Source organism: Pyrus communis, chromosome 8 (assembly GCF_041283825.1).
Source record: "Pyrus communis isolate YQ-2024b chromosome 8, ASM4128382v1, whole genome shotgun sequence".
NCBI lineage: Eukaryota > Viridiplantae > Streptophyta > Magnoliopsida > Rosales > Rosaceae > Pyrus > Pyrus communis.
In genome coordinates, this window is record NC_142572.1 from 14,084,184 (window position 1) to 14,226,205 (window position 142,022).

The 142,022-nt window shown below is 38.5% G+C and overlaps 11 protein-coding genes, 4 long non-coding RNA genes and 2 pseudogenes across 26 annotated transcripts in view; 9 read left to right on the top strand and 8 right to left on the bottom strand.

Moving 5' to 3' along the window:
* The window catches only part of LOC137718378 (Tetratricopeptide repeat (TPR)-like superfamily protein), a 3,887-nt gene extending 1,701 nt beyond the window's left edge, over positions 1-2,186 (top strand). Inside the window, exons 4-6 of one of the 3 annotated variants that reach the window (XM_088699202.1) lie at positions 1-1,120; positions 1,425-1,666; positions 1,829-2,186. The exon at positions 1-1,120 is cut by the window's left edge and continues 463 nt beyond it. In XM_088699202.1, coding sequence (XP_088555328.1) covers positions 1-894 — 894 coding nt within the window. In that variant the 3' untranslated portion in view covers positions 895-1,120; positions 1,425-1,666; positions 1,829-2,186. Of the gene's footprint in view, positions 1,121-1,424 lie in introns of all 3 variants that reach the window. The other 2 variants (XM_088699201.1, XM_068457916.2) reach the window with 2 other exon arrangements.
* A 1,701-nt stretch (positions 2,187-3,887) lies between these two features.
* LOC137717621 (integral membrane metal-binding family protein (DUF2296)) lies at positions 3,888-8,145 on the top strand. The gene is made up of 6 exons (XM_068457039.2): positions 3,888-4,167; positions 4,290-4,583; positions 4,798-4,942; positions 5,640-5,749; positions 7,148-7,568; positions 7,669-8,145. The coding sequence occupies exons 2-6, from the start codon at positions 4,320-4,322 to the stop codon at positions 7,920-7,922; spliced, it is 1,194 nt and encodes a 397-aa protein (XP_068313140.2). The 5' UTR covers positions 3,888-4,167; positions 4,290-4,319; the 3' UTR covers positions 7,923-8,145.
* A 1,145-nt stretch (positions 8,146-9,290) lies between these two features.
* On the bottom strand, positions 9,291-9,770 carry LOC137717029 (basic form of pathogenesis-related protein 1-like; annotated as a pseudogene).
* Positions 9,771-15,582: 5,812 nt separating this feature from the next.
* Positions 15,583-22,980, top strand: LOC137717739 (ubiquitin carboxyl-terminal hydrolase 26-like). 5 transcript variants are annotated; one of them, XM_068457201.2, is made up of 15 exons: positions 15,583-15,969; positions 16,713-16,810; positions 16,904-17,500; positions 17,624-17,879; positions 18,131-18,870; positions 18,985-19,093; positions 19,430-19,608; positions 19,859-20,143; positions 20,218-20,425; positions 20,816-20,884; positions 21,110-21,340; positions 21,664-21,927; positions 22,043-22,184; positions 22,334-22,543; positions 22,638-22,980. In XM_068457201.2, the coding sequence occupies exons 2-14, from the start codon at positions 16,731-16,733 to the stop codon at positions 22,426-22,428; spliced, it is 3,255 nt and encodes a 1,084-aa protein (XP_068313302.2). In that variant the 5' UTR covers positions 15,583-15,969; positions 16,713-16,730; the 3' UTR covers positions 22,429-22,543; positions 22,638-22,980. The 5 variants fall into 5 exon arrangements, with proteins under 5 accessions (XP_068313302.2, XP_068313303.2, XP_068313305.2 ...); XM_068457202.2 differs by having other exon boundaries at positions 15,617-15,969; positions 22,641-22,980; XM_068457204.2 differs by having other exon boundaries at positions 15,641-15,969; positions 21,646-21,927.
* A 541-nt stretch (positions 22,981-23,521) lies between these two features.
* On the bottom strand, positions 23,522-24,416 carry LOC148695145 (guanine nucleotide-binding protein subunit gamma 1-like). The gene is made up of 4 exons (XM_088699311.1): positions 24,145-24,416; positions 23,898-23,950; positions 23,739-23,783; positions 23,522-23,618 (listed from the first exon to the last, which is right to left on the bottom strand). The coding sequence occupies exons 1-4, from the start codon at positions 24,355-24,357 to the stop codon at positions 23,537-23,539; spliced, it is 393 nt and encodes a 130-aa protein (XP_088555437.1). The 5' UTR covers positions 24,358-24,416; the 3' UTR covers positions 23,522-23,536.
* A 1,763-nt stretch (positions 24,417-26,179) lies between these two features.
* LOC137717740 (uncharacterized) lies at positions 26,180-29,362 on the top strand. Its single transcript, XM_068457205.2, has 4 exons — positions 26,180-26,980; positions 27,316-27,627; positions 28,396-28,588; positions 28,731-29,362. The coding sequence occupies exons 1-4, from the start codon at positions 26,603-26,605 to the stop codon at positions 29,156-29,158; spliced, it is 1,311 nt and encodes a 436-aa protein (XP_068313306.2). The 5' UTR covers positions 26,180-26,602; the 3' UTR covers positions 29,159-29,362.
* Positions 29,363-30,108: 746 nt separating this feature from the next.
* LOC137717391 (DUF1997 family protein, putative (DUF1997)) lies at positions 30,109-32,755 on the top strand. 4 transcript variants are annotated; one of them, XM_068456754.2, is made up of 8 exons: positions 30,109-30,367; positions 30,713-30,955; positions 31,287-31,395; positions 31,502-31,547; positions 31,684-31,769; positions 31,850-31,908; positions 32,247-32,373; positions 32,484-32,755. In XM_068456754.2, the coding sequence occupies exons 1-7, from the start codon at positions 30,279-30,281 to the stop codon at positions 32,347-32,349; spliced, it is 735 nt and encodes a 244-aa protein (XP_068312855.2). In that variant the 5' UTR covers positions 30,109-30,278; the 3' UTR covers positions 32,350-32,373; positions 32,484-32,755. The 4 variants fall into 4 exon arrangements, with proteins under 4 accessions (XP_068312855.2, XP_088554661.1, XP_088554660.1 ...); XM_088698535.1 differs by having other exon boundaries at positions 30,114-30,590; XM_088698534.1 differs by having other exon boundaries at positions 30,135-30,367; positions 32,487-32,755.
* Positions 32,756-33,254: 499 nt separating this feature from the next.
* LOC137717390 (uncharacterized) lies at positions 33,255-36,859 on the bottom strand. Of its 2 annotated transcripts, none has more exons than XM_068456752.2 (3): positions 36,236-36,859; positions 33,920-36,066; positions 33,255-33,462 (listed from the first exon to the last, which is right to left on the bottom strand). In XM_068456752.2, exons 1-2 carry the CDS (start codon positions 36,592-36,594, stop codon positions 33,927-33,929), a joined length of 2,499 nt encoding a protein of 832 aa, XP_068312853.2. In that variant the 5' UTR covers positions 36,595-36,859; the 3' UTR covers positions 33,255-33,462; positions 33,920-33,926. The 2 variants fall into 2 exon arrangements, with proteins under 2 accessions (XP_068312853.2, XP_068312854.2); XM_068456753.2 differs by having other exon boundaries at positions 33,255-33,473; positions 36,236-36,832.
* A 3,701-nt stretch (positions 36,860-40,560) lies between these two features.
* On the top strand, positions 40,561-42,463 carry LOC148695146 (uncharacterized; annotated as a pseudogene).
* Positions 42,464-54,540: 12,077 nt separating this feature from the next.
* LOC137718254 (uncharacterized) lies at positions 54,541-63,352 on the top strand. The gene is made up of 2 exons (XR_015965322.1): positions 54,541-55,442; positions 63,085-63,352. It is a non-coding gene; the product is annotated as an uncharacterized LOC137718254 (long non-coding RNA).
* Positions 63,353-65,865: 2,513 nt separating this feature from the next.
* On the top strand, positions 65,866-72,951 carry LOC148695147 (uncharacterized). Its single transcript, XM_088698569.1, has 3 exons — positions 65,866-70,287; positions 70,381-70,425; positions 72,670-72,951. The coding sequence occupies exons 1-2, from the start codon at positions 69,944-69,946 to the stop codon at positions 70,406-70,408; spliced, it is 372 nt and encodes a 123-aa protein (XP_088554695.1). The 5' UTR covers positions 65,866-69,943; the 3' UTR covers positions 70,409-70,425; positions 72,670-72,951.
* A 1,114-nt stretch (positions 72,952-74,065) lies between these two features.
* SKB1 (SHK1 binding protein 1) lies at positions 74,066-81,665 on the bottom strand. Of its 2 annotated transcripts, none has more exons than XR_015965341.1 (23): positions 81,408-81,665; positions 80,096-80,213; positions 79,764-79,873; positions 79,483-79,572; positions 79,320-79,385; positions 78,756-78,835; positions 78,560-78,635; positions 78,380-78,466; positions 78,003-78,087; positions 77,499-77,590; positions 77,359-77,394; positions 77,112-77,180; positions 76,720-76,788; positions 76,552-76,605; positions 76,360-76,434; positions 76,077-76,169; positions 75,895-75,998; positions 75,616-75,664; positions 75,446-75,532; positions 75,234-75,339; positions 74,954-75,073; positions 74,646-74,739; positions 74,066-74,437 (listed from the first exon to the last, which is right to left on the bottom strand). XR_015965341.1 is itself a non-coding variant. In XM_068456780.2 (23 exons), exons 1-23 carry the CDS (start codon positions 81,543-81,545, stop codon positions 74,354-74,356), a joined length of 1,950 nt encoding a protein of 649 aa, XP_068312881.2. In that variant the 5' UTR covers positions 81,546-81,665; the 3' UTR covers positions 74,066-74,353. The 2 variants fall into 2 exon arrangements, 1 of the variants encoding a protein (XP_068312881.2); XM_068456780.2 differs by having other exon boundaries at positions 74,954-75,041.
* An 817-nt stretch (positions 81,666-82,482) lies between these two features.
* Positions 82,483-84,939, bottom strand: LOC137718020 (uncharacterized). Its single transcript, XM_068457542.2, has 4 exons — positions 84,477-84,939; positions 84,229-84,339; positions 83,266-83,480; positions 82,483-82,972 (listed from the first exon to the last, which is right to left on the bottom strand). The coding sequence occupies exons 2-4, from the start codon at positions 84,316-84,318 to the stop codon at positions 82,672-82,674; spliced, it is 606 nt and encodes a 201-aa protein (XP_068313643.2). The 5' UTR covers positions 84,319-84,339; positions 84,477-84,939; the 3' UTR covers positions 82,483-82,671.
* A 12,491-nt stretch (positions 84,940-97,430) lies between these two features.
* On the bottom strand, positions 97,431-99,625 carry LOC137717028 (uncharacterized). The gene is made up of 3 exons (XM_068456347.2): positions 99,536-99,625; positions 98,502-98,719; positions 97,431-97,985 (listed from the first exon to the last, which is right to left on the bottom strand). The coding sequence occupies exons 1-3, from the start codon at positions 99,623-99,625 to the stop codon at positions 97,667-97,669; spliced, it is 627 nt and encodes a 208-aa protein (XP_068312448.2). The 3' UTR covers positions 97,431-97,666.
* An 11,044-nt stretch (positions 99,626-110,669) lies between these two features.
* On the bottom strand, positions 110,670-112,548 carry LOC148695148 (uncharacterized). Its single transcript, XR_015965731.1, has 2 exons — positions 112,467-112,548; positions 110,670-110,872 (listed from the first exon to the last, which is right to left on the bottom strand). It is a non-coding gene; the product is annotated as an uncharacterized LOC148695148 (long non-coding RNA).
* A 4,489-nt stretch (positions 112,549-117,037) lies between these two features.
* On the top strand, positions 117,038-118,603 carry LOC148695149 (uncharacterized). The gene is made up of 2 exons (XR_015965057.1): positions 117,038-117,785; positions 117,875-118,603. It is a non-coding gene; the product is annotated as an uncharacterized LOC148695149 (long non-coding RNA).
* On the bottom strand, positions 117,127-120,065 carry LOC137729207 (uncharacterized). Its single transcript, XR_015965056.1, has 3 exons — positions 119,684-120,065; positions 118,924-118,982; positions 117,127-117,329 (listed from the first exon to the last, which is right to left on the bottom strand). It is a non-coding gene; the product is annotated as an uncharacterized LOC137729207 (long non-coding RNA).
* Between the last annotated feature and the right edge of the window lie 21,957 nt (positions 120,066-142,022).

A 142,022-nucleotide genomic window follows, 5' to 3' on the forward strand; every position in this document is an offset into this window, starting at 1 on the left:
AATGACAAGACAGCATTAGATCTAATCACCTCAACTACACTGATGGATGGTTATCTTAAAAACGGGAATACAGTTCAGGCACTTCGTATTTGGGATGACATGGTCCAAATGAATACCCAAATAGATGTCGTTGCTTATAATGTTCTCATCCATGGATTTTGTTTGAGTCAAGACATGAACCTTGCTTACGGTTCCTTTTGTGAAATGATCAAAAGAGGATTACTTCCTAATGTTATTACTTTTAATACACTTATAAGTGGTCTTTGCAAAGAAGGAAAATTAGAGGAGGCTTGCTACGTCCATGAAACTATGTCAAAAATGGGAGTTATTCCAGATCAAATTTCGTACAAAATAATCATTCAGGGCCTGTGTATTAAAGGAGATGTTTTCAGAGCTAACAAGTTTCTTCTTTGTATGCTAGAGAAGTCAATGGTGCCTGAGCCTCTACCATGGAATTGTATTATCGATTGTTATGGAAGATATGGGGATCTTAGTACTGCACTCGCAGTCAAGGATCGTATGTTAGCTTCTGGTGTTCAACCAAATGTGTATACTTACAATGCATTGATCCACGCACAAGTAAAAGGAGGAAACATTGAACGTGGTCTTGTTCTCAAAAAGGAAATGCTTATGTCTGGTCTTTGTCCTGATGTGGTCACTTATAATTTGTTGATAGGTGCTGCTTGTAAGTTAGGGTACATTTATTTTGCATTCCGGTTACATGATGAAATGCTAAGAATAGGATTTGATCCAGATATATTTACCTATGCTGCACTAATCAGAGGGCACTGCATGAGAGGAAACATGAAGGAGGCAGAAGAGCTTTTTACAAAGATGCGGGAATCTGGTTTACCCATCGATCATGTTCCATATCAGATGCTTTTCAAGAAGTAATGCAAAATTAAGCTGCCTGACATGGCATTTGGTGTTTACCAGAAGTGGCTGAGAAGGGGAAGTGAGTTGTCCTCGTCAGTAAATTCAGACCACGTGTAGAGCATGTTCGAACATTGTCATTTTGGCATGCAAGTCAAAATACTTGGATTAAAGTCCATAGAATCCATTCTGATTGGCAGTTTTCTGCTTGTGGCAAACGGGAACCCTTTATATGCTTTTAAGGAAGGTATGTGTTTCCACAAATGTTTCATTACAATTTCAGTGATTTTTTTGTTTGTTGGTATTTGTGTATTAATGACTGTTTGGTAATTGTGGTCAATGGAAAGCTCAAACTGCTAGACTACTAACATCCGAAGACGTTTGTCTAGTTGGGTGTGTTATGTTTGAACTTGATAGCTTATGTTGGAATGGATAAGATAGTTTTTGGTCAAGTCTAGTCCTTATCAACTTTGGGCTTCAAACTATTGTGTTCATATTCTCAGAGTTAAATGGTCAGTGGTCACTGATTGTTCTTTGCAAAACTCTTACAGGATCAAGCAGTTGACAGGTGGCCTTCAGTCTTCGGATTGATGATCCTGCTCCTTAAACTGTGATCAGATCTTATCATTCCTTTCATGGAAGCGGAATCCTTTCATATACTTGTGAAGATTGGATGGGGGGCATTGGGCCCAACATCCTACATATTTGACCACCATTTTAAGGACCAAATCCTGACGTGACGGAGTATATTCAGCAGGACTTTGCCAAGCATGCTTCACCTATAGTTGTTCAGGTTGGTTTATTCAATCAGTATCCTTCTAACTCATATTTATCATACTTATTGTAATGCTTTACATTGTTTAGGGATATATGTGCAGTTTTATTGAGACAATATGTATCTGAATTAGTCACTCTGCAGTTTTTTGGGGTTTGTTTTTGTGTTTAAAAAATACAGGTAACAAGAGTGAACTCGCACATGTAATGAGAACAAGATCTTCCTTTTGAATGCTTTATTTTCGCATGCAGATGTTTATACCGCTATACAGCAGAGATGATTCGGGATTGATTGCATATATGCACGCTCCACATGTCTTTCATTTTCAATTCATCATGATTCAACATGTAATTCCTCCAGTTTCGGAGGATTTAGATTCCATAGAATCCCTTCTGATAATGGCAGTTTTCTGCTTGTGAAAGAAATTTGCAGGCTGGAAAGTTACTGCAAAGTATTAAATTTTGCTTTAAACTTTTCATTCTTCGTAGTAGAGAATGTAACACATTGGTTTCGAGTGTCCATAACCTTTAGCTTCCGAGTCATCCTTGCATAATTCTGTATAGGAACTATAGAATTCGGCCTTTCATCCTAGTGCAAATGTTCATTTTCTGGAAAACCAAGAGGCGATCAGATTGGTGAAAACCATTAACAAAGCGTTTTGCAGCTATGAGAGGAAAAGGATGCAAGAAAAGAGCCTTTATGCTAAACTTTCAGCCAGTTCTTCAAAACCAAAAGGTCAGAAAGAATATCTGAAATGCTTTCTTTTGGAAACGGTTTCCTGGCTTCTTTGTTGTAGCATCTCAAAATAAGATTCTGTTCTTTTCCTTCTTTGCAAGTTACTAGGGCTGGGCTTTTTTAAAAAAAAAAAAAAAAAAAAAAAAAAAAAAAACCAAGTAAACCGCAAGGACGACTTTGGTTGGTTTTTATTTTTATTTTTTATTTTTTTTATTTTCAGTGGTTTAACCAAATCGCACAAACCTTAATCGGTTTGGCAATTGGTTTTCAAAATTTTTAGGGTGCGGTTAACCGAACCGACTTGCATATATTTAATTTAATTTTTTTAATCATAATTAATACGTGTAGTAATATCAATGGTTAGTTATTTATGAGTTAACGTGTTTTCACCACATGAAAAGAAAACCTGATTAGTTAAACAGTCCTTTTGGAGAGGAACAGGGGGGACCATTTGGAGAAGGGGTCAGCTTTGGTGCTCTCCTTGGGTTGCTTCATTTGTGCTTTCCTTTGAGCAATCACTCATATTGATGTTACATTATGTAACTTTTGGACATAAATTTGTTATGTGTTTTCATCTTCACATAAACCGAGAATGGACCCAAACCAACCTGCCATTGTCGATTAACCAACCTGATCGGTTTTAGACCAAGCTTTGGTTGGTTTCGGCTTGCAATTTTAGCTCAGCCGACTACGTAGGTTTGGTGTCAGTTTTGGCCCACCATGCCCATCCCTACAAGTTACTATGACATGTTTAGAATAGGTAGGTAGAGACATTAATCTCTTGCTGACAGATCGTACGTTCACTAAATATAAGAAATAGAAATGAGTACCAAATGTATTATTCTTATTCACGACTTATCTGTTACAAAAGTTAATAAAGGAAAGGAAACTTTGCCTCAAATTCGAATTTCAAGAAAATGAAAATTTTGATCCCCTTTGGGAGCATGTATTTATCAAAATATGAAAATTATTATATTTGAAACACTTAAAAGCGTTACACCATTTTATCAAGCCGCATCGAAGTTCTAACATCGGATATCTTTTAACATTAGAAACAATTAGTTAAACTTACTAGACCGATTTGAATCAAGAAACAATTGAATTGCATACCATCTTCTAATATTTTTAGTTATTATTATTAAAATTAATGTTATACTTACTACATATTTGTATCATCTCTAGATGTAAAGTCTATCAACACATGTGAATCTTATTATTTGTATAAATAATAGTACAAATATGTAGTAAGAATGATGTTTTTTGTATTATTAATTGATGTTTAAACGCGCAAACAAATTAAATTAGTTAATTACGCTGAAAGGTGGTTGAGTGGTTAGCAAAATAGACTTTTTGGCGGGGGGATTTTAGTAAGGTCCAGCACAGCGCGGTTGGAGAGCTGGCGGGGGTGGGTCGTGCACTCCAACGAACACGGTCCCTGCGGTCCGAGTGGGTCCCACTCACCGCGTACTCCGGCTTCGCGTTGTCGTTGTTGCGAAAAAAAAACACAACGAAATAAAAAAAAGGAAAGAAATAAAAGAAAACCCCGATTTTTGAAGACCCCCTTTCTCTCCTACTTTTTCCCTCGACACTCTCACTCCATCGCCGATACTCTTTCTCTCTCTCCTCTCCCTCTCTCCGTCTCTCTCTTCATCGATCAGAGATTCAGAGCTCTGCGTTGCCCTCACGGACTTCTCTTCTTTTTGTCGATTTCCATCATTACCCCCAACATCCAGAAAGTTCGAATCGATTCAACCTTCTCTCGATTCGCCATCGCCATTTTCAAGGTCCTCTCTTTCTTTCTCTCTCCCACGACTTTCTCAATCTTCCGGATCATATTTCGTTTCTGTATTTTGATTAATCGATGTTTGCTTTGCTTTTTGCTTTCAATTTGTGTATTATATTATAGAAAGAGATAGAGAACCGCCAAATTGGTGTAATGGCGGAGGATAAAGCCGTAGGAGGAGAAGGCGACAAGAAGGACGCCGCGGCGGCGGCAGCGCCTGCGGTTGCGAAGAAGAAGCGGCAGGGAATTTTCTCCAGAATGTTCAGTGGGATCTTCCGATTACACCGCGACGATTTCGAGAAGCGGCTTCAGTACATTTCGAAAGAGGAAGCCACTGTCCTCGCTAGAATGCAGAGGCGGACCATTACTTGGAGGCGCATGACCAGACATCTCATTCTCTTCTCCGTCTTCTTTGAGGTTATTGAAAATTTCTTGATTTGCTTAATTAATCGCAGTAAATTTGTAAAACCCATTAATTAGGGTTTTGTTGAGGATTCCCATTTTTCGTGCCAATGTCCATTAAAGGTTTAAGAATGCACCACAACTGTTGTTAAGCTTCTTGGAATGGAGTGTTGAAGTGTGATAGTATCGGAGAAGAATGCTGGGTTTTGCTTAATTTTGTCAATTTCAGGTTATTGCAATTGTTTATGCTATAGTAACGACGAGAGCGACGGATTTAGATTGGAAGAGGAGGACATTTCGTATTCTGCCCATGTTTCTTTTGCCTGCTATATCTTCTGTTTCGTATTCAGCATTTGTGAGCTTCACAAAGATGCGTGAGTGTCTAAAACTTTACAGCTTACTTTTTTTTTTTGTTATGTTCATGTGATCATATCTGAAACATTTGTTTTGCAAAGGCATCTGGTTTCCGTGTTTGTGATAGGATTTTGGTTGTGCATTAGATAGGACTTAGGCGGCATTTAGACTTATTGGTTAATCCTTGCGTTGGTGGCTTCTGACTTTTTTTTTATTGAGTTTTTTAAGCCTCGTCGTATGTTTTTAGTGTACATGGTGTGTATTTCTCATCATATGGCATTTAGAGCTGGAAAGCTGTATTCACAATTTTCAAAGTTCAATACAGTTTCAATGTGTACGTATATCATGCCTTTCTTGAGATGTTATATTTTGTAAATTATGTATGTTGTGAGTCTGCTTATCAGCTTTCATGCATGTCTGTATCTTATGAAGTCCATATTGAAGCATCAAACATATGAGTTTAGGAGCCTAGCACCATGTTGGTGTTGTAATGGATCATTGACAAAAGGCTAGAAACTAGAGCTAGGATGTTTTTCATTAGTTAATTACTGTTGATTTAAAATGTTTATTGAATGCTTTTGATCATTGGTATATGAACTCATCTTTTTCTTTGACTCAATTTCCAAATAGGATGCCGCCACTAATTGAAAGGTATTTGACTAATGTTATGCGCCGACATGCATCAGCAATCTGATATCCATATGTTTCAATGTACAGGTGATCGCAAGGACACCAAAACCCTGGAAAGGCTTCGAGCTGAAAGGCAAGCAAAAATTGATGAACTTAAAGAGAGGACAAACTATTACACTACTCAACAACTTATTCAGGTAATGATTAGGAAGAGTTTTGTTGCTATATTGCAAACATTGTACGTCTTTATGTCTCATTATTGATTTCTTTTTGGTATTTCTGTTAGTTTGTTGAACTTTTATCGGGTGAATAGGGTAGGTTTTGATGCATCATTTTCCCCTTATGGGCCTGTTTTGGTGGGGGTTTTGTTGGCTCCAAGGGATTTGTCAATGATGGGAGTAAGGAGTGAAGGGATTAAGGATGCTGAGTTTTGAAGTTTCTTGTTTGGATTTGAGGGGATCAAGTGACGGTGGGATTGAAAAACCTGGGTTTTGAGATCTGCTTAGTTTTTATTTGTCAGCCATTAGAAAAAAATAATATAGAAATCATGATTGGAAAAAAGAAGAAATCTGGAACATAATCCTGATTGTACACAACAAACATAAAATTGAAATACAATAACTTCAAATTCAACAAGCATGATAAAATTAAATATTAAAAAAAATTGGAAAAGGATAAATTCAAATTTATTAAAGTAAAAAAAAAATCCATAAATCAAAAATGGAAAAAGCCAAAAAGGAATAAAGAAGTCCGGTAAAAGATTATCCAACAGTCCTAATCATGATAAATGCTTGTTAAATAAAAATATAATAAATAATTTTGTTTCAATAAAAATAGCATGAAAAGAAAAACAAGGATTGAAAGCTGGAGAAGACGAATACGCTGGAGAAGATGAAGATTTGGATGATGATGTCGGTCAAAGAATTGGAAGATGAAGAATTGGATGATGACATTGATATGTTGCGAATGGAGTTGCGGACATCGAGGGGTTTGACTGTGCACTCAAAGTTGTCAGAGAGGAAGCACTCAACGGTGGGTTCACAGAGGTGGGGTTTAATGGAGGAGAAGAGGAGATGTGAGATCAATGAGCTTGGATTTGGAGAGGAGTGGAGGACGTGAGATTGACGACGGGGACGTTTGGGACTCCAGAGAGGATTGCGAAAACCCACCTCTAGAGGTGGGTTTAGTTGAGGCTTTTTTATGTTTTAGTGAACCCTTGTTTTGCAGATTCCTTTTAAATGTTATCCAAACAAAGTGGTTGAGAATGGGGATCTCCTAGACCCTAGTTTCATCTGAGTTACCTGAGTTGACTGTTTGAATGGTTTTATAGAGTTTCTTAGATGTTATTTACTAATTTTGGTTGAAAGAACTCCAGGAGCTCATGTAAAGTGAACCGAAGAAACCGTTCTTATGGGCTGAAGTGAAGTGTTTGGTTCTTTGTGAGCACTGTGCCAGACTTGGCTCTTGTATACCCCTTTGCTGGGTTTTATGCTATTTATTTATAACTCTACGGAAATCCTCACTGGTTTGTGTTTGAAGAATGGTATATGTGAAGATGTTCCTTGGTTTGCGCTTAAGTTATGTCATTTATGCAGAGATATGATCCTGACCCAGCAGCAAAGGCAGCTGCTGCAACTGTCCTGGCATCTAAGTTGGGTACGGATTCAGGTATGAAATTTTATGTGGGAGATGAATCTAAGGGTAATGCCTCAACAGGGAAAAGCCATGATGTTGAACTTGTGCACTCTGGTGAACTTCGAAACCGTAAACCAGTACACACCAGATCGAATAGTACCGGGAGTGTCCCGCTGAATCCTCTTGAAGAAGAGACACCTCGTTCTGCAAGGTCTGACGGTCAGACTTCCGAGTATAATCAGCTAGTCGTTAGTCATCATAATCCTCAAGGACCATCTCCACAGGATGGAGGATGGATTGCTCGGATTGCAGCATTACTTGTGGGTGAGGATCCAACACAGTCTTATGCGCTCATATGCGGCAACTGTCATATGCACAACGGTAGGTTATCAACATCCGAATCTTATAGTACTCTCCTCAGTGTTAGTTTTCTTTCATTCTTTTGCTTGAATCAAACGGTCTCATTTGTTTCTCTTTGCAGGGCTTGCTAAGAAGGAAGATTTCCCTTACATCACTTATTTTTGCCCGCACTGCCACGCCTTAAATCAGCCAAAACATTTGGAAGGGCATACTTCTGGTTCTAACACCCCTATGACCCCAACAAAGCAAGCCAGTGATTCTCTGGATGACAGTGCAATCTCAAGTGTCAGCCGGGTCAGAGCTGGTTCAGAGATTGAGGAAGCAACTGAAAGGCCTGCATTGGCCGATACAATTAGTGTAGAAAAACATGAGTAGGGTTAAGATGTTCGTTTCTTCGATTCCCTTTGCTTGTACGTATGGGGCTCATATTCTGCTGGATGGATTTGTGTGTTATATATGCTTGGTCGTGTTACTCAATGTACAAGAAAATGTTACAGATGCCTTACCGAGAAACTTTCCGGGCTTAATGGTGATAGAATATGCAGATTGGTTGTAATTTCGGGGCTTTATGATCATAGAATACGCGGGTTGATTGTAATTTTGTGCATCTTTGAGCTTTTGTTTTACTATTTTCTTATCAGGTTCAATTGTTGGAGCTGGCATACAGTTTGGGTTCAAATACCTTTTACAAATTAAAACTGTACTGCTGTAGTATTACAAGTGATGCGTAAGAAAAGATAAACCAACATACATGGTATACGTATTTCAAGATAACGTTCCAATGAAAGAAAAGATAAACCAACATACATGGTATACGTATTTCAAGATAACGTTCCAATGATTGTCACATATTTAAGTGGTTACATGAACTCAGAATTGAGTGAGCTTTTATAAGAATGAACTTGGAGAGAAACCTAATATTAAACGTTTTGGATTATTAGAATACAATAGACAATTTAAAAGTACAGTTCACATATTGATTAAGGGCTTATTTGGATGTGCTTTTAAAATAATTGAAAGCGTTTTTAGAGAAAATGTTTTTGGATTCCAAAAGCACTTAAAGTGCTTTTTGCAAGAAGCATCAGTTATGTGCTTCTTCCAAGAAACATTTTAAGTGTTTTTTTACGATTCACTTGCATCTTTACTAAAGATTTGTTTTAAAATTATTTTCACCAAAAACGCTTTTAGTCATTTTAAAAGTACATCCAAACGAGCTCTAATACAATTTAAAAGTGCAGTTCCATGAAAGTCATCATATGCTCCTTCATGGAGAAGGGAAAAAAAAATTAGAACGCTAATAGCAGTCTCGTAAGGGAATTATTATTAGCACTCTAAATATTTATTTTGTACTCTAAATTTTTTATATTTAAAAAAACTATAATTGTGAGAAATGTATAATGAAAATAGTGCTAATAACGATTCCTTTACATAAATGTGTAAAGGGTAACATGAAAGAAAATTTCACCATTTAGTGATATGGAGAGGAAACAAATGGGAGAGATTTGATTTGAGGAAGAAAAATTGAAATGATTTTTATTCTTTTTAGGGTGTACACCAATTACATGTCTCTCTCATTCCCTTTTCTTTTCCAATTTCTTATCCAAAAGAAGAAAACAGAAGACCCAACCAAAACATGGTCGTGTCTAGTATGCATGAGAAAAGCACACTCGTAACATGACCTATCATGTGACGGGTGAACAAGTGCTAAAGGTACAAGGCTATAATATAAGTTTTATTACTCATTTAGTAAGAGTGTTCGCCATCTATTTCAGAAGGATCATAATCGCAAACGATGAAGGTTTGTCCATTCGTGCACGACGACGTGGTACAACCAACCTAGGTTGATTTGCTCCAAATCACAGCAAGGTAGTGACCACATTCGCCGTAGACACATTTGTTTTGGTTGTAGTCATAGAACTCCTTCTCGGTAACCCAATACTTGACAGCAGCTGCACCCGTCATGCCTTCACCTGAGGCTATGTTCTCACCATAAGGCCCCATCGAGTGCTCCATTGCGCAGTCCCTAGATCTTACGTCGGCAAAGCTTTGTGCATACCTTGCTATGGCCTCGTTACATTTGATCGGACAGACACCGGCCGCCTGAGTTTTGTTGTGTTCATCGATGAAGCCTCTGATATCTCTTCCGGAAGTGGCTGAGGAGACGCGAGCTAAGATTAATGCCACGGAGCAGATGCACAGCATCAGTTTGCAGTTGTATCCCATTTTGTTTAAGGTCTTAAGATATTGTGGATAGAGACTTGACAGGGTTGATGGATGTTAATACAAATTGGATATGGGATTTGTCTTATTTATAAAGGCATGTTACTGTTTTTTTTCCTGGGACGGTTAAAAATAGCATCCTTTAAAAGGGAGGGATCTGATAGAGTTGGAATTAACAGATAAATATAGTGGACAAAAACAAAAGGGATTTTATTTTATTTTTTAAAATTATTTTATTATTATTTTATTATTTACAAATGATCTCTAAAATTGATCAAACTCATTATTTTGGTCTCTCACTTTTAAAATCAATCAATGCCATCCCTGACATTCACTACCGCACATCAATTTGGTCATTCCATTAACATTCCGTCAACTATTCTAATAGTTTGTATGTGGAACCCACAAATGCAATAAAATGGTGACAACTGGATTATACAAAATAAGGGTTTTTATCGCAAATGGTCTCTGACATTATGGGTGGGTACTTGGAACCAAAAACTGAAACCAAAACACGAACCAAATCGGACTGCACCGAACAATTTGGTTTTGCAGTTTTGAAACGGTTTCGATTTTGGTCCCTGAGTTTCAAAAATCGATAAATTTGGTCCCTAACTTTTAATACCACACGTCAATTTAATATTTCCGTTAAAGTTTCGTGAATATTTTTTGTCTCACTAATCCAATCATATGGGCCACGTGGATTAACTACAAGAAACTACTTTTTTTTTTTTTTTTAAGATTTAAAACTAAAAGTAAAATAAGAAACTAAAAACCAAAACTAACAAAAAAGAAAAGAAAAAAAAAGTCATCGTCGTCTTCATCAAGGTATGCTCAAAAAGAAAAGGAAGACATCATGACATCACTAAAATACTTGGCCTCCTGAACTCATTCCTCATTTATCTCTAGTTGGTTATCATCCTATCAAATTTGAATTGAATTTGGATTCTAATTTTATCGAATTTAGATTGAATTTTTTTCCAATTGGGGTTGTGGGATGCGAGAAAAATGTTAGCGCGAAATACTAGTCTTTTTTTTTATTTTTTATTTTTATATAGTTGATTCACATGGAACCATATGATTGGATTAGTGGGACCACATCAGCACACAAACGAAAAATATTGATGAAATTTTAAATAATAGACTAAATTGATGTGCAGTAGTGAAAGTCAAGGATCAAATTTATCGATTTTTGAAACTCAGGGACCAAAATAAGGAGTTCAATTTTTGAAACTCAGAGACCAAAATAAGGAGTTGGATCAATATCATGAATCATTTGCAATAAAAAAAAATAAAAAAATAAAAAAAACCCTATTTTGTGTAATCCACGTGTCACCATTTCATTGGATTTATGGATCCTACATGCAAACTAATAGAATAGTTGACGAAATCTTAATAAAATGACTAAATTGATGTGCGATAATGAATGTAAGGGATGATATTGATTGATTTTGAAAGTAAGAGACCAAAATGATGAGTTTGATCAATCTCAAAGACCATTAGCGATAAAAACTCAAAACAAAATGAATAACTAATTAACTTCTAATTTGGTTAATGTGTTGTACATGAAATTTGTAAAGGAAAATAATTGCCTCATCACTTGTTCTTTTTTTTTTTTCTTTTTTTTTTTTTTTTTTTTTTACAAGAAGCGAGGTTCTAAAAGACGTTAGGTGCTAGTTGGGTGGCAAATTGGGGCCTAGCGCCTAAGGCGGACTAGGTAGATTTAAGTAAATTTATTATATATCATATAAATAAGTGCATTCTTATACTTAAAAAAGTACATAATCATATTGAGATACATATAAAATGTCATATAGATTATAAAACATTATAACGTATTGAAAACATGGGGAACAAACATATAATGAGTGTCCATTCAAGTATTCAGTAAGTCTCTTACAATTTATTGAAAAAATAAAAAATAAAATGCAAAATAAAAGTTATTGATTTTCTGTTTAAACGAGAGTCACAACCTAATTGGGTATGAGCGGTCACCTAAGCAAGTCTAAACGCTCTTTATTAGTTTTCAAATGCTTAGGAATTAACTGGGATGTGGTTAACCGCCTAACTCCTAGGTAGCGTTAAGCGGAGATTTTTAGAACAGTGACAAGAAGTGATAAAGCGATATTTCATTAAACAATACAAAAGATACATACGTGCTAATTGGTTACATTGCTCGAGAGACCAAAGAAATTGATCTAGAGTGAAAAAAAATATTATTGTTGTGAGTATGAATCCCACATCTGAGTCACGAGAGACCTTGCATGTGCTTATAAGTATTGATCTACTCCTCACATAACCAATTGTTTTACTGTAGAACCTCAACTTCTTCATGGTATTAAAACATGTTATTCCATATGTGAAGCTCAATGACTGCACATACTTCAAGTCATTCGATTTGTGTTGTTTACGCACTAGACTCAAAAAAGCACTACTCTTGAGCAGCGACGGAGCTAGAAAATTTTCGTTGTGAGGTCTTGATATTGGAGAATTAAATATTGATTGACTTTTTAGATTAAAGTAGCATTGTTTTGCTTAACATTGGGGTCACTTTACTAAGATCATGCGGTCAAATTAGCAGTTTAATGGAACAAAGAAACATGATGTTGGTGTCAAGGGACTTCATTGCCTGCGGTTCCGTCACTGCACGTGAGAGGTCTTACATGTACTTATAAATAAAGGAAAACTAATGAAAAAAGTTTGAAAACTTTAAGTTTTAACGATAAGAATGAAATAAAGGGTAAAGTGAATAGTACCATGATTGATTTTTTAGTGTAAAAATGTGGTTTTTCGTTAAAGTGAACAGTACCGCAGACTTTTCGTTAAAACTCTCTATAAATAATTGAGTTACTCGTTATATAACCAATTAGTTTTATATTGAAACCTTAACTTCTTCAATCACCAATTGATGTTTCATAAATAATCTATACGGAAAAATAAATTTCCCTGCAAGGAGATATATTTTGTCTCTACCTTTCTTACGTATTGAAAGACTTATCACCCTCATGATTGAGAGTAAAAGTTCACCATAAAACTAATTGACAATATGAGATTCGTACCCGTAACACGTATAACAATATTATGTGAATTCAAGTTGCTATCTTATTTGATTAGCATAACAATTTTCAAGAGTTCAAAGTGATCCAAGTTCACGCTAATAATGGAATACTATTGCTCACACACTGTTTCCTTATTCAAATTTTTTCCTTCTAGTGTTAGATCTGATGCTTTATACACTAGCTGATTAGTGTGCATATAATGTCACGAGGGGGTTATATGATGGTTTAGCATTAAGAAATAAAACTGTTTTGCCCTGCCCCTTTCTGTTTGCTCAAACAGTAGTTTTCAATTCACCATATAAGATTCTCTGCTTCTGTTTTATCTATAGTGAGTGGGTCCCCAGGTTTTACAAGAAACTAATCATACTGACAAATAAGCGAAGTTGCTTTGATACGTTATTTCCAACGATTAGATTTTTGTCGAGACATAATCAAAGACTCCATGCACGCTCAAAGACGTAAAACAATTACTTGCTGAAGATGACTTAGCAACATTACCCTGGGGGGTCGTCACCCCATCTGAGGACCTCTATATAAAGGAAGGAGGATAATCTGAAAAGAAAAAGAAAAGGAAGAAAAGGAAAGTACCCCTACGATCGCAATTTCTCCTGTGTATGTCATAATAAGCCTAAGGCTTCTCTCCTTTATATGTAAGATCCGTGTACAAACATATATATCATATATATTTTTTAACCAAAATAGTCTCTGAGATTTGTATAATTCATCATTTTGATTCTTAAGATTTGAAATCATTAAAAGTGATCCCTGAGTTTGTCTACCATCAATCATTTTGATCATTTCATGAAAAAAATATATTAAATAAGGATCAAAATAACAAAAATATTCTCAATTTAATAAACAATAGGCCAAATGATTTGACAAAATTTGAGGGTATTTTTGTCATTTGAACCTTATTTAATGGAGATTTTTCATGGAATGACCAAAATGATTAATGATGGACAAACTCAATGACTACTTTTATTTATTTCAAATATTAGATATCAAAGTAAAGAGTTATGCAAATTTCAAAGACCATTTTGGCCAAAAAGCCTGTCATATACTATAGTTGATGTAGCTCAGTTATGGATGAACCACTATCTTTTCTCTTGTTTATTCTATTATCAGTATATGTCAAAAGCCTCCATTAGACCATCTTCAATGGTTGGGTTAAAAACCAAATTTTTTAGTCCGGAAAATTTAGCTTTTAGCCCAGAAACAGCTTTTTTGCTCCAATCGTTCTAGCCTAAAATTTTATCCGGGGACTATTAAAGAATGAACTTAGACTATTTTTTTTGTTAAATTAAATTAAAAATGAAAAAATAAATATGTAGACCATCGTAAATTAATTTTATAAACATTTTAATTTAAAAAAATTTAAATTCCGATAAATATTGGGTAGAGTCCACTCCGATTTCTGGGCTAAATTTTGGGAGGAATTTGGCATTGGTTTAACATTTAGCATTTAGCCCAAAGTTTCCCCTCGGGTTGGAGTGGGTTTGAGGGGAAATTTTGAGGGGTAATTTAGCTTTTAGCCCATCATTGAAGTTGGTCTTAGATACCAGGCTATAACCCTAAAAACTCTAGTATTTATACCTTGCAAGCATTGTAAATCCCCTAAGAACAACCTTTATTAGCCTTACCAAATTTATGCGTTAACAGACATTATTCTGATTTATAATTGTCTCTTTGTCCTCTGTTTATATTGGTGCAACTTAGCTCTAGTTTGGTACTGAGGTGATTCTGAAAAAAAATGGCTATACTTTTTTATGTTTGGTAAACATTCAGCTTCAGTTTTTTTTTCATAGTTTTGGATAAAAAAAAAAGCCGAAAACACACAGCTGCAAAACCTAGCTTTGAAAAACCAATTTTTTTTTTTTCATATCTGTTTTACATAAAAGTTTATCAAACACTATAATACTGTTTTTTTTTTTTTTTTTTTTTTTTCAAAAGCACTTTTACAAAAAAGTTTACCAAACACTCTGCTGCTTTATTTCACAGCTGCTTATTCTCACAACACATTAGAAGTAGTTTTTTTTTTTAAAGCACAACAATGCCAAACTAGCCCTTAATATGCACATCATCAATGCATTTCCAGGAAATGTGAATGACAAATCTAACGGCATATAGGTTTTGCAAGTGGCCTTTTGCAACGGTGATGGAAAGATGTTGAACTCTTGCATGATGATGTAAGTTCAAATCTCGTTGGTGGTTAATCTAATATCTAAAGTAACATAATGTATCGTTTGAAAAAAAGAGCATATAGGTTTTCAAAATAGCTCTTCATGGTTATCTCATTTTCGTATAAAGTTAACGTATTTCTATAATATGAATATAACAAGCTTGGAAATATGTTAAGTTCATTCACAAGTCATGTTCTTACAAATCAACCATTAATTCTGAAAAGTTTGAGGAGAAATATAATCTCATATATTCCCCAAAAATAAAAAAGAAAATAATCTCATAATCCTTCTCAACCCATCCTTCCTTAAAACAAGCATTATTCTAAAAAATATACATACTATCATCACTCAGTATTACAATCTAGACGTATTAATTATTTATCCGTGCTAGTAATTTAAGAGATTTTAAAGCCGATTACTGTAGTTTTCATTCTTTTTAACTTTTTAACCTAGAAAATCTTATCCCAACCGATTCCCACGCACTCGTTGATGACACTTGTACCAAAAGTTGATGGGGGCAACCGAGTGCTAATTTAACAGACGTAAAAGACTGGTCCCCTACCCACTGTAAAAAATCTCCATAGATTCTGACGGGATCTTTTGACCAAAAGTCCCCAAATTTCACAACTGAAAAGTGAAAAACTTGTGTTGCTCTGTCTCGGTCGAGATCTCTCACTGTTTCTTCCGGAGTAGAATTCTCTTCCCTACAAATCTACTGGCTCGACCTTCTTTTCCATCCATATTTATTTTAATTTACAAATTAGCAAAATTACAAACAAAACCGAGCTGTTTGGTTTACCAAAAATCGAAGCCATTCCTCCCTCCCTCGCACGCTGACCTATATAAAATCCCAAAATCCCAATTTATTTTTTTTGTTCATTTAAAAAATTATTAATTCGTCAAGTTTCAGCTCCAAAGGTCCAAGCTTTCCTCTTCTTCTGCTTCCTCAGCCTCTGAACCCAGGTACCCTTTTGAACTTTTTCCCTCTATTTTTTTGGGTTTAATTTCTTTCAATTTTCTGTTTCTTTAATATGCTTGAATTTTGATTTGATTGCTTATTTTGATTTGTTTCGATCATGCTGTTTTTTTTTTCGTTCTTGTGGTTCTAGGGTTTTTTTTTTCCCTCTTTCTATTAATTTATTATTTGCTTTTTTTATATTTTTATTTCTTATGGATACTGCTGCTTGAAGATCATTCGTAGGAACTCGTTTTATTTTTCATATGCTTTGAAAATGCATGGTGGAAGTCATTGCATCTGGAATTTATCAGAATGCAAGCTTATGTTTGTGGCAAACAAGAACATGTTCTTATTTGAGAGTATCGAAAAGTGTATATTTCAAAGCTTCAATTTTTTTTTAAAAATAAATATACATAAGGCCAGTAACACTCGAAAATTAGTTTTTCGGGTGGCCTTTAAACCGTGTTAGGATTCCTACATCCCACATTGAAGATATCGAACATGTTTGGGTTAGTATGCGAGCTTTTGGGCACCCTTTTCGTGAATGCCAGTTTTGCAAGGGTACTCTTTGTACACTTTGACTACATCCGATTGTAAAAAAGATGATCGCCGAATATTATAGAGCGTATAATTCGTGATCATCATTCCAATTGTGTGCGTGTGTGGGAGTGTGCTCGTGCGCGTGCACGCCCATGATTACTTCTTAGTATTCCTAAGAATTCATGTTTTGAGTACATGTCCATTGCAGGGTTGGTCGGTTGTTAAAATGAGCCGACCAAGTACGCGCAGTAAAAATAAACGAAACAGACAAGGAGATAATGTTGACAACACTTCCGAAATATTGAGGTAGAAAAGTTTGCCGTTTTATGTTAAGAAGAGTTATCGGTTGCTTGATATGCACCCTTGTTATGTGGCGTATTTATGGTTGGTATTGTGTAGGAAAATACATGCAACGGGTGAAATTACAAATGAGGATATATATACGCTATATAAAATTTCAAAGCCAGTTTGTCAAGGCTGCCGTGTGAATTCTAAAGATAACCCAAACTGCTTTTGTGGGCTAATTCCACCCCCGAATGGAAGTAGGAAATCAGGCCTATGGCAGAAGACATCAGAGATTCTGCAAACTCTGGGCCCAGATCCTTCTCAGGACCTTCGTCCTTCTGCCGATTCTCCTGCAGGCCTCACAAATCTGGGTGCAACATGCTATGCTAATAGCATACTCCAATGTTTGTACATGAACAAGTCCTTCCGTGAAGGCATCTTCTTGGTTGAACCTGAGGTTTTGGAACAGCAGCCAGTGTTGAATCAGCTTTCTCGGCTTTTTGCTCAGTTGCATGCCAGTAAATTGGCTTTTATAGACTCATCTCCATTTGTAAAAACACTGGAGTTAGATAATGGAGTTCAACAGGACAGTCATGAGTTTCTGACCTTACTTCTTTCTTTGCTTGAACGTTGTCTGAGCAACTCTAAAGTTTCAAAGGCAAAATCTATTGTTCAAGATCTTTTCCGTGGAAGTGTATCACATGTTACTAGGTAAAGACTGAACCTGATTGGATTAGAATTATACTTCTTCGTATTATGGCCTTTTACTTTGTGCTCGTATTATTTCTGAAATCTCTCCTTATCTTTATGTTATTTCCACTTGCATGTACTTAGGTGTTCACAATGTGGAAAAGACTCTGAAGCTTCTTCAAACATGGAAGACTTCTATGAGCTGGAGTTGAATGTGAAGGGTTTGAAAAGTTTGGGTGAGAGTTTAGATGATTACCTTAGTGTTGAAGAGCTCCATGGAGAGAATCAATATTTTTGTGAGTCTTGTAAATCAAGAGTCGATGCTACTCGAAGCATCAAGTTGCGCACATTGCCTGAGGTTCTGAACTTTCAGCTTAAGCGATATGTTTTCCTTCCAAAGGTAATTATGAGATCCTTGGTAATGCATAGTTTTCATTTTGTAGTTATAATTATCAATTGTTGAAATCGCGAATGATCACAAAAAAGTCGTGTAAGCTCTATTTTATATACCACACATGCTTGATATTGATGCAGAGTAGAGGTTGTGTTCTTGTTTGTTATATGGTTTATTGTTGACGTTGTCATTGATTTGTGGTTAATAGTTATTTTATTCTCTTTAATATTTTATTCTATATTGATTTGTGTCAATAGACAACAACCAAGAAGAAAATTACTTCTGCATTTAGTTTTCCTGGAGTACTTGATATGAGGAAGAGGCTCTCTGACCCGTCTCAGGGTGAATCAGTATATGATTTGTCAGCTGTGCTGATTCACAAGGGAACTGCAGTTAACAGTGGCCACTATGTAGCGCATGTCAAGGATGAGAAGACAGGGCAATGGTGGGAATTTGACGATGAGCAGGTCTCAAACTTGGGTTCTCATCCGTTTGGAGAAGGGGCTTCAAATTCCAATACCAAGCCTGTTAAACTCGAACCTGTTGATCCATCTTGCATGGAACAAAAGAATGCTATTTCAAATGGTGATAATGTGGATGTCATTCACCAACAACCTTCAGAATCTATTACCAGTCATGTAGAGACGTTTTCATGTGCTGATGCATATATGCTGATGTATAGTCTCGATCATTCCCGGAAGGGTGAAGAGAAAGTGCATGTGGAATGTAATGCCAATAATAGGAAGATACAAGGTGATACTGTTTGTAGTTCTCTTCCATCTCATCTTTGTGATGAGATTGAAAGCTTTAATGCATCATATCTTGATGCTTGTGAGCAATACAAATTTAAGAAAGAAGAAGAGATGAATAATATCACAGAACGAAGACAGGAAGTGCGTTCGATTTTGTCGGAAGCTCCTGTTCAACAACTTGAGGAAACCTTTTTTTGGATATCAACGGACTGGCTTCGTCAGTGGGCTGATAACATGATTTCACTGTAAGCATATGCTTGATATCTTTGCTTTAGTTCTTAACTTGATTTCTGCTGGAACTAAAATGTCAGGGTTTTTGGTTCGCAATTTCTTTTTGGGCTTACATAGTAATCTTGCAGTGCTCTTGACAACACATCCATCCAATGTTCGCATGGAAAAGTTCCAGTTTCAAAGGTTGGCCACATGAAAAGGTTGTCAGTCAAAGCATGGACCAAACTGTTCTCTAAGGTATTTGTATGTGTTATTGGACTCGCTTAATGTTGTGTGAACTCTATCTGTTGTTTATAAATACTTACACCAATTTGCATCATGATGCTTATGTGATGAACCCTACCTGTCAACTTCATACCTTCTCGCTCCAGATTAGTACTTTGGCTCATCTTTTTCTGGTTTTTCATGTGTTGGCATAATGGCATTATCAAATGTTCTTTTTTCGCTTTTGCCTCTTTTTATTCTTTTTTAATTTTTTTATTGGGCTTTTCTTTCCCATTTTTTAGTTTTACTTCCGATGAAATGTATACTAGTTACTGATGATTTTTCTCTTCTAACTGAATGCTGGTTCAGTATAAAGGGGGGCCAGAACTGGCCAATGATGACTACTGCATGGTTTGCCTTATTGATGGTGCTCGAAATGTAGTCTGTGCTGACAGTTATAGGGATAGAAGAATAATAATGAAGCAAGTTGCGGAGGATGCACTTGCAGCGAAGTGTTCAGGTGGAATGTATTATGTTTCTAAAGCATGGTATGACTGCAAACTGTTATGTTACTTTTTATCCTTCCTTCAGATCTCTTCATTCTTATGCTAGACTTTGCTATGACTTTTTTTACTAGGGATTTTCTCATACGAACACACAATCGATGGATAAATTAATTATAGTGCATTACAGAAGATAAAGCCACTATGCTTTGTTTCAATACTTTTGTGCTTCTCATAGCTTCTGCTACATCATATTTTGTTTTCTCTAATGATTCTAATTCATTTTTATTTGCAGGTTACAACAGTGGCTTAAAAGAAAAATTCTTGATGCTCCAGCTGAAGCCGATGCCGGACCAACAGCTTCAATTAGGTGTCCTCATGGGCAACTTATGCCTGAACACGCCACTGGTGCTAAGAGATTGCTTGTTCCTGAGAATCTATGGCTCTTCCTTTATGAAGATGCTTTAACAGTGAAGCCTGATGATCATTTGGGTTGTTTTCCATTTCCTTCTGACTCTGCACAATGTTCCCAATGCAGTGATGAACTATCTGAAGTTGCATGTATGGAGGATTCTTTAAGGTAATTTAAACTTTTACTTGTAGCAGAGAGCTGTTAAGCATGTGTAATTGCGTTGACCAGTATTTTTGCTGCAGATTGGTGAGGCTCAAACAGCGCCAGACTCATGAGAAACTACTTACGGGAAAAAGTGTGCCGCTTTCTCTGCATTGCAAGTATTACTTGATACCCAATTCTTGGCTTTCAAAGTGGAAAAACTACATTACTGCAAATGGAAAGAATATTTCCTCAGTGGAGAAACCTGAAACATTAGAGGGCATCATGGATTTGCTAAAGTGTGAAAAGGTAATTTAGAACGTTTCTGGATGTGCTTCTATTGAAATCCGGCACCTCTAGTAGACTCTAATTTTTTGTTTGCATGCTTTTGACCTTAATCATGTTCATCAGTCTCATAAATGCAGTCTTTATGTAATTGAAAGCTGAATGCATATTTAGTTTTACTTTGGGCTGGACAACACTTGCTATTGGTCCAAATTCAATAAGCTGAGTAAACCTGGCATCAAGTTTTGTTCTAATTACTGGAACTAGAAATTGTGTAGTGTATTTAAGAACTATTCTGGTTCTTCTCTTCTCTAAAAATAAAATTATCCTGGTCCGTGCAGTTCAGTCTGCCTTATTTTTCTTCACTTATTAGTGTTATGCAATTATTCTAACCTCCCTGATGGTTTGTTTCAGCATTCACAACTTCTAGAAAGGCCTGTTGATCTGGTCCAGAAACGTGGTCTGATTTCCCAGAAGTCTCCTGTAAGCATATGAATAAATGCGAGTTTTTGTATATTTGTTGATTGAACTTGTTGGTCCTTTTTTTCTTTTTTTTTTCCTTCTCATTTGTAAGATTATTGTTTCTTATAAAAGAAACCTTTTCTGGTTCTTTTAATTTTCACGGGATTGTGCAGATCAAATTTGTACGTGTGAGAATGTTCTAATGTGGGAACTCTTGCTTCTTTTCTCGTTCTTTGTGGATTATAGGTGGATGGGTTAATACTCATTACTGAGAATGACTGGAAGTCCTTCTGTGAGGAATGGGGTGGTATTGAAGAGAAAGGAATATCTGCTGAAATAGAGTTAAGTAGTACTGAAGAAAATAATTTGGCAGGGTCTTGCGAAGAGATGCCAATGGGCGAGGAGGACCTCAGTACTCCAAATCACGTAAATGGTGAAGTTGAGTCTAGACGACTTGTGATTAAGACTTGTCCTGAGGTAAAGGCTTACAATTTTAAGTTGTGTTTTCTTGCCATGCATAGTGGAGGACACTTGTTATATATCATGTTTCTCTTGCTTCGTTTTAAATTTAAGAATGTCTTATGCTAGAGTAGATGCTCCAATATCTGGAACCTTTTGGTTGCGTAGTCTTCTGGTAGATCATTAGTGACTCCAGTTAACTTGTATAAAACATCAATAAGTGGCAGCATCATCGATGTTGCACAAAAATTGTATAAATTTCGAGTCATATATTTAGAATTCATAGTTACGAGAAGCAGTTTTAAAGTTGTTCGTCTGATTAGGTGCCTCAATTTTCCTAGATATGTGAGGACTGCATTGGAGAAAGAGAAAGCAGGGAATTAATGCGGAAGCTTGATTATTGCAACGAGGACATATATGTATACTTTGTACATGGCAAGGAAGCTCCAAAGTCGATTCTAAAACCATCTGATACAAATTTCGATCCAGATCGCCGAGTTTCCAAGCGCTCTCGGAGGACAAAAACTGGGGATCAAATAAGCTTAAAAGTCTCTGGTTCCACAACCATATACCAGTTGAAAATGATGATATGGGAATCTTTTGGGGTATGCTTCTTGAAGCTAACACGTAGATGCGAGCGTACTCACCAATGCCTGGGTTAATTATTTGTCCAAATTGTTTTGTTCCTGTGGCATCTGATTACTGTTTTAAATTATGCAGATTGTTAAGGAAAACCAGGGACTTCACAAAGGTACTCGGATAATTGAGGACGAATCTGCTACTCTTGCGGACATGAATATCTTCCCTGGTGATAGACTTTGGGTGAATGATTCAGAAATTCATGAGAACCGAGATATTGCTGGTAATTTTATGCTGTTATTTCTTCGCATTTTCTTTGTAATATAATGCTTAAAGTCGTAGGAAGTGTTTGTAGTTGATGTGATTGAAAACTTTTACTGCATTGATTAACTTAAATAACCTTAAACATGCATTTTGACAATTTTTCCACAGATGAGCTATCTGACCAGAAAATGGATGCGCAACACACTGAAGAGGGGTTTCGCGGGACGCTGTTGACCACAAATGTTTCGTCCCAAGTTGTTTAGAAGCATGCTTTTTGCTGGTTAATATTTGAATATAATACCCATGTTTTTGTAGATATTGATAGAGGGGAGGTGACTTGGAAGTTTTCTCGGCGTTTTGATGACCTGCATTGTTGAGGTTAGTTGCGAAAATGCATGAATGTTCCCTTGTGATTTGCTGGATTTTTTGGGACATCAGTTTTGATTATTGACCGTTCTCGCACCTTTGGCAGCAGCAGTTGTCCAGTGCATGTATAATTCAGGTCACCCATCCCTTGCCTGCGGAGACAGATTACAGTATGCTGCCATTGCTCGCTGACACATGAGAAAAGGAAATGTGATATGCGCTGTTTCCTGGTCGGAATGTTTTGGGTCTAACCACTGCGGTGGTAATTTTTCTTTTGATAAAGATGTTACCGCGACTTTTATGTGTCGAACAATGCTGATTACAATGGTGTATATTGTCGAATGTGCATGTTTTTTTCGGGTGTGTGGGGTGACGTTTTATCTCATAGCTAATAGCTTCCGCCGGTGGTCACTGTACAAGTAAGTTTTATAAAGTGTATTATTTTAAGAGTTTCATGTGTTAGTTCCTCTGTTTCAGTTTCTGGGTTCATTCCCATCATGAATCATGTGTTCGTATTCTCGGATTGGAGGAGCAAGAAAATAAATTGATATTATGTTTGTATAAATTTTCCAATAAATAAATCCAAAAGGAGATGTGATGATAAAACGGAAATCGGTTAATCAAATTCCCGTTGCTAAATTGATCAGAATTTTATATTGATAATATGCATACTAAAAACTGATCATTTCATCGATTCGAGATTTTAAAAGGCACTAGTCGGATAGCAGGGTAGAGACCTAGCGCCTAAGTTTCTAGGCGAGGCCTAGGCAAGGGCTTGGCATCTAGGAGAGGGCTTAGGCCCCTTTTTTTAAAAATTAAATTTATTATATAACATATAAATCAATGTTTATTTATACTTAAAATAATTACATAATTGTATTAAGATATAATTATGTATTTATTTTAAATACTTTTATGTATTTATTTTAAAAATTAAATTTATTACATAACATATAAATCAATGTCTATTTATACTTAAAATAAATACATAAAAGTTTATCAATTTTAGATCCAGCGGCTGTGGTTTCTGGAGTTGTTGGCTCGCCGGAACCACCTATCCCACCCTACTTCACCTGGTCCTTTAGTCCTGTGTACACGAATTAGATCACCCGTTGAAAACAGACTTAGGGTGTAGGGTGAATGTTCTTAACTAACTGAGCTACAACGATATTAAAAAAAAGGGCTGGAAATTGGAATTATGTCTTACCATGGAAGCAATGGATCAGATGTTGATTCAACGCTTGCAATGAGGCTGTATAAGATCAATATTACCAAAAAAAAAAAAAGAAAGAAAGATGAGGGGTTGGAGCCGTTGGATTGAAATGTGAACAAAAAAATATGAACAGTTGGGATTTGATTTGCTTACTCTATGCAGACAATGGAGGATTCACCTATTGTCTCAAGTTGGTCCAGCTCTTTCTGCATATGACACACAACCTTTTTCAGTTTTCATAAATTCTTCTTGTGCACCAATATGAGTTAGGCCAGTTAACTATGACAATATGTCCGCTCCCACATCCAAGTCAGAGTTCCACTCTAAAGATTAGACTAGTTTAGAATATTGTATCATAAAAGAAAAATGATGGAGATAATTGTGAGAGAAAAAGATGGACCTGGATGATGTCGATTTGGTTTTGGAGATGGGAAATGGAAGCTGCGAGCTTATGCTTGCCAATGAAAGTGGGAAATTGGCCAACTCTTGCTTTGTCTTCGAAACAAACTGGCAGAGCCATTCCTCCTCCTCCTCCTCCTCCTCCTCCTCCTTCATCTTCTCTTGCTCTTGCCGGAGAAGATGAAGGGTTTGCTTCTTCTACTTGCTTATCCATTCACAAATTCCAACCAAATCTCTCTGTCTTTACACCTAGAACTAATGATATTGTTGAGAGAGAGAATGGGGACCTATGTTTTGTTCATGATTAAAAAGCACTGAGGAGTGGACATGGAATAAAAAACAAAAAATAAATAAAAAGCAATTAGATTATAAAAAGTCATGAATTTATTTAGGGATATATAGAAAGGGGGATGTGGTGTGAATGATCATGTTATATAACTTATTTATTTAAGTTAATAATTAATTTTTGACGCTGATGAATCGCACGATAGTGGCTCAAGAGACACTGAAACGCCTCTGTGAATCTCTTGGTCTCTAAAAGAGTGGACTGCCATGACGAATAAACCATGAATTATGAGCAGAGCAATATATAGGGCAACATGCCAACAACCAGACCACATATTTCCCTTCATCCATCCATCCTCACATTATTGATCAATTAATTTATACATAGTTTTAGAGAAAAACTTGTGTGGGACTCTCATACCACGTGATTCGAAAAATATCTTTCACAGAACATAAGAAAATAATATTTTTTTTCTAGTACCATCCAGCATTAACTAATCCAAATAAGACAATCCTAGCGAAATTTCCGTCGTTTTGAATGAGTATGGTAAAGAATAAGGGATGAATGAGTCATATACCAAAGGTAGCAACAAGTCAAAACAACACACGACTGCTTTTGGCGGTTTAGTTTGACAGTTGACGTATCTGCTTAGCTCAGACCCATTCACACTGTGATGGTTTTTAAAACAATTTCTATCAGCAATAATTTCAAAAGTTTTAAGTATTCCCGCCCACCCCCCCCCCCCCCCCCCCCCCCCCCCCCTCCTCCTCTCCCCCCTCTCCTCCTCCTCCTCCTCGAGTGCTATGAAGGTTGTGACATTCTTTGGTTTGAAAAGCCTCCACATTTTGTTGTTCATTTACTTTCAGCTGAATGTAATTGAAAGGGCTTCTTCGCCTGCTTTCTCGTTTTGTAACCGTTCTCTTTTATAAAATCTATCTATCGTTGCTTTAAAAAAAAAAAAAAAAACAAATTAAACGGAGGGATTTCTTGTAATGAAAGAAAAATACGGCTCTTGGAATTCTTTTTTTAATATTTGCTTTTCGATTTCGGATTTTGACGTTTTGGATTTTCATTTTGGGATGTGCACTTTTGAAGTATAGGTGTTCATTCTTCGTATTTTAGAGTTTCAAATTTTGATTTTAAACATTTTCAAGTTTGAAGTATGAATTTTGGCATATAAAATTTCAAAGGCCAACATTCCTACTTGAAATTCCAAAATGTTTACCAAAGAAAATTTTCAAATTGACAACTTGAAAACGCCTAAAGCTAAATTTCAAACTCAAAACTGAAATCCCAAAATGCTTGAGAGAATTTTATGAAGGGTTTTATCACAAATGGTCCCTAAAATCTTGTGAAGCCCATTTATGTGCCACATCAACACTTAATAAGATTTTTAATAGAATTGTAACGGAAGGACCACATTGATTTACGACGCTTATTTTCAGGGACTACATTAATTGATTTTCAATTTCAAAGATCATCATGATGATGAGGGTAAATTTTAGGGACCATTTGTGATAAAAACCCTTCTATGAAACAATTTCAAAGCCACATTGACTTTCCGGACTATTAGTACAAAGCCAATGTAAGAATTTTTTAACATAGTCTTATATTAGTTGTTAAGAACGGCACTATTACTATGAACTGATTCAATCTAAGGTCATTCTCCAAATAGCACGCTTCAAAACACCCAAGTCCTACCTAACTATCTCGAATACTAGAAATTCCAGAAAACCGACCAAACCAAATCAGAGACTAACCAAAGTCCATAGTCCTACTCAAAGAATGAGGATCCTCTCCGAATCCTTTTTGTGAGGATCCCGAAAATCTGTAAACTCGTATATCGTACATCGTGTGATCATAAATCATTTTAATATTTTCTTTTAAAATTGAATACAAACAACACCTGAAGAAAAATAATTGCACGATATATGATAAATATATACGATTTACAGATTTCCGGGTTCCTCACCAAGAATCCGGAGAGGATCCGGACTCCTACTCAAAGTCCCACACCCAAAAACCGAAAGCCTACAAAAATGCAAACTCCAACGGTCCAACCCTGAAAATTGTTCTAATTGGGGTTTTAGGAATTTGGATTTGGGCCAATCCAGTGTAATCCCAATCCCACCTTAGGGTTACAAGATTTAAAATTAAAACGACATCAATGTGAATGTGGGTACAATTTTTTTTGAACAAAGAAATGGCAATTGCATCAACAATATCGTCATCAACCTCAAAGCTCTTTTCTTTTTCCTCGTTATCACTCCGCCTGAGAAGCCTCACAACCACCGCGCGCAGCTCCAGAAGCAACTGCAGCGCCGCCAAGAAGAAGAAGGAGAAGCAGGAACTGAGGCAGATAGTGGTGCTAAAGGAAAAGAGGAGAACGCGTTCCGACAGAGAATTCCAGTTGGAAACAATCAAGCGCTATGGAGGCACCGCCACCCACATTCCCGTCATGCTCGGCGAGGTTCTGGACGTTTTCCCCGCGTCCAAACAGCTCCGGTACTTCGTCGACTGCACTGTCGGAGCTGCTGGGCATTCCTCTGCGGTTAGTAATCACTCTTCTATCTTTCCTTCTACAGAAAGCACTTGTGGTCATAATCGCTTCTGCTTCTGCTTCTGATAGAAGTGATAATATAAACAAGTTGAATTTTGTATTAAACGTCTAATCCAATCCAAGTTATGCAAGAAGCACTTGGGAGTGCTTCGTGAAGAAGTGCTTCTTGATAAAGCGCTTCATGGAGCTAGCAGCACTACTACTAAGTTTGTTTGCCAAATTCACTTTAAACTTTTTAGTTGCCCTACAAGAAGCAATGCTGAACAGACCCTTAATTTGATGTAATTACGAGTTGGGTTTTGGCTTAATTGTTTGATTACTAGCAGATAATTGAAGGGCATCCGGAAATGGAAGTGTATGTTGGGCTTGATGTTGATCCTACGGCGCTTGAGAAGGCTCGAGCTCGGATCAACTCTGTTTTGCATGACCCGACTAGTTCGAGCCTCAAAGCTTACACCTTTTTGGAGAATTTCAGATATGTGAAGTCTCTGCTTTGTGATGTGGACGAGACACTGGTTGAAACTGGGATTGATGGGATGTTGATGGATTTGGGAATGTCGTCGTTGCAAGTGAATGATCCACAAAGAGGGTTCAGTGTGCTTGCTAATGGACCTCTTGATATGAGGATGGATCCTCAGGTAAGAATTGTTATGGCAATTTTGTATCCAATTTAGTTGAATGAGATAAAGACTAGGAAAAAGTTATTTTCTTTTTTATGGTCCAAGTATATATGTAAGAAACTTAAGAGCGCATTTGTGGTTTCGAGTTTTTTAGCGGGTGGAGTGTTGTTATGAACTGTGGGCGATCTTATTGAGTCAATTGGTTTCTTGCAATTTTCAAGGTAATGGTTAAACATTTTTATCTGAAGACTCATCGGGGAGGCTCTGATGCCATTTTATTTGTACATGTGTTCCCAAGTCCAAAGACCAGTTTGAGGGTGTTCATGTGAGTGATAGCTCAAATAGGATGCCTATAATAATGCCCCTTTTATCATGTGTAAGAATGGTGTACTAATGGGTAGGTTACAGTGAGTTACAGTTACACCACATGTGTGCACATGTGGAAAATTGGTGTCGTGACCATTTTACATATACGTGCTTCCAGCAATGTGGGGATCGTGTAGTTCATGTAGGGATGTAAAGATCTGTATCACCCAATTATGATCCCCTCGTCATATGCAGTCATGATTCCTGTCTTCTGTTACTAAGCTCAGTTATCTTTTTCCTTTTCCAAACTAATGTTCTCTGCCGGTACTGACTTTGATTCATTGAAGTCCGAGGTGATAGTTTGTAGGGTGAATGAAAACTTTCTAAGAAAAATGACGTGTATCATTACTATGATTTACTGACTGCATCATCATTGTAAATGTTTGTTTCATTTAATTGATTGGAGTAGGGCTTTGACAGGCAAGTCTGAAAGCTGAAGACATTTTGAACTCTTGGCCAGATAATGAGGTAGGGCGCATCCTGCGGGACTATGGGGAAGAAAGTAACTGGTACTCTCTTCAAAATAGAATTGTTAGAGCCCGTTCACAGGGTGGATTGCATACCACTGGTGATTTAGTAGATCTTATAAAGAGTGCAACTCCGCTGAGTCGAGGTAGGCATCCTCTTGTTCTCTATTGTTCTTGTACTTTGACCTTGCATAGTATATTTCTATCAGAACCATGGTTCCATTGATTGTTGTATTAATGGATATGCAAAAAAGCTTTAATTACTAAGGTTGAATTCAACTGCAACAGAAGGACGGCAAGGTTGGATTAAGACAGCTACAAGGGTGTTTCAAGCTCTGAGGATAGCCGTGAACGATGAACTGAAGACTCCCGAGGATTCTCTTTATTCTTCTTTTGACTGCCTTGCACCTGGTGGCAGGTTGGCAGTCATCTCTTTCCATAGTTTGGAGGACAGAATTGTGAAACAAACATTTCTGGACATCATCAACATCAAAGACAGAGATGGTGACGTTGACATGAATGAAGAAGAACCACGGAAGAAAGATTTGAGAAAGATCATGAGTGACATTGATGAGAACGAGGCATGGATCAAACAAACGGTACAAGGCTTAAGAGGCATAATTCTCACTAAGAGACCAATTACACCGTCTGAAGCGGAAGAGTGCCTGAACAGCCGGGCTAGAAGTGCCAAGCTCAGGGTGCTTCAGAAGCTTTAATCCTTTGATAACTGCTGGAGATTAGATTAGACGTGTACAAGTGTTTCCCCATAAGTATCGGCGTCATTGGTGTTTTTCCATGTTTTGATTCACGTTTTATTTAAGTTGAAGCTTAGAGTTGACATACAAATTACAATTGTTGCTGTTAGGAAATGTAACATTCCACAAATATGATATATCTGAAGGCCTTGATCGTTCATTTGATTTGTTGCATTTGAATCTCCGGCCACGATGTCTCCTCGTGGTGATTTACATAATTTCTCAGGGAAGTTTCCTTTTCAGGGAGTTAGCAAAGCGCTTCCTGGTTAACGGATTCTCAGTATTTGATCCAGCGACATTCAATCTCCATTTGAGGAGATTTGCTTAGATTAAATTTCATGAACGTTAGTTTAATGTCTCGTTGAATTAAGGACAATAAAAATGGGAGTTCTCATCGTGTTAATTAAGCAAATGTCCAAGAAATAGCATCCATATCCATTGACTTTCTAAATTATTTTAACCTATAAAAAGGGAGATTCAAACTCGGGTGCAAGAGAGCAGGCGTATTGTTTTAGTTAACTGACCTAACACCGGTATTCATACATTGATACATCTAACGAGAAGATTACAAAATGGTGAATAATATGTGAGAATGTAAAGACAAAATCCCACATCAATGAGGGACCAAATCCTGCAAGCCGCCTAGCACCTAGGGAATAATCAGGGTGGTGGCAAGCCTGCCTAGCGCCTAGGCAGAGCTAGTCGGAGATTTTTAGAACAATGCTTAGAAGAAGTTAAGCTACTCTCATATTGCCAATTAATTTTACGGTAGAACCTCAACTTTTTTCATAACCAAAATTGTAAAGTTCTGTAGCGTATGCATTATCTTGTGCTGACTTGTCAATGGCTTTCCTTTTCATCATCCTACTCCTACTGCTCCCACCTTATCTGAAATCTGAATGGCCTCATGCACTCCAGTGGCATTTCCGTAATCTTCAACACGACGCAAGAATGCACTGCATAGCTCTTCCTTCTTCCAGCTGACAACAAACTGGCGAACTTTCTCCATTTTTGCTCGTCAACCAAACAGAAATTAAAATAATAATAATTTTGCTATAGTTTCTTTTATTTTTCTGAATATATGATGACACAAACAATCAAGTGGCATGAAGGAGTCGTGCATGGCTGTGCCTCATTCCCATCCTCTGCTATTCCAATCTTCAACACCAGGTTCTTATGCTCTTCAATTTTTCCCTTTTCTAATTCTAGCGATAATCTGCACTTAAATAATTTAAACTACGGCGATTGAGATCCGAACTTTGGTAAAAAGAAGGAGAGCGCATGTTGTTGTAGCCAACTTGGCTGAGTCAAAGTCCACTATTTCTTTCAATCATTAGTTTTGATACAAGTGATATTGGGAGGGGAAATTCGAACCCAGAATCCCGAATGCGGGGTAAATGCTCTTAACCGCTTTGAGCTACAAGCTCCTTGCATTTTTTTGTATGAAAGTAACCAGGGAGTGTAGGAAGTATAGTATTTGCTTATAATTTGTGAAAGTTGTTAATTTTGTTGCAGGAAGAAAATTGAGGTGATAAAGGTAACTTCAAAAGCAACGAAGTTTATAAGTTCAGAGTCAAATGGAAATAAAGTAGCAAATTTGTGTGCTGCGAAGACGGAAAGAATTAAGCTGCCAAATTACGATGTCGGAAGCAAGAGTTTCCACATCGGTGAGTTTTTGAGCCACCAATCAGGAATTGAAGCCATGCTCAACACCAGAGCCTTGGAAAGTTTTCAATCCCTTGATGCTGATATTTACAGGTCAGCGTTCTCTTCCTTTCGCTTGTTTAGGACCCGTTTGATAACCATATCATTTTTAGTTTCTAGTTTTCGCACGCTTGACTTCTTCCATATGCATTAATTTTTGTTTTCAAGGAGCCTTTATTTGTTGTGTTCACTTGAAACTTGGACGAAATGTTTTCTTTTGCTTGTTTCAAATTGGTTAAACTGTAATTTTGGACTTGGTTGCGACTCGCGGTTAACTATGGAGGGCTTGGCTTGGACAATTGAAACTACATGGACGAAGTTGAAATCGAAGTGAAACCACGCGAACCAAGTTTCCGTTTCATAAAATGTCCGGTTGTTTGTGCAGGTGCACTCTGCCAAAACTTAAGCTTTTGAATTTTGAAGCTGCTCCAGTTCTGGACTTGAGAGTAACCCCAACAAATGAAGATTGTATAGTTGAGATGCTTTCGTGCAGGGTAAGTTTCATTTCATTCGTTTGATGCCTTGTTGCAGGAGCTCTTTCGGAGAACTAATTTTTGTATTCAGTTATTTACTGAAGTATTTACCGATTATGGTTTGCAGTTTGAGGGTTCAGAAGCTGTGGAACGCCAAAACAGCCATTTTTCAGGTGAATAATAATTCGGTGAGAATCTCGTAACTTCTGGAGGACTAAGATTTTAGTCCATGGGAATAGAGAATTTTACAAGAAAACTGTTAGGTTCTCAGCATAAAATTTTCTTTTAATCTGTGGTTTCTTTGTACAGCATTCATGACTAATCACATGTCGTGGGACACGAACAACTCTGAATCGTTTTTGGAGGTTGATGTGAAGTTGCAACTCACACTTGAGGTTGTTAATTTTCCCTTTGATTTTTTATTTATTTTCGCTCAATAGCCGATGGTTAAAAACATTATGATGTTTTTATGCAGATATATACACGCCCTTTTAATATGATGCCGGTATCAGCTGTTGAGCGTCCTGGAAATCTGTAAGCACTTCATTAAATAAACTTCATTCAGATACATAAGGCCCTGTGGCTCGGTTGAGCTTTCCGGTAGAGACATTTTGATGGTTCCTTGGTTAGCACTTAGGGTTCTTCGTGCCATTTTGTTTCGAATGAGAATTTCCTTGTCCCAACCCACAAGCCTTAACTCAAATAGCATGGCATATGCGACTTGTGTGGTGAGTGTAGAGATTCTAGGTTCAGACACTGATGTAATAACCGAAAATAGAGAAAATACTTGCAGATTCGGTATTCCTATGTTGAGAATGCATCTTTGTTGCCAGCCCCTCCATTTAAACTGTGGAAGTGTGATGACAATGCAGAATGATGCAAGCGTTGGTGGATCGGCTGGTGCCATTGCTTCTGCAGCAACTACTACAAGATTATGGAAAATGGATTGATGAACAGTTACAGGATGTCTCATAAAGTGGTCCATTCATGCATAGAGAGGTAGATTTTCTATCCCTCCGACCATTTTTCATGTCCGAAATTATATTAAAAATCACAACTGATAATGCAGCCTTATCTCTGCTTGACAGTTCGTACTCCCCTTTTTTCAGTAGGTGACCTTGCCATCTAATTTAAAGCCGATTGCAACGAGGGAGGGCACATGTATGCAGATTGCGTAACCTGGGCACATTGTTCAGCAAACCCTCCGAGGGATTACAAGATAAATCAAGATATCTCAAATGTATCAGTTCACCAAGGGATTCCCGGGATCTGTACATGACCATATTTTAACTGTGTTTTGAAAAGAAAGATGAAACGACAATTTCGCTCGTGTAGTTATACTTTGAACTCAATTTCAATCATCTAGTTTGAATTGCTCGAATCAAGTCCCTATCAATTTGAAGCCAAATTACTTATTCGAGTGCATCATAAAGAAAAGGGATGGGAAGGGAAGAATAATGCCCTGCCTTTGTTCCTTAGAAATGGACGACAGCCAGAGCCTAACAACGGTCCCAAGCTTACTGGGAAGGAGGGTGGAAGGATTATGCATATGATGCTTGTTACGAAAGAAACAGTATAGGATCAAGCGAGGCTAGCTTTTCGTCAACGGTCACAACGGTTACAGAAGAAAGTCGAAGGATTACAATTTACGAACGAAAACAATGAGAGATATATTAAAGAAGAAAAATGCACTTGCACTTGTGGCAAAACCTGTGCAAATCCATGGCATCCAGATGCTAATAAGGCCAACACCACCAGATTTCATTTTCTTACAAACAGACTCCAAGTACTCCGTGCATGCTGCTGTAACGAGGCAAGTATAAAGACTTGCGAAAATATCAAAACAAAATCACACCATTCGATCTGATGGCCAACAAAAATGCTAAAACATTACCGCATAACATAAACTGCGTTACTAAACCATACTACAAATAAGTGCACGATCTTCATACAGATCCAACCAAAACATTACAACTCAAAGTGCGATACAATAACTTATCGAGCTAATATTCCATCTCCATTCAGCTCCCAGTAGTCAATGACTCCATTGTCCTAGCAAGCACTAACAGGCCTTGGCATGATAAAAACCTGCAACATAACTAATGTCAGGATTAGAACCACCAATATTAGAAACGTATATTGCTAACGTTAAACACTTGATTTGGAAAACCATGGGTAGGAGATGAGTTGCAAAGAGCCAAAACTGACTTAATAGAAATACCACGTGGACACTACGAGGGTGCTGCTGCCATAATATATAAAGGCACACTTTCTTGCAGATAAAGTTATAAACCAGTACGTTTGAACAGAGGTTTACTACTCTCATTACAGGATTCTCTGCCTTGCAAAAAGGAAGCTAGCGTACAACACAGCTATTAAAACAGTATAAACGTGGAGATAAAAGCATGGCAATCTATGCACGGTAGGTTTTTCAGTAACAAAACAAATGGTTTTCCAGATTTCGCAGAGAATGACAGCTAAATGTACTCCTGCTGCCACAATATCAGTGAATGTAAAGTTCAATAGAGGATAGTATATAACTTACCACCATATCAGTCTCGATGCCTGGAACGACCATCATTATGTTTGTCACTTCCATATCTCCTTCTCTCGCTTGATCTAGAATCATCATATCTTGCTCTCTTGTAATCAAGGTGTCTATCCCTTTCAGTCTCCTTACTTCCTCTTTCTTCTACTTTTCCAGGCCTTCTATTCCCACGCTCCTCTTCAACATCCTCTCCATTCCTCCTGTCAATTGATCTAGAATCATCATACTTCGCTCTCCTGTAATCCATGTCTCTATCCACATCCTTATTTCCCCGTTCTTCCTCCATTTTTCCAGGTTTTCTATTTCCAAGCTCCTCTTTGTTATCCTCCACCTTTCTGTACTCGTTTTCCTCTTCATCTCTTCCATGCTTCCTTCCCTTGTACTCTTCATCCTTGTCATGCCTTCCACGCCCTCCACGATCCTGTTCATCTCTTCCATTGTGTTTTTCACTTTCGCGCCTCCTCTCAATTGATCGAGAATCATCACATTTTGCTCTCTTGTAATCCATGTCTTTATCCATATCCTTATTTTCCCGTTCTTCCTCCATTTTTCTAGGTTTTCTATTTCCAAGCTCCTCTTTGTTATCCTCCACCTTTCTGTACTCAGTTTCCTCTTCATTTATCCCATGCTTCCTTCGCTTGTATTCTTCATCCTTGTTGTGCCTTCCACGCCCTCCACGATCCTCTTCGTCTCTTCCATGCTTCCTTCCCCTGTGCTCTTCATCCTTGCTGTGCCTCCCATGCCCTACATCATCCTCTTCATACCTTCCATACTTTCTCGCTCTGTGTTCCTGATCATCCTTGGTGTAGGTTTTAACTCCTCTCTCTCCATAATCCTGATTAACTCTTGTACTACCCCCTTCTGGTTCAACATCTTTGCTGTAAATTTTGTCCTCGCGCCCTCCTCTAGGTCTTTCCAATCCTGAATACTTCTGATCATCCCTGTTTGGACGATACCTGTCATCATCAATTTGACGGCTTATTTCATAACCTTCAACTGCATTAGATCTTAACCCCTTCTCTTCAGAATCAGAATCTTCATCTGAATCATGCCTCCTACGAGATTGTTTGGATTTCTCTACTTCCTTTCTGGATCTGTCCTTGGCACCATCATCACTACTAGCAGAATCAGAATCATCAGTCTCATACCTTCTACTTTTAATATGCTTCTTTTCAACCTTCAGTTTTTTGCCAACGTCAGCTTCAGAATCATCTTCATCTGAGTCATGCCTCCTCTGAGGTTTTTTAAATATCTCAACTTGCTTCCTTGAACTGTCCCTCCTAGCATCATCATCGCTGGTAGCAGAATCAGAATCATCCTTTCTGCTCCTACTATGTTTCTTAACAACCTTCTGCTTCCTGCCAACATCAGCTTCAGAATCATCTTCATCTGAATCGTGCCTCCTTTGAGGTTTTTTGAATTTCTCAACTTTCTTTCTTGCACCGCCGCTCCTGGCATCATCATCACTCGAAGCAGAATCAGAATCATCAGTGCCATCCCTTCTGCTCCTACTATGTTTCTTAACAACCTTCTGCCTCTTTCCAACATCAGCTTCATCTAAATCTTGCCTCCTTTGAGGCTTTTTGAAATTTTCAACTTTCTTTCGTGCACCGTTCCTCCTAGCATCATCATCACTTGAAGCAGAATCAGAATCATCAGAGTTCTTACTTCTTCCCTTCTCATGCTTCTTTGCAACCTTGTGCTTCTTGTCAAGTTCAACTTCAGAATCATCTTCGTCACTGCTGCTACTTCCACGACTCTTCTTTTTATCAGCCTTGGGAGGAGGACTACCACTGCTTTCGGTATCGGAAGAATCATACTTATGCCTTGTCTTCCTGCTTTCCTCCTTCTTGTTCCGCCTAGATTCTTTAACACTCTTTTTCTTATCATCCTTTTCAGATTTCTGCTTTTCCTCAGCATGTTTGTTCCGCACGTAGTCCCTGTCCAAAAATGCATGCTCACTTCTCTCTTGAAACTTGCCATCATCTTCTGGACCTTTCTTTCGACTACTTATCTGTCCATCTTCGATCTCATCAGTATTCTTGTCAGCTGATTCGGGCGCAGCTAGCCCGAGAGCAGCTCTTAATGTTTCCATTTGCTTCTCCTTCCTAGCAGCAATTTGGTGGGTCTGTGTATCTGAAACCCTATTTAAGTAACAAAATACAAAATCGATCAATATTCTTCGAGTTAATCAACTTTTAATCACACTGTTACTTAACAAAGCCGCATTCGCATCCAAATGACACTAATCAGAAATATAAGATAATTACGTTAATCAATATTTTAACCAATAAAAGGAGATAGCAAACTTACTTCTTATCGGAAACCACAACGGCGCCGGGTCCGCCACCCTCCTCCGAAGCCACGGCGGCGGCTTCGAGAGTCTTCCGAGCCTCATCGAGCTTCTCGGCGATCTCAGCATCGGTGAAACCCTGATCGATGAGCTTATCTTCGAGGACGACGAGCTTGAGTTCAATCTGGCGCTTTCGATCGTGCTCGAGGATGTCTCTGTTGGGCTTCTTGGTGACGCCGCCGGTACCCTGGTCGTCGTCGAAGCCACGGGAGGAGTCAGCGACCTTCCCGGTCCTCGATTTGATGAAGAACTTGTTGGTCTGGATGTAGCCATTGGTCCCCGACCCCCTCGGAGTCTGTAACCCTATTCCGTTGTACATCTCGCCCCCCTTTGAAACCCTAGATCCGAAAATTAACGGATCTAAATCGAGCAGAAACAAAAACAGAAGAGGATGAAGGTGTTTCCTAAAGGAAGAATTGCAAGCGACCGTTTTTTGGGGGAAGCAAACGGAAATCTGGGTTGGTCACCGCCCTCGCTCTCTCGGATTGTCTCCGTGTAACGAAGCGGAGGAGAAGATAATTATGTTGGGGAATGACACATAATGGACCGGTTCAATCTTTTGCACTATGAGTTAAACCCGGTCTAATAAACTTCCAATGTCCTACATTTCTAAATCATTAACTCCCACGCTCCAGCGTGTGGTAATTTTTTTTTTTTTTAATAAACGATATTACTTATATTAAGAGAGTAGAGGCGAGTTTAATCTCATAATAAGTTGACAATAATGTTGTAATTTACTCTTGTACATGTAATTTTTTTACTTGTAATTTATTTTTCAAAAAAATTTTATTTTAAAAAACTAACAGAAAAAAATTGTCCAATAGTTTTATTCTGTTAGTTGGATTTTTGAAAGGGAACTTTAACGAAAAGCTTCCGGTACTGTTCACTTTAACGAAAAACCACATTTTACACTAAAAAGTCAATCATGGTACTATTCACTTTACCTGTTATTTTGTCTTTATCGTTAAAACTCAAAGTTTTCAAATCATTTTCATTAGTTTTTTTTTTTTATTATTATTATTTTTTAATTTTTAAAATTAAGCTAGTATATACCCATACTGTGACATCCCACATCGCCCAGGGGAGTGATCCTTATATGTATATTTCTATCCTTACCTAGCACGAGGCCTTGTGGGAGCTCACTGGCTTCGGGTTCCATGAGAACTCCGAAGTTAAGCGAGTAGCGCGCGAGAGCATTCCCAAGATGAGTGACCCATCGGGAAGTTCACGTGTGAGTTCCCAAAAACAAAATCGTGAGGGAATGGTAAGCCCAAAGCGGACAATATTGTGCTACGGTGGTGGCGCGGGCCCGGGAAGTGATCTGCCCCAGAGTTCCCAAAAACAAAACCATGAGGGAATGGTAAGCCCAAAGTAGACAATATCGTGCTACGGTGGTGGAGCGGGCCCAGGAAGTAAAACTGTGTGAGTTTCCAAAAACAAAACCGTGAGGGAATGGTAAGCCCAAAGCAGACAATATCGTGCTACGGTGGTGGAGTGGGCCCGGGAAGCGATCTGCCCCGGAGTTCCCGAAAACAAAACCGTGAGGGAATGGTAAGCCCAAAGCGGACAATATCGTGCTACGGTGGTAGAGCGGGCCCAGAAAGTGATTGGCGGATCACTTCCCAGGCCCGCTCTACCACCGTAGCAAGATATTGTCCGCTTTGAACTTACCATTCCCTCACGGTTTTGCCAAAGTGGACAATATCATACTACGGTGGTGGAGCGGGCCCAGGAAGTGATTGGCGGATCACTTCCCGGGCCCGCTCCACCATCGTAGCACGATATTGTCCGCTTTGGGCTTACCATTCCCTCACGGTTTTGTTTTTGGGAACGTGAACTTCTCGATGGGTCACCCATCCTGGGAATGCTCTCGCACGCTACTCGCTTAACTTCGGAGTTCCCATGGAACCCGAAACCAGTGATCTCCCAAAAGGCCTCGTACTAGGTAGGAATGAGAATATACATATAAGGATCACTCTCCTGGGCGATGTGGGATGTCATAATCCATCCCCTTTAGGGGCCCGACGTCCTCGTCGGCACATCACGGTTAGGGTTAGGCTTTGATACCAAATGTCACGTATATCATAGGATTACTCCCCTAGACGATGTGGGATGTCACACATACACTTTGTGTATGTGAAGTCTTTTATTTTCATTTAAAATTGAAGGAGAGAGGAATAGAGTGAGAAAGAACGTGGGGTGAGGGGAGAGGTTTATTTTTTAGGGAGCTTTCATGAAAAAGATTTGGGCTAAGTTTATTTTAACAAAAAAAACCATGTTATAACTTTATTTAATGAAAATGACACAATTTTAATATAAAAAAAAATTAGAAAAAAAAGACCTCATGCACGGGACCATGCGTCCATCACACACACTGTTTATAAAGCTGAACATTATTTATGAAATTTAATGATACTACACTATTTATTAGTTCAGTTTCATAAATAGTGTCTAGTTTTTGATCAAGTTTCATAAATAGTGTCTAGTTCTTGGTTTTAGTTTCATAAATAGTGTATAAGCAATTGGTATAGTTTCGTAACTAATGTCTAGTTATTCGGTCCATTCTTTTTCTATACATGATCTTTGAACGAGGAAAAATGAACTGATTATATCTTCCCATATCAATCAGCGGAAAATTAGACAAGAAGCCAAAATAATGACTATGCATTTCTCTACATTTTATTCATGTAGTCAAAGGTTACAAAGACCTTGAGTGCGGCGAATGCTGGTGGTTATAAGGTAAATGATACTGTGAAGCATCCATCATCCAGTTGTTGCGGCAAAAATCAAATTTCTAAGAACTCTTGACCTTTTTCCTATGAATCCTGGTGGTACATCTACCTCCTCTTATCCTAAAGGATTCAAAAGGGCTGCCGTAAGAGAAATAGAGGGTCCGGATCCCAGAATTCTGCATTCAAAAGTGGTGTCTTGGGCAAAAATCACTTAACTATCCCTGTTTTGCAGAAAGAATTCCCTAGCACCGCCACAACACTGGTTATCCGATTCCGCTGAAATATGGAAAGTGCGCCTTGGTAGTGACACGTTAAATATCGTAAACACCATTATTACCCTTGAATAGTAGCGGGAATTAAACTTGAAACTACATACTACCGAGGAAATTGCACAGAACTGAAAACCCGTTTCGGGTTAGAGTCAGGTAGGTCGAACACCTTCACTCCATCGGAAAGGTGATAAATTGCACTGGGAAGACGGTAGACGGTTAAACGGAAGTTAAGTTGATTTACACTAGCTAGGGAGAAGGCAGACAGTAAGGATCTAAGTTGCGGCTGTACTTCAAGCTTCCTCAAATTCATCCCATTGTTCAAGAAAATTGTTGTTTGGGTGCTAAATTTCCCATTCCATGTGGGCATGTAGAGGTGAGTATGCAATGGACCAGTACCATTATCAGACTTCTTATGACACGATTGTGGAGCCAAAAATAATCAAAAGGCAACAGGTAGATTTTTGGACAAAAATGACAAAATTACCCTTAAGGAGCACCGGAATTCCTACGCGCGAGCAGTGGACAAACATCTCACAATCAAGTCAAAAGTGCCCAAAATAGGTAACAAATTCAAAGTTATTTCATCTATCCTCATCCTATATTTTCCACAAGGTAATTATTTCATAACCTTCAAAACATTCCATATAAATTGAGTTAATTGGCTATTTAATGGATTTATTCCTAATTAATCCATTAATTACCAATTAAATCACCCATTTCACATAAAAATACCCCAAAGGGCCGGCTACCTTTTCTCAAGAGGGGGACCGGCCATGCACTATATATTTAACCTCATTTCCTTTAAAAACCTAGGTCTTGACTCTTGCTAAACACTCAAAAACTCTCTAAACATTTTTCTCTCTAAATTCTAACTTTGGCATCAGAGGTTCTTCGGCCAAAGCCCCCCCCATTCATCGTGGGCACGTGAGGCTCTTGGCCTTGACCCTAAGATGTTAATTGTTTTGTAGGTGCAACTTTGTCCACGAACAAGAGGAAGAAATTTGCATCCACAAATTGATGCTTTCATTGAGAGTTGAGTCCCACACTCGTAGAAGACTCTCGCATCCAAGGTTTTCTATTTTCTTGTCCATTTGTAGATTTTTCTTACGTTCTTATTATTAGAATTTTTTATTTGCAAAAATTCTTTGATAAAACGTAAAAGAGAAGTACAATGGCTAGAAATTTAGAAAATTCAACACATGAAAATTTTAACATTCAAGAGATGGGACCACGGCTATCCACGAGGCTAAATGTGATTATAGGTGGAACGGCACCACCACTATGGGGCTTCACCATGGTAACCACTGCGGTGGCCACCACAGCCACCACCCGCGACGAGGTCCATGGCACCATCACCGCGGCCCGAGCCGTGCCATCAAAACAAGCCTAAGCCGTGTCATCCAAGGCCCACGACACCAAAACCACGGCCCAAGCTATGTCACTCTAAGCTCAACGCGAGCCCAATACGTTGTCAAGCCGAGCCTTAGCCTTACACCCACGTGCGCCACATGCCGAACAGCCTACTCCCATAGCTCAGCCTGCTATCATGGCCTAACCTGCTCCTGCCAAGCAGCTTGCTCTTGTGGCCCAGCTTACTCCCGCCGAGCAGCCTACTCCCATGGCTTAGCCTGCTTCTGCAGCCCAGTCTGCTCCCGTGGCCTTCCAAGTAGCCCAAATTGATCCAAGATTAGTTTAATCGTCCTGACTCTAAATTTTCGGACCGACGATCGAACTGGGAACATTTTCACCATATTGTTCTGCAGATTTGACATTTCCTAACTCAAATCTCACGCCCGGAGTCTACCACACTTCAATTGCTCAAAAAGGCGCATTCATTCCAAGCTATTCCAACCCAAATGAAGAATAACACTTGTCTTGACAAGTCATAGAGTTGACGAGCGCCCTCGCATAGCAGACGACCTTGGTGAACCAGCTTTTATAGTGCACCGAGATGCAGCGTGCCCCAGACGAGGTGTCCCGAAGTAGGACAAGGGCAGATAAAGAACCTCTTCAGCAGCGTCCCGGCAAACATCTACTCAACCAGCCATGAACCAAGCGTTCGGGCAGTGTACACTCCTGATTGGGCCCTCGAGAAAGAATATACTCTTGTCTTAGCGCACGTAGGAGCGTGCATTCTCCACTAGGCCCACAGACGATCGTACATTCACGGTTAGGGTCACACTCCGATAGTCAACATGAGCAACCTTCCAAGCGAAGTGTTCAGTCGCGGCTAAGCCTGCAAAGAGCATCATTTACATTACATCGGAGTAGGCAACACAATGGACGGAGAAAAGCAGTCACTCAATCTAGCTTAAGCTTAACCGGTAGCCTGCGAAGAATTCACTCGTCTGCTAGGGACACACCACACGCACCGAGTCATTGGCATAGACGAGCCAAACACACAGAAGAACAGCTTAGACCAGCAAGTCACGGTCGGGGGCAGCCGAAAGCTTCGTTACCCCAACAAAGGCAAATTCAGGAAGAAATAGAGAGACTTTTGACTAAGCGATTGCGTAATTTTCAACGCAACGAGGTTGCTGACAGGGCACTACGACGGAACATGACTAACATAAGCAGGTCACCCTTCATGAATGAGATCGAGCAGGCAGAGCCTCCACACGAGTTCAGCATGCCACATTTCACATATTTCAAAGGGGATGAAGACTCGGAGAGACACTTAAAGCACTACCGAAGCGCAATGATCCTCTATCGAAACAACGATGATCTCATGTGCAAGAAATTCGTCATCACTCTATAAGGCGAGGCACAAGATTGGTTATACACCCTACCGCCACAATCTATCCGGAGTTTCGACGAACTTTCTTTGGTTTTTACCAAAGAATATTCATCCAATCGCTCGATCAAAAAGAAGTTCGACCATTTGTTCAATGTTAAGAAAAACCCAAAAGAGTCGCTTCGTGACTATATGAAGAGGTTCAAAGCAGAGAAGGTAAGGATAGTCGAATGCAACGACTCGATAACTAGAGCAGTCTTCCAAAAAGGACTTCTAGCAGACCATCTTCTATTCGGAAAATTGATCATGAAAGAGGATCTAACTCTAGCAGAGAAACATGCACTTTGGGACGAGGCTCGCCAATAGACATTCAAGGACTTAAAGAAGTACCCGACATCACCTTCCTACTATCCAAACCGGAAGCAGATGAGGACTTATTCACATGTTTAATGGTATCTAAAAGCAGCAATAAGCTCTACCATCATATGAGAAGAGTTAGGGGCTCGATTACCTGTATTCCACAGTTCAAAAGCTCTTCTCGATGCTATCAGAAATTCAAAAGCTAACTTTGACAATAGTTGTTGCAACTTGAAAGCTCAAGTTTTACCTTTAAACGCACGTAGTCATCCTTATGACACATTATTCCGCCCAATCCAGACGTGCAATGATAAAGGCGTAGACCCTGGCGGATGCAAAGTTTTTTTACGAACGCAACAACTCGGCCCAAAAGATACGCCAAGGGCAGACGAACACTGGAAGGATATACTCAGAAGCAAGTTGTATCTTCGTTGCCCCAAAAGATTCTACATAGGAGCAACATGTATCGGCAGTTGAATACTACCTCCTGTTACACGTCACACGGCACTAACCGACCCTTGCTCCATAATTTAGCTCTAGAATGGTCAAATACCAGCAGTTGAGCATTTCCTGCCATGTGTAACATGGCCCCAGCTCCACGATTCCCTACTATGCATTCATAACGCAACAAGAGCAGCTTAACGATGCCCCGAAGGTAGTCGAGCACGTCCTAATTGCGCCTGTTCTACCCGATGGAGACTTTTGGCATTTCCATGTTGACGGCTCATCCAACTACAAAGGTTCGAGAGCAGGCATAGTCCTTGTTACCCCAGACGATTCGATACCCAAACATGCGATCACTCTAGGCTTCAAAGTACCCAATAACGAAACAGAGTATAAGACCCTACTAGCAGGTCTCCGAATGGCAAAAGACTTGATTGTAGACAACGCTCACGTGGATCCTGGAAGAATATCTAGACAAGCCAAGCATAGAGGCAAAGCCAGAAGCCGAGGTGTCATAGGTTAGTACAACTCTAAACTGGCAAGATTCTATTGTAGACTACCTGGTCAATGACATATTCTCTACAGAAAGATTGGAGTATAGGAAGCTCCAAATCAAGGCAGCATGCTACTACATGTGGAACGACATTCTCATCCAAAGATCCTACACCAGACCACATCTCCGCTGTCTAGCGTATTCCGATGACTTGAAGGTTTTAAGCTCAATCCACGAAGGCGTTTTTGGAAATCACTCTGAAGGTTGATCTTTAGCACATAAGGCTTTTAACGCAGGCTACTATTGACCTACTATGAACTAAGATGCTAAGAAGTTAGTACAAAAGTGTGATCGCTGCCAACGCTACAAACCGATACCAGCACTGCTTGCCAGCGAGCTATACTCGCATACGAGTCATTGCCCGCTCATGCAGTAGGCAATCGACCTGGTATGACTTATGCCGCCTGTTACTGGGGGTGAGGCATGATGATCGTGGTAACCGACTACTTCACAAAAATGGGTAGAAACAGAGCCCAAGACGACCATGACTTAGACGAACATAAAACACTTCATATGTAGGAACATCATTTGCTGATTTGGCATCCCTCAGTCCATCGTCACCGACAACGGACAAATAATCATTTGCTGATGTGGCGAAGTTCTTCCAAAAGTATGGCATCAAGCAGCCATGTCCACACCGAGATATCCTCAAGGCAATAGGCGGGCCAAAGCATCCAACAAGATGATCCTCGACTGCTTCAAGAAATCCATTACTAATAAGAAAGGAAAAAGGCCAAACGAACTCCCTGGATGTCTATGGGCATATCGCACCACCAAAAGACGAGCAACCGGTGAGACTGCTTTCTCTTTGGCATTCGGCTCAGAAGCAATCATTCATCCCAATGTCATCAAGCTAAGTATCATTGCTCTACTACCAAGCATTGAGCAGAACAGTAAGGAGATCGCCACAAGCTAAGATCTGGCAGAGGAGAAACGCGAGCAGACCATCACCCGCATCGCAGCATACTAGTAACAGCTCTCATTTAGGAAGGTCCATACAAGATTAGCAGAGTAGGCGATAAGAGTAATTACACCTTCATCACCATGAAACGACAAAAAGATTGAAAAGCAGTGGAACACCTACAATCTAAGGAAGTACCATGTGTGACCTCCTACTACATCAAAGGTTGAAGACTCAAGCAGCTCGACGGGCACCACCTCACAAGTCGAAGACTATCCAGTTGTTATGTAGTTTCTACCTTACAGCTAAGTTTTCGTTCGTTTCACTCGTTTTTCAATGAGGAATTCAGAAGTAATCATAACTTGGCTCGGTCGCATGCTTACAACAACCGATCACTCCTGCACTTCAAAAGAAGATTGTGCCCTTCTTAGGGACTTATCGCAGGAATTGCGCCTCATGAGGGACCAACCATGCTCTCCAGTGCGAGAGGGTAAACCAATTCCCCAACACCCACATGGGTCAGCTCTCCAAGACGGGATGATAAACTCTACACTCCAAATATCTAGACGTGGATGAGCCTGGCTGCCCTAGTATAACTAGATGCATGATGGCTTGCGCTGAGATTCCTAGAAGTAACCACAATGGTCTTTTTCAAGGCTTAGCTAATTGAAGGATTTTGGGTCTTTTTACCTAATCAGTGGGGAACCAGGTCCTAGAGATGGAGGGGGCACATTACGCAGTACATTTGATGACTGGCTGCCCTGGAACCCTAAAGCTATTATCGAGTGCACTAAGGTAGCCTACGATTTCCAGAAGACTGCCTACGGCTTACCCTTCGAGCAGTAAAGCCACGCTAAACTTATACAACCACACATTCTTATGAAGGTTAAACAAGCTAGCGTGCATATACGAAGCTTTATCCACTGCTGACATGCTACGTAGTCGATAGGCTTCACCTCTGCCAAGTGCGGAACAACTTACACCAAGTCCTAAAATGTTGTGATACTTGTTACGCAACCGATGAAATTGGAGAAAGCCAAGGTTAACAGCCTAGTAGCTACGCAGACTTGTCTGATTCTGTAAGTAAGGCATACGGCTACCAACCTTATGGCTAACAACTTCGCAAAGTTCTACACCAACGCCTACGGCTGCATAGGCTACACATGCCTGTCTGCTTATAGAAAAGTAGCATACCTGCCACTGGTCTATAAAGTCTAAAGGTTAGGGCATGAACAAAAGAAGCAAAGATGAAGAAAAACGAATGAATCATGTTTATAAACAACTAGCAAGGGCTAAAGAAGTTTAAGAAAAACAAGAGTTACAAGGAAAAACAAAGAAAATCTTAAAGGCTACCTAGAAGACTACACTTCAGCAGCTTTAATATCCCATGACTACTCGGTCTCCACACATTCAGCAGCTGCTACGCTCTTAGCAGCGGCATCATCCAGCGTTTCACCCCCGGCTGCCCTAGCCTGGGCACCAACTTCTTCAACTACTTCACCAATGGAAACCCTCAAAAGTAAAAGCAAGTAAGTCTTCTGGAGAAATAGAGAAGGTCTCGAAACCTCAAGCCCATCATTCTCACCCTTCAGCTACTCATTCTCCTTGAGTAGACCAACACGGACGCGCTGCAGCTCATCCACTTTATTCTTCAGACTTTCATTGATCTTTAATACACCTTAAAGTTCCAACACTTGGGGTTCAAGCCTATCGATGATTCTCTTAAAGTGGATCACTTGATTATAAGCAGTAATCAACTCTTTATCCTTTGCATAAGTAGCAAAACGAAGCTCAGAAACGGCAAACTCAAGATCTTGAATCTAACGTATGTACTATCCAATCTCATTCTCTGCACTTTCATACTTAACTTGGATCGTGTCAAGCCCAGTCTTTAAGTCAACGATCTCTTGGTGAGTGGTCTCAAGCTGCAGAGAAGTGGGGGCAGAAATATTAGACCCCTTCAAAGCAACGAGCTCAGAATCTAACCTCTTAATGTTCTCAGCTGAGGAATAAGCTTCAGCTGCCATAGTCTTCACTACCTCCTTGGCAGCCTTGCTATATAAGCATCATAGCAAGCAGAGCAGTAATTATATATTAGGTCGTATGCTTCATAAAGAAACTTGGGCAAATAAACCTTTCTAACGCCATCAACAAACTTGGCACAAACGTCCATGTCTTCAAGTAGATCTGGTTTCAAGAGCACATAGATCTCAGCAGTCTCCCCAGAAGCAGGCTTAGTGGATTTCTCACAACTGCCCATGCGAGCAGTCTCCTCCTTCCTAGCAGGCGAATCAGTCTCAGCAGCAGAGGGAGTGGGCCTTAGAGCCACTTTAGCAGCAAAATCCACCTTATTGCTCTTCATAATAGCAAGCCTTTCCGAATGAGAACATGACATAACTCCCGACAAACGTCTTGACACAGACTTCGACAGTAGGGGCATGACAAGACCTCTAGATTGAGTAATACTATTAGCAATTAAATTAGCCATTCTCGACATAGCAACTATGACAGGCTCAGATCTAGCAGCCTCATTTTTCTTCCCATTGGAAGAAGTCATGTCAATCACAGGCCTTTCGACAGCAGGTGGGCCCTCATGAGTAACGGAGGAAGTCTTCAGTTTATTCTTAACCAGCATCTCTTGAGCAGACGGGGAAAATCTCTTCTTTCCACCTTCATTCATAGTAGGCTGCACGACAGCGATCAGACGAGCCAAAGTATCCACCTTGATCCTCTTTACCTTCTCTCTCAGGAGCAACCAACATTTCTCCCGGTGAAGAGAACTGAGCAACCAATGCTATTTACGGTACTTAGTAGGGGAACTTAACCCATATTGGCTTTTTTATCATTTTTTCTCTTAGATCAGCAGGCAGGAGGCCTGCATGCCCAGCATTCTAGCAGCCCATGAAGCCCTCGACCTTTTCATCTCTCTCAATCGCCGGTATGGCCCCCGTCAAGTCCAATAGCCCAAAGGACATAAGCCATGTAGCTCGCCTAGCACTGTGCCTTAGCGCCTCAATCTGCGGCCCCAGCCACGCAAGCTGCCTTTGGCTCTAGCCAAGCCGAGCAGCCCAAGCAGTGGTCCCTGCCACAACACCTTATCGGCCCATGCTGAGCTGACTCTTAGCCCCTGCTAGTCAACGTGCCGCACCACCTCGACGGCTGCGCCGCGACAGTACTATCCAAGAAAAAGACAAGGAAAATTAATTTTTTCTTACCTCGGTGTGGTGCGGAAAAGACAAAGAAAGCAACGAAAGACGATCTTTTGCACGGGCAAGATGTAGAATATTGCTAGAGAAGGGGGAACAAATATTCTCTAGTCTCTCTCTCTCTCTTGTAGGGTAGAATAAATCACTCTCCAAAGTCGATTTAATAACCCACTTAAGGTGGACTTAAATAGGCTTTTAGAGAAATTTATTTCCCTTTCCTAGAAGGATCTAATTTCTTATTAAAGAGAGAATCAACATCAAAATAGGAAACAATCCTACGTTTCCTAAAGCAAGAATATCTCTACACCTGTTGCCATTTTCTACGAACAACCCAACAGGTGTGGGGTCATTTGTGGAGCCAAAAATAATCAAGAGGCAACACGTGGATTTTTGGGCAAAAAGGACAAAATTACCCTTGAGGAGCACTGGAATTCCTACGCGCGAGCAGTGGACAAACATCCCACAATCAAGTCAAAAGTACCCAAAATAGGTAACAAATTCAAAGTTATTTCATCCATCCTCATCCTATATTTTCCACAAGGTAATTATTTCATAACCTTCAAAACATTCCATATAAATTGAGTTAATTGGCTAATTAATGGATTTAGTCCTAATTAATCCATTAATTACCAATTAAATCACCCATTTCACACAAAAATACCCCAATGGGCCGGCCACCTTTTCTCAAGAGGGGGACCGGCCATGCACTATATATTTAACCTCATTTCCTCTAAAAACCAAGGTCTTGACCCTTGCTAAACACTCAAAAACTCTCTAAACACTTTTCTCTCTAAATTCTAACTTTGACATCGGAGGTTCTTCAGCCAAAGCCCCCCATTTATCATGGGCGCTTGAGGCTCTTGGCCTTGACCCTAAGCTGTTAATTGTTTTGTAAGTGCAACTTTGTCCAAGAACAAGGAGGAAGAAGTTTGCATCCACAATGATATTTTGATTTTACGATTTATAGAAAGATAAAAAAAATGTCCATCTGCATTTGAGTTTGAATTAAAATTTTATTTTGATTCAATTTAGGAGTCTGACCTTTTTTTTTGCCCCGGGGGGGGGGGGGGGGGGTGGGGAATTTAAGAGCTAGACCCAGTACTAACAAAAGTAAAGCAAGTTTTTATCAAATGAAGGTTCTTTATTTGTAGGGAGTTGGTTTTCACGCACATTTTTTAACTTCTCACGGATTCATCTTAAATATTTGGTCATTGGATTGAATAAATCAAACGAAATCAACGGATAAGATTTAATTGGGTGGGTGAGAAACTAAAACTGTGTGTATTTATCATTTTCTTATTTGTAATATCGTATTCATGGATAAACTTAATTGGAAAATCATAAGATTTTCCATCATCAAAGTATCGCACAAGAGTTAATTGCTTGTTTTTCAAGTAAACACAACAATCACATAATTGCTTGTATTTCAAGTACACACATCAATCACATAAAAGCTGAATTAAAGAGGCATCTTGTAACAACAAATAGTTTGATGGTATTCCTATTTATTTGAAAGTGAGAGGTTTTAGACTCGAATCTTGTGGATAGTGAATTTGATGCTAAATTAGGTTGCCAATTGTATGGTTTAGCTAAACTATCATTCCTCTTAGTGTAAAAATATATCGATGTACTAAAAAGAAAAAACAATATGATAATCTTGCTTCATCAATGTTGGGAGGCCATTGTTGTTCCCTTCTTTTTCCAGGTACACAATATTCAATCCTGTGTAGTGGCAGCGGCCATCACCTGTTTGATAAAAAGTACTAGAGAAACACGCACGCCCACACACTTTTTTTTTGGGTTTTTTTTGCCCGAGTAAACTGCCGATTTGCCCCCTGAACTATCACCCAACTTTCGATTTCCCCCGTGAACTTTTTAATTGGAAAATTAAGGACTTAAACTAATTTTTTTGGCCGATTTGCCCCCTGCTGTTAATTTTTCATTCATTCCATCCAAATTTCTGATAAATGGAAGTATGTGCACAACATATGTGGGCAGTTCGATCGCTTCATTCTTTAAAATAATCGAAAACCTTAGATTTCTAAAATATAAACCTATGCAAATATGTGTGATTCTATAGCTTTTGTGTATGAAGGTTTAGTGAAGTGACGCTTTTGTCCACAAAGGAGAGTTATGTGGTTTGCACATGATAAGAGTTAACATTAATTTGGATGAAATCTATGAAAAACTAACAGTAGGGGGGAAATTGGCCAAAAAAATTAGTTTAGGTCCTTAATTTTCCAATTAAAAAGTTCAGGGGGAAATCGAAAGTTGAGTGATAGTTCAAGGGGCAAATCGGTAGTTTACTCTTTTTGCCCACGCATTTTTTTTTCTGGTTTATTTATTTATTTATTTTTTATTTAAGGAATACTAATGAAAAGGGCTTAAAAACTTTGAGTTTTAACGATAAGGGCAAAATAAAGGGTAAAGTGAATAGTACCAGGATTGACTTTTTAGTGTAAAAATGAGGTTTTTCGTTAAAGTGAACAGTACCGGGAGTTTTTCGTTAAAGTTTCCTTATTTATTTTTTGTTCCGCGTTTTTATATGTTTATGTGTGTGTGTGATGGGTTAGTCTTAGATTGCCAAATGGGGCAATCTTTGCTCTCTTTCCAAGATTTTTGTATTTTGGATGTGGTTTTGAATTTTATTGTATTTTTGGTATTTGTCACTGATTGAATTTTACTTTATGTTATTGGGTATGATTCTGTTTTGCCTGATATTTGTTGATAAAATTGTTTTTGCATGAACATATGTTACCATTTCGACCTCGAATTATTGTTTTCAAGAACTTTTATTCTTATTTTACTAGGCTTTTTTTACCCTTAAAATGAAGCATCACAACTTTTAAACTTGATTGGTTCGGATGGAATTGCCTGATTGATCTTTATGTGAACCTCGATCGCTTGGAAAGAGCCTGTGACCTAGACTTGGGGATCACATTTTGGATATACATAGGCTTACAGTCGAGGATGCCAGGATATTTGAATATTGGATAGCTGATAGTCCCTCTTTTATGGTATTTTGTCTTTTCCTTGTAAGTGTTGATGTCATCCAATGTTAGGGTAAGTGGAGATCTGTTCCAATCATGAGCATTCCCCCCTCTAAGGTTGTATATAAGCTTCATTTCACCATTTGGGAAAAGCATGAATGAAAATCAAATGTTTTAGTTTATTCCTTTTCCCCTTTTTCCCTTGCTTTCTTCACTTTTTCGACTCTGCAACCATCATCTGGTATCAGCGACAGGTTGCTACCATTCATGGGCAAAAACAAAGCCTCCGTGGTAGTGGCTGACATCACGGAGGCCGACCTCGAACTGGAGTACCAATAACACCAAATCATGGAACAGCTTAACAGGTTTCACGATTCAGTGTCTCTATTAGCCACTCGCCAAGAATCTTTCCAATCGAATTTGACTGATATTCAGGCTTCTTTGGCTAATATTAGCATAGTCTAGAACTACTTGATGAAGGAGATCTGCGCCTTCAAGAAACAGCCGCCAACTTCCACCACTATTTCCCAGATTCTAATTGATTATCTTCACATTCCCCTAGGTTCGAAATCCACTTTGCTGCCCCAACCCACCCAACCCCTTTTCGCTGCTCCGCCTCCGACATGGGGAACCCACTACTCCAGCTCTTTCTATTTCCCTTATACCCCTACCCAAGTCACCGGTTACCCACATGCGTCCCCTTTCCACTCAACATCTAGCATCACCCTTCATTTCCACCTTTCATCTTCTTCGTTTCACCTTCCACAACAACAACCTTTCCTTTCGGGGGCACCACTTACCTTCAATGGCCCGAAACACATGAAGATTGAGCTTTCCCGATTCTTCGTGGATGACCTATACAATTGGCTAGCCTTAACGGAAGAATATATGGATTATCACGAGGTCGACGCCGTCAACCGGGTCATAATCACGGGGCTCTATTTCACTGGTGATGCTGCCTTTTGGTTTAAATGGTACAAGTTGCACATTGGGTCTGGGCTTTGGACCGCCTTTATTGAATCACTTCTTCAGTGGTTTGAGCCGGGCGATTAACTGGACTTCAACATGTCTTTTTCCTATGTGTCTCAGAAAGGCTCACTAGAGGCTTACATCAACGATTTCATCCGTTTGTCATGTCGGGCCCAAGGTTGGTCTGATTCCCATCTCCTAGAGGTTTTCCTTTGTGGGCTTAAATTTGAACTTTAGGATGACATTTTAGCCCAGACCCTTCACTCTTTGGCTCGTGCTATTGAACTGGCTTGTATCTAAGCCAACAATTACCAACATCGTTGGGGTTCATTCCACCCTTTCCCTACCCAGTCTTCCTCCACGTCAGTTGCCTCATCATCGCCTCCTCCACCTCGTGAACGCTGTGCCCGTGACCAATACCTTTATTGTCCAGATAAATATTACCTAGGTTCTACGACCCCTACAAGATCCTTGCTTGAGTCGGGAAGGTCGCCTACACCTTGGACTTGCCTCCGGACTCTTGCATCTACCCCACTTTCCATGTTTCTCTACTCAAGCCTAAGCTGGGCTCTAATGTGGTTACTTCTCCTGTACTTCTTCTTCTGTTCGACAAGGGACTTGTGAACTGGACACTGAAAACAATTCTACAGCGAGGCATGTTCAAGCGCGGGAACCATGTTGTCACGTGTTGGCTGATCAAATGGTTGGGCTTACCAAAACATGATGCTACTTGGGAGGATGTTGACGCTACTCTTGAACGATTTCCTGATTTCAACGCTTAAAGACAAGCTCTTTCTTAGGAGGGCAGGATTGTTAGGATATTAGAATATTGGACAGCTGATAGTCCATCTTTTATGGTATTTTGTCTTTTCCTTGTAAGTGTTGGTATCATCCAACGATAATGTAAGTGGAGATGTGTTCCAATCGTGAGCATTTCCCCCTTTAGGGTTATATATAAGCTTCTTTTCACCATTTGGGAAAGGCATGAATGAAAATCAAATGTTTTAGTTTATTCATTTTCCCATTTTTCCCTTGCTTTATGCACTATTTCGACTCTGCACCCATCAAAGGACACAGACCTAATGGTCTCTGTATCTCAAGAGCCTCTCCTGAGGTAGCTCTGATTGCATTACATGTTTAGATCAATGACTTGTCTTGTGTATTGGAATCCGACGAGGAGCTTATGTTACGCCCCGATCTCGACATACGTCTAGGATTGACGCTTAACGGTGAACTATAGGGGGATGCCCATAAATACAAACTACAATACTGAACTGAAAATAACAATATTCACATCTTTTTAAGGAATATTATAGGAGTAACCTCACACTCCAAGCTCCGCGAACTCTGTCTGCTACCCCAAAGCTCCTCGTATCTACTAAAACATGCACAATCACCCATACACCATGGGAATGGTGCACCTGGCAAACAACACCCCGGATAAGCTGCGAAGCTCTTACGAGTGATAATAGTTCTACGTATGTGATACTATTAAAACCAACCATTGATTCGGTTTATAAACGTCAAATATAAAATTCATATTATATAAAATCATAATCAAGCCCACTTAAAATCTTGAAGGAGTCACACAGACATTATCGGCCCGTCTGAAACAAGTCACAAAAGCTCACAACTATAAACTCATATAACATAATGAAAAGTAGGGTTAGAGGGACACAGTTCGGCTGAAGCCTACATCTCTAAAGCTATCTCAATCCAAACTAAATCCAAAGAATCAACAAAGCAATTAATCGGGTTCTGGACCTCTCAACGGAACCATAATACCAAACGGGATTATGGACCACTTAACATAATCGCGGAGTAGAAGGGATTCCGGACATCTTAACGAAATCGGAGTGGATACGATTTCGGATCTCTCAACGGAATTGTGGAGTACAATGGATATCGAACCACTCAAGGAAATCCAAGTTGGATACGATTCTGAACCTCTCAACAAAATCGCGAAGCATGAGGGATTTCGGACCATTCAACGGAACCGAGCAAAAATCCAAAGAACGTATCAAAGGCTCGAAGAAACAATACAAGAACCAAGTACTCAATTTATAAAAGCTTAAGAAAGTGAAACAAGACACAAATACTAAATTTAGAATGAATCACTAAAGCAGGAAATGAAACAATATCGAAGCAACAAATCCCCATCACAATGGGTTAACGGTCCACTACTAGCCCTCACATTTCATCACAACATGCCAATCATACAAATCAAACCATATTTCAAATATATACTTCAAATCTCATTTCATAAACATAAGTTGATGACTAAGTATTAAAAATAACAATTCAGTAGAAAACATATTTATAAAACCAAGTCATATCCACACAGGATAACAATTATGAAAATAGGGTAATCACCAATATCACATATATTAATGTCACTCACCTGGAATCCGCACTAACGCACCTTAGCACAAGAATCAAGACGTCATGCACTATCGTTGCCTAAAACAAAGTACAAGTCCACATTTAGATTTCCTTTGATAATTCATATACCCAAAACTCCCATACGTCCCCCACAACCACATTTAAAGGAAATTGAACCGTCGTTCAAAGGTAGGGTTCATGATCCTACGTCACTTGCTTCGTAAGATCCAACCACTAGTCTTTCGATTTGTAAGTTACTTATCATTAGTAATGCACCTATATATGCTATGATTTGAGTAACATTACCAGTTAGATTATAGTTGAATGTGTCCCAACACGACCTCATTTCTAAAGTTCATTAATTAAATTCGAATTCCGATGCGACTTGTAGGTGAAAAATGAGACTCGTACTTTATGGACTTGGCACCGAAATCAGGACACCGTAGAACAAGCCAAAGTCACATGGACTACCTCTGGTTAAATCTTTTGTATATAACAATCTACCCAATGTTTTCAATGTAAATAACATCAATTCTTTTTTAACACAATCTTTTGTGCATTTCACATAATCTTTCATACAATTTTCAATCTCGCAGCAAGACGTGAGCATAAACTTAGAGTGCGAAACACTTAAAAGCCGGATAAAGTTAAAGAAAAATCTTTGGCGGACTCTGCAAGTTTCAACGAAGTGGTGTGATATTCACACGTCTTTTTTTTACTTTCTACCTATTCTCTTAATTTTCGACTATCGAATTGAATGAATTGATGATCCTTAAAGAACATAAATTAATAATAAGTGTCGGAGAAGTAAATACAAACGTGGACAACACGCCCCTTCGATGAAATGATGCTCAGCACACCGCGTAAAGAAAACGCTCGGGATCTTTTCTTTATACTAATGGAGCACGGATGTCGCAGAACTTGTTGAACATTTTCTTTGAAGAAACCCCTCTTTTCCGCAATTCCACCCTCTTTTCGCTATTAATCAATTCATACACCCACCTACCGGTTCCTTCTTCTCCCGCCCCAGTAGGAGCTCCTCTTTGCCGGAAAACATTTCTTCGCATGGAAAACAGAAAAATAATCCGCCGTCAAGAACTAGACAAAGCGGAGAACGAATGGAAGAAACTGGAAGGCGTCAGCGAAAAACAAGAGCAAACAGTAAGGCGTCTGGAAACAACGGCGATGCTGCTGGTTTGCGGTTATATCTACCTTCAAAGCTTCATATTCCATTCTGTTAGCCACAATCCAAACTTGTCGTGCGAATTCTGGTGGGCACCCTTCACCCTCTCGTGTCTGATTTGCGTCGTCTTCGCCATCCCCTTCAAGAGTTTCGTCACGAAATGGGATCGTACACAACGTTATTTCGAGATCAATTTTCTTAAGCAAGACTTAGTTCACCTACAAATTGTGATTTTCTCCTCCTCGGATCACGATCGGCAGCTGGAGCAGCAGCAGCAGCAGCCGCCGCCGCAGCAGGAGAAATTGAGGAGCGATAGTGCGAAAACGTATCAGAGGCGTGCGTTCATCTGCCTGGTTTCTTTAGCTCTTGTTGCGTACACAGTTGTTGTGTTAACGGCATGTCGATCGATTCCCTGTCACAGAGTTGCTATACTCTAGAAATACGGTATGTTCTCCGATTAATCCTTTCAATTTACATGCTAATTTCCGATTTCAATCTGCAATAAAACTCAAGAACTAAAATAAAAAGAAATAAAAAAAATAATAGCTAACAGTTTACATGATCCCAGCTTGGCACTCATGTTTCCATTCCTCCTCTCTCTCTATAAGAGGAGAAAAAAGGGGAAGGTGTAGTAGGAGTCTTGTCTAAGGAAATAATATCTCGGAATTAATATTGTAATGTTATTCTGATTGTATTCCTGATTTGTAGTACGTTGAGTACCCACGATTGTATGTGTATGAGCTTTTGTGCTTGTTGAATAAATATCAGCAATCAATGGTAAATTTATATATGCTAATAAATAATAAATGTGAATAAATAATTTAACAGAGTATAAACGAAACGAAATAATATTAAATAGACAAATTGAAGATCGAGGCTTGCGTACCGCAATGTCCTTGAAACATAAATTTTGCCCATACTCAATGCATGTAGTTTTACTGATGTCTGCTTCACCAGTTTTCAATGATCTAAGTCAGAATTTCAGCAGCAGCACTAGAAAACTTGACTTCTAGCGAATTTCTTTGTGGTTCTCTTAGTAAGAATGTTTGGGATTGTAGAAGAAGAATTTTATTTTTCTGTATACTAAATGTCATGCAAATTGATGAATATATAATAGGTTTATGCCCGTTCGCAATAGATATGAGAATGAGATAAGTCTATTGGGAGACATCTTCTTAGAGGGGTATTTTGCTCTCTGGCATTATTTCATCACTTCAGACTTCATCTGAAAAGATGAGTCTGTTGATATAAAAAAATAATTAATTAATTAAATTCGAAATTAATTAAAAATAATTAATTAAATAATTTTATTAATTATATATTAATTATCAGTTAATTAGTACACCCTAAGACCCATCATTTGATATATAATAATTATCAATTAATTAGTACACTCCAAAGCCTAACCCCAAGGTTGAGCCCAACTTTATACTTCATGGTCTATCACTCTAATCACTTTCTATAAGGAACAAAGCCTTATAAAGTGAGGGAACCTTTTGGTAGTGACCAATGTGGGACAATGAAATTTCTACTTAAAATTTCCAACAGTGCTATGATTATAATTTCTACATGGTATCAATGAGTTAAGGTTGTAAATCCTAGTGTGATGCAGTTTCACTTCTTCAAGCTTACTAAGACCAATTTGCTCAATTAGACATGTCAGATGCGTTCCTTTTTTTATTGATCATGATCTTTTCTCTCATGTTGATAGCTCCTCCACTGCGTCCGACAATGAGCTTCTTATTGCTGGTGATACTTTTGTCAAGCCTAATCCTTAATATGTTGCGTGTTATAAGATTGATCAACTGGTGTCTAGCTACTTGTTTCTACCCTCTCTGAGTCTCTTCTTTCATTGGTGGTTGACCTTGACTCTGCTAAGGTTATTTGCAATTGTTAGCAATATGTCAAAGCTTTATGTGCAACATACCCATGCTTGGCCTTCTATGCCAATCACAGAGGCCATGGTTTCTCGATACACAGTGCGTCCAGACTAGGGCTGGGCCCGATTTTGAAGGGACCAGACCGGACTCGAGTGTAAAAAAGACGGGTCGGGCCGAGCCGGGGATAACAAATTTTAATATAGTAACTGGACCTAACCCAACCCAGTTGAAACGAGCTGATTCGGGTTAGGTCCACAAGTCTTTGTATTTTTTTTTTTTTTTTGCAAAACTGTTACCTTCCTTGACGTTTCCGCCTCTTTCCGCCAAGGCCACGCCGTCTTCTCATTCGACGTCGAATCCCTCAAGCCCTTGGAGTCCCAATCCCAGGAATCCTGACCTTTCAACTCATCTGCGTTCGTCGGGGAAGACAGTGCACGTTGACTGTCGACAGAGAGAGAGAGGGAGTGAAATTGCAGGAAGGTGAGAATAGGAGGAGGAATGGTCCACATGTGGTACATCTGCCACCGGTGATGTGGACGCTGAGCTGTTGATGATGAGCTCGTATTTGAAGCTATTGGTGAGTCAGTGACTATGTAGATCAGGCCTCATTTACCTCTCATGGCATTCATGCCAAACCCGATGCCGTAATCGGCGAGCTTTTGGTGGTTGTTGCTCCAGTCCTTGCATTGAAAATGTAGAGAAAATTAGCAAAACCTACATTGGCGTTTTGGGCTAAAAGCTTAAAATGCATGATTTATGGAAAACCTAGCTGGGAAGAAGAAGAAGAAGAAGAAGAAGAAGAAGATGCCGTAATCGGCGAGCTTTTGGTGGTTGTTGCTCCAGTCCTCGCATTGAAAATGTAGAGAAAATTAGCAAAACCTATATTGGCGTTTTGGGCTAAAAGCTTAAAATGCATGATTTATGGAAAACCCAACTGGGAAGAAGGTTCATGGAGAGAAAGAAAGAGATAGGCTGTGGGAGATAGAAAGGCAGTTGAGACTGAGAGAGTGAATTCTGGAACCTTGGACTCGGGTAAAAACTAAGGTAGAAACCAACGATTGAGATTGGATGATAGGGTATCATTCAATCTCGGTCGTTCATTATAATTAGAAACGAGTCGGTCCGAGTACCCGTTTTTCTAAGTATCTGGACTCGGCCCGCCCCGTTTGTTCTCTAAAATATTAGGAATTGTCCTGTACCTGCCCCGACCTGCGGTTCATATACTAATTTGCCCACCCCTAGTCCAGACTTTTAGACTTAATACGTTCATGTAATATTAAAACACCATTGTACTAACCTTGTGAAGACATCATCCAATGCACAACAAGCACTGGTACAACAGCAAACACACCAATAGACCTAGAAATCGAGGAAAGCCTTTTGCACACTCACCACAACTGTATTACTCGACCCTATAAGGAGTTCTCTAAGTATATCTTTCGGTAGTGTATGCAAGGACCTTCCCATAATCATGCACTAGGATTCCTTATTGCACAAGGATATAATCTACCAAATCTCAATCCAAATAGGATAGTATCAAGAGCCCTTATTCTCCAATTATAACCAAATTATATACTTTACTTGAAGTCCAAGTTATAGCTTATAACTAAACCCTAATTGCACTTACATTCCACATCAATCCTTATTAACTATATTGACCTATTAGCCATTGGATTAGAATCTAACATCCAACATTCTCTCACTAGGTCAATTAGTTAATTCAAGAAAGAACTTTAATGAATCTGTAAGCATGATTCTTTATTGGCCAATGGATTCAATTAAGCTATTAAGCTTATTGCATACTTTTGTCAAGCAAAGGTTACTCATTCAGAACCATCAGAGACTATGAACTTAGACAAGTGTTCATGAGCTCTTATAATCACTACATAAGGCCTTCACTTACATGAAGTGCTTAATCACAGACTTGGTACAGAAGTGAGTTACAAAACCATAAGTCAAAAACATTGACTCCATCATTTCCAAGTCCACTTAATTAGTCTTATACCTGACTATTTAATGCTTTATATGAAGCTTTCAAGCTATGAGAATAGCTCATACATAATTTCGTGAAAAACTCAGTTTATAAGCCAAGCAATCTCATAGCATAACCAACTGCAGCTAATAACCTTTTATTGCTACATTGTTTCATCGAAAAACACATTAGTTGCTTATAACCTTTTAGCAACCTTTTATTTCCAACAAAAAACATGAACTAAAATTGTATTGAAACAATGTAACGAGTTACTAAAATAACATCCCTTTATTAAACCTTCAATTCAACCAAGAGCAACGACTAGCAAAAGATATAACCAAACTCAATACTAACTATCACCATACTAACTGGCATGCATAATTAAACTACATATTATCATTACTCCCACTAGTTCAACAAACCTAGGATTGTAGTCACTCCCATATTGACTGCATGCTTATGAAAAGCTGCATTTGGTAATACCTTAGTGAGTGGATCAGCAAGCATTGCATGAGTGTCATATAATCAACCCTGATTTCTCTAGAATTTACTTTCTTCCTGTCAACGCATATTTGGTGTTCAAGTGCTTAGTTCCAGGAGACCTTATATTATTTTTAGAATAAAAGACGGTAGCTTTATTATCACACCAAATTTGAATAGGCTTTGCTATGGAATCCATAATCTCGAGACTGCTGATGAAATTCCTCATCCATATAGCTTGTGATGTAACTTCATAACAAGCTACAAACTCAACCTGCATGGTAGAAGTGGCAACAGTATCTTGTTTCACACTCTTCCATGACATTGCCCCATTTGCCAACGTGAATATATAACCTAAAGTTAACTTAAGTGAATAAAGGCAGCCAACAAAATATGAGTCACTATGGCCTACTAGTTTGAGTTTTGAATCCATTTTGTATACCAACTGATACTCTTTAGTTCTCTGCAAGTATCTTAAAACTTTCTTGGCAGTCATCCAATGTGCATTACCATAGTTAGACTGAAACCTTCCCAGTATGCTAATGGCATATGCAATATTAGGTATGGTACATACCTGTGCATACATAAGACTCCCAACAAGAGAAGCATAAAGCTTGTTAGCTGTTTCCTTTCTTTCAAACTCAGTCTTGGGGCACTGATCTTTACTGAGCTTCTCTCCCTTTATCATTGGAACATCACATCCATTTAAGTCTTCCATATTGAACCTTTTAAGAACCTTTTCAATATATGCTCTTTGTGATAAACCAAGTAGCCTTTTTCTTCGATCCCTTGTGATCTGAATACCAAGAACAAAAACTGCATTTCCTATATCTTTAATCTTAAAGTGTTTTGACAGAAATTTCTTGGTGTATTATTGCATGCTAATACTATGTCATCTACGTAAAGAATGAGAAAAATAAAACAGTTTCCATTCCTTTTCATGTAAATACATTCATCACTAGGGCTCTCTTCGAAATCATGTGATGAAACAACCTCATTAAACTTCAAATACCATTGTCTCGAGGCTTGTTTCAATCCATAAATGACTTGTTAAGTTTATAGACCAAATTCTCTCTCCTTTCTTGAATGAAACCCTTTGGTTGCTTCATGTAGATCTTTTCTTCAAGATTTCCATTCAAGAATGCAGTTTTAACATCCATTTGATGCAGAAATAAATCAAAGTGAGCCACTAGTGCCATGATCACTCCAAAAGAGTCTTTTGTAGAGACTGGAGAGAATGTTTCATTATAATCAACTCCTTCTTATTAAGCATAACCCTTTGCTACAAGTCTAGCTTTGTATATTTCGATATCACCCTTTGAGTCTCTCTTGGTTTTGTAAACCCAATTGCAGCCTATTGGTTTACATCCTTATGGAAGCTCAACCAACTCCCACACTTTGTTCTTATTCATGGAATCCAATTCTGATTGCATAGCTTCTTGCCAATGTGCATTATTGAGACTCTTAATTGTTGTCTTGAAGTTTAATGGATCTTCTTCTTGACTATTAAACTCAGCCTCTTGTAGATACACAAGGAAATAATCTAAGATTGCATGTTTTCTTGTATGGGTTGATCTTCTGGTTTCCATTTGCCCATGTTCAATGTCCTCTTCTTGAATGGCTGGTGTGTTGTTCAACTGCACAGGTTTTTCTACAATCATTTCTTCTTGTTGAGTAGTTTGTGTTGGTTTTGCAACTTGTTTATTTTGCACTAGAATTGGTACAACAACTTTATCTGTCACATCATCACCTAGGTTTTCATCTTGCATTGCTGTGATCTCTCCATTCCAGTCAATATTTTCTTCCCATAAATCATCGTTAACTTCTTCAATGAACTTGGCTCTCCAGTTTCAATGAATCTCGAAGTATGATTGGGGCAATAAAACCTATAACCCTTAGTCCTTTCTGGATACCCTACAAAGAAGCATATGATTGTTCTAGGGTCTAGCTTTTTCTCCATTGGATTGTATGCTCTTGCTTATGCGGCGCATCCCTAAATTCTCAAGTGATTGAGCACTTGTTTTCTATTAATCCACAATTCAAAGGGTGTCTTGGGAATATACTTGCTGAAAACCCTATTGAGTAAGTAGTTTGCAGTTTTGATTGCTTCTCCCCAAAGAAAAGTAGGTAGCTTTGAATTACTCATCATGTTTCTTACCATTTCAATCAAGGTTCTATTTCTTCTTTCACTAACTCCATTTTGCTCAGGGGTACCAGGATTGGTGTATTGAGCAACAATTCCATGCTCTTGCATAAATAATGCAAAAGAACCAGGCTGTCTACCAGACTCACAAAATCTTCCATAGTACTCTCCACCCTTATCAGACCTTACTACCTTGATTTGCAGTCTAATTGATTCTCTACTTCTGCTTTATAAGTTTTGAAAGCAAGAAAGGCACTAGATTTCTTAGTCAACAAGTATATGTACCTAAACCTAGAAAAGTCATCTGTAATTGTGATGAAATACTTGTAGTCATCATGTGTTTGTGTTGGGAAAGGTCCACAAATGTCTGTGTGGATTAGTTCTAGCAGCTTTGTACTTCTAGTTGAACCTTTCTTCTTCTTGTTTACCAATTTTGCCTTAATGCAGTTAGTGCAAATTTCGAAATCACCATAGATTAGTGATGGCAGGATTTGTTCTCTAGTTAATCCTTGCATTCTCTCTTTACAAATATGTCCTAATCTCTTGTGCCATAACTTGGATGAGGTGTTATTTATCAGTGTTCGTTTGTGCCCCATTGTGTTAATCACACTCATTGGTATATTGCAGTTAAGCTTAAACATGTCACCGTCAACACTACATCATCAATTAGCTTGGAACTTCGAAATATTGAAAAACCAATCTCATTAATATCAAACTTAAACTTTGATTTAACAAGCCTACTAACTGAGACTAAATTCCTTCTCATGGAAGGTATATAAGCAACATCAACCAAATCTAGCAAAAAACAAGAAAATAATTCAAGCCTAACTACTCTAATGAACTCCACTGCAACTTTAGCTCTATTGCCCACGAACGCTAACACCTCATCCTTGTCTGGCACCCTCTTACTAATGTACCCTTTTGTTTTTCTTACTTTCTTTGTTTTCTTTCCAACGTTTATACCTAGTGCACTCTTTTTTCTGATGTCCCACCTTTTTGCAGAAGAAACATTTTATTCCAACACCCTTATGAACTCTTAGATGGTTATTGACCTAATTGACCCTTCCTGCAGCCCTCTTATTGTTTTTTCTGTGGAAGATTGTCTTTCTCATTGGGAGGATTTGCAGGGTTGACATTCTGCATTGTATTGACTTGTTTCTTCCATTTATATTGTCGAATATTTTCCTCTTCATGCACACAGATAGCAATTAACTCGTTCAGGTCCCATTTTTCTTTTTGAGCTATATAAGTACTCTTCAACTGAGAGTACTCAGGGGGTAAGGAATTCAGGGCGAGATGAACCAAAAAATGATCATTTATCTTAATGTTAAGTGCATTAAGTTTTGCAGCTGCATCAACCATTGAGAGAATGTGCTCTCTCACATCACCACCCAGGTACTTAGTGGTTATAAGGGTGTTTATTAGTGTTCCAGTTTCAGCCTTCTCGGATTCCTTGAGCTTTGCTTCTATGGAGTCAAGATATGCCTTAGCATTGTCTGACTTAGTGATTGCCCCTCAAACCAAACTAGACATTGACCTTTTAATTACCAGCAACACCATTCTGTTAGCCTTAACCCACTCACATTTCATATTCATTCTTCTTTTTTGCAGTTGCATGATCAACAGGCTTGGCTGGTTCATTCTCTCTTAGAGCTGAATTGAAATCTATAAGCCCTAGTGTTATTTCAATATGTTGCCTCCACTTCTTACAGTTGGTTCCATTGAGTGTTTGAATTGCATTCAGCGCGTTAATTACTAAAAGATTTTTCAAACAAAATAGGTATTCAAGACTTTATATTCTGTATAATTGAAACAACTCAACCTTTGTTTGGTTTTTCAAGCTTAATCAGTATCAGTGCAAAACATATAAGTTGCATAAGTAATGGTACAACATGAAAGCCATCCACATTCATTTGGCAATTAACTTTCATAGCTTATTCATCTTGTATGTTTTCACTAAGCTATCAATAACCGAACCAATGTCAATTAGTCACACCTTTATTTGGGGATATAACCTCATTATTATGGCTACTAATACAAGCTGATCATTTAAACCTTGAATTTTTAGCAGTTCTTGAATGATTGAAACGAATTTGTTGTGTTTCATTCATTCAATTACATCTTAAAAGACATTGACCATGTTATAACTTTCAACATGCTATGAACCTTAAAACTTTCGATCATTAGACATGCTTAACAATCAAGACTTCTGAAGTAAACAATTTCTGAGTTTTAATAGGCCAAAATTAGTTCTTACATTAATTATGCATGGTAGACAATTTTAGGGTTTCTTGTGAATGCAAGCATAATACAAAGTAATCATGGCACTTGTTTGTAGTCTTATATGTATATTACTTAGTTTTATACTCAGTTGAGATTCACATAAATGTGCAGGGATATCATCTCTCAAACTTTGTACATATACGTATGCATGCAAGCATTAAATATAGTAGCGGAAAAGAAACCAGAATCGAAACTTAAAGAAACATCAGTTCATTCATATTGCATGCATGATTTCATGTATGTTAGTTCTCTTATGGATTTTAACTACGTAAATGTTGGATCTGATACCAACTGTTAAACTTAATACGTTCATGTAATATTAAAACACCATTGTACTAACCTTGTGAAGACATCCTCCAATGCACAACAAGCATTGGTACAACAGCAAACACACGAAGAGACCTAAAACTCGAGGAAAGCCTTCTGCACACTCATCACGACTGTATTACTCGAACCTATGGGGAGTTCTCTAAGTATATGTTTCATTGGTGTATGCAGGGAGATTCCCTTGGTATTTATACTACTACAACCCTAGTGCACATTCCCATAATCATGCACTAGGATTCCTTATTGCACAAGGATATAATCTACCAAATCTCAATCCAAATAGGATAGTATCAAGAGTCCTTATTCTCCAATTATAACCAGATTATATACTTTACTTGGAGTCCAAGTTATAGCTTATAACTAAACCCTAATCGCACTTACATTCCACATCAATCTTTATTAAATATATTGACCTATTAGCTGTTGGATTAGAGTCTTAACATCCAACACATACATCTAGTTAGGATTGTCACTGGTTCTGATCACAGCATGACCGTCATTGTTTTTATAGTCAAAATTTGACCTTGAATCTGTGTATCATTTTCTTCAAGCTTGTGGAGAGGTATCAACAATATTTTTGAGACTTAAAACTGAGTAGATAGATTATATTCACACATCCCAAATTACTTTTGCCACTCTTTTAATTTTTTAATATTTTTCTATCAAGTGTTAGTGGTGGGTAGTATACTAAAAAAAAATAAAAAGGTGTGAAAAAATAATTTGAAGTGTGTGAATATCACATTATTTTAGCATTCTCAAAACACGAGCTAACATAGCACATGTTATAATAAAAATGAAGAGAATGAAAAAACACCACTTTCTCCACTTGTATATGACAAATAGTGTACCGCTTAATGTACAAAGAAAAATCTCTTCAAAAAGTGCACTTGTTTAATATAACTTCACCACATGATAATTTGTGGAACTAGGATTCTCTCTCATCCTCTTTCCTCCCCTCCTCTCACATTCTCTATTTTGTCTTTCTTTTACATTCGGACTTTCCAAGGGATGAGACAATGAATGAGGAAAAAGTCTCTGATTTTTAAATTTGTAAAGACGGAATATGATCCTCTCTGAATCCTCTTTGTGAGGATTCAGATGATCAATCAATTGTGTCCATTCATCATACATCATGCGGCTAGAAATCAAAATTTTAATTTAAAATTGAATATAAATAGTACTTAATGAAAACTAGCCGCATAATGTATGATAAACAGACATGATTGATTGATCATCGAATCCCCACAAAAAGAATCCAAAAAGGATCCTTTTCCCGTAAAAAGGATTTGGATCCTCGTTGGATCCCCTGCCTGGGGATCCTAGGGATCAAAGCACGTGGACCATTGATAAAAAATTGTGCGGCCACAATTAAATGCTTTTTGTAATTTTAAAAGGAAAGCAACCTCGTTTTGCGTGAAAATATAAAAAAAAAAAAAAAAAATTGTGGCCGCACGATTTTTGATCAATGGTCCACGTACGTTGATCCCTAGGGAGGGGATCCGACGAGGATCCAAATCCCCGTAAAATCTATCTTTCGCTCTTATAAAGGTTTACACTACTCACTTTACTTAATATATTAATATTATTATGTTATTAAAATAATAAGAAGTAGGTAAATAAAAAATTTCCTTGGAACTCTTTGACTCATCTCTTTAAAAGACAATTTTCAATCATTTCAAATAAACTATAAAGACTGCTAGATCCTCTTTCTATCTCCTAATCGAGTGATTTCAGTATCGTATTTTTACTTCTCACACAATTTGATCAATTTTTGTCCATTAACCCTCAATTCATTTGATAAAACGACCGAAAATTGTGATTGGTGTGACAAGTGAAAGAATAGCACCACCCTTTCAGTATTCCTTGTCAGATACTACCTTTTGAAAAACAAGAAAAATTGAATCTTAACAGTTGGTATACATTGCTATTGGTTTATACATATTCTGAATGCAAAGGAACTCAGGCGAAATTTTTGCCCCCATCTGTGGCAGGGGCACCAAAACTAGTTCACACCACTAATAGTTCAAAGGGCATAGATGTCGAAAGATGTTATAGGGAAGATCAACCGCTTAAATCGTAGTACGCATAGAACAATATTAGCTTTTGCCTAATACGTAATGAACAAAGTCACAAGACTACTAACAGTTCCTGACACACTCTGACCCAGAAAGTTCACTTGGACCCTGAATCGAGCTGTGCTGGCCGACACCTAAAAGGTGACGAAGCCATAAAATGTGATAGAGTGTACAAAAATGTGAATAATTTGAACCTAAAAATTTTAAATACTAGAGTGCGTTGTGAGCGGGAGCAAATCCATTTCACACACGACGTCAGAGCATAAGTAAGGTACAGAAGTGTGGGTAAGAATCATACCCTCAGAATTATCCATCAATACTAAGATTCGCCACATATCCTTGTCGATACAAACTCAGCAGCCAAAACCTAGAGGGCACCAAACAGAGAGTGTGAGTGAGCAATAAAACCAAACTTCCCAAAGTTATTACCTCTCTGAAAGTAATGCCCCTCAATGTAAAACCCGTATCGTTTTTCATAAGACAGTACAACATATATACATATATCCAAACCATACTAAAAAATGGCCAAAACCACGTTTTGCCATGTCCATTAACTCCACCATGCATTAATAAGTACGCCAAATGAACTTAATCAATACAAAATGATATATCAGTCGGAGTCATCTAATGTGACATGTACGACTGCACCCATATCTCATCAATCAATGCTAACACATAAGTCGGAGTCACCTCTAGTGACCTGTACGACTTATCCATATCTCATCAATCAATGCTAGCATGTAAGTCGGAGTCACCTAATGTGACATGTACGACTGCACCCATATCTTATCAATCAATGCTAGCACATAAGTCGAAGTCACCTCTAGTGACCTGTACGACTTATCCATATCTCATCACATATCTCATCAATCATGCTAGCCAATAACTCAATAACATGCTAGCCAATAGCTCAATAAGTATACCTGCACACGAGTCGGAACCACCTAAAGTGGTCTGTACGATAAGACTGGGTGTAAATAAATACGCTTAAGTGCTACAATCACGTGAAGACTGTGCGAATAATCGCGGGTCACCTACGAGTCGGAACCACCTAAAGTGGTCTGTACAACAGGACTGTGCACCTACCTTGGATCCAAGGTGAGCGTAAGGTGTGGGAGGTGAACATCACGTGAAGGACTGTGCCCTGGCCACGAGAGAGAGCACGAACACCAGGGTGCAGGTTTATGAGCTATAATATATCTCAACACAATCATACTCACTACCATTACTATCATCAACATGTACTCACCTGAAGCTTACCTGGGCGTGTGCAGCATCATTTAGCACTTCAAAGCATTCACAATAGTTAGGTTCAGGTAATGTCCATATGAATATGCCATGATGCAATCTAAACCCAAACATTTCATGATATTCCCAAAATATATAATACGGCGTAACATGTACAATCAGTAACACCCTACTCCCAAACAATTTACTTTTGAGAGTAATCATCAGTGATAAGCCCAATTAGAGACTAGTTAAATTAACTGTCATTACTTACCTTTCCTTACTTCAATTTCTTGATTCTTCACGCATTGATTTATGATCAACATTTAATCACCAAATCATAAAGCTAAATCTCACACTTCCTACCAATGTCCCTCACATTGCTCAATTCACTAAACAAGGCTATTGTCTCAATTATTTAATCTCATTTATTATATGGTTGCATCTAGTGTCTTGTTAGATTGCCTACATACCCTAAACAGGGATCAAGCCATTCGTAGTTCGCAATGATTAATTGTAAGTAACAAGCATAGATCACTTTAGAAGTGTTTGTGGAATTATCAATTATATGCCTATGAAGGAAAAAGACCCACTCACCTGGAGTCCACGCTATGATTATCTTGCATGCACATCGAGACATCACGATCTATCGTCGCCTGTGACCAATTATCAAATCACATCTCAAAGTTCTTACCGATAGAATACATAATTTACATAAAACATATCCTCAAGGACCTTCAAGACTAATTTGAGACCCATTGACCAAAAGTCAACCGTCGATCTTTGATCGACGTTAGGGTCTACAACCCTGTATAACTCGATTCGGAAGATCCGTATATCAGATTTCCAATCTGTAACTTTCAAAGATCCACATTATGCTTCTAGAATAGCATACTAAGATTTTATTACGATCCAACGATTGGATCCTCGCCAATTCCCAAAACTGATTAGCGGTTAGCGTTTTATTTTATGAACTTACAAATCCAATTCGAAAAGATCTGTACGTCGGATTCCCAATCTGTAAGTTTCTACATGCTTCAAATATTATGTACTACAATGTAACAAAGTTTGGTGATGATCCAACGGTTGGATCGTCGATTCACATAAATACCTATTAATGTATCATAGAGAATTTAGGTTCCAACGGTCAACCTACGTCATTCAAATATCAAGACATTTAACATAGCCTAAAAATAGCATTGGCGGCCCACTGGCCATGCACCGCCGCACGCCCTGCCGTGGGTGGCAGTCGGCCACCCCGACTTGTCGGAAAATCCAACTATTTCTAAAAATTACCAAAATTTACAGAAATGAAGATCTCAAAGAGAGTAACAACTTCCATATCTGCCACAAAGTCCAAAAGTGGATGGAAGATTGTCAATTTTGCCCATGAAGTCGCGGATGCCTAAAGCTTCTTGGTGTCGATTCGTCGTCTACAGTGGTCCAACGGGGTCAAGGTTGGTTGGGTTTTGCTCCTGGGAGGATGGGCTAAAAAGCCCAGGTGGTGGCATCGGCCATCACTTTGCCGATTTACCGGAAAATAAAAAAGGGTGGCCGAAGCACCGTGAGAACCGTCAACTTTCGTGGCCTCAAACCGCCACATACTGTGGTTAATCAAGGTGGTTCTTGGGTGGGTTTTGTAGAGGGGAATGAGAGCTTCAAGATGGTGGTGGTGGCGTCGAAAAACTCCACCGGAGTTGACTGGAATCGGCCTTGGAAAATGGGTGGTCGCGAGTGGAAAAACCCACGAGAAAGTTGGGAGCTTTTTTTTTTTTTTTTTTTCTTTTCGTCTTTCTTTCTGATTTCTCATTGGTCCTCCATCCCTTTTAATTTGATTGGTCCATTTTTCTCTTTACTTAAGGATGATTAGTTAGCCTTCCCACAAGGTGGGAGTTCAAATAATTTAACTACCTTTAAATAACCAACTTCAAACGTCTGTAATTATACCGTTATAATTCGGCCTCGCAAACGGCTTTCGCCTATGCGTTCGTAGTGGCAAGTACTACGAGGATATGCTAAAAGAATAAGTCATACGTCACTCTAACCTGTGATCAACAGAAGTCAAAGTCCTTACATCTAAGGCATTTTCGTAAATTCACGCTTTTAAAATTAATTAAAATGTAAAATTTGGGACGGGTTGTCACAGTTCCTTTCTACTATCGGTATTGTATCAATATGTTGTTAAAAGAAATTAACTTGACGCATATGTGAAATTAATTTAACGCTTTACATACTCATTTTTACAGATTAAATAAGTTAAAGGGGACTTAAATTAAAAGGGTTCTACCATGACCAGATTAATTCCCAGATGTAAGAAAGAACTGTTTTTACCATTTGTAATTATCAATAAAGTGAGGGGTATTTCGGACAAACGATACTAGTTTCAGATTCTCTGGGAATTCAGTTAAATTCTTGAATCCACGACACTCTCGCCGCCCAAAAAATGCGTGCACCTACGTCCGCCTCCAAAAAAAAAAAAAAAAAAAAACGCGTGGGGAGGAGCATGAATATCCTTTTGAGGCTTCCGGTTGTTTGGGTGGAAAAAAATCGACATTTCAATGGGTGGCGTTCTCTGTCGATCGGTGGAGCTCGTGAACGCGACGAGTCCGGGTGTGGATCTTCAGATAACGGAGGTGGAGGGCGATGAAAGGCAGGGCAGACTGATTGTTAGGCTCGGACCTGGGGAGAGCAGAGAGATCAAGGGCAGCAAGTTCATAAATCGAAGCTTAATTTCTCGTATTCATCGGAGCATTCATGTCACCGCCGTGCTTCCCGGCGGTGAACCGAAGATACTGATCTTTCCGGCTAACTATTTTGCTGAGAACGGGAAGGTCATATTCCGGCTAGCGGGCGAGGAACTGAGTGTTGACCCGGTAGTGATCTCCGATCTCCGTCGCTTGAGGTAAAAATTAATTTTACTTTCTGAGAGCTTCTACTTAACTGTGTATGCCATAATATCGATTCATGACCTAAATTGTATGTGTTTGGTTGTTAGGTTCTTCGCCTGTGTTGGAGGAAATTAAGCAACATTTGTGTATCGGTACATCTCTCTTTCGTTTTCTAATAATCTGTGCTTAACAAGTTTTGATTTTGTGCTTTGGTTCTGTGTTTACGGTTTCGTGTTTTGATTTTCTACTTTGATTCTGTGTTTTGATTGCACTTTGCTTAGCAAATTTAGGACTTTTTGTGTAGTGATTATGAGTTTTATCGCATAACTGAGCATATTTGGATTTTGTTGTTGTTTTCTGGTTTTGTTCTTTAATTTTGTTTTTCTGGTCTGTGCTTAGAAAGTTTAAGGTTTTCTGGTTTTGTTCTTTGGTCCTGTTTTTGTGTGTGTGTGTGTGTGATTTGTTTCCTTTTTCAGTCTTGGTGGTTTGTGTGTTCGATAGTTTCTGTCCTGGTTCTGGTATGGATTGCAGGAGTAGTGACACTATATGTGCTTTTTTAAGGCATAGCAACTTGGGAAAGCTCTTCTTTTTGAATTCATAGCTTCTGCTTTTATATTTTGAGTTGTATTGAATGTTATTTGAAAGTGGTACTTTGCATTCGAAGATACTACGTTTTTCTGGTGAGAACAGTTCCCACACCCAAATATTTGCATAGTTCTGTATGTCCTGATTCTGTCTTCCTTTCATTGTTTTCTCTTCTGTCGCTCTCTAGTTCTTCATTGGATGCCACTTTGCTCTCTGCTTCTTCAACAGATCTCTCCAACCCTTCAATTTCCTAGCACACTTCATTTCACAGCCTACGTTCTGCTTCCTTATCACTTCTGGTTCTTCTATCTGTTACCATCTCCTGAGTTTTTGTCTCATCTGTAAGAGGGGACAATATTTTTGGTTGCTGAGACATCTATTTTAAAGTTGGAGTAATATAAGATTGAGTGGAACTGAAAATGTATAGGATTTTGTTATTTCCTAGATTTGTTCTTTGATGTTGTCTTTGTATGGTCTTTTGCTTTGCAAATTTATGGCTTTTTTGTGTGTAGTGATCATGAGTTGTATCACTGTGTTGACTCGCTTGTCTCTGATCTCTGTATAGTTTTCTGTGAACTAAGTTTTGAGGAAATGGGTTTCGTTGAAAACCGTTCTTGTTCATTCAACTTAGTTGAATTTGTTGGGGAAGATTTTCTTTTTTCAATCTTGGTGATTTGTGTATTTGATGGCATCTGGTTCAGGTTTGGATTGCAGGAGTCTTACATTATTTGTCATTTTTTGAGGTATAGCAATTAGGGAAAGCTCTTCGTTTCGAATTAACATCTGCTTTGATATTTTGAGTTGTATTGAAACTTGTAGTACTTGAAAGCAGTAATTTGTATTCTAAGATAATATGATTTTCTGGTGAGAACAGATCCCGAATATTGTATAATTCGGTATCTCTCTTCTTTACGTACATTAATAAAAGCATTTTTGCTCTTTATTGTCAGATAGTCTTGTTTCCTTCATTGAAGCAAATCCCCTGTCCTATCTTCCTTTCTTCCTTTCTTCCTTTCTTCCTTGCGTCTTCTTGCTCTGGTTCTAAATCGAATGTCAACGTCTCCTTGCTCTCTGGTTCTTTATTGGATGCGGTCAACCTTTCCCAGCATCACTTTGTTTCACAACCTGCATTGTGTTTCTTTTGCCTAGTGCTTCCATCTCTTGCAATCTCCTTGTTTTTTCTTTAACAACGAATATTGTTCCCTCTTTAAGGGGGAGCAAATTGTTTTGTTGCTGAGAAAGTTAGATAATTATAAGTTTGAGTGGAACTGGAAATCGTATTTCACATTTGAATGTTGTTGTTTTCTTGTATGTTGTTGTTTTCTTGTTGTTTTCTTGGAACTGGAAATCGTATTTCACATTTCACATTTGAAAGTTAGATAATTATAAGTTTGGCTGTTATAATTTTCAAGCCAGTTAGGGTTTGATGTGAACTTTGAAATTAAACTTGCAAATCCATGATTAGTTGCACTTTAGTGAGCAGGTTGCCCAAACAAATAGCATCACTTCGCGATATCTTCGTACTTTGAAGTTCCTTACCCAGACACAGTTTCCGACCCACCCTATACATTGGTCTGGTGAATTTTGCCAATACAGGTCACCCACATTACTGACTTATCAGCTACACTCCAAAATAGCCACAACCATGGCTTTCTAAATGTCACACAATTCTTTAACTGCATACAAGTTTAGGGTATTCTTTGTAGTGCATCGCTTCGTCGACTGGGTTTTCGTTGCAAAATTTTTTGTTCGTTTAACTTGGTGAGTTGAGTTGGGTGATTTCCTTACATGGTTTCTTTTCTGGGTTGCAGGAGTCGTTAAAGTCGTTGTGCTTGAGTCATCAAGACTCCGAATACCAGCTTAATCTTAAGTTGTTTGTAAAGAAACCTGTATTGTTTGAAAGAATATGTATTCTAAGACTGAATTGCATGGTGAAAACAGTGCCGTCTTGTAAAAGGGAATTGTTATTAGAACTCCAAACTTTCTATAATTAGAAAGAAAACATTTATGACAATTGTAGAGTAAGATTTTTGGAGTGCTAATAACAATTCTCTTGTAAAATTCAGTGTGTTTAATAATGTGCAGTTACAAAAGGATTTTAGCTCTTGTTAGCAATATTTCAAAGCTTTTTATGTGGAACGTGCCCATGCCTGGCCCTCTGCCAGTCACAGAGGCCATGGATTCTCGATTCACGGTGCGTTGAGACATCTAGAACTGTCACCGGTTCCGATCACAGCATGACCGTCACTGTTTTTCTGGTCAGTATCTGACCTTCAATCTGTGTACCATTTTCTTCAAGCTTATGTGGAGAGATATCAACAGTATTTTATGGACTTAAAACCGAGTTGCCTGAGATCCCAGCTAGATCTCAGGTGGCAGCTCCGGTAAAGAAGTGGAGAGATTTTATTGTATTTTCAAAATACAAACTGACACACCACGCGTCATAATAAAAATGAGGAGAATGATAAGATATCGGTTCCTCCACTAGTACTATGATGACTTGTGTACCGATTTATGTACGCAGAAAAATCTATTCAAAAAGTGCACTTGTTTAATAACGCTTTACCATGGGTAACATTCGGGTTTTTAAATTGATTAGGACCATTTTTACCGGTTAAATAGGGTTTACTCTACTCACTTTACATAATATTTTACTAGCATATGGGCACACATAAAGTGCATGAGAATTTTTTTTTATTTTTGTTTTTGAAATAGAAGAGAGGAAGAGAGTGATAGAAAATGTGGGAGTGGGAGGTTTTTTATTTTTTATTTTTATTTTTTAAATTAGAGATATCTTAGAATTATATGTGGATAATGTTTTGAAGAAAAAAAAAACAAAATTTAGTTATGTGAAATTATATTTGTGCCCATATTTATTAAAGAATTAAATTGATAATTTCATAAGATTTTAATTGAAAATTAGTGTTTTATTAATTAGTAGAGATTATATTATTAAAAATAATAAAAAGTATGCATATAAAAAATTGCCTTAAATGTTTCTTTTTTCGAGGTATCTCTTGAAAAGACAATTTTTTTATCATTCCCAATAAACCATAAAGATCATAAAGACTGCTAAAGACCGCTAGACCTTTTCATCTCCTAATCAAGTGACTTCAGTACCACATTTTTACTTCTCGTATACTTATATCAAATTTTATTTATTAATCTTCAATTTATTTGATTTAATGGTCGAAATTGAAACGGGTGTAAGAAGTAAAAAATATTTCCCGTCAGATGCTACTTTCTGAAAAACAACAAAAATCCAATCTTAACGGTTGATATAGCCATTGGCTTATACATGTTGTGAATACAAAGGAACTCAGGCGAAATTTTTGCTCACCCCGTGGCGGGGGCACCAAAACTAGTTCACACCGCTAATGTAGTTCAATGGCGTAGATGTCAAAAGTTGTAGGGCAGACCAACCACTGAACACGCATTACGCATGGAATAATATTAGCGTTCGCCTAGTATGTAATAAGCAAAATTGCGGGGCTCCTAGAGCCCGACCCAGTATGAACGCCCGTTGCTGTTGTGAATCGGTGAACTGGAGGGTGATGCCACACACCACTCGTACCAAACCTGCATCAACATTCAGAGGCTTATTGTTCATATAAAACAAGAGAGATGCAGAAGCACCCTATTCTTCTGCTCAATATTATGCCTACGGACAATGGCCTCAAATCCTTGTAAACTAAAAACAGGATCGTCTTTTAACTGAGGTTAGTTTACTTTTTGTGTGCGTGACCCTGTTTTTTCTGCATTCCTTGTAAACAAGAAAGAATATTACCTTGGTAGGACTACAACACCGCCAAAAATGTACTTCAAGAGAAGCGCCAGGACTAAGCGTAATTGGTGTCCTTAGTGGGAAAAATATTGGGAACCTGAGGGTAAAGATAAACAGCACGTAAGCCATATAACTACCACACAAGTTTTAGCCATCACGTGTTTACCAATTATTGCATAACCATGAAAAAAGAACAGAACTAGGGGAGGAAATTCAATATTTTCTTCGAGAACTAACAATCGCAAAGAAAAGCAAGCACAATGATGACAAGCAGCAACCAAACAAGAAAAAGGATAGGACGGACTACATACCAGCTAAACATGTTTGGTGTTGATGTTGACGGTTCAATGCCAAGATGAACTTCTTTGTATAGTGTTGAATCAAAATACCCAGCGAATCCTGAAGGTGTAGAAAAGAGTAATTTTAGTGACCTGAAAAATAGGCCCAATGAATCAACAGTACAATGAAAGTAGAATTTAGTCATGTTAACAAAATGCAACGCACCGTCTTTTTCTTTCAAGACTATTATTCACCAAAACAAATACTATGAATATTAGTCACCTTAATAAAAAAAACTATGCAACCACATACCGTGAATCATGGCTGAGCCAGTATCACTTGATATTCCAAACTGCAACTTTGTGTACCGGTTATTGCTTTTGTCAGTTGAGTGGTTTGGATGATCAAACGTGAACACCTAACAAAAAATCCAGTGTTCGTGACTAAATGATTGCTGAATAATGACTCCCAATAGAATCAAGTTCATATAATTATTATCAAATCAGTCCAGTGAGAAAACTCACAGGTTGAGGAGGAGCAAGTCTTGCAATGTTGTGCAATTTAACAACATAAGCAGTTTCGAAGTGTGCAATGTCTTTATGCGACTTAACCTGAAAAATAAAAACAATAATTTACAAAGGAATCCTCAAACACATAGAATTGAACATTTTTTGGCACAAAGACACGGGCATACATCATTGTAAAGCTTTGAAGCAGTCACCGGTTGGATAAAACTCGTGTACCTGAAAAGAGGCGCATAGGCTTTTTAGACACACTAATGGAGAAAGCTCCAAAAATAGCTTTCAAAATGATGTACTGATGTTGAACATTTAGTCACCATGAAATCTGGACACTATCAAGATTCACGACAAGATATCCCAATGTCAATACTGACTTTTGGAAAGATCATAACAGGGAAGCAACATTGATGGAAAAAAAAAAAACACTACAAAATAAAGAAAAGTATACATACGATGAAGGTATTGAGATTCCATCATCCTTCAAAAGCCTCTGAGCTCCATCAAGGCACTCAGGAGACAGCTCGTTATCGCCAAAAGAACCCAACAATTCACTAACCTATTACACAATCAAAGGCATTATTATTAAGGAAACCCAGAAACAAAAATATGATTATTCATAAAATTACTTGCATACCAAAATGTCAGCTTTCTCCGGAGCATCCCAGTAACGCATATCACATGAAATTATGGTAACAATGTTTTCCCACCCCTCCAGTTTAACCAAGCTCTGCTCCAACAAACAGATACGTCAAAACAAAAAATGTGGATATGAAAAAACAAGGAAAGTCTGCTTCAAACAAATACCCACAAATAACATTTTTGTGTGTTAATGTACAGTACGACGAGTTGCACGTCCTAGAAACATTAATTTTACAACTTTAGAAACAAACAAGATAAAGAGAGAATTTGCAACTCACATGAAGTGTAACAACTGCATTTGGATTTTTTTCAACAGCGTAGACTTTAAGCTTGCGCCCAGTTTCTTCAGCTGCCTACAGATGAACAAGAGGAATGGGATCCACATCAATATGATCTGCCACATGTAATATCAAGTCTGAAGATAAACAACATGGTCCAAAAAGAAGTATGCAGAAGGAAGAGAAGGGCACCTGCAATGATGCCCTTACAAGAGGTCCACGTCCTGCTCCTACAACCATCAATACCTTGACACAAATGCAAATATCACATATGCAATGTTAGGATCTTTTGTCATCAAACTTAATAAAACACCATTCATGAGAAAACCAGGAAAGCAAAGTGACAAGTGGGCAGCATACGGTAGTTATTGACGATGCCTTGTCATCTGGAACCCTGTCCTGTAAAGCTTTACAAATTGCTCTTTGGAACTAACAAAGATAGAAACAAATTAATACAAATGTGAGCAACATAAAAACCACAGCCCCTAGCAATTATTTAACCCCATAGAAAAACTAGAGTAATGCGCATTACCATGTCTTCCTATTCATCAGAACCCAGTCCCTCCAAGAAGAAGAAAAAGAAAAAGGAAAAACATACACAAAGAAAGTCCAATGTTTCGTTGATGTATTTAAATATGATTATGATTTAACTTAATTATACTGTTGAAGCGCAAATTGCATATTAGAAAATAACAATGTAAAAATATCTGAAAAGACTATTTATGCAGTTATTTGCAAATGCACGCGCATACCTGGATATATTTCATCGTGTCCTTCTCAAATGTCTCATAGGTTTGAGCCTCTAGATTATCCATGAGCGGCTGCATTAGAGTAGCAGAGTTAGCCTACCTTGGATTGGCATTACAAGAGGATGGAAAATCACTACATGTAAAAATGAAATGTAGGATTTTTTATTTCAACAAAAAGGAAAAGAGTGATTAAGGCATGTACTAACAAAAATATACTAATACAAGAGAGCACTTGGGAAATATACCGTACCTGTAAGGGTGACTGCAAGTAATCCCTGTAACCAATCTGCCATACGAGACTTAAATGGTCAGAAAGATTTTTAATAGCTGGGAAAAAAGTTCCACAATCCAAATTCACTCACAGAGAAAGAAAGAGAGTGGGAGAGGGACCTCAAACCGTTCTTGCTCAGGAAGGGGATCCATCCTCTGGTAGAGATAGCCAACATAATCCAAATATGGTCTCAACGGATGTTTCTGGACACCTAGATGTCAAGAATAACATAAGACAACAGAACAAATGCAAATAAGGAACTCCACTTATATGGTCGGGGTAATGCCTTTATGAAAATACATTTTGTTAACTGAAAGTGTTTTCTTAGTCTAAAGTATCTTCTAGCTTGCCTCTTGATTTTTGTTCTGTATCAGCAAGATTAATAAATAAATGTTTTCCCATTACATTGTCCCTTCGTATTTGTATCTGATCTATATGAATCCTGAGGTTCAAAATCGAACAAAACTCATCTAGGAAATAAAAATAGCACTCTAAAAGACAATTTGAAGCTCTTGAAAAAGTTACATATATTGGCTTAGCTTTCCTGCCTCAAATAGTTCAATTACCTTACAAGTTTTAATGATGCAAGACAATGCACTTGTAAAACAGAAGTTAGGTCTTACCATCAACATTATTATCATTATCATTGGCAGCGATATGTGAATTTAACTTGGGAAGACTATGCACTGGTTCTCCTGATAGAACTATCTGCAATTAAATTTTCCATGATGACAAAGATTAGCAAATATTGCATGAAGGTGACCATAAGATCTAAAACTAATGATGTCTATGAAGAATTTTTGCACCTACAAAATCATACTTAAATTGGAACTTATTTGAGATAGTAACTTCTGAGCAATAACCAAAGAAACAATTTGAAAACAAGGTAAACAATAAAAAAAATGTTTAACCATGGGTTGTTTATGCTGCAATGCACAGAAATGGAGAACAAACTCCAACAGAACATAGAAAATACCATTGATAACGGCTTCATAAATACCTGTATAGAATGACTGAAAAACCCATGAACAAGCTTTTGGTGGCGCTTTGACAGACATGGATAGCCTCGGGCATTTGTTAGAAAGCACTGGCAATGAACAAGACCACTATTAGAAAATTACGCAACAATTGAACCAACAAGTAATCAACTTTCCCCAATACACTGACTAGCATTTAATACCTCAGTATTGAATATGGCTGCTCTAACAGATTCCCCAAACCACCGTCCAAGAGAGTTTACAGAAGGTAGAGAACTCCTGAGGAAAAATGAAAGTTGTTCAGATAAAAAAAGAAAGATGAAAGTTAGTTCAGGCACAATGAAAACGAATAAACACAAATTACCCAAGTTATAAGAGAATGGTCATTGTTACACTTACAAAACATCAAGAGCAACTGATAACTGATTGTGATGTTCACATAGCAGACGAAATGAATTCCAAATCTCCCAAGAATCATCCTGCAAGGCAAAAAAAAAGTTAAGAAAAATGAGCTTTATCATCTAGTATGTCAAATTGTCATTATTTTACTCACATAAAGAAGGCCACATTCATGCAGAAAGTTTAAGCCCCCTATAAGTTTGACTAACCTACTCAATGCACAATAAAAAAGAGGCAACTCTCCACACCTGACCTCTTTGGTATAAGACATCTAACAAGAAAGTCTGTACACAGACTACAAAAGAAGACTGAGTACTATACATCCCAACTTGTCATGCTTAAAATAGATTTAGCACAAAAGTTGTCATTTTGGAGGGTCAACCAGAGCCATATGCAACAGAGGTTGAAATTCCATGTATAGTGCAATATATATTGGCCAAGAGTCATGACATAAGTTGAAAAACCAGTCACTGGAAACTACAAGGTTCCACCAAAAGCAGGAAAAAATAATTATCAAAATGATAAACCTATTCTGAAAACTTATTCAGTAAGGACATCACTCACCGAGGTATCAGTGTTCACATCCATGGTTTCACTGTCTGACTTGACCAATGGAATCCGCAACCACAACTGCAATAGAACATAACAAATGGAAAACTGAATGAGCTTCAAATGTGGATTACACAGAGGTCGAAATATGTAAACTGATTTGGATTAACAATGGTACCTGCATACTGCTTAGGCCCTGTAAAATCTGATTTACACATCTAGCATAATTAGCACAGGATTTCCCCCTTGGAACTGGAAGAAGGCATGCCTGCACCAACCAAAGGATGACAATTAAAGGCCAGAAGAAAGTAAACTCAATAACCAATTTCCACAATCAATTATTAGCAAAGCACACAGAAAATTATTCAGCTTCGCATGTGGCCTATCAGATAGCAATTCAAATATTTCACAACAGTGCAGTTCCAATAAAATAAATAAACAAATTTCAATGCTATCAACCTGCAAGGACAAATGGGAAGCCCATGCTATCTCTTGCTTCAAAGTAGTTTCTGAATCGCACCGGAGGATCTCATCTTCTGAATCTAAGTCAATCCATGAGCTAACTTTTCCTGAATAAATTTAAATAATAAAAAAAAAAACACTTTGAGCAGTCATAGGATACAAGGAAATATGTGGTTGCAAAGTAAACAGAACATAAGCTTATCCCATCAGATTTAGTATTCTTCAGCCAAGATCTTAGTACAGGAAACATAAAACATAAGTTGAGTAAAGTCCATTAAATTACCAAGAGAAGACAATGTAACACAATAAAAGTCTAGAGAAGTACATACCCACGACATGACTGCTCCATTGAGAAGGACTCAAAACCAAGTCTGAGCCAGCAAATGGAGGAACACCAGATACACCACTGTCTTTTTGCATTAAACTTGGTCGATAAGCAGGATCCATCTACATCATGAAGTTGGAAAAAATATCACCACCCCTTGTCCAAGTTGTGGATCAAAGAAAGCGAAAGGGGAAAAGAATGATCATGCACATACAAAACACTTAGCAGTACAAACAATTTGTTGAGCAGAAGTCAGAAAATTAACACAACATGAATATGTAATGCATTTGACATTACACTCAATACCAAACAAGCAATAAGATAAAGACCTTTGTAGCTCAAAGGAAAGTCCTTATAGCCACCAAAGATAAGAAATACGAAGGTGTCACAAATTTAACAATGTAGTTAATAGCCTAAAGATGAAACCAGAGGTTACAGTTCATCATTAAAGACCACCAACAGAGCCTTACTTTCAGTGAGCTTACTGACCATTCACACAAAATAGAAGCCATCTCTGGCTATATGTGACTGGCTAATTAGCCACCATTTCCAAAGAAATTGCCCAAACGCCTATAAAACAAGTCGGTCAGACAACACATTAACATTAACTAAGAAATTCATACCCACAAATAATTGACAAGCAAATAATCAATATTTTCGATCATTTCAATTGGAAATTGATACTAATGTAGTTAGTGGCCGTAGACTGAAGCTCTAATGTCAGGAGCTGCACAAACATCAGTCACCAACGTGGCATTGCTATGGGTGAGCTTACTGACCATTCACACCAAAAAAGCAGCTGAAAGCCGATTATGTGACTGGCTAATTGGCCACCATACAAGAATTACTATAAAATAAAAAATAAAAAAAAATAAAAAAGAAGAAGAAGAAGAAAAGAAGCTTCAATTGACTATTTCGATCATTCCTCAACATAAACAACTATGCAAGTCGTACCAGCAAACAATTGACAAGTGAATTATCGACATTTCCAAAAAATTTAAGTCTAATTTGACACTAGTGTCGTTAGTGGCCGTAGAGTGAAGCTGCATAGTCGAGCAGGCGCACGAGCAACAGCCACCAACCCGGCATTGCTATCGGTGAGCTTACTGACCATTCGCATCAAAAGAGCAGCTGAAAAGCCGATTACGTGACTGGCTAATTGGCCACCATTTACCATACGAGCATTACAAAACACAAATTCCAATCAACTTTTCCAATCATTCCTCAAAATAAACAGAAGAATCAATTGAAATACGAAATTTGAAAAAAAATTGGGTGGAAAAAAAGAAAGAAAAAAAGAAGAGAAATGTACGGACCAGAGGAGCAATGACGAAATCGAAGGATCCATGCGAGAGATTGAAAGCAAGGACGTGGGGCATGTCATCGTTGAACTCCGTCTCCACGCCGCAGTACCGAGACTCGCTCTTGTCTCCAGCTCTTTCGCCGAGCGGCATTTTATTCCACCGACAGAGGAGGAGGAGGAGAGTGAGGAGTGTAGGGTTTTGGTGGGGTTTTTTATTTGATTTGATGTCAACGGAAATGGAGCTGCGTCTAAATAGGGTTTGCGGAACTTTAGGACTAGGGTTTTTGGGTACACGGGTCTAACTTTATACCCGTAACGGGTTAAATTGAATTTGGATTTGTGCCATGAAAAGCCCAGTGATGATCTGGGTTGTTATGGCCCAGCCCTACTGAACAAAAGCCCAATTATGTGTTCGATTTCTTATTGCAAGCATGTCATAATCAGAACCGTTGACATGATTACTAAACGATCAACATTTTTTAATTGAAAATCATTTGGTTTTCCATATTTATCAAATAACTGGGCGATTCATCTTGAAGATCCTAATAGTTACCAAAATTGTCAATTTGTTCGATACATATGAATACCAATTACCAATTTGATTAATTTTTTTGCACGAATAATCTTTAAGATGTGATATAAGAAATAAATGAATTCAATTAACTCAAAACTAAGTAATATATTGCATCTTGAAAAACCTTAGCCCTGCCAACGAAATTTGGTAGTAAGCCAAGTTGTGAACTAGTCCATTAAAATGAAGATGCAAACCGTTATGCTTGTTTTCTTAATTACCAAATTATTAGCTCATTTAAAAATGTTTTTAAAATAACTAAAAACACTTTTTGCGAAATTAATTTTTTATTGCAAAAGCATTTAAATACTTTTTGAAAAAACATCAGATATATACTTGTTGCAAAACACTTTTTGGTTTCAAAACTATTTTCACCAAAATTGTCTGGAGTTATTTTAAATGCAATTACAAAAGAACCCCATGCCAATAAAGTATCCAGCCATTTAAAATTCATTCACCAAAAAGCAACTACTAACCAGCGGAAAGAAAATTGGAGGAAAATTTTAAAGATGTCGAATTAAAAAGTTCATCATGCTTCATTTTACCAAATCCACAACCACAAAGAGAATGTACCGAACAATCTCGAATCGCATCTACATGCATTTTTACTACATAAAGTTGCTCGACACGGAGCTTATGAGTATGATGAACGGAAGAGTACGTATGTAACAGACATCCCAGCGGCTCCTTTCGACGCCAGCACACTTCAAGCACTTCCTTTAATATTGGCATGTCCATCGAAATCGATTGCAGAAACCTGTCCATATTCACCCTTGATATCCTTTTCAGTCTCCTCAAAATAGTCCTCTCGTGCATTGTCAGCTAACATCAGGGCCACCAACCAAAAGAGCGATGCGTCAAGGGACACGAAAGCACCACCACCAAGGAGACCGGTCTTAGCAGTTGGGCATTTTGTTTGGAGATTGCGATGAACCTTTCTTGAGTGATGAAGTTGCTCGGTTACTGTAGGCCATAGCAACAGAGCTGCAGCTAGTCCTGCTGTAAGCCTGTGTAATCACACCACCCCCAACGCAACATAATTAGACAAGAGGGTAGAGCAGCCTTTTATGGCCACACTTTGGTGGCGTTAACAATATTTAAATTGGATAGCTACTCTAAAGCATAAGATGCATTCTACGTCACATAAAGCTAACAGATCCAGAAATTCTATATGAACAACAATTTCATATAGGCAATGAAAAGCATGATGACTCATCAGCGTCATAACCCTAGAACTGGTCAGAGTTCAAAATCTAATATAGATATATGCACAAATGTGACGTACAGAAAGAACACTCACAGAGAAATGTTGAAGAATATGACGAAACTAGCGCTTCGGAACAAAGCAGCTTGTGGAAGGGACTTCCCTTTGTATGGGTAAAACAATGACAAGAACCCAGCAACTGTAGATACCAGGAGGAAAGCAAAAGACAGATACCCAAAGACAACTGATGGATCTGAAGGATACTTGCAGATCACAACATCTTTCCCAACCATAGGAGTTCCAGCTGCTGGCTGTCAAGAGGTCAAAAACAAAGCATCCAGTTAATGAAAGGAAATATACAAATATGACTCGATGAAGTTTCTAAGCAACGATTTCCTTTTCTGTTCTTTTTTTTTTCGATTAACCACAATTACTCAAGCAATGACTGCTAATCGTAATTTGTTTGGACACCAATATGTTGAAACAACTACTCGTTGCACTTCGAATACCGTAGAGACACAACCAATTCCTCCAAAGTAGAACAACATTTAATCCTCCATTTTGAATCAAGGGTATTTTCAATTCACAACAAAACGATGTTAGTCGTTAGGGGGATGATGATTGGTTGGCATAGAACCCAAACCAGGTGCATGGGCCTGATTGCTTTCTGCCACTACGATTAAGCACCATCTACATTTTTGTTTTTTTTTAACACTTGATGACATGGTTCCGCTTCGTGAAGACACATCGAAAGGGAACATTGAAGATGACTTATGTAGAATATCATGGCTAAACTTTTGACACATCACATTCACTTAAGAATATGGTTCCCAAATTGCAAGTTGAGTAAAATTTACAGAAGAAGACCCCCTCAAAAACGATGATTCTTCCCTTTATTCGGGAAGATATTCTAATTTAATCAAAACTAAACAGCGGGAGCGGGATTCGAACTACTCAGTCCCCTACCACAAAAATCACCAATTTTACACAACAAAGCATTCATCAGGCCATAACTTTACAATCTTATCCTCACATGAACATGTTAGTGATGCGGATTACCTTCTTGTTTTCAGCAATAACTCCGAATATGAACGAGAGAACACCGAAAAGTGCCACTGTCAGAGACATCTGCTTCACGGTCACACCCATAGTCGCAAAATCACCAGCACCCTGACATCAAAACATAAAATATTCAAATTAGTATAAAATATTTCAAATTTTACTGATTTGAAACCAAAATTCAAAAAATAAAAAACAAAATCAAAATAAACTCGACCAAATCAAAATTGAACCAAAACCCAATTAACCTTTGAGAAACGAGGTGGGGAATTGAATCGAATTCCGAACCAATTTTACAAAGGGAAATGAAATTATCCCCTTCTCTCTCTCTAACTTTCTCTCTCTAGGGCCGCTTGGTGGGATTGGGATTCTCCGTCTGAGGGAATCAGAATCCAGAGAAATCGCCGAATGGGGGATTTTTAATTGTCTCTTTCCTATGTATTCGGAAGATTCCAAAGAAAAAACAAACGAGTCAACCGAAGCGGTCCTGGAATCCCTCTATTTTATCCGGTGCCAGCTGAGCTGTGTCCGTGAGAGAGAGAGAGAGAACGGCACTGTATGAATCTGGACGAATACGGCCCAAGGTTAGTCTCCTGTTGGACCCGAATGGTTATTTTTGGAATTTTAGGATTCTAAAATTCTAGATTGCGTATTGGAGGTCGAATCATGAATGTCAATTTGGCAAGATTCGTAATTAAAAAATGTAAGGATGGAGATTCATTGCGATCAACGTTTTGAAATGATGTTATGTACAGTTTAATATCGTACATTATTTGATAAAAAATCATCAGTAACAAGTAATTTATTAATTGTCATGGTAAGCTATTATTACTTATTATTTTGAAAAAAAAATAATAATGCTAGCTGGTTAATTACTATTCAAAATATGTTCTTTTCACTTAGTTAGAAAGGGTGGGCATTTAGTGATTTAGCTCGGGTTGGGCTTCAATCTGTTCGCAAATCTAAATAGAGTTGAGTTGGCGTTGTTGAAACACATTATCACTCAAACAAATAGGCAACCAACCTACCATATTATTTTTAGCCGTGTTCCACCTATTGGGCTTAATTATTGTTTTCTTATTTTTAATGTAAGTATGAGTGAAAAATGTTGAAGACTCGTATTATATTAGATTCAATCATGTAAATTCAATGTTGTAAATCACTACATGTTACTTAACATTAAAACATCACCATTCAAATCATACACTAATGCGCTAAGAATTGTTGAATTTTACACACACACATATATATCATTCAAATCATACACTAATGCGCTAAGAATTGTTGAATTTTACACACACACACATATATATATATATATATATGTCTATATAATATACATGTGTGTTTAAGAAGTGTTGATTGTGGGTGACTCAATTTCAATCGGGTTATAATATATTCAACCTAACCAAACTCAATCTATTCTAGTTGGATTGGTCGGTTGACCCACTAAAATGCACACTCCTAATTAGAGCATGCCTTTTTTATTTTTTTTATTTTTTATAATAACTTGGACATACCATTACATCTTGGACCAATAATACAATAATATGAATAAAGTTATTTACAAAGTGTTATATCATTGTCACGTCTTCAGCTCGCATACACAAATGTGAGTATAGTTCACATACATAAATGCAAGTGCAACTCATTTATATGAATGCGAGTAAAATATATATATTTGTGATAAGCTCGATGTCTGAGTCTATCACTCAATCATGGTAGTGTAAGTTGGCCGTTAACAGTGATCTAACAAACACAAAAGGATGAACAACTTGTCTACATAAAGAATCATCACAATCTTTAGCAGTAAACTACCAACACGGAACAACAAAATGAAATCAACATCTAACACTACATCCAAGTTTCAAATAAACAATGCGCTAGAAAATGTAATTTTCTTAAACAACAACATCTTAATCATTAAGCAATAGCCTGCCGGCAGAGATATAATTAGAGAATCTCCAATTTTTTAGCCTAAACCGATATATCCAAAAACATGCCTACAAATATGTTTTCAAATTCCAACTTTCAGGTAAAGTTTTAGGTGACAAAACTCTCTTTGAGCGACGGGTTTTGCATGACCAACTTTTCTCAATAAACTTCTGTCGGCTAAAGTTTTAAGCGACGAAACCACCCTTGACCCGACAAAAAATTTCTGTCCAACAAGGTGTTCTTTTTATTTTTTTTGTTGAAAAGTAAAATGCCACCATTTAAATAGAAAATTGAAATGAAAAAAAAAAATGCAGCAATTCTCTTACGCTCGAATCTCTCTACTTAAAAAAAAAAAAATGCTATTGATGTTACTTTTTTCATGGAATAATCATTTTGAACAGGAAACAAAAAAAAACCAAAGCGAAAAACAAATGCGAGGTAAGATTGATATACATACGTCGTAGAATCTCCCAAGAATTGGATATTTCTTTATCTCTAGATGCATCGATCAACCACTCACATGCAAAACGACATTTCTTTAAAACTTTGCATTTCTTAATTAATTTTTAATTCTAATATATAAACGTATTTTCCCAAGAATTGGGATTATTTAGATGTCCACAAGAATTGAGTGACTTGAGTCTTTAGTGGTAGTTCACCACAATTATCAAAGCAAATAATGGCCAAGAGAAGTTAAGACTTTGCATTGCTTCCTCCTGCTTTTTAGCATCACACATTTGACCCTTTTACGTTATGTACCACTAGCCTTCTTATACATATGTACACGTGTGACAATTGGTCTTTTTTTGTAATTTAAAAGTTAAGTTTTATTTTTGTTTTAGATCTAATTACATTTTTTTTATTTTTTTTTATAAAAACTTCAAAAACAGAGGAAGATTAATTAACATTTAAAACATGTAAAATTACTATTTGGGTAAATTACATTTTGCACCCTCAAGTTTGAGTGCAATTACAACTTCTTACAACATCTTTAAAACATTTCAATTTCATAACTTTACTATTATTTCATTTCAATTTCGTACAACCGTCTCAATTTCTGTTAGATTTTCAGTCATCTGCTTATGTGGATCTCATGGGGCCCATATACATGTGACACGTGGATTAAAAATTAATAAAATAATTTTTAATTATAGAAGGGCTCTCTCCTTCTTCTCCAACCCACCAGTTCCTTACTCTCTCTCTCTTCTTCTGTTGGTCTTCGCCCACCCCTTACTCTCCTCTCCACCTCACCCAATTTTGCTTGCATAATGACACTGTTGCACCACTTCTTCACCCACCGCTACCTCCAGATTTCAGGCTTTCAGGATTTTTTGGGATGTGGTTGATCTGCCTACGTTGTTGAAGTTGCTCAGGTGACCTCACTGCATCACCGCCCACCGTCACTACCAATGGCCAAATGGCTATAGACGCTCAAAGAAGACCAGGGGTCCAAGAGCACGAAATCATGAGCCAAGAAAGGAAGAAAATCAATAATTCAAAAGAAATGCATAGTCTTATTCTCTGCAAAGTGTTTAGGGTTGCGATTTTGTAGAAAAAAATGAAAGAGGTTGTGATTCTGGTGGTGAAAGGGATGAGGGATAAACGAAGAGGGAAGCGAGTGCGGATGGCCGAGGATTTCCTTCTCCCCAATGGCTTAGATCTCAATGCTACGTCAAATTTGGGGTCTCTGAATTGGTTAGCTCTGCGATTTTAGTTTCTGGCAAAGATAAATGGGCTTTGGTCGGAGTGGTTAAGGAGAGAAAGGGGAGGAAGATGTTGTCGACTTTGCCGTGGAAAGTAGGGTTCGAGACAGGGCTTTTCAATTCAAGGGCTTGGGGTTTGAAAATCACCAAGCAGAAACTTAGGCTTTGTTCCATGAGGAACGTTGGGTCGTGGTGGTTTGACATTGATGGGGAACAGGGGTAGAGTCGCCGTCTGAGTCATCTGGGTACGTCGGGTCATCAGAAAATAAGATGAAAAGTGGTTGTAGGCATTGAGTTTGGGGTTGGAGATTTTTAGAGAGAGAAATGAGTGAGAAAGATAAATGGGGTTATTTTGTTTAATTTAGTTTTTTTTAATGGATTTGTGATGTTTAATTGTTTTTATTTGCCAAGTCATAAAAATATATAGATTTTATATTTTCCACATCAGCATTTAACGATCAAATTAACGGTTTGACTAACGGATGTATGAGATTGTAATTAAATGATAAGTCAACATATGTGACTAAAATGTTTTAAAGATGTTGTATGAGATTACAGTTGCACTAAAACATGAGGGGGTAAAATGTAATTTACCCATACTATTTTGTCTCGATAGTTCATTATTCTTCTCTATTAAAGTGAGAACATTATAGGGATATCGAAAGCTTCACCATTTTTATTTGATAACAAATAAACTAAGAAAGGAATGTTGCAAGCCTAATTGATCAAACTATTCTAAGGGAATAGAGATGGGGATGCTAGCGGCAAGAGAGAGAGAGAGAAGAGAAAGAGTTCATTGTGAGGTGTGTTGTATTTCACCCCATTGTGCCTTTATTTATAGCAGTATGATATGTTAAATCTTTACCCTAATAGGATCACAACTCTAATAGGACAATATCTACTAAAAAAAATATTTCAAGATATCCCTAGATACACAAGGATTTACACAATCACATTTCTATTTTAAATATGACTGCAACACTCCCCTTTGAGTGTGTAAATACTCAAACAAAACTTTGCATCAAATCTTCAGTAGTTGAGGTAGAACAGTTGATGAAGTCGTCAGCACAACGGGCGAATGCAAGTCTCAAATTTAAAGAAAGTATGCATTGGTAGTAAAACTCACAAAATCTTGCTATGGTAAAACTGAGAAGTATGCATAGACTAAAACAAATGTCATAAAGGATGAAAATAGTGAACTCAACAGAGTATGATCATCTTAGAGTGGGTGCCTCAAAATCTCATTAGGTAGCAAAAACCCAATGGGAAAAATGCTCCTAATCGTAGGAAAAGGAGTACATTAAGATCAAGTGAGTATGCTTCTAGATACTCCCCCATGAGCTAGACATAACTTCCAAATAAGAGAACTAGAATCAATTCAACTCAGATAATTTACGCATACTGATTCCTTGGATGAGCTTCTTAAAAGTAGACTTGGGCAATGACTTGGTGAAAAGATCGGCCAGGTTGTCCTGTGAACAGATTTTCTTGACTTCAATGTTCTGATGCTGTTGTTGCTAGTGAGAGTAAAAGAACTTTGGCGCTATGTGTCTTGTGTTGTCTCCCTTGATGTATCCATTCTTTAACTGCTCGATATATACTACGTTGTCTTCAAAGATCGTCGTAGGAAGGTCAACGATAGAAGTAAGACCACTAATGCATCAAATATGTTCCTTGACTACTCTTAACCAAAAACACTCACGCGAGGCTTCATGCAAGGTGAGAATCTCAACATGGTTTGAAAAAGTCGTAACTAACTTTTGCTTAGTAGACCTCCAAGATATAGCGGTGTTTCCAATGGTAAAGACATAGCCCGTTTGAGAATGTGTCCATGTGGGTCAGACAGATATCCAGCATCTGCGTAACCAACAAGAGGGGACTCAACCTGATGACCGAGGGGGGAGGCGACTCCTCTTGAGGAATTATGGGTGTAAAACAAGTTTAAATCCGTTGTACCCTTGAGGTAGCAGAAAATGTCTTTAACACCATTTCAGTGTCTGTGTGTAGGCACATTGTTATATCTAACTAAAAGATTAACAACAAAGGAGATGTCGGGTCTAGTGCATTGAGCTAAGTACAATAAAGCACCAATTGTACTTAATTATGGAACTTTAGGCTTCAAAATCTCTTCCTCATCCTTATTGGGACAGATGAGATCTCGTTTAGCATCTAGAGTCCGAATGACTATAAGAGTAATTGAAGGCTTCACTTTATCCCCATTAAAACGTCACAACACCTTTTGGTTGTAGTTCAATTAATGTACTATGATTTTATCCGAACAATGCTCGATCTCCAGGCTGAGACAATATCGAGTTTTCCTAAGATTTTTCATCTCAAATTTCGATTTCAAGTGAACAACAATTTCCTCAAGCTCTGCGGGAATTCCGATGAGGTTCATGTCGTCGACATAAACCACAACGATCACTAATCTGGAATAACACTTATGAGCATAGTTCATTGTTCACATAACCCTAACTTGTCAAATATTCACTCAGACGGTTATACCACATCCACTTGGGTTGTTTCAATCCATAGAGTGATTTCCTCAATCTAATCGAGAGAGTGTTGCATGGTCTAGAACTATTTGAACCAGTCAATGGAAATCCTTTTGAAACTTTCATGTAGATTTCCGTATCTAGATCCCCATAGAGAGATGCAATTACCATGTCCATAAGCTGCATATTTAGTTTTTCGGAAACTTCCAAACTGATAAGGTAACGGAACGTTCCATTACGGGGGAATACGTCTCCTCATAATCAATCCTAGGGTGTTGAGAGAAACCTTGGGCTATGAGGCATGCTTCGTATCGCACTATTTCATTCTTTTCATTATGCTTCTTCACAAAAACCTACTTGTAGCCCATGGGCTTCATATATGGTGGAGTAGAAGCTACAGACCCAAACACCTTACGTTTCACAAGCGAATCGAGTTCCACCTGGATTACTTGTTTCCAATTTGACCAATCTATTCTACGTCGATATTCATCAACAGAACGTGGTTTAATGTCATTGTTAAGCATGATGTCAGTAGCTACTGTGTACGTAAATGCATCGGCGACGATCCTCTCATTCCGATTCCAAACCTTATATAATATTATGTAAATTATCAGGATGCCAGTTCATTCATCTAATACATCACCGTAATCTAGAATAACTTCATACGTTGGAATAGATAAGTAAGTGATGGTCGGATTCAGATTAGGGTCACTAGTTTGTGTCATTTTCCTCTTTCGAGGGTGTGAATCCTTTGAACCAGGAGGTCTGCCACACTTCAAGGTGAGAGCAGATGATTGGCTAGTCATTAATGTACAATGTCGCATAGGAAGTGCGGCTGTCCTACCTTTGGAGACCATTCGGCTTTCCAAGATGATGTTACGACGTACCTAAAGTACGTCGATCCTTGCAGGTATATGTGACCTTGTCACATTTACTAGATCAGTAAAAGCATTTGGCATGCTTTGAGCAATGCTCTGAAGATCTAGAATACGACGCACTTCAGTTTTAGACTGAGTAGTGCAAGGATCTAAATAATACATAGTAAAAGCATACCATAATAATTCGCGGCGTTCTACAGGAATGTTAACGTTCTTATCTCCCTCTAACGACGGGAAGACTATCTCATCGAAGTGATAAACTGCAAAACGTGCGGTAAAGAGATATTTTATCAAGGGCTCTAAGTAGCGAATAATTGATGGCAAATCATAATCGACATAAATTCCCATTCTTCTTTGAGGACCCATTTTGGTACGTAGTGGCGGCACTATTGGCACATAAAATGCGCACCCAAACACATGTAAACCAAAGTCTGAGCTATCAATTGAAGGCGTTTTATGAAAGCTTTTACCAGGCCATTTTGGGTTTGAACATAGGGTACATGATGATCAACATCAATCCTAACAGACATGCAATAATCATCAAAAGTCTGTGACATAAACTCTCCAGTATTATCCAGTCAAATCGACTTAATCGGATAATCTGGGTGGTGAGCCCTAAGCTTAATAATTTATGCTAGGAGTTTCATAAATGCAGCGTTACGTGTGAACAATAAACAGACATATGACCAACGTGTCAATGCATCAACCAACACCATAAAGTATCTAAATGGTCCCCATGTTGGTTGGATAGGTCTACAAATATCCCTTTGAATCTTCTAAAGAAACTTAAGATGGTTGTGAATAATCTTTGTAATTGAGGGTTGAGTATTCAACTTCCCCAAAGAACAAGCTTTGCAAGGAGGGAATATAACGTATAGAGGTAAATGATGCCCATGTGATGATTTGAAGATACGGCGCATCATGTTAGATTCGGGATGTCCCATACTGTCAGGCCAAAGTAGCAAATGTTCTGGAACCCAAGCACAGGGCCAGCCACATGGTGGGCCTCTTTGCCGCGAATGGTTGTAATGTACAACCTACTCGGGAGACGTTCCAGCTTCTCGTGAATATGTTTCTGGCCATACTCGTGAGAAGTGATAAAGAAATTCAGAACCATTCTCTTCAGTGGTTTCAACATGATATTAATTATCTCGAATATCTCTAAAGCTCAACAGCGTTCTTCCGAAACGTGGAAAATAGAAAGCCTCTTAATGGTTAAGACACTATCATTGGACAACATTATATGGGCCTTTCTGTATCCTTCTATTAGGTTAGATGGGCTTGAGAAAGTTGTCAGAGGTGCATTTTTAGGTATGAAGTTAGTAAAATAGTGTCGCTCACGCACTATAGTGTGCGTGGTAGCACTATCAGCCAGACAATTAACTTCCCCACTAATCTTACCTAGGAATAAATTAATTGAATTGGTCACATGCATAAATATAATTTCATTCATTCTATTAATCAATCGAGAAATAATATCCATAAAATAATTATCCATAATTCAAAACAAACCAAAAATCAAACAAATGATTCTAAAGACTTAGAAAAATTGTCCAAAAACTAAACCATAAACCTAAAAAAATAAGGGGTTGGGGGGGGGGGGGGGGGAGGGTTCAGCCACTCCTAGTGGATTCGGCTACTAGGGGTAAAAACACCCTAAAAATAAAACTTTATTCTTCCATATGAGCATATGCCTCCTAAAAATCTGATATCTTTATGGATGTAGTAGCATCTTCGGGATGTTCCACATAGGCAAAGTTAGACTCATGACAGGAATCATAATTGGCAATGGCCTCGGGGGTAGCTTGGCATACGCGTGACCAATAATCATTTGATCCACAGTGGTAGCACATGTCCAGTTCAGTGAAAGCTAATTGAACTGTAGTTTTTCCCTTGTTCTTGAAGTTTGGGGCCTTAGGGGCAAGGGTTTGGCACTTATGGGTCAAATTTCCTCCCTTGGGTAGGCCTTGGTTCTGTGGACCTTGGACCCGTGGGTGGGTTTGTTGCCCATTACCACGGCCATGATGATTCTTTCGTCATTTATGGCTGCTAGAATTAGTCGCATGCGCTTCAGGCGGAGTGTTCAAGCCAGTAAGTCGAGCTTGATGATTCTTCATCAAAAGCTAGTTCTGTTTTTCAGTGAAAAGTAAAACAGAGATCAAATTCGAAAATTTGGTGAACTTTTGTGCCCGATATTGTTGCTGCAGGACAATATTGGTGGCATTGAAGGTTGAATAGGTCTTCTCCAGGTGATCCTTGTTTTTTAAGTCCACTTTACAGAACTTAAGCACTGATCAGATTCTACAAACTTCATAGTTGTATTCATTCACAGACTTAAAGTCTTGGAAGCATAAATGTTGCTAGTCATGTCTTGTTTTAGGCAAGTAAATGTCTTTCTGGTGATCGAAACCATTGGCCATAGCAAGCCAGATGGTGCATGGATCCTCCTCAGCGAGGTACTCGATTTGCAGTGCATCATGGATGTGTTTTCGAATAAAGATCATTGTAGTAGCTTTCTCAACTTCGACGACGGGTTCATCGTCGATAGGTTCCTCAATGATGGCTTTAATACCCTTTGTAGTAGGATGAAGCTTCACGCCTTGAACCCACTTCAGGTAGTTTCTTCCAGATACTTCCATAGCGGTGAAATCGAGCTTGTTCAAGTTTGACATGTCCCTAAAACAGAGGGTACAAAAACATGGTTAGTTATAGGGGTGGTTCGGTATGGGATCCCATACCGAAACCCTTGTCCCGATTCCCAAACCGAAATTTTTGGGAATCCCAAATTCAATACCAATCCCAAACCAAATTTTCGGGAATCCCAATTTTCGGGAATCCCGAAATAATTTCGGGATTTCGGGACAAATCGGGAATCCCGAAATGCTTTTGGGCTTTTGGACTAAAATTTGACATATTATGTTTTTGGGCTAAAATTTGACATATTATGCAGAAAACGAAACACGTATACAGTTTTACTAAGAGATGAATGATTGGAAAAATGCCAAAAGCCATGCCAGTTGAACAAACAAATCATATCCAATAATTATGATAATATATACTGATTAATGCCAATAATTTGATAGAACGAGCATATCATATCAAAAAATCTAATGCTATCTCACCCCACATTCCAACTTTGATTCCTCCTCCACATAGTTGTAATTAAATGAAAATTTTGGCGGCGCCCATGTCTGAAAGAACAACCATATTGTGTACTCAAAAACAAAAGAAAAAAATTTGAGCTCAACTAATTGCATGCCCTGTACCCACCTTGTCCGTGTATATATATAATATATATATACTGATATGTTCATGCATGCATAATGGTCTTTGCTCCTTTGTTTCCTTGTTTCCTTGATATATTAAAAAATAATATATATATATATATATAATATTTAATTCTATTCGGTATGGGAATACCGAAAAAATGGAGATGCAATACCGAATCCCATACCGAAAATTTCGGTTTGGTTCGGGATGACATACCGAAAATTTCGGGATTTTTGGTTTGGGATTTTTTTGGTTTGGGATCGGGATTTTTTCGGTTTGGTTTGGGATTTTTGGGATTTTTTTCCAGCCCTAGTTAGTTATATGGAAAGCCATAGACATACATCATTGAACATTAGGGTTCTATAGACATGTATTGGTTTAATTTAAACATGAAACCTACATGTTTCATGTGGTAAGTTTTGAATGAAAACTTTGGGATTCATATGCACTAAATATGAAGTTACACGTTCAATTTAGTTTTATGAACAATTAGTTCATAAAGGAGAGGTTCCTGCAAGAACACAAAATGCAATATGTTGATTGAAGTGTAGTGGATTTGAGTTACTTCGGGAACTCAAGTGTGAAAGCTTCAGGGCAATGAAAAGATGTCAACGATTCAAAATATAAAAATAAATTATTGAATCATTAATGTCCAAAAGTGATCATCAGGTCAATAATTTTGGATTAATTATCAGATTAATGGACTGTTGGTCACTTTTAATTAATTTAATAGATCGAAACCAAACAGGGTTGATTGTGGAAGCAAAATACTACAAACGGGTCATATTAGCTTTTGTTGGCGATAAACCAAGTGATAATTAAATTAGAATTAATTAGCATAAACCAAAGTACCCAAACAAAATATATTTGTCCATGATTTATAACGCGGGGATGCCAAAAATTGGAATTGGGTTAAAAAAATAACACGGCCAAGGAAAAAGTAGGTTGGCTGCAATGTGGGGATGAGCACTGCAGCACGGCTACAACCATTGGGTCGTGGAAGGGCTGCATGCCTTTGGGCCGTGTGGTTTGGGTGAGCCCAGCAGCAAAAGTTGCTGGTTTAGGCCAAAAACAAGGCATGGGTTAAGCCTAGCCTAAATCTGGCTTGCGGGTTGCAGGGAAGGCCTAGCCTAGGCTGGCTCCTTGTTTTTTTGGTCGGGGCAAGTCAAGCCAAGTAGTATAAGTTGCGGGCAAGTGGGCCTAAACTTAGGCAAAGCCTAGCAAGCGATACGGGCTTGCTGCAGGTTTGGGCCAGAGACTTAGGACAAAGCCCAAAAACTCAAAAGTTGTTGGTTTTGGGCTTGGAGGGGTTGCAGGCCCATGGTAACCCTTACGAGGCCGAAGCCTGGTGTCTATGTATGCGTAACAAAGCCCAAAAGGCTGATGCTATAGTCCATACGTCACAACGACGTCATTCTGATAGTGTGCTCCATATGGCTGGGCTGTGGGCCAGCTGCAGTGGTTGGCGGTCGTGTCAGCGGCGGCGAGCCGCAGCCATGCCGCATATTTCCCAATCTTTTTTTCGACATCACTAGGGCTTGAAAAACCCTAAATTGCTTCTAATTTATTTATATGCTTTGACTCACAAATTTCACATAGCAAAATAATAATTGCGTAATGCATGAAACACATATATTGACAAATATATGAATCATATACAATATATATATATATTGGAAGGAAAATATAAACATAGGGGCTTCATGCATCATGGGGAATGTTTTCATGCTTCATGGACGTTTCAAATATCTTACTTTATTTTAAGCGTACTTGATTGGCAAAAAAAAAAATCAAGGCCTTTGCATTTTGTAGAAGAAAGCCTCCTCCTACGATCCTTCAGTTCCTTAGCTTCTGACAAGAGTGTGCTGATAACATGTTGTAGGCCTAATTGACTAAACTATTTTAAAGGAATAGAAAGGGGGAGGCCGGCGGCAAGAGAGAGAGAGAAGAGAGAGATTTAATTATGAGATGTGTAGTATTTCACCCAGTTATGCCTTTTATTTATAGTAGTAGGATAGGTTAAATCCTCACCCTAATAGAATCACAACTCTAATAGGATAATATCTACTAAAGAGAATATTCCAAGATATCTCTAGATACATTAGGATTTACACACACATTCCTATTCTAAGTATGACTGCAACAAGGAAGAAATAGAAAGGCTGATGAAACTAATTAATTGATTAAAGAGGAAAGTTTATATTTATCCATTTTTATTTCCTAAAAAAAAAAAAAAATTAGATTAACCATTTTGAATTTGAGAGAATTGCATGTTCAACATGGACAATTGCTTGCTACTGAAGAAAATAAGATCAAATCTACAACTACACGCTCAACTACCAAGATATAGTCCTGTTCACTATTCTAAAACTCTCCACCTAGTATCGCATAGGCACTAGGTGGCTGGGCACTTACTGACCCAGACCTGCTTAGGCCTGCTTAAGCGCCCTCTAGACCGTATAGACCCTCCTTACTGACCTAGACTTGCCTATATCATGGCTCTCAATTTGCATTTTATTTTTTCTATAAATTGTAAGAGACTTGTTGACTACTTAGATTAACACACATTGGATTTTTGTTCCCATGTTTTCACTTTATTCTAATACTTTATTATCTATAAGTTATTCTATTTGCAAATTATGTATTTTTTTAAGTATAAGTAGCTACTTCTTTATACAATATTATAATAAATTTAGGCTCCGCCTCGTACCTATGTAGACCTCAATATTAGGCTCTGCCTGCCATCTAGGCGCTAGACTCCCAGTATACCACCCGTGATCATGTTGACTCTTATCTAATAGATGTTCACCACATTTTTCAAAAAAATTCATCACATGTCTAATAGATGTTTATCACATAGTGTAATTGGCTGTTACCGATTTGGATATCCATCTCCAGTGATAGAGTTTCATGCATGCACGGAAGGAGAAGGAGTAACTTGCCCTATATTTAGTATAAAGAATAAACCACGAAATCAAGAAATATTGAAATATAAAAAGCTTAGAGAAAAAAAATAAAAAAACTAACTACTAAAGAAAACAACCATAAAAGTTCTTGAGACCACTGTCTGGAAACGTTTTCAATATGCAGAAAAGTTCTTGAGATCACCGTCTTGAAGGTACGTATGTACTATATACGCAAGTACGCTACGTGTATGTTACTCCACGCCGTCAAAAATGTTATCCAGTCCTTTTTCAAGCGCTGCCATATACCCAGAAGTGGTAGCTTCCTTAGCTTTAGATTCTCCACTCAAATCATCCAAAAAGTCGTATCTTGCATTGCTAGCCAGCATGAGGCAAACCAACCACAGTAGGGACGAATTGAGAGATAAAAAAGCTCCTCCGCCAAGAACACCAGTTTTGGCTGTAGGGCAACCACTTGCGCTGCTGAGATTTTGATACATGTTGTTGTTGTGGTGCTGCTGCCCAGAAATCGTTGGCCATAACAATAATGCTGCTGCTAATCCGATTGCACCCCTGTGTTCATATATGATATAACGATCACATGCTCAAATTCGACGAAAATAAAAGGCATGTATTACGTGCTTATTTAAAAGCGCGTAAAGTACTTATTTATTTAGAAATCACGTTTTATTAGAGTTTACGTCAGATGCTACACTCTTTGATTATTTGAAAGCACTCTTTAGTATTTTTACAATTCAAATTATGATTTTTCATTTATGCAGCTTGTAAAAATTTCACTATGAGTCCTAATAGTTCAATGGTCACAATTTATCCAATGTAATTTACTGAATGTTACAATTTAAAATCAATTAATTAAACACTTTTTGACAAAAATAACATGAGAGGCATGCGAGATGTTTTTACTCCTCCAAAAAGCCGAGTTTATCCTCACATATATGACTCTCGCGTTGTCGAAAAAAAGTGACTAAAGTAACACTTCACCACATCTACAAGCACTAGAATTATACTTTGGCCTTCCTAAAGCCCTTCTAGTGACGTAAAAGATAAAGAGAGTGGTGAATGACTTACAGAGTGCTGTTGAAGAAAGTAACAAGTAAAGTGCTTTGGAGAAAAGCACTGGATGGAACTGATTTGCCTTTGTAGGGGTAAAATACAGAGAGGAATCCAGTCAAGGAAGATGCTACCAGAAATGCAAAGGACAGATACCCATAGACAACCGTGGAATCAGACGGGTACTTGCACATCACTACGCCGTTCCGGCCCATTATGGGGATACCAGCTGCAGGCTACAAAACCTCAAAAGGTGTTTGATAAGAATTTAAAAGAAAAAACAAAGAGCAGAAACTTCGTTAAAATTTCTTAATTATTTGGTATCTTTCTTAAATAAAACTAGCAAAGGCCACTACACTATGTGTGAGGAATATAATTTTTATTTTTATTTTTTAAATACTGTTTTTAACTCTTTTTATGGGAGGATTTATTTGTTTTTAACGGGTTAGCACATCCGAAAAAAAAGGGTTGATAGTTAAGGAGTGAGAAAAAGGAAGAGAGATTGAATTTAGAGGGTAGTGATGCATTAAAGGTTATAATTGTAATTTTATTGATTTTTGGTTGACAAAAAAAAGTTATATTATTATGTAGTTGATGTTAAGAGGTAGTTTTTGGTTTTTAGGTTTTATTTTTTGTTAAAATGAAATAGTTACCAAACGATCTCTAAATTTAACATTCATAAAGCAAAAAAATGGGTCCCAAAAATGGTCAAAGAGTTCAGTAATTTAACTTTGGGTTCTGTCGAAAAGTTTATTGGTGATTAAATGGAGTCACTTGGTGTGATACCCCAAGGTTTTTCGTATGTAGTTAGGGTTTTAAAAGCACAATTATTCAAGGAACAGTCATTGCTTCATTTCTAACACACCGATAAGGTTTTATTTTAACCACATACTGCTATATGTTAGATTTTATTTTCTTAATTATCCGATTTGTAACCTATATTCAACAATAACATTGCATAAAACGAAAATAAGTTTATTTCTATTTAATATTGGACAAATCGCAAAACTTATTTTTTAAAATAAAGTAAAAACATGATGAGATTGCGGTACCTTATGGATTTCAGCAGCAATTCCGAATGCAAACGACACTATACCCAAAACTGCAACAATCAAACCCATCTTTATCATAGTCACTGCCATCGATCCAAGCTTTAAACTTGGTCGCCAAGCTTTATATGTATGGAGTTAATTAATCCCTGCATTAACCAAATTAATATGACTAACTGAATAAAAAGCCATTTGATCTGACTAATAATTCCAATACGTACAAAAACAAAAGCACTTACTATCTTTCACGCCTGTGATTTGAGAGTTGAATCAGTTTTTATGTAATTTATGGTTCTTTTAGCTTTTATATTAGAGTAAAGAAGTAGTGTTCTTAAAGGAATGTTATAACATTTCAATTGTAAATAGAATTCCATCCTGATTGAGGTTTTGGATTAGGCTTAAAATTAGTATTTCTTTTATGAAAACCACTAATTTAATTAAATGCAGATGACGTTTTACCATAGTGGGGAAAAATAATCATGCATGTGCACTATAGTTTAAAAATGAATAGTGGGTGAAGTTTGATGAATTTTAGTGTTTAAATAGAATCGACAACACGAGTTTTCAAAAAGGATCAATTTAGTGGTCACTCAGTACTATGGTCTAGTTATATTTCTCTTCACTTATAAGTGAAAGGTCTTAGGTTCGATTTTCACCAAAGGCGAATTTGAACAACATTGTTGCTAGCCCATTGTGAGCCTTAGTCTATTCCTCCACTCTTTTAGTGTAGATAATATTATTTGGTAAAAAAAGATGATCAATTTAATTATGTCTTAAAATTTTAGTTACATGCAATCTCTACGGTGTTGGAGGAGAACTTAAGTTCAAATTTTATAATCATTTTGTTTATCAAACGCATATAGATAATTAGGATGGTTTAATATTTAAATATGTGAATTAAATTTAGGCCTAATTGGATAAATGGTTCTCATGGTGATGTGAGACTTAGTCCATTCGCCCACCCACGATAATATCGTTTGGCAAAAAAAGATGATCAATTTAATTATGTCTTAATATTTTAGTTACATGCAGTCTCTACTGTATTGGAGGAGAACTTAAGTTCAAATTTTAAAATCATTTTGTTGATCAAACACATATAGTTAATTAGGACGGTTTAATGTTTAAATATGTGAATTAAATTTAGGCCTAATTGGATTAATGGTCCTCATGGTGATATGATACTCGAAAGAAAGTTCATCTGGTAAAAAAATTCGGATTTAAACCCATGTGGTAAAGTTCGTTAGGAATAAAGCACAAATCAAAATTTCCATTAATTTCTCCGTTAAGTTTTTTTTTTTCCTTTTTCCCAGAAGAAAAATATCTAGTTTCATAGATATGCAGCAAGCTCCCGTTGCCAAGGGATCCAGCATAAAATCTTCTTGGCTTCATCCTTGCTTTAGACTGCCCCGTGGATAAAGTTTCCTGCTATGTATCTGACGATGGTGCTGCCATGCTTACCTTCGAATATCTTGCCAAGACATCTGAATTTGCAAGAAAGTGGGTACCTTTCTGCAAGAAATTTTCGACTAAATCCTGTGCACCTGAGTTTTACTTCTCACAAAAGATTGACTACTTGAAGGATAAAGTGCAACAATCTTTTGCGAAGGAGCGCAGAGCGATGAAAGTAAGTACCTAATGGCCGAAGCTTTTCTAGTTGCAACTGAATATTCACTCATGATAATTTGATATCAAAACTAACTGAAAGCAAGCGTGCTAGTTGTTCAGCTATGGGGCTTATTACAATAATAATCAAGCTTGTAAAAGTAATGAAGCAAAGAAGATTTAAAGTTGGATCCATTGGCAAAAGGAGCTTGCTGCATATCTATGAAACTAGATATTTCTCTTCTGACCAAAAACAAAAACAAAAAAAACCCCAAAAAAAAAAAAAAAAAAAAAAAAAAAAAAAAAAAAAAAGAAGAAAAGAAAAGAAAAGAAAAACCTTGAAGAAGAAACTTACAGAAATTTTGATTTTGGGTTTAATTCTTAACGGACTTCACCACAAGGGTTTAAATTCAAAATTTTTTATCACATGGGCTATCTTCCGAGTACCATATCACCACGAGAACCATTTTGTCCAATGAGGCCTTAAGTCTAATCCGTTAGCCCTTAATTATGAAGATATAATTAGAAAGTTTACGGCTTATTCAAGTTTAATGAGTTCGTAGAAACCATTTAGCCCTTAATATACCTAATACATATAGCTAGGATAGGATTTGGGGAGTTAAAGTTTTTTGAACAAACGATATTATCTAGGATATGAGAGTGGGTTAAGCCTTACAATGGATTAGTAATAATGTATTTCAAATTCATCATTTGCGAGAATCAAATCTAAAACCTCCACTTACAAGTGAATATGAATACTACTAGACTGTAGTACTAAGTGGTTTGGGGAATATATTTGGAGTCATGTGCTTGAATATTAGCTAATATTTAAAGGGAGCATTATATTTAGAGGGACAAAAATATAACATAAATAACCTATGAAATTGCGTACTAAGCAGAATATCCTGCAAATAAAAATTTTAACTTTACATAATAAACTAGTCAAACGAGCCAGTCAACTAGTTACAAGTTAGTCAGTGATATAAAGTGGAGATGCAAGAACAAATCCTAAATGACCAATATGTTCAACTAATCAGAGTCTGCCCAGATTAGTCTCACAACAATAATTCCTAAACTTGAACATGTTTACATATCAGTCCATTATGCAAACAACAATGACAAAGCAATTATGAATTAAAGTATGCTAAATTTAGTAGTCAAGCTCACCAGCCAACTAAGTATAGATTTGTCAGTTGATTAAACGCAAATCTACGAATCAAAATTGGTTCATTACAAGTTATCCTAGTCAACAACAATTTAGTTCATTGTTCATAATATGCAGTGTAAGCTTAGTCTCTAACACATAGCAAATAACAATTCATAGGATGCATAAAACATATGCAAGTAAATAAGATATGTGGACAAGTTTAAGAGACACATAACGCAAGAAGTTTTGGTCGGAAAACCCCAACTTTGGATAAAAAATGAAGGACTCTCCACTGAGTCCAATCTACTAATATAATCAAGATTTTCTTACAAAAGTACCACGCAAACCTCAATTCCTAAGTGGACCAACCAAGAAAAAGAAGGAAGGAGTAAAATAAAAAAAATAAAAAAATCGTTCCCCTTCTCTCCTCATGTTGGGGGGAGGTGATTTGGGGCCTAGGGTTTGTGCCCCCTTGCCTGCTATTCACCGAATTAATCCAATTTCTTGCTGATTCTATATCTTGTAGAGTAATTATTAGCCTATTTTTAAATTGGAAACAATTACGGGAAAGTTTTAGAGGAAAATTTGAACAAGGCAACTATGAGCGTTTATGGAAGGGGAAAAGGTTAAAGCGAAGCATTCCAAAGTTCGAGTCCCGTGTGAAAACGATCATCTTTCCTTCAACCAATCTGGTGAACTGGAGAGCCAGAGGAAGTGTTGTTCATGAGACAAGAATGCAAGTATGGCAAATCTCCATGCTAAAGGAAAGTAATTATTATTGTTTGCAAATTTGGTTAATAGATAACTGGATTACGCTTAATGAGGATTCCTTTTTGAACCCTCAGCATTTCAATGTATGTGATTGGTAAGTGCGTTTTGATGATGAGTGGCTAACCTTTAGCTTATGCAAGGGGTTTATTTTTAATAGGCTCAGTGTTGTTTATACTAATTTAGTGTTTCTTGTTAGATTACGCTGTTTGAGTTTACGGGGAAGCTTTATCTGTTATATGGTGAAGCTCAATCGACGATTCTACTCACCTTTTTCTTGTATGCATGCGTCTTGGTTTCTTAACTGGTTTACATGCCTTGTGTTTCTTCTAGTTTCTAAGCTTTTTTCTAGACTTAGTTTCTCTTTTACCTCTATGCTAAACCTGTTTATAAAGGGTTGCTACTGCAATAAACCCCTCACTTCAATTTCTACCTCTTATAACTTCTCACTTCATCTTCAAAGTCCCCTAGGAACCCCTCTTAAGTGTTGTCACCCTTGAGAAAGGTTTCACCAGAATGTCCACTTTTTTGTATTCTACTACAAATGTTGAACATATGGAGCGTCACTGCTTGGTTGGGAAGATGTTTGGGCAAGTGGTGGATGCGACACTCATCAAAGGAAAGCTTGCTATAAGATGGAAGGGTCTAATTCAGGGTAACTTCTTCCTAGATCATTATGGAAGGAACTGGTACATGATTGAGTTTATGAATGAAAGGGATGTTGATGTGGTTTTTGAGGGAAGACCATGGTATGTTAAGGGGAAACTTTTTCATATTGAAAAATGAACTCCAAATTTCTGTGACCTAGATGGGATCCACACCATTAGAGTTTGGGTTAGGGTTCCGAGGCTGGCTATCCAATTTCATGAGGCTGATATTGTGGAGAATCTGGTCAAAGTGATTGGGAAAATGATTAAAGTGGATGAAGTTACTTTGCATGGCTTAAATGGACTATTTGTGAGAGTGCTGATGGAGGTTGATATCCGTTACCCTCTTTCGAGAGTACTTGTGCTTAATGATAAGGACAATGATCTTATTTATGTTAGCTACGAGAAGCTTTTCGAAGTCTGTTACTATTGTAGGCGGATGAGGTTGGATTTCCATAGATGTCCTCAGGAGTTTAAAGACCCTAGACCTTCTTTCCTCATTGATAGGCTCTTCGAGGAGGAACCTAGAGTGTTCCTCGCCAATGTCCCAGATGTGTCAGCTAGGAAATATGAGTTTCAGAATGATATCATGATCGGTTTCCCCTAAGCTACACTTTTTTTTAGGATGACCCCAAGGATCCAATTCATGGGTCTGTTGACCGAGCTGAGCTTGATTAGAAGGGTTGGACACATGTGCTATTCTAAAAGAGGAGTAGTGTTACTAAAGGGAAATGTGGTCGGTCTTTAAGGGACAATCGGACTTTCAAAGAGGTTACTCGTGGAGCTGGCCGAGAGAGATTAGCAAAGGATTATCAAGGTCATAATTGGGAGGTGATTGTAGACCTAGATGAAAACCACCCTGAGGATGTCATGCTAATTGAAGCTACGAGGAGTATGTCTGCCCCCTCCTCTAGGGAAGGTTGCTATGGAGAAGGATACCCAAGCTGATGGGAAATGCAAGGAAGTTGTGAGGCCTACCAAGGAAGAGGATGAGAGATGAGAGTAAGAAGATAGCTGGGCCCGTTTCAAACCTTGAAAACATTGACTAATGGAGTGGTTGTTCTGGAATTGCAGAAGTCTTGGTAGACCAGGATTCAAGAGCCAGTTTAAGCATCTCAGTAACATAAATAAGTTAGATTTGTTCTGTTTAGTAGAACCTAGGTAGATTTTGTCTAAGTATGGCTTGAACTTTTTTAATCAATTTTTTTATATGAATTTTGTTTCCCCAATGGTAGGGCAGGCTGGTGGTGTATGCTTTTTCTGGAATTCCCTTGTAATCCATTTGAATATTCTATTTGCTTCTCCTAGTTTTTTCCAGTGCCATGCTACTAACAAGAGAACCAATTTAACCTGGTTTACTACCTTTGTTTATGCGTCTCCTTATAAGAAAAATCAGAAGAATGATTGGGAGAATATTTTAAGCCATAATCCTGGGAATAATCTCTGGGTTTTAGTAGGAGATTTTAATGCCATTACAAATTTAAGTGAAAAAGTGGGTGGGTAAAGTCATGTTTCTAACTATTTAATTCAATTTGTAGAATTCCTTAATACTAGGGGTTTAACTAGCATCCTTGCCTCCAGTTTCCTTATTCTTGGACCAATGGTCACAAGGATCATACCTTAATCTTTGAAAAGCTTGATAGAGTAGTTGCAATTCTCACTGGCTCCAACCACTAACCCATTAAGCTCTCCTTCCAAAGTATTTTAGTTCAGTACCATAAGAAGTTCATGTTTAAAGCTATTTGGCTTAATCACCCTGAATATATGAAAGCTGTTAAGGATTGTTGGGTCTATAATTTTAATGGTAACCCAACTGATTTCTTTAGAATGTGTGCTAACACTTTTAAGCTCGAAGTTAAAAACTAGAGTAGAAGGAGTTTTAGGAATATTTTAAAACAAATAAAGGATTCTCAAAATGAACTAGAACATATTCAAGAACTATGCATGAAACATCCTGATAGTATGAGACTTCTTGATAAGGAGCAACAGCTGAAGGATAACTTACTAAAGCCTTATAATGATGAAGCGATTCTTCGGGCTCAAAGAGCTAAGGCAAACTGGCTTCAGCTCGGTGATCGTAATACAAAATACTTCCACACTAAGCCACCATGAGGAAAAAAGAAATGAAATTCTCACAATCAAAGATGATCATGGCATGTGGCGGGAGAAGGGAAAAGGGCTTGAAGAGGTTTTCATTCAAAATTTTAAACAGAGATTTTCTAGTAATAACCAAATTAATGACAATATTATGGATGAGTTTCTTAATGTTATCCAACCATCAGTTATTGATGATCAAAATCTTTCCCTAATGATGCCAGTGTCTAAGCAAGAAATTTACTCGGCAGTTAATAACATTGGTGGCCTTAAAGCCTTTGGCCCTGATGGGCTTCATGCTTTCTTTTTCTAGAAGTGTTGTAATGCTGTGAAAATTATGTTATTAACTTTGTCAAGGATTTCTTTGATAATGGATCTAGCTTAAGGCTAATAAACCACACTAATATTGTCTTTATTCCCAAGATTGATCACCCTTATTTAGTAGATAATTTTAGGCCAACTAGCCTATGCAATGTGGTCTACAAAGTAATCACAAAAAATATAGTTAATAGGTTGAAACCTATTCTTGAACAACTTATTTCTCATAATCAAGGTGTTTTTGCTCCTGGTAAGTCTATTCACGATAATATCTTTATTGTCCATGAACTCTTTTGCAGCTTTAAGAATACCTTAGGAAATTTGGATTCAATCATGATTGGATCAATAGAGTTGTGGAATGTATCTCTTCTTGCTCTTTTTCTATTTTGATCAATGGGATGCCATAAGGCTACTTTTATCCAAGTAGAGGTATTAGGCAAGGCGACCCTCTCTCTCCATATATTTTCATCATTTGTATGGAACCACTAATAAGACATTATAATAAGTTAGCAAATACCCCGAGAAATCATATTGGCATCCTCTCATCTCCATTTGGTTACCCAATTGCTAACTTAATGTTTGTTGATGACTGTCTCATATTCAGCAAAGCCTCCTCAAAACCTACTAAAAGGATTGTTTCCCTTTTAATTTAGTTCGCTGAGGCTTCAAGTCAAAAAATTAAAATCCATAAATCTTCTCTTTATTTCTGTAATAATACCCCTACTAGTCTAAGAAATGATATAGTTAATATCCTTTAAATTCAGCATAAAACTAAAATTGGTAAATATCTTGGTATTAACAATAGTATTTGCTGGAAGGACCCGGTTAATGCTAAAGAACTCATTCCTAAAATTCAGAATAAACTTGCCGGTTGGAAAGCAAGTTCTTTGTCTAAAGCTGGTAGGCTTACCTTTATCAAGTGTAACCTTGCAGGTATGCCTAATCATATCATGGCTTGTTTTAAATGCCCTTCTTAGGTTTCCCAATCCATCAATAGAGAGAATAGGAAATTTATTTGGAATAAGAAGTCTAACTTTTCCCATGTGGCCTGGGATGATGTTTGTACCCATTTTCTGAAGGTGGCCTTGCTATTAGAAAAGTAAAAAAAAAAAAAAAAAAAAAAAAAAAAATTCAATCTTGCCTTTTTGGCCAAGCTTGTCTAGAAAATTATTAACGATAATGACAACTGGTAGGTGAAAATTGTTAAAGCTAAATTTTTGAGACATGAATCTATTTGGAATACGAAATGTAAGCAAAATCATTTTGCTGCCTGGAAAGGTATATTAGTAGCAAGACATATTGTGGAGATGAGTGTGAGATGGATTGTGGGAAATGGTCAAAACATTGCGCTTTGGTCCCATAATTGGGTTTTTCCTTTCCCCTTATACAATATCATTGCCAATCAATCACAACATCTTATTGACTGGAACCTTAAAGTAAACAATGTGATGGTGGATAAAAATTGGAATGTTGACCTTCTTAACCAACTTTTGCCTGTTGATGTTGTTGACAAATTTTTTTAGCTATTCCTGTCTCGATCTGTGATGTAGAAGATAAGTTTATTTGGGGTCCGACCTCAAATGGTGTCTTCTTAGTTAAACCAGCTCACAGAATTCAACTTGATGACAGTCAGTGTCACCCTTTTAAAACACTTCTTAGTAGGATTTGGAAACTAAATCTTCCTCACAAGGTTAAGTATTTTGGTTGGTTGTTAGTTAGAAATAAATTAACCACCAATGTTAAGTTAAATATTTTTAACAATAACAATTATGCCTTATGTCCGTTATGTAATAGTGCTGAGGAGGATCTTATAGATTTAAAACTTATCATTTTGCTCAGGAGGTGTGGAAGCTTGATAATAAGTTGCTAGCTATATCCTTTGTTCTGAGTATCAATGACTGGCTTGATAGCCTTGATTATATAGATAAAGACAACATCTCCGATCTTAGTAAGGTCATTATTTGGTGGCAAATGTGGAGTGAAAGGAACGATTTTGTCTTCAAACAGATCAAGCCAAACCTCTTCCGCAGCTTCAAAGCTGCAATCTCTTTAGCTAAAAGCTTCTTGCTTGCTAATTCTAAAGTGAGGGTAGGGGCACAACATAAGAGTAGTAGTAAGATCAGATGCCTTCACCTGGAGTTCGACTACCATAAAATAAATTTTGATGGATATGTGTTAGGTAGTTCTGCTGCAGCGGGTTTTGTCATTAGAAACCATCTGGGTTAGCCTTTCTTGGCGGGTTTGAGAAGATTGGGCCAGAACACGATCACAATTGAAAAGGCTTTCGCTACTAGAGATGCTTTATTGCTTGCTAGATCGTGGGATATCAAAAAGGCTTTGATTGAAGGAGACTCGAAAATTGTCATTGACGCAATCACATGAAAATGTTGCATTCCTTGGCATATTCGTGCAATTATTGAAGATATCAAATGGATAGCCTTTTTCTTTTGATTTTATAAGTTGGAAGCATATTTTTAGGGAAGCAAATTTTGTAGCAGATGCCGCCACCTTGTGCAGGCATGTGTTAAATAACTTTAATGTTTGGATTGGCTGTGTTGCTTCTGCAGCTACCAGTGCCTTGTTGTTTCACTTTAGGGGCCTTGGTTGTTCTCGGGGTTTTTCCCTCTCTTAATTTTATTTTCATTCTCAAAATAAATAAATAAAAAGCTCAATTCCTATACCTAGTCTATGGAGCAGCTTCACCATTGTACAACCTTGCCTTACACAAGATGGATTGCTTTGGTCTTTATAAAGTGGTAGCTCCTCCTGAGCTTTTTACCTTGCGGCACCGAAAAGGTGTTGTCTTCACAAGATGGCATCTCTTCTTGAACTCTTCATCCTATGACATCGAGACTAACACACGAACTATGCATATGACGATATGACAATGATATGCAGATCTAGATTCGATTTCTAGTCAGTTTCACCAGTCAAACACTTGAAAGATGAAACTGACGCAAATCTAAAAAGACGTCAGTTCAAAGATTTGAAACTTAGAAAAACTTGACCTAAAACATAAATCAAAACCACAAATAACAATGCTACCCTATTATGCAATTATGTAGGTATTTAGTGCATGAGTGTGATTTTGTGGCTAGGGTTTTCAAGTAAGAACATAAGAGGTGGCTCAAAGCTAAAACAACTCTTTTATGAAAATGTAAATCTCCTAGCCAAAACAAATGAGCATATAAAGAGATTTAAGCAAGCAAATTCAAAGATAGATTTATAAATATTCAAAGAAGAACATTACCCATAAAATATGTTTGATGCTCCTAGGAAATCTGAGATAGAGAAGAAAAAGTAAAGTTCTCAAATTTTCCAATCTCAGTCCCAAAAACAAAAGAACCCTAGATTTGGTATTTAAAGGGACTCAATGTTTCAGACAATAAAGGAGACGTGTCATGTGTGCAAAAGCAATTTGAAAAGATATAGGGTTGAAAATCCATTTTCGAAAAAAAAGGTGTTAGATGGCCCATATGGGTTGTCTTAAAGTGTGTGCCCAGCTCGCGTGAAAGAAATGAGAAGTTTTGACGAGATAGAACCACTAGACAAAATGTACTAGAAATAATGACCTGAAGTACATATGTATGAACAAATCTTTGATGTGAGAAGTTAAGCCGTTGAGATGAATATTTCCAGCAGCATGATCCCAGAGAAGCATTTTAACCCTAAATCTAACTAAAGCATGGTGGTTCAATTTACAACATTTGACAAGGGAAGCCAAACAAGAAATCTAGACTTCACAACCTAGAATTCTACTAGTTTTTAATTATTTCATGGAGGGACAAAATACCAAAGCACATTAAGTCCATCCCAAAAACAAATAAACCAATTTTAAAAATTCCATCTTATATCCATGACTAATCTATTAGCACCTCAACTGCACAATTTCAATAAAGTTACATAAATGTCATCAGCGCAACCCCTCTTTGACTAGTTTTACATAGCAGTTTTAACAATATGCAAAATCAAATTTGTATATTCTCAACAAATAACATTTCCACAATAGTTTCCATAACCAAGAACAGGTAAACACCCAAAAGAAGCATTTATCCAATTAGCATCAAATCACATTAATCAACCAATAAGATCAATAATAATAATATAACACTTCATGAAATTTAATAAAGCCAATCTCCGTAAAAGTTTGCCATATTTTCTCTACCTGGGTTCCAAGCTAGCAATACTATAGCTTAGCTCCACATACGAATCACATTGACCACTCCTTGTGAGACTCCATTATTTCATTTTATTTTCCGCACACAATTCTACAAGCAATGTTTAAAGAGTAAAACCAAAACCCTTAATTAACAATAATACAAGCACTTCAGCCAAGCACAACTGAAAGATTATACTTCTCAAATTTTTGTCCCTTCTCTCCTCATTTTCCTTTTCTTTCTAATTCCTTTAAATCAGCTACATCATTAAACTATAAGTCCATCTATTGTGCTAATAAGCATGAAAGCATTTATTGACACACCCCGACCCAGAAAGTCCACTTGGACCCTGAATCGAGCTGTGCTGGCCGACACCTGGAAGGTGACGAAGCCATAAAATGTGATAGTGTACAAAAAGTGAATAAATTTGAATCTAAAAGTGTCTAAGTACCAGAGTGCGCTACGAGTGGGATCGAACCCATTTCACACGCGATGTCAGAGCATAAGTAAGGTACAGTAGTATGGGTAAGAATCATACCCTCAAAAATATCCATTAATACTAAGATTCACCACAGATTGTTGTCGATACAAACTCAGCAGCTAAAACCTGGAGGGCACCAAACAGAAGGTGTAAGTAAGCAATAAAACCAAGCTTCCCAAAGTTATTACCTCTCTAAAAGTAATGCCCTAATGTAAAACCCGTATCGTTTTCCATAAGACAGTACAACATATATACATATATCCAAACCATACTTAGAAATGACCAAAACCACGGTTTGCCATTAACTCCACCATACATTAATAAGTAGGCCAAATGAACTAAATCAATACAAAGTGATATATCGGTCAGAGTCATCTAAAATGACATGTACAACTTATCCGTATCTCATCAATCATGGCTAGCATATAAGTCGGAGTCACCTCTAGTGACCTGTACGACTTATCCATATCTTATCAATCCTGGCTAGCATATAAGTCGGAGTCACCTCTAGTGACCTGTACGACTTATCCATATCTCATCAATCCTGGCTAGCATATAAGTCGGAGTCACCTATAGTGACCTGTACAACTTATCCATATCTCATCAATCCTGGCTAGCATATAAGTCGGAGTCACTGTACGACTTATCCATATCTCATCAATCCTGGCTAGCATATAAGTCGGAGTCACCTATAGTGACCTGTACGACTTATCTATATCTCATCAATCCTGGCTAGCATATAAGTCGGAGTCACCTATAGTGACCTGTACGACTTATCTATATCTCATCAATCCTGGCTAGCATATAGCTCAATAAGTATACCTGCACACGAGTCGGAACCACCTATAGTGGTCTGTACGACAGGACTGGGTGTAAATAAATAAGCTCAAGTGCTACGATCACGTGAAGACTGGGCGAATAATCGCGGGTCACCTACGAGTCGGAACCACCTAAAGTGGTCTGTACGACAGGATTGTGCACCTACCTTGAATCCAAGGTGAGCATAAGGTGCGGGAGGTGAACATCACGTGAAGGACTGTGCCCTGGCCACGGGCGGGAGCACTAACACCGGGGTGCAGGTTTATGAGCTCTCAATGCATCTCAATATAACATGTGCAACTCATGGCAACCAGTACGACAGTATCGAAGTTGCCTAACACATAACTGTAGTCATGCTATAACGCAATCGATTCAACTAGTACCATAACCTCACCTGAACTTACCTGGGTGTCCTGAGTTCACCTTTGCACTTGAAAGCATTCCCAATAATTATATGCAAGTAATATACATATTGATATACTATGATGCAATCTAATACTCAACCATGTCGTAGCATGTTCAATTATAAACAATACAGTGAGAAGTGTACAATCAATAACGCATTACTCCCAAACTACTTATTTTCAGGGATAATTATCCATGACGACCCAATTAAGACTAATTTAGCTAACTAATTCATAAAACTAAAACTTGCCTTTACCAATTTCCTTCGCCTTACTCAATTTCCCAAGCAAGGCTTTGGTCTCAAATATTTTATGGCTGCATCTAACGTCTCGTTAGACTGCCTACGTACCCTAAATAGGGATCAAGCCATTCGTAGTTCATATCGTACTTCAAGCATTCACAATAATTATATATGAAAGTAATATACCTAATCAATTTAAAAGTGTCGATAGAACTCTCAATAATATGTACGATAAAAAGGAAAAGATCCACTTACTTGGAGTCCACGCTATGATTCTCTAGCGCACACATCGAGGCGTCCTGAATGATTGGTCCCTGTGACCAATTATCAAATCACATCTCAGAACTCTTATACGAAGAGTACGTAATTCACATAAAACACAACCTCAACGACATTCTAAAATAGTTTGATACCCATTGACCACAAGTCAACCGTTGATCAAAGATCGACGGTAGGGTTTACAACCCTGTATAACTTGACCCGGAAGATCCGCATATCAGATTTCCAATCCGCAACTCCCAACGATCCACAATATGTTTCAAGAATAACATACTAAAATTTCATTACGATCCAACGGTCAGATCTCCGCCAATTGCCTAAAACAAGTGGCCATGAACATTTATTTTACTAACTTACAAATCCAATTCAGGAAGATCCGTAAGTCAGATTCCCAAACTGTAAATTCCTATAATCTTTAAATATTACGTATTATAATATATCCCATTTTGGTGACGATCCAACGGTCGGATCATCGATTTACATTTTTTTATCAAGTAACGTATCGTAATGAATTTAGGTTCCAACTATCAACCTACTTCATTCAAATGACAAAACTGAATTCAAGACATTTGACATAGCCTAAAAATAGCATTGGCGGCCCACTGGCCACGCGCCGCCGCACGCGCCGCCGCGGGTGGCGGTCGGCCGCCCCGACTCGCCGGAAAATCCAACTATTTCCAAAAATTCTCAAACTTCACAGAAATGAAGATCTCAGTAAGTGGAGCAACTTTCATACCTACCACGAAGTCCAAAAGTGGACGGAAGATGGTCAATTTTGCCCACGAAGCCGGCGGATGCCTAAAACTTCCCGACGTCGATTCGTCGTCTACGGTGGTCCAACGGGGTCAAGGTTGGTTGGGTTTTGCTCCTGGGATGATGGGCTACAAAGCCCAAGTGGTGGCATCGGCCATTGCTTTGCCGATTTGCCGAAAAATCGAAAAGGGTGGCCGGAGCACCATTGATTTTCGTCAACTTTCGTGGCCTCAAACCGCCTCATACCATGGTCAATCAAGGTGGTTCTTGGGTGGGTTTTGTAGAGGGGAATGAGAGCTTCAAGATGGTGGTGGTGGCATCGAAAAACTCCACCGGAGTTGGCCAGAATCGGCCTTGGAAGATGGTCTCGTGGTGGCGCGGGTATGGGTGCACGGGAAGCTCTCTTCCCTTTTTTTTTTTTGTTTTTTTTTTTTTTTCTTTCTTTCTTTCCTCCCTCCGTTTCTGATTTTGGGCTTCCCCCACAAAGTGGAGGTTTAATTTAAATACACACTAAACCTTGAATAACCAATTTCGAACGTCCGTAACTATACCGTTATAATCCGAACGCGCAAACGGCTTTCGCCTATACGTTCGTACCAAAGAGTACTACGAGGATATGCTTAAAGAATAAGTCCCACATCTCTCAAGTCGATGATCAACGGAAGTCAAAGTCCTTGCCTCTAGGGCAATTTAGTAAATTCACGCTTTTAAAATAAAATAAAAACGTAAAATTTGGAACGGGTTGTCACAATCTACCCACCTTAAGAAAATTTCGTCCTCGAAATTTAAAATCATTTGTCCAAAGTAGAATACTCAAAATTAAGGAGATATATGTATGTAAATACATACACGAGGAAGATACAAAGTGATGGCGACTACATAAAAGAGGATGACATTCCGTCATGATCGGAGCGTAGTGACTCTTCTTTCATGCTTCCAAATTCCTACTATCCTCTCATAAACGTGTTCAAAGCGTAACGCACTTCGAAATTAAGCATGTAATATTTTTGGGTCGAGCCCAAACAACCATTAACGAATTAAATAAGTAAATACAAATATTAACGTAGAATAATCTACTTGTTTACTTGCTTAACAACCCAACGAATAAGTTATTAATATTACGGTCTGCACCCCGCAAAACCGACAATTCACTGTTGTCTTGATAAGCAAGTAACAATTCCCGAGGGTGCAATATTACCATCTTGCCCCTCAATGGGAAATACACATGCCAGCCTCGATCGTACTCATTCACTACCTTCTGAGGCAACATCGTCAATAATATAAATTTTCTACATCACAATCTCAATCAAATATTTGTTCGCAATAATCTGCTGTAAATCACAAACTGCACATACAATATTTGTATTATATTTCGAAGGATACCATACTCCTAAACAGGAATGTAACCGTAGTTACCCATAATTCTAACAAAAGTATGCGTTCATTAAATATGCGTTGTGCGTAAAATCTTCATACATCAACTCCAATGATACCATAGTTAACCCGAAATTGTAACCGTGGTTACAAGTGACTAAAATGGAGATAAGGATATACTGCAACCATGCTACTGGCGGGACAAACAAGATGCAACTCGTCCACAAAGGTCTGAGTAACTCATTTCAAACTAATCGTTAATCTAGGGATAGAAATGCAATAAGGAACAACTTCTAATACTTAAAACCTTCATAACGACTTCCAAAGGCTTGGAAGTGAAACATGTAACACGATGAAATATAAATACACCAAGATGATAATCTTGTCAGGTTTCTGTTTACTGAAATTGGTATAAAAGTCTAGGAGTAGTTTTCTCAAAAAGTCATCGTCCTCTGGACGCACTTAGAAAATTGTAGTTGTCCAGAAAATTTTGAACTCTATAACCTCAATATCCTCACAACATTAATCAAAGGCAAGGTCCATCTAGAGTGAGGATTCATTTAAAACACATCAAAGGAAGTCTCGATTTTATCTCTTCCCTACTTCCACATTTGGTCACGTCACAAAGAGAACTTCTAGATCACATCACCCGAAGAGGTTGACTACATCCCACTTCTATCTTAGTGGTCTTCACAAGTGTCTTATTGTTGAAATTTCAACACCCATTTTCAGGAAATAACTATTGCCAATACTTCAATTTTTTGAGCAAGAAAAATATTGTTTTCTACTTAAGTAAACAACCACCAATTGGAACATCATATAAGCGTATCATCGGTTTAGCATCACGATTAATGAATTTCACATTCTTTACATATACCACATATCTCGAACTGCGCATATAAAAAGATACTTCCCAATTAAATAGAAAAGGACAAGTTGGAAATGTGCGAGAGTAGATACACGATAGTGCACTCATAGATGCTAATTTAATTCTACTATTGCCTCTGACAGAACTTAGCTTGTTCCAAAAAGTAAATGTAATAAAAAGTTCTAAGATCAATGAAGATTTGGACACACTTTTCTACATAAGAGTCCCAATCAATATTCCAATGAAATTAGAAATTGTTAATTCTAGGTCAGAAGTATGATGGTTCATCTTTAGCGGTTCTACCACCGAGAAACATAAGCGTTAACATACTAAGAAAGTCTGAATCCGAATTGACTTATCACATCAATCGACAATCATCATGCATCATCAAAATCTCCACCGAGAAGTGTCATTTAGCCTTCGAAATAAGGTGATGACTGTTGACTTTAGGTCAATGAATAAGATGATTCGTTTCAAACGATTCTAATCGTGAAAAGTAAAAGCAATACTCCGTCATGTTGCCATACCAACTTAACAATGTGGTGGTATCCGCGGTAGGATTTTTGGGATATGACGCCAAAAGTATATGTCCTCGAAATTTACAGTACTACTAACCAACTCTACGACACGAACTAAAAGGTCTTCACAGTTTCCTCGACACTTATAACAATCTAACAGTGAGATATCATCCCGCAATTCGATTCTAATGTCTATGGAAGTGATCGAGAGGTGGTTAGTCAAAGGGTTTTCGTTTACCTAAATAAGTGATAAGGTAAAACAACAATCATGAGTTTAACGTCCTATTGCAAAGCTTATTCCTAAGCTTCCACGATCCTAATTTATTCGGCTCAAGCGAAGTAGTTCATTGATCCTAGGAGGATTTGATGATTGCTTTTCGGATTTCTACAACTCCCAGGATATGACAACTTACATTCGCAAGCCTATTCTCACACATTTAATAAGTACAACTACGAAAGCAAAAATCTGGAATAGCGTTGATTGAAAAATCTCAATGCTAGAAAAAGACCTTACTTAATATCTACTTTCAAAAAGACTTCATCGACAGTCGATCTTCCTCCTAAAGATCCAACATGAACACAAGTACCCTTGAAGATATTAGTGCTAATAGGGACCGAACAATAATTATCCCTCCGATGATCTTCCGCGGAATGTTACAAAGAAATCAAGATTAACTAAGATTTCCAATCTTTAAAGAATCAATACTAATGGCGGTAGGACAATGATAGAATTATTTGGTAATATCTCTGGCAATACATGATTATCAAAACATTTACTTAGGCCATCAACTTGCCTCACTTTTATACCTTTCCTCCACAAGGAAAATCTTCGTTTTAGTTCTATGGACATGGCCAAAATGATCATCTAAAATGTCGTGAAGACAACATAATTGTCCAAAACTTAAGAAAAGTTAGCATATCCTTCCATATTCGACGAGGTGGCATCATTCGAACGTCAAACACAAAAACCAAGAGTGCTCACATCACGCGTGTGATGAACACAATACGGCCCAACATATGCTCTGATACCAAACTGACACACCCCGACCCAGAAAGTCCACTTGGACCCTGAATCGAGCTGTGCTGGCCGACACCTGGAAGGTGACGAAGCCATAAAATGTGATAGTGTACAAAAAGTGAATAAATTTGAATCTAAAAGTGTCTAAGTACCAGAGTGCGCTACGAGTGGGATCGAACCCATTTCACACGCGATGTCAGAGCATAAGTAAGGTACAGTAGTATGGGTAAGAATCATACCCTCAAAAATATCCATTAATACTAAGATTCACCACAGATTGTTGTCGATACAAACTCAGCAGCTAAAACCTGGAGGGCACCAAACAGAAGGTGTAAGTAAGCAATAAAACCAAGCTTCCCAAAGTTATTACCTCTCTAAAAGTAATGCCCTAATGTAAAACCCGTATCGTTTTCCATAAGACAGTACAACATATATACATATATCCAAACCATACTTAGAAATGACCAAAACCACGGTTTGCCATTAACTCCACCATACATTAATAAGTAGGCCAAATGAACTAAATCAATACAAAGTGATATATCGGTCAGAGTCATCTAAAATGACATGTACAACTTATCCGTATCTCATCAATCATGGCTAGCATATAAGTCGGAGTCACCTCTAGTGACCTGTACGACTTATCCATATCTTATCAATCCTGGCTAGCATATAAGTCGGAGTCACCTCTAGTGACCTGTACGACTTATCCATATCTCATCAATCCTGGCTAGCATATAAGTCGGAGTCACCTATAGTGACCTGTACAACTTATCCATATCTCATCAATCCTGGCTAGCATATAAGTCGGAGTCACTGTACGACTTATCCATATCTCATCAATCCTGGCTAGCATATAAGTCGGAGTCACCTATAGTGACCTGTACGACTTATCTATATCTCATCAATCCTGGCTAGCATATAAGTCGGAGTCACCTATAGTGACCTGTACGACTTATCTATATCTCATCAATCCTGGCTAGCATATAGCTCAATAAGTATACCTGCACACGAGTCGGAACCACCTATAGTGGTCTGTACGACAGGACTGGGTGTAAATAAATAAGCTCAAGTGCTACGATCACGTGAAGACTGGGCGAATAATCGCGGGTCACCTACGAGTCGGAACCACCTAAAGTGGTCTGTACGACAGGACTGTGCACCTACCTTGAATCCAAGGTGAGCATAAGGTGCGGGAGGTGAACATCACGTGAAGGACTGTGCCCTGGCCACGGGCGGGAGCACTAACACCGGGGTGCAGGTTTATGAGCTCTCAATGCATCTCAATATAACATGTGCAACTCATGGCAACCAGTACGACAGTATCGAAGTTGCCTAACACATAACTGTAGTCATGCTATAACGCAATCGATTCAACTAGTACCATAACCTCACCTGAACTTACCTGGGTGTCCTGAGTTCACCTTTGCACTTGAAAGCATTCCCAATAATTATATGCAAGTAATATACATATTGATATACTATGATGCAATCTAATACTCAACCATGTCGTAGCATGTTCAATTATAAACAATACAGTGAGAAGTGTACAATCAATAACGCATTACTCCCAAACTACTTATTTTCAGGGATAATTATCCATGACGACCCAATTAAGACTAATTTAGCTAACTAATTCATAAAACTAAAACTTGCCTTTACCAATTTCCTTCGCCTTACTCAATTTCCCAAGCAAGGCTTTGGTCTCAAATATTTTATGGCTGCATCTAACGTCTCGTTAGACTGCCTACGTACCCTAAATAGGGATCAAGCCATTCGTAGTTCATATCGTACTTCAAGCATTCACAATAATTATATATGAAAGTAATATACCTAATCAATTTAAAAGTGTCGATAGAACTCTCAATAATATGTACGATAAAAAGGAAAAGATCCACTTACTTGGAGTCCACGCTATGATTCTCTAGCGCACACATCGAGGCGTCCTGAATGATTGGTCCCTGTGACCAATTATCAAATCACATCTCAGAACTCTTATCCGAAGAGTACGTAATTCACATAAAACACAACCTCAACGACATTCTAAAATAGTTTGATACCCATTGACCACAAGTCAACCGTTGATCAAAGATCGACGGTAGGGTTTACAACCCTGTATAACTTGACCCGGAAGATCCGCATATCAGATTTCCAATCCGCAACTCCCAACGATCCACAATATGTTTCAAGAATAACATACTAAAATTTCATTACGATCCAACGGTCAGATCTCCGCCAATTGCCTAAAACAAGTGGCCATGAACATTTATTTTACTAACTTACAAATCCAATTCAGGAAGATCCGTAAGTCAGATTCCCAAACTGTAAATTCCTATAATCTTTAAATATTACGTATTATAATATATCCCATTTTGGTGACGATCCAACGGTCGGATCATCGATTTACATTTTTTTATCAAGTAACGTATCGTAATGAATTTAGGTTCCAACTATCAACCTACGTCATTCAAATGACAAAACTGAATTCAAGACATTTGACATAGCCTAAAAATAGCATTGGCGGCCCACTGGCCACGCGCCGCCGCACGCGCCGCCGCGGGTGGCGGTCGGCCGCCCCGACTCGCCGGAAAATCCAACTATTTCCAAAAATTCTCAAACTTCACAGAAATGAAGATCTCATTAAGTGGAGCAACTTTCATACCTGCCACGAAGTCCAAAAGTGGACGGAAGATGGTCAATTTTGCCCACGAAGCCGGCGGATGCCTAAAACTTCCCGACGTCGATTCGTCGTCTACGGTGGTCCAACGGGGTCAAGGTTGGTTGGGTTTTGCTCCTGGGATGATGGGCTACAAAGCCCAAGTGGTGGCATCGGCCATTGCTTTGCCGATTTGCCGAAAAATCGAAAAGGGTGGCCGGAGCACCATTGATTTTCGTCAACTTTCGTGGCCTCAAACCGCCTCATACCATGGTCAATCAAGGTGGTTCTTGGGTGGGTTTTGTAGAGGGGAATGAGAGCTTCAAGATGGTGGTGGTGGCATCGAAAAACTCCACCGGAGTTGGCCAGAATCGGCCTTGGAAGATGGTCTCGTGGTGGCGCAGGTATGGGTGCACGGGAAGCTCTCTTCCCTTTTTTTTTTTTTTTTTTTTTTTTTTTTTTTTCTTTCTTTCTTTCCTCCCTCCGTTTCTGATTTTGGGCTTCCCCCACAAAGTGGAGGTTTAATTTAAATACACACTAAACCTTGAATAACCAATTTCGAACGTCCGTAACTATACCGTTATAATCCGAACGCGCAAACGGCTTTCGCCTATACGTTCGTACCAAAGAGTACTACGAGGATATGCTTAAAGAATAAGTCCCACATCTCTCAAGTCGATGATCAACGGAAGTCAAAGTCCTTGCCTCTAGGGCAATTTAGTAAATTCACGCTTTTAAAATAAAATAAAAACGTAAAATTTGGAACGGGTTGTCACATTTATCCCCTGTGGTGTGTATGTGTATATACATCGATATAAAACATACAATAAATATAGGTTGATATCAATATGACTAGCTTGAACCAGCAATTCTTGATAAAACAATATATGGTTCCCTCAAAAGAAACTGCTTCAGTTTTACATACTTTTAAATATATATATATATATATATATATATATATATATATATATATATAATCTGATAACAACATGGTCCTTTATTTGATATGGTAAAAACATAATAGATGTCGATGCAAAATTTTGCCGTATTCAGTCTCGACAAAAATGCACCTGCAAAACAATCAACACATTTGATCAAAGACCTAAGCCTCACGCACCCACAAGGTGGTGGGGGGGGGGGGGGGGGGTTAAGTCAACGGATCTCCGATGCCTAAGTTAGTTTCTCTAAGAGAGTAAAGTGTTTAGGGTTTTTTTAGGGTTGCGAAAGCTCTCCAAATTTGGTAGAACATGGGGTATTTATAGGAATAGGGTCGGCCATAGTGTTTAATGGAGAGATATTCTCTAAATATTCCCAAGATATTAAATAGGAAATAATATCTTGAGATAATGGTGTAATTATCCCTAATTTATTATAATTAGGATTACTTACTTGATTGGAGTCAATCTTCAATTGGGAATGTATTAAAGATAGGATTTGGGTAATTAATCCTTATCTTTAATTTCTTACCAAGGGCAGGTGAGTTGTGGGCATTCAGCTGCTGGGTCCTTCAAGGATGTGAGCTGCGCGTGGGAACATCTAAGAAGCCTGCTCATTTATTGAGGGCAATCTGAATGAAAGTCCACGTGTCGCCTTCAGAATTTTTGGGATTATTTTAGGCTCCACAAATGCCCCCACACTTACTATGATGCACATATGAAAAGGGCAGTAGGTGTAGAAATCCCAAGCTACTTGGGTTTGTAGAATTGTTTCCTACTTTGAACTTGATCTTTTTTCTTGATTTGGAGATAGACTTCTTCTAGGAAAAGGAAACCAATTGCCCCTAATACCTATTTAATTCTGCCTCAGGCAGGGGATTAAATAAATTTGGAGAACAATCATTATTCCAACAAGGAAGCGAAGCCAGAGGAAATTTTTATTCCTCTTCCCCTAGCGTTCTGCTTTTCTTGCCCTTGCAAAAAGTCGTCTCTTGTTGTAGTTCTTCTTCTCCGTGTTGCACCAAGGTAAGAAAAATTTGAATTTTCTTCTTCTTGAATTTTTTGGGAGTCTTGGGACTTAAAAAATTGGATCGGCAGAGGTCGAGGAGGTGTGAACCACGTAGCAGAGGTGCCACGTGCTATTATGCTCAGCGGAAAACATGGTGGTGCAATGCGGAAGTTGGCTGGCATGGGCCAGGTGGACGGCTCTGTTTGGGCCGAAGGGATAGGTACACTAGGGCGCGAGGAGACCGGCTTGGGCCGGGTCTTCAAGGCTGCTGGGTATGGCCCGTGCAGGCGAGAAGAGAAAGAAAGAGACCGATGTAGGTCGGTTCTCTTGCATGCGCGACCTGGGCTGAGAAGCCTGGGCCTGCCTTGGGGTGCGTTGGGCGCAGAAGAATAAGGGGAAAGAGGCGCATGCCTCTCCCCATGTTGGGCTAAAATGGCATGGGCCACGTGTAAGGCGAGCTAGAATGAAGAATTGGCATTTTGTGGCCTAGCCGTGTAAATGAGCTGGGTCGTGAGGCCTGGCCCTAGGGTGCTAGGCTCTGCAGTCATTTTTTATTTATTTATTTTTTATTCTCTTCTTGCGAGATGCCCTTTAAATATTTTTCTTCGTGTTTTTTGTAGAAACGTTGAGATGTCTTCCTCCGATTGCAAAAATGACGAATATCCTCCACATTTGTACCGTCAAGGTGGGCTACTTCAAGGCTACATATGTCAAGATCAATTCCGACAAGTTGTTTCTGATTTTTCTTGAGACGTACAAGCATGCGATTCTGTTAGGGGTTCGCGTCAAGCGGCTAAAATATGACAGCGGCCATGAGCCATGCAACGAATGAGCCACTGCTAGGAAGAGGGCCATCAAATTCCATTTGTACTACTTTGTGTTGGGATTTACTTTTCCCATGCCGCGTCTTTTCCAGGAGGTGATCTGCTCTATGAAATGCGCACCTGCTCAGTGCTCCCAAATGCAGTTCGTGCGATGGTAGGGTTCTTGAACTTGAGTAGGTTATTTGATCTTGGCTTGACCATAAATGAGTTCTAGTACTTCTTTGAGATTGGCCACAAGGAAGGTGTGGGGTAGCTGAGGTTTCGCCATAGGCTGCTCGATGTTTTTAGCAAAGGTGATCATGAGTGGGCAAGAGATACCTTAGAGGTAAGCGGAGAGTAGGAGTTTAACTCTTCTCCTAAGCTGCGTGTCTCGACTATCTTTATCAGTGGTAGGCGAACTGTTTCATTCTTGTCCTGCTTGAATTTTTGTTAAGCTGCTCCATGACTTCAATTTATTGGTCGTCTTTCTTACTTTGTGCAGATTCAGAGGTTGGCTCAACTCCAATGACTTCGGCAGATTTGAAGAAAGTGCACATTGCCTTGGGCATTCCTATTGAATACCATGAGTGGAGCTAGCTGCTCAGCCCTATTTGTCGAGAGAAAGGCCTGCCTCCGAGGGAAGAGATAAAGCGGATAAAAGATGAGGCGTTGGCTCACCCAATCGTTGCTGTAGAGCTTGTTGCCAATGAGGGTGAAAAGAAAAGATTCACCTGATTGTGAGTCTTCGACCGAGAAGAAGCCAAGGACTTCTTCTGCTGCTCGTGGGAGCTCGTCTATTGCCGAGAAGCTTGTCATTGATCTAACTTCCCCCAAGGGGATGAAGAAGACTATTAAGCCTGAGCCTATGAAACCTGCTGCTTTGAAGGTAACCGCATTCATTGCTGAGAGACTTGCCCAGCGGAAGGGTTCGATGACGCCTCTGGTGTCTAGGTTTGTATTGAAACGTCCATTGAGAGCTACGCCTGGTTCGACTTTTAAGAAGCTCGCCACTATAAGGAGCTAGAAGGTGGATTTTACTGCTAAGGTGGCGTCTGGGCTTGTTCTTCCTTTTGCCATGATTGACTCGTTTGCTGATAAGGGGAAATCTGCTCTCATAAACAGTTGTGAGAGATTTACCGAGTCTGAAGCTGAAAAGTTTCTCGAGGTTTGTACTAGTGAAGGCTGACCTGCTTGAAGACGTCGATGCATGCGTCAAATTTGTTGACAGTGTTGGGAAAGTTGTCATTCGTTCAGACTCTTTTGCGAATCATCCTGCTTACTCAATGAGGTCCTCCCTGATTACTACAATGCATAAGACTTTAATCCAGGCAGTTGAGTCTATGCGCTTAAATCAGGATGCTATCAAGTGTGCTAAAGAAGCCGAAGTGGCATTGGTGGCTCAGTTTTGCTCAGTTGTTGAAAAGATCGAGAAGTTCGAATTTGAACTCACCATTTTGAAGGGGTCTGAAGTCTATGCCTTCACTTCTTTGCAGCTGGAGATCACTCATCAAGAAGTCGTTGACTTGAAAATTAGGCTTAGTGCGACTCAAGTGATGTTAGAAACTGTAAAGAAAGAAGTCAGTCATGTTTCTTCGGTGGTCAAGAACCTTGAACGTGTCAATTCGGAGCTACGATCTACTTGTTTTGCTAAGGACAAGGAGCTTATCTTCGTGCATGCTGAAGTATCTTGTCTTAAGGAGGTTGCCAGTAAGCTTGAGTCTAAGGAAGTGGATCTACAAGGTGCGCTGTATGCTAGCGAGAACCTAAACAATGAACTAGATAAGTTGCAAAGTGCTCATACTGGGCTTGTTGAGGAGAATGTGTAGCTGAAGAATGAGAAAACTGGTCACGAAGTGGTGTTTGCTTCTTGTTAGACCGATTTCTACAAGTTTGGTTATGTAGACCATCTTCAGGGCAAACCGTCAGATTATGAGTTTTCCAAGAAGGACTTCGAGACTTTTTCCATTTCTCCAGTTGATCTGCTTGATTTCTCGTTTGAGGTTGCCTTTGGTGGAGCAGCTGAAGGTCAGGCAGTCCAGACAAGGATAGCTGAGGATGAGCTGATGGAAGCTTTGGCTGCTATGAGCGGTATGGCTGTTGAAGGCGTGGCAGTCAAGGAACCAGTGGTTGCCCAGGTTGCCAAGGAGTAATATTTTTTTCTTAGACTTAGGAATTTTCTTCTTTTCCTTTTTGTTCTACTTATTTGAACTTTGTTGGCCTTCGAGCCGGTTTATCAATTTGCTAGAAATTTAATAAACAGCTTTCCTTGCTTTGCTTCAATCCTTCTATTTCGCCATGTCTTTTGTGAAACTTTATCGTAGGACAGGCGACTAGGTGAACTGCTTTAACAAAGTAGTTGATCCTATGTTGTCACTTAGGTTTTAGTTTCAGCTTGGGGGCTTCGGGAGCCTTGCCTGCTTAAGGCGTCTTTGCAAAACTTTATCGTAGGACGGGTAGTTATGTTGGCTGTTTCGATGGAGCAGTCGATCCCACGTCGTCACTTTAGGCTTTAGTCTTGGATTTGGGGCTTCTAGAGCTTTACCTGTAAAAGGAAAAATACGAGATTTTTAACTTATAAAGTCGTTGGCCGGACTCATGCTTTCGCATGAAGCAAGTGAGTTCGCATAGTGACTATAGTTATGAATCTCGGCTTTAGATAGCTTTGTGAGCTTTAGCCCTCTTAGGGTGTGTTGTGAAATTTTTAACAGTCAGCGATCGAACGCGTACTTCACGTAGGAAGCAAATGAGTTCGCGTGGCCTCTATGGTTGTATTCCAGCTTTCGAGTCACTTTTGGAGCCTTAGCCATCCCGGGGCGTATTGCGAAATTTTTAACCTATAGGGCCAACGATCGAACGCATATTTCACGTAGAAAGCAGGGGAGTTCGTGTGGCCTCTATGGTTGTATTCCGATTTCGAATGGCTTCTGAAGCCTTAGCCTTCCAGAGGCGTGTTGCGAAGTGTTTAACTTACAAAGCCGTCGGCCAGACTCATGCTTCTCATAGGAAACAGAAGAGATCCGCATAGTTATTGTAGTCTTACCTTAGCTTTTGTCCTTGCAAAACTTCAACCGTAAACTGTCAGCCGGAAACACTGCTTTTAAATAAGTAGGCAAGTCCACGTAATCATAGCAAGTGTAAGTCTCGGCTTACGGATTGCCTTGGGCTATTAGCCGTTGGGTAATCGGTTGGGCATCTTACTTACAAAAGCAAACGACCTATTTAACCACTTTAGGCATCGTCCCAGGCTTTCGTAGGCATTTTAGGCGTGAGGTGTAGGCGAAATCGCGCCTCAGAGGCCACATCCTTCCGCGTCGCAACTTAATTGCACAGGTTGCTTAACTAGTGTTGCAACACTTTAAAACCAAGCCACTTTATGAAGATTTGCACATCGAGGACGAACCATCTTGTCACATGAACTCTTTCATGGGCAGAGGTCCTGCAATTAGCAACTCTTTCGGTTAAAGACTCGGGATCCCATGGAATTGAATCCTTCAGTTGGCTAAGTCTATTACAAGGGAAGAACTATCGTGGTTAATTTTGGGAGTCGTCCGGCTCACGTAGTCACTGTAATTAGGGGAAATTGAGCAGTCATACCACTCATCCACGTCTGGATATTCCGGATTAGTTTACCCTCTCATATTGGAGAGCACACGCCATGTCTAAACGGGCAGATGACGTCTTCTACTTGTCACAAGAGTGGTTGAGGAATTAGTTTATCCTCTCTCGCTAGAAAGCTTATGCAATGTCTACAAGGTAGAGGGCGTCTTCTGCTTATCACAGGGTTAGTCAGTTTGTTTATGCATTTGGTCCAAGCTTATGAATAATTCCTTCAATCTTCATTGAAATTAGAGTCTTTTATTAACTTTGCTTATAAGCAGTAATGGCATAACAACTGTTAATTCTCGGCACGTGAGGTCTCATCATCGAGCTGTTTGAGTCTTCAAACTTTTATCGTCTTGAACGGGGTCCAAGGAATGGTGGAAGGTCACACGTAGTACTTTCTCAGGTTGTAGGCATTCCACTGCTTGTCAATTTCTTTGTCGCTCATAGTGGTAATGGTGTAGCTGCCCTTTCTGCCTTCCCATGTAGGAGTCATCTTTTTGGAGCCTTCCTGTCGGGCAGTGATGAATGCTTTTCTGAGGACTAAGTCTCCTAGCTGGAACTGCCAAATTTTTGCCCTCTTATTGTAACTGGAGAGAATTTGTTGCTGATAGGCCGCAATGCGAGTGACAACCTTCTCGCGCTCTTCCTCTGCCAGGTCTAAGTTGGTGGCCATCTCCTTTTCGTTCTGCTCGAAATTCGACAATATAGTGTTGATGCTTGACACCATGACATTTTGAGGAATGATCGCCTCGAATCCATACGCCAAGGAGAATGGAGTTTCGCCGATTGCTCGTCTTTTGGTGGTGCGATATGCCCATAGAACACTGGGGAAATCGTCTGGCCACTTGCCCTTTTTATCTAAAAGGGTATTCTTAAGGCAGTCGAGGACGGTCTTATTAGACGCCTCGACCTGCCCGTTGCCTTACGAATACCGAGGTGTGGACATGTGCTGATTGATGTCATATTTTCGAAGAAATTTTTGAAGTCCTTGCCCACGAACTGTGGACCCTTGTTGGTGACGATGGAGTGTGGGATGCCAAAATGACAGATGATGTTCTTCCATATGAAGCGTTTTATGTCCGTCTGGGTAGTTGTAGTCATAGGTTTAACTTCAACCCATTTTATGAAGTAGTCAATGTTGGAAAAGTTATGGAATAATTGCTATATATTTTATTATAAACTATTAAATAACACACAATAGTATCTCTATAAAGGCAAGAAAAAACAAGGAATAGAAGAACCTTAAGAGATCGAGGCTAGAATTTGATTCTATAGCCTTAGGACAAGATTGCCCCTCAGTGCTGCCTTAAGGTTTGCGTTGGCAAATGTCTCCCAGGATACAACGATCTTTCTCTTCGCAGAAGTAGCACTCTAATCCACAAAGAACAACGAACCAAAAGTGTTGAAAACTCTCTCTTTATTGAACACTAAACTACTCTAATTTCTATATGATTTCTGGATGCAAAATTATATCTAAAATGCTTGACTTGGTAGTCTATTTATAGGCATTGACATGCCCCATTTTCCAAGGATGCGTATGCTCCCAAAGGACAAAGGTTCCATCTGCACAAAAGCTGCGTCTGTTTCCAAGGCAGAAAGTATGCAACCTTTGGAAATCTGCCACCGAAACAATTTGTCTGCTTTTCCAAAAGAAAAAGATGCAACCTTTGAGCAAAGGTGCATCTGTTTCCAAAAGCTTCAAAAGTTGCATCTGCTTTTCCTAAACATACATAACCTCTTGGGAAAAGCTGCAAGTCAAAACTTTCCAAGACCATTTTCATAACAAAATAAAATTAAAAGGACATACACAATCCTTGAAAATCTATTGGTCAAACCTTTCCATGACCATTTTTTATTTTATTTTAATTTTAATTCACTTGAATATTTAATATTTTAAATATTAATAATACTAATATTTAAATTATTAAATTTCTAACAATCCCCACATGAATGAAAATTAATAAAATTTAATGCAAATGAAGATGCATACACTTAGAGAGAGTTTAATTGGACAAATACCGTATGAGGAGAGGTAGCTTTTGGCTTTGAACCTTCCTTAGTGAAATATTATCGGATTTACTAGCTAATCAGTGAACGCGATGTCTTGAACTGCTCAGCTATTGATGTAAACCAAGACAATAATATTTACATGGTATTCCTCCGAACACATATGATTCTACGGTTGTGTTCATTTTGGCCCTGAACAATTCCTGGTAATCCTGAGTGCTTTAGAGAATTCAGCCTTATAATTCTCATAGAAATGGCCACCTTTCACACTCATGTAGGTGATATCCGATTAAGAGTATCCTACACAATACCCCACTTGTTATTTCCATGTATAGGAATCATTACAAGCAAAGCTTATCCTAAACATGTTGCAGCTAGCACTGTTTCATCATAGGACTGATGCGAGATTTACTTGACACTCAAATTAAACCCTCGTTTGACAATTGTAGTAGAATGGATAAGTGAGGGATCGTTCTAGACCGGGGATTAGGAGGGCTTGCTAAAACCTTCTAAATTGACTTAAAAACATAAAAACTAAATTAAAATACTCTTAACAAGACTACTATGACTCAGAAAGGCTTTGAAAAACTCAAATTGTCTAAAACAATCAAATTGACTCAAATAGAAGCTAGAACTTGATTTAGACGAAATTGCAATTGTTTATGACTCCAAAAGCTTAAAGATACAAAAATAAAACAAATACGAATGATTAAGACTTAACAAAATAGGGGGGGGGGGGGAATTGTGGTTGGACGATATTAAATTAAAAAGACAGAATATAATTAAAGGCAAAATGTAAATATGAATGTGATAAAAATATGGATGATGGAATAGCCAAGGGGTTCTTCTCCACACATGTTACACTTGCAAAACAAAATTGATTCTCAGTTGGTCTTTCGATAAGTTGTAAAACTCAATGCTCCAAGTTAATTAGATCCGCTTAGATTAACTTTCAGATTTCCCTAAATTCGTTGGATTGAATGGAATACGCATTACAACCAAATTATTCTTAATCAAAGTCCCTAACTATGGAATACGCATGATAGAGACATTCAACAAAGATCATTAAGTTCAACGGAAATCATAAACATCGACGAGGCATTCGTTACTATGGAATACGCATGAAACTTATGCCAAGAATTCGTTTAACGCGATTGTTTATAAGCAACCTCCACTACTTGTGAATATAAGTTCATAGCGATTAGGTGAAATTCACTTATATTCTAGCGTCATATTTATGCATGAAAATTAAGCTTGCAATCTCAATGAACATACATAAATAAGTTATCAATCAAACAGTTAAACGAATTGAATCCACAACTTATGAAATTCCAACCAAACGTAATCAATTCAAATTGCAAATATAAACATAGTTTCGAATCACCCCCTAGCTAAAGGGGGTTTAGTTCCTCATAACTTTGAAATCAAAGAAACACCTAAACATTCCAACAACTCAAACGTGAATTGTATGAACGTTTAGGCACTCTTCTCTTCCCTTCTCATACGTACAAAACAAAGAGAATTAAATTTAAACTTTGAAATCAAAGAAACACCTAAACATTCCAACAACTCAAACTTGAATTGTATGAACGTTTAAGCACTCTTTTCTTCCTCGTTGTTGTAGCACAAGGTCTAAGGTGAGCTTAAGGGCTTTAGGTGTATGTGGAATGGAGTAGGAAGTGGTTGGAGATGGAAGAATGAAGAGAAAATATGCAGAAAATGAAAAGACTCACGGCTAGGGAGAAGATGGAAGTGTTTGTGACTGAAAATGTGTATGGAAGAGTGAGTGAATTTTGAGGAGTGTTGGATGCTTATTTATAGGTGAAATGGGGGAACAAAAGAGGGAATATTGCAGGTAGGAGGGGATGAATGATTATGGGTGCATGTGTTTGGAATAATGAAGGGGGAATGTATGTAATAAAACAACTAGGAAAAGTTATGGAAAGCTGGAAATGGGAGTGGGAACTCACGGCAAAGTGTTTTGGGGATGGTTCTTTGTGGTTGTGATGCATGTGATGGGTGGGAACAAAGGGGGAAACATGGCACAAGGGTGCTTGAGTGAATGATTGAATGTGCATGTGGAATTAGAGAATGAGTGGTGTGTAATGATGAAGTGAATGCATGTGGAAATGCAAGGTGGAAAGCTGGAAATGTGAGTGAAGGCCACGGCAAGGGGGGATGGTGAGAAATGATGGCATGAAAGTGAAGGGATTAGTGGTGCATGTGCATGTGTTTTAGGTTGTTGTTGTGATAAGTGATAAATGAATGATATGTGGTGAGTGATAAGTGAATGGAAGTGATAAGTGAATGGTTTGATAATTGATAAATGAATGATATGCTAAGTGATAAATGAGTGATATGTTAAGTGATAAATGAATGATATGTGGTGAGTGATAAGTGAATGGAAGTGATAATTGATAAATGAATGATATGCTAAGTGATAAATGAATGATATGTGGTGAGTGATAAGTGAATGGAAGTGATAAGTGATTGGTTTGATAAGTGAATGATATGATAAGTGAATGCTTTAAGTGTTTAAAATAGGGAACAAAGCCCTTCCTTGCATGGCAAGGAAGGGAGACACAAGGAAACACACGACAATGTCCTAAGGTTGCAAGGAATGTTGTTTTTGTGTTCTAAAATGCGTAGGAGTCTTCAATGATGCTTAAACATGAGGTCTTTTAGGATTTAACATTCCTACTTCAAGTCTTTAATTTCGTCCATCCTCTTGGCTCCAAGCATATGATATCCATTCCAATCTCTAATTTGCTTCAAAAGGCTCCAAAAGGCATCCTTTTGCATACCTTGCCCTTAGAACCTGAAAACACACAAAAGAAGCATAAAGGACTAAAATAACTAGAGAAACATAACGTAAATGCACGAGAACAAGCCATTTAAGTCGTATGAATATGCTCCTATCAAATACCCCCACACTTATCTTTTGCTAGTCCTCGAGCAAAACAGAAAGAAAAACAAAACAAAACAAAACGAAACAAAACAAGTAAAACACAACCTAAACCTTCCAACAACCGTCTTAGGGATTTCCAATGCACATGACACGTTAAAAATCATCATTCCCACAGATTTTAGTCACCTTCACACTTAAGTACATTCTTAATCATAGTCACCATATACTAGTTCACAATTAAGCATTTAAAACCATGTTTTGAATGTAGTAACATGCCATAGAGAATTTGCTCAAATCCTTACAAGATATGCACTCGGTTTTCACTCAGATTTTCTGACTACACACCCTAAACTAGTTATATGTGAGAAGATTGATGTAAACATAAAAACGAACACTCACATATATGTATTTCAAAGGAAGCAATTTCTGGAGTTAATAAGCATGTTTAGATATGATCTCATGAATGGAATGCTACTACTTAGATGCGAGAACCAGTGACACCATAAGCTCATACCAAGTTCAAACTCCACAAATTGAAATACACAACACTCAAGATAGAAGTCAAGGGTTGTAACGGGGCTTGGGGTATGTGGATAACAAAGAAGGGATATGGAAAACAAAGGTTCTTAAAGAAATAGTGAGCAAAGCATTTGAATCAACTTAGAATTCACTTTTGAATGAAAACTCAACTTTTGAACAAAAAGGGAGAATTTAGACAATTTACGCCCAGAATTGGTGTTTTGGAACCTTTCTTCAATCACTTATTCTTTTTTTTTTTTTTTTTTTTTTTTTTTTTTTTTTTTTTGTTTGAATCTCAAAACATAAACACTTAAACATTCTCTCCCCCACACTTATTTTCTTTCATAATGTAACTCAAAAGGAATTCAATTAAGTCATGCTCACTATCTTTTAAGAACAAGGGTGGGGATTATCCTAAACTAGGCTAGGTGAGGAAAAAGTGGGTTAACAAAGAACATGGGCTAACACGGCTCAACGGGGGTACAACTTACAACATATACGAAATATGGGAAGTGAGGCTATTTGGCTATGGTGGCAACTACACAACTTCATCTTGAATATGTGTTATGCAAATCAATAACATGCTTTGAATGAAATGGGCATGAGTTCTAGCATTTGGAACTATATGATGAAACGCCTTCTAAGTAGTAACCAAGCAAAGAATAATGAGATCATGCAACGACTTTAGAAAACAAGAAATCACAGATTATACTCTCCAAAGAACGTTATAGGCTCAAGTCTCTCAGGGTTGTAGCATTTGTTTGAGTTCCTTCCTTCAGGCATGTTACAAAAACTAAATTTTCTTTTATGATTGCATGTGAAGTCATACATTATAACCATAACCAAGCATATACCAAGAGTAAATCAAACTTTTCTCTATGTTAATAACTCTTTTTAACAGTCATGTAATTACAAACCAAATCCTTATTATTGTGTTGGAAGGTATCCTAAGACACAAACACACACACAAAAACAACTTTAAAACAACTCTTTTTGGGTTTTTCAAAACAATTTTTCAAATTTTTATGGGATTTTCAAATTTTTAAGACAAAACACACTAAAACAGTTTTAAAACAGTGAGAAACAACATGTGAAGTGATAGGTGAATAAATCCCACGAATTTGCATCAAATATACTTAGTTACCCCCCCACACTTAAATCAAACATTGTCTTCAATGTTTTAAGCATAGATTCACACAAAGCATAAGTAAATACACAAAAAGCACTTAAACATACTAAACATGGCATAATGTAATTAACAAAGAGAAGAGTTTAGAGACGCAAATCTGGTTATAGAGTGTAAATTCCATCTTCTCCTTGGTAATTGCATTGAGGCTTTTGATCTTTGTGATTCCACAGGCTTACTCTTGAACTGGCTTCTGCCCATCGTTGATTTTCCTTTGTGCTGCTTCTTGAACTGGGCAGCAGGATGGTTCTTTTCGTCTCCCCCGAAGGTCTGAGCTTATCCCTTTTATCTGTTTCTTTGTTCAATCTTTCCAATTCGTATTGAAAAGGGTTGGAGGATAACTCAGCCTATGTTTGTCTCCACATGCTTCAATGTATCATTTGCACTTGCCTTACTCGCTCCCCTTTGCAGAAGTGGTCCCTTCTCCGGAAGTGTATCAACCGTTGAAGATGACTACTCGAGAGCAACGCTAGGTAAGCAATCAGGAATAGATTCCAGGCAGTTGGCTCCAGAACGGAAGACTGACTCCAAGTGCCGGCTGATTGCTTGTTTTACTTTGCCATGCGAGTAAGAACAAGGACAAAGAAAAAGACAGGGAAAGAGCATGATATGAGATACTTTTGCTTTTGACCTTGATGATATGAGATACCTTTGCTTTTGAAGAAGCGGTGAATGAATCAGCACATGTATTTGTTGTGCTGTTTCCTCCTGGGTCATATGTACTCCAGGCATCTGGTATCATCTTTGGGGAAGAAGAAAGAATTGAGTCTTTCGAAAGGCTTTGCTGGGAGTACGCCCTCAGAGGTGAGGGAGAGTTGGGCATTTTTCTTCAGGTTTGCCCTGCCATAAAAGACGAAGGTCGACATATATAGAGATAATATCAAGTGGTGGTACTTTTTACCTTTGTCGACAAACGTTTTGATCCCGCAAATCTGGCTTTTTGAAATAGTGGCGCCTCTTCGATCTCTGAACACGCCTCTTCGATTTCTGAACACGCCTCTTCGATTTCTGAGCAGGCGCCCCTTCGATTTCTGAACGACACGTGGTAGTGCAGATGCGGCTCCTTTTGACAAAGCTGCACGCGTCTTCTGAAAAGCAGAGAAAGCGTCGCCGAACTTTGCGCTTGTCGGCTAAAGATGTGTAGTTGTGATGATGGCCTCCACGTGTTGTCTGAAAAGAAGAAATCTTTTGACAAAGTTGAACGCGCCTTCTGAAAAGCCGAGAAAGCGTCGCCTAAATTACGCCGGAGATTCCGGCTTTTTTTTTGAATTGGTGGACGCGTCGCCTTGGCTTTTTTATTGAGCTATCGATCACCACAACAAACACACTCTGCAGATTTCCCATTCTTGAAAATCGACTCCGGCCCTTTGAAACTTAACTCCATCCCTTCTCTTTGAACACTTTTAAAAAAAAAAAATGGCAAACTCATCGAACCTTAGCTTGGAATTGAGCCTTAGCAGTGATACGGGCGCGCCGCGTCAAGGTAACGTATGGCGCCCTTCTTTCTTTTCTTCTAACGGTCCTCTCACAGGTGAAGACTCCATGATGCAGGACGCCACAACAGCTACAATAGTAGCTAGGAACCTCCTCACTCCAAAAGATAGTAGGCTGCTGTCAGGACGGTCCGATGAGTTGGCCGTTCAAGAGTCCCTCGCACTTAGTGTTCAGTGTGCGAGTTCTGTGTCCAACATGGGCCAACGCCTGCTTGCCCGCTCCCGTCAGGTGGAATCATTGATGGCAGAGGTGGAAAGTCTCAAGCAGGAGATCCAGCAGCTGAAGTATGAGAATAGAAGTTTGCACGTGCTTGCAAACAACTATTCGACGGGCATGAAGAGGAAGCTTGATGAGCTGCAAGAGTCTGAAGGTCGGATTCACAGTGACCGTCAAAGGTTCTCGTCTTTCCTCCAGAGGCACCTTTTTCCTGGCTCATCCAGCGCTTGGCCAAGTATTGAGGCCTGGAATGCTCTATCTTCGATGCCTTCTACTCCTACGCCTTCCGCTCCGATGCCTTCTGTTCCTACGCCTTCCGCTCCGATGCCTTCTGTTCCTACGCCTTCCGCTCCAAGAGTAAAGCCACGTAGTGGGGCCTCAAGCAAACACCCTTTGTGAAGCACCATCTTTCTTTGTTTAGCAGTGCCTATCAATAAATCAAACATTTTCTCAATGTTACAATCATAGACTCACACAATTAATAAACAAACAAACAATAACAACTAAACAACCTAACAAGGCAGACACCAAAATGACTCAAATGACTCTAAAAACACATATTTTTGGGTTTTTCAAAAGAATTTTTTTTTTTTTTTTTTTAAATTTTTATCAAATTTTCGGAGTTTTATACCAAGACACTATAAAACACACTAAAACACTCTAAAAACGCTTAAAACAGCAAGAAACAACATTCTAAGTGAAAGGCGAATAAATCCCACGAAATTCATGCAAATACAAATTGTTTACCCCCCCACACTTAAATCAAACTTTGTCCTCAATGTTTTAAGCAGAAAGTCACAACAGAGCAAGCAAATAAACAAATACGAGAAAGAAAGCAAAGTAAAGGCAGTAAAGAAAAAGAAAGGAATAAAAATAAGTCTCTTAAAGGGGTTTCCAAGTTCTTCTCTATTCGGATGCATGGGTTGCCTCCCACGAAGCGCTTTCTTTTACGTCTTGCAGCCGGACGGTACCTCCGTTTAAGCTTGACTAGGTTCCACGGCATGGAGGGGTACCTCTTCCACGACATGCTCCTCAAACATCTCGTAATAGGGCTTCAATCGATGCCCATTCACTTTGAATTCTTGCTGCGTCCTTGAACTTTTGATTTGCACCGCACCATGAGGGAAAACATTAGTAACAACAAACGGGCCAATCCATTTAGAACGCAACTTACCAGGAAACAAACGTAGGCGAGAGTTGAAAAGTAACACTTTCTGCCCAACTGTGAAGGTCTTGGTTCGAATCATTTTATCATGGAATGCTTTGGTCTTGGCTTTGTACATCCGGGCATTCTCATAGGCTTCATTCCGAATCTCCTCAAGTTCATTCAATTGGAGCTTCCTATGAACTCCCGCTGCATCTATGTCCATGTTGAAAATCTTCACGGCCCAATGTGCCTTGTGCTCTAACTCTACGGGCAAATGACATGGCTTACCATAGACGAGCCGAAAAGGTGACATCCCAATGGGTGTTTTGTATGCCGTACGATATGCCCACAGTGCATCATCTAAACGTAAGCTCCAATCCCTCCTTGTTGGTCCAACGGTCTTCTCCAAAATTTGTTTTATTTCTCGGTTAGACACCTCGGCTTGGCCATTTGTTTGAGGATGGTAAGGTGTGGAGACCTTATGGTTGACATGGTACTTTCTTAGCAACGCCTCAATGGTCTGATTGCAAAAGTGAGACCCTCCATCACTTATGATTACTCTCGGCATTCCAAACCTAGCAAAAATGTTAGTTTTCACGAAATCTGCAACCACCTTAGAATCGTTAGTACGGGTGGCTTTTGCTTCCACCCATTTAGAAACATAATCAACGGCTAGCAAGATATAAGTGAAACCATAAGATGGAGGGAAAGGGCCCATGAAATCAATGCCCCAAACATCAAAAATTTCAACATTAAAGACAGGGGTTTGCGGCATTTGGTCCTTGGTACCTATGTTACCCATTCGTTGGCAACGATCACAAGACATACAAAAGGTTCTAGCATCCCTAAATATAGTCGGCCAATAAAAACCACACTCTAGAACCTTGAGGGCAGTGCGTTGTGTGCCAAAATGACCACCACATGCATATGTGTGACAAAAGCTTAGAATTGAGTGAAATTCAGAATCATGCACACATCTACGTACAATTTGATCTGAGCAATACTTCCACAAATAAGGGTCATCCCAAACATAGAAGCGTGCATCATTTTTAAGCTTATCACGTTGGTGCTTGTTTAGTTCATTTGGAATTTGTTTAGTCACCAAGTAATTCACTAAATCTGCATACCATGGTTCACTTACCTCAATGGATAGCAGCTGCTCATCGGGAAAAGTTTCAGGGATAGGTACGGCATGTTCATGTTCCTCGTGGATCATTCGGCTTAAATGGTCAGCCACTACATTCTCGCTTCCTTTCTTATCCCGGATTTCAATATCAAATTCTTGAAGAAGAAGAATCCAACGGATAAGCCTCGGCTTTGCTTCCTTTTTCGTGAGCAAGTACCTCAAAGCTGCATGATCAGAATAAACGATTACTTTAGTACCAATTAAATATGAACGGAATTTATCTAAAGCAAAAACCACAGCTAGAAGTTCTTTTTCCGTCGTGGAGTAGTTCAATTGGGCATCATTGAGAGTCCGAGAGGCATAGTATATGACATGCGGCCGCTTGTCTCTTCTTTGTCCTAGAACAGCTCCTAATGCATAGTCGGATGCATCGCACATGAGCTCGAACGGAAGGCTCCAATCTGGAGGTACAATAATGGGGGCCGAGACTAGCTTCTCCTTGAGTTGGTTAAATGCCGAATTACACTCTTCATCAAACTTGAATGGCACATCTTTTTGAAGCAATCGGCAAAGAGGGTTGGACATCTTGGAGAAGTCCTTGATAAAACGCCTATAGAACCCTGCATGGCCAAGAAACGAACGTACCTCTCTAACCGAAGTAGGAGAGGGTAAGTGACGTACAAGGTCTATTTTCGATTTATCTACTGCAATTCCTTTTTCTGAAACAATATGTCCTAAAACTATACCTTGTTTCACCATAAAGTGACATTTCTCCCAATTCAAGACAAGGTTAGTTTCAACACATCGTTTCAAAATTAAGGTCAGATTATCCAAGCAATTATCAAATGAACTCCCAAATACACTGAAATCATCCATGAAAACCTCAATGATCTTTTCAACAAAATCGGAAAATATACTTACCATACACCTTTGGAAAGTGGCCGGTGCGTTGCATAAGCCAAATGGCATGCGACGATAAGCAAATGTTCCAAAGGGACATGTGAATGTGGTCTTCTCTTGATCATCCGGGGCTATCACAATTTGGTTATATCCAGAGTATCCATCAAGAAAACAGTAAAAAGCATGACCGGCTAACCTTTCGAGCATCTGGTCGATGAATGGCAAAGGAAAGTGATCTTTCCTAGTCATGGCATTTAGCTTCCGGTAATCGATACATACCCGCCATCCAGTCTGAATGCGTGTAGGCACGAGCTCATTCTCATCATTCTTGATAACAGTTACTCCGGACTTCTTGGGAACGACTTGAACTGGAGAGACCCAACGGCTATCGGAGATAGGGTAGATCACTCCGCAATCCAAAAGCTTGATTATTTCCTTCTTCACCACTTCCATCATCGGAGGGTTGAGACGGCGTTGAGCCTCTCGAGTTGGTTTAGCCCCCTCCTCAAGAAGTATACGGTGCATGCATGTGGTAGGGCTTATTCCTTTAATGTCGGCCAAAGTCCACCCTATGGCCGTTTTGTGCTCTCGCAGCACCCTCACAAGCTTCTCCTCCTCCATTGCCGTGAGACTTGATGAAATGATGACGGGCAATGTTTCGCCTTTTCCCAAAAACACATACTTCAAATGGTCCGGCAACGGCTTAAGTTCAAGCGATGGTGCCTGAACAACAGAAGGTAGCATCTTAGTGGAAACTGAATTTGAAAGTGAGAGTGGAACCTTACCATATTGTTGTGGCAATGACTCAAGGGCTGCCACAACCTCAATTATTTCTTCACTAGAACCCATTGCAAAGAATTCCTCCTCCTTGCCGTGGCCTTGCATTGGCCCAAATCCTTCATTTTTGCGCTCTATGGCCTTAGTGATGGTTGTTTCCAGGGCGTCCTCGTTCAATTCTTCAAGGTATACCTGCGCCAAAGAATCGATAACATCAATGGAAAAACAAGAATGGTCATCAACGGGATATCTCATAGTTTCAGAAATATTAAAATCAATCACTTCCCCATCGAATTCCATTGTCAAGGTGCCTTTGTATACATCAATCTTCGTTCGGGCCGTCTTCATGAATGGCCTACCAAGGAGAATCGGCAAAGATGTAGAATGGGCTGAATCTTCCATGTCTAGGACGTAGAAATCAGCCGGAAAAATTAAATGGTTCACCTGCACAAGCACATCCTCCAAAACTCCTTTTGGATACGCGTTAGAACGATCAGCCAATTGTATAATTACACCATCTTGTTTTAATTCACCCAAATTCATAGATGCATAAATAGAATAAGGCATGACATTTATGGATGCACCTAAATCAAGCATGGCATGTTCAAAACGATTATGTCCAATTACACAAGGAATCGTGAAACTACCGGGGTCTTTGCACTTGGTAGGTAGTTTACGTTGCAAAACAGCGGACACATTCTCGCTTACCTTCACTACCTCTTTGTTTGCCCTTCTTCTCTTTGTATTGCATAGGTCCTTGAGGAATTTAGCATACTTTGGAACCTGTTTGATTGCATCGAGAAGCGGTATGTTCACTTGCACTTTCCGGAACGTTTCAAGAATGTCCTTCTCGCTTTCTTCCTTTTTTTCTTGCATGAACCTGCGAGGAAAAGGTACATTGGGCAGATTAAGACGTGAAGTACATGAATTTGAACTTAAATTACCTGATTTGGCCGAGTTAGGGTGATCTGCCTCAGGTTGTGTCGTCTCTTCATCTACTTTCTGGGCAGATTTGGGATTGTTTGGCTCGGTCCCAACTTCTTTTCCACCCCTTAGGGTGATGGCCTTGGCGGATTCGAATCCTCCCTTTGGATTGACTGTGGTTGAGCTAGGAAGCTTTCCTTGCTCTCTAATCTGTCCAAGGAACTCAGAAATCTGCCCTATTTGTTTCTTCATATCCGTCATCTCCTTCTCGTTATTTGCTATCCGGTTGTTTTGATTTTGCAACCCCTGCGAAATAGAGGTTAGTAATTGCATAGCTTGATCACTTTCCAAGGACGTACCTGAATGAGATGATGTCGAAGGTTGTTGGGGTGCATACGGCTTGGAATAAAAACCAGGGGGGTTTGGCCTAAATCCTCCTTGTTGGGCAGCTTGTTGTGGCTCCCTCCATTTGAAGTTTGGATGGTCCCTCCATCCGGCATTGTAAGTGTTCGAGTATGGGTTGTTTTGATTTTGTCCTTGGAAACCAATTGCATTGGCAGATTCCCACCCACCATTCTCGATTAGTTGAGGGCACTTGTCGGGTGGATGCCCTTGAATTGAGCACACGCCACAAACTTGGTGTTCTTGTGATTTTGGACCAATCACAACCTGAGAAACAAGAGAAGTAAGATTAGCAAGTTGTGATTGAATTTCAGAAATAGCACTCACCTCATTTACACTTTGTTGCCGTGGGGCTTCCCTTTGGCCCACTCCTTCATATTGTTGAGCGTTGAGCGCTCGGTTGGCTATGAGAATCTTGGCATCCCTTGGTGTTTTGTCCACCAATGCTCCTCCCGCTGATGCATCAACCATTTGACGTTCGATAGGAATGAGGCCCTCATAGAAATATTGAAGGAGAAGTTCCTCCTTCATTTGATGTTGAGGACATGAAGCTACAAGGCCCTTGAAGCGCTCATAATAAGCCGGGAATGTCTCACCATGATTCTGTTGAATACCACTAATTTTCTTCCGTAGGAGAATCACTCTCGAAGTAGGGAAGAATTTCTCCAAGATTTGATGCGAGATTTACTTGACACTCAAATTAAACCCTCGTTTGACAATTGTAGTAGAATGGATAAGTGAGGGATCGTTCTAGACCGGGGATTAGGAGGGCTTGCTAAAACCTTCTAAATTGACTTAAAAACATAAAAACTAAATTAAAATACTCTTAACAAGACTACTATGACTCAGAAAGGCTTTGAAAAACTCAAATTGTCTAAAACAATCAAATTGACTCAAATAGAAGCTAGAACTTGATTTAGACGAAATTGCAATTGTTTATGACTCCAAAAGCTTAAAGATACAAAAATAAAACAAATACGAATGATTAAGACTTAACAAAATAGGGGGGGGGGAATTGTGGTTGGACGATATTAAATTAAAAAGACAGAATATAATTAAAGGCAAAATGTAAATATGAATGTGATAAAAATATGGATGATGGAATAGCCAAGGGGTTCTTCTCCACACATGTTACACTTGCAAAACAAAATTGATTCTCAGTTGGTCTTTCGATAAGTTGTAAAACTCAATGCTCCAAGTTAATTAGATCCGCTTAGATTAACTTTCAGATTTCCCTAAATTCGTTGGATTGAATGGAATACGCATTACAACCAAATTATTCTTAATCAAAGTCCCTAACTATGGAATACGCATGATAGAGACATTCAACAAAGATCATTAAGTTCAACGGAAATCATAAACATCGACGAGGCATTCGTTACTATGGAATACGCATGAAACTTATGCCAAGAATTCGTTTAACGCGATTGTTTATAAGCAACCTCCACTACTTGTGAATATAAGTTCATAGCGATTAGGTGAAATTCACTTATATTCTAGCGTCATATTTATGCATGAAAATTAAGCTTGCAATCTCAATGAACATACATAAATAAGTTATCAATCAAACAGTTAAACGAATTGAATCCACAACTTATGAAATTCCAACCAAACGTAATCAATTCAAATTGCAAATATAAACATAGTTTCGAATCACCCCCTAGCTAAAGGGGGTTTAGTTCCTCATAACTTTGAAATCAAAGAAACACCTAAACATTCCAACAACTCAAACGTGAATTGTATGAACGTTTAGGCACTCTTCTCTTCCCTTCTCATACGTACAAAACAAAGAGAATTAAATTTAAACTTTGAAATCAAAGAAACACCTAAACATTCCAACAACTCAAACTTGAATTGTATGAACGTTTAAGCACTCTTTTCTTCCTCGTTGTTGTAGCACAAGGTCTAAGGTGAGCTTAAGGGCTTTAGGTGTATGTGGAATGGAGTAGGAAGTGGTTGGAGATGGAAGAATGAAGAGAAAATATGCAGAAAATGAAAAGACTCACGGCTAGGGAGAAGATGGAAGTGTTTGTGACTGAAAATGTGTATGGAAGAGTGAGTGAATTTTGAGGAGTGTTGGATGCTTATTTATAGGTGAAATGGGGGAACAAAAGAGGGAATATTGCAGCTAGGAGGGGATGAATGATTATGGGTGCATGTGTTTGGAATAATGAAGGGGGAATGTATGTAATAAAACAACTAGGAAAAGTTATGGAAAGCTGGAAATGGGAGTGGGAACTCACGGCAAAGTGTTTTGGGGATGGTTCTTTGTGGTTGTGATGCATGTGATGGGTGGGAACAAAGGGGGAAACATGGCACAAGGGTGCTTGAGTGAATGATTGAATGTGCATGTGGAATTAGAGAATGAGTGGTGTGTAATGATGAAGTG

Coding starts and splice junctions, on each gene's coding strand:
- LOC137717739 (XM_068457201.2), top strand. CDS start 16,731: ATGAGCCGACCAAGTACGCGCAGTAAAAATAAACGAAACAGACAAGGA. Junction 16,811..16,903: donor AACACTTCCGAAATATTGAG/GTAGAAAAGTTT, acceptor GGTATTGTGTAG/GAAAATACATGCAACGGGTG. Junction 20,144..20,217: donor TGTATGGAGGATTCTTTAAG/GTAATTTAAACT, acceptor TTTTTGCTGCAG/ATTGGTGAGGCTCAAACAGC.
- LOC137717028 (XM_068456347.2), bottom strand. CDS start 99,625: ATGGCAGTGACTATGATAAAGATGGGTTTGATTGTTGCAGTTTTGGGT. Junction 98,720..99,535: donor TTGCTGCTGAAATCCATAAG/GTACCGCAATCT, acceptor GAGGTTTTGTAG/CCTGCAGCTGGTATCCCCAT. Junction 97,986..98,501: donor ACTTTCTTCAACAGCACTCT/GTAAGTCATTCA, acceptor ATATGAACACAG/GGGTGCAATCGGATTAGCAG.
- LOC137717391 (XM_068456754.2), top strand. CDS start 30,279: ATGATGACACAAACAATCAAGTGGCATGAAGGAGTCGTGCATGGCTGT. Junction 31,396..31,501: donor TTGAGATGCTTTCGTGCAGG/GTAAGTTTCATT, acceptor TATGGTTTGCAG/TTTGAGGGTTCAGAAGCTGT. Junction 31,909..32,246: donor GTTGAGCGTCCTGGAAATCT/GTAAGCACTTCA, acceptor ATGACAATGCAG/AATGATGCAAGCGTTGGTGG.
- LOC137717390 (XM_068456752.2), bottom strand. CDS start 36,594: ATGTACAACGGAATAGGGTTACAGACTCCGAGGGGGTCGGGGACCAAT. Junction 36,067..36,235: donor GTTGTGGTTTCCGATAAGAA/GTAAGTTTGCTA, acceptor TTACTTAAATAG/GGTTTCAGATACACAGACCC.
- LOC137717740 (XM_068457205.2), top strand. CDS start 26,603: ATGTGGGTACAATTTTTTTTGAACAAAGAAATGGCAATTGCATCAACA. Junction 26,981..27,315: donor CTGCTGGGCATTCCTCTGCG/GTTAGTAATCAC, acceptor GATTACTAGCAG/ATAATTGAAGGGCATCCGGA. Junction 28,589..28,730: donor TGCAACTCCGCTGAGTCGAG/GTAGGCATCCTC, acceptor CAACTGCAACAG/AAGGACGGCAAGGTTGGATT.
- LOC137718020 (XM_068457542.2), bottom strand. CDS start 84,318: ATGGGTGTGACCGTGAAGCAGATGTCTCTGACAGTGGCACTTTTCGGT. Junction 83,481..84,228: donor TTATTGCTGAAAACAAGAAG/GTAATCCGCATC, acceptor ACCTCTTGACAG/CCAGCAGCTGGAACTCCTAT. Junction 82,973..83,265: donor ATATTCTTCAACATTTCTCT/GTGAGTGTTCTT, acceptor GTGATTACACAG/GCTTACAGCAGGACTAGCTG.
- LOC148695147 (XM_088698569.1), top strand. CDS start 69,944: ATGGGTGGCGTTCTCTGTCGATCGGTGGAGCTCGTGAACGCGACGAGT. Junction 70,288..70,380: donor TCCGATCTCCGTCGCTTGAG/GTAAAAATTAAT, acceptor TTTGGTTGTTAG/GTTCTTCGCCTGTGTTGGAG.
- LOC148695145 (XM_088699311.1), bottom strand. CDS start 24,357: ATGGATAAGCAAGTAGAAGAAGCAAACCCTTCATCTTCTCCGGCAAGA. Junction 23,784..23,897: donor TCCTCCATTGTCTGCATAGA/GTAAGCAAATCA, acceptor GATCTTATACAG/CCTCATTGCAAGCGTTGAAT. Junction 23,619..23,738: donor TCTGATCCATTGCTTCCATG/GTAAGACATAAT, acceptor TCGTGTACACAG/GACTAAAGGACCAGGTGAAG.
- LOC137717621 (XM_068457039.2), top strand. CDS start 4,320: ATGGCGGAGGATAAAGCCGTAGGAGGAGAAGGCGACAAGAAGGACGCC. Junction 5,750..7,147: donor CTACTCAACAACTTATTCAG/GTAATGATTAGG, acceptor TCATTTATGCAG/AGATATGATCCTGACCCAGC. Junction 7,569..7,668: donor CAACTGTCATATGCACAACG/GTAGGTTATCAA, acceptor TTCTCTTTGCAG/GGCTTGCTAAGAAGGAAGAT.
- SKB1 (XM_068456780.2), bottom strand. CDS start 81,545: ATGCCGCTCGGCGAAAGAGCTGGAGACAAGAGCGAGTCTCGGTACTGC. Junction 74,740..74,953: donor ACACCAAACATGTTTAGCTG/GTATGTAGTCCG, acceptor CTTTACCCTCAG/GTTCCCAATATTTTTCCCAC. Junction 74,438..74,645: donor GGTGTTGTAGTCCTACCAAG/GTAATATTCTTT, acceptor ATGTTGATGCAG/GTTTGGTACGAGTGGTGTGT.